Consider the following 143,535-nt stretch of genomic DNA (forward strand, 5'->3'; position numbering starts at 1 on the left):
ATCTAGAGTTCCAAGTAGAGATGGATGTTGGAAATTTTCTGTAAGAACAAGAGGGTCATGAAAAACTCAGGGAGGTTGAGAAATTCTCACTACGTTTGAGGAACGGCATCATCTGAAGGTTCTTGCTATCAGGACACCTCTACTATCACTACTTCCTGAGAAACCCAAAATCAGACAGTTAATGATGGCTGTAAGGACTGAGCAGTTTTCCACTCTTCTCTATTAACTGCCTGTGCTCCCATCTTGGGCACAGACGGGCAGAAGAGCCAAGTGGTATGGTTCAGAGATTGTTCTCTAGGCTGGAAGCAACCTTCTCCCTGCCCTGTCTTTCCCTTCAGCCTGCACTCGTATTGACTTCTATGCTATTTCCTAGACTGGAAGCATTTTAGAACTAGGAGGCCCTTAGAGAACTTCGATGTTCTCAGTCTCATTTCGTGAGTAAGGAAACTGAGGCTCAGAGAGGTCAGGTTGACTTGTTCAAGTTCTCTCATTATGTTAGTATCATTACCAGGTTTCAGAACCTAAGTATCCTGACTTCCTTGCCAGGACTCCACTCTGAGCATGATACTGCCAGAAAGCAGGAGAAATAGAACTTATAATATAGGCATTTTTTTTGTCCATTAGAAAACAGTACGGCTATTACCATGGTCGTCTTCAGTGTCTCCCTTTGCTTGTGCAGTTCCCACGCTATTACCTAGAGGTGACGTACAGCTCAGTCCAACTGGTGAATTGAAAGAGTCATTTTTGCCCTCTTCAAGCCCGGTTTCTCATCCTACCTCAAAATGATTACCCGAAAGTGGATTTCTTAAGTGCTTTTGGAAAGGGAAAAGTTATCTGATTACTTCAGATTCCTCACCTGTAAAGTGGTTATAACACCACCACCAATAATAATAGCAGTAATAATTAATAGATGAATAAGCTGATCTGTTGCGTATGATTTATATGGAGGAAGATACAATAAGTTCTAGAAAGACAAAGAAAAATCATGACAAGCATATTACGTTAACGAAAAAGAAATCCATAGATATTAATGAAAACTGGGGTATGTGGCAAGTATCGAAGCCTAATGAATTTACTAACAAATGGCATTCTGTACCATCCATGCAATATTATGAAAGTGAATTTTGCCCACTCTAGTTTAGTGAATACTATTAACCAGAAGACACGATGGAGGTGATAGAGGTGAATGAATTCCTAGCCAATGCATACAGACAGAGAAGGTATGTCAGTAAAAAATGCATAACAAGCAACAGAATGCAATAAATGTGCATGTATAGGTAGCCACAACACATATAGACAAGTATTTCAATGAAAACCGGTACGAAGCAGACAGCAAAATAATAAGTGTAAAAGAGTTTCATTATTGTGCTCCTTCATATTTTTACCCAGCAAGTAAGAGGTATTAAGCCTAGGAGAAATATATATTTCAATGAATATAGCTTATATAATAAGCAGAAAGGAAGCTTAAAATGTATCAGGAAGGTTTTTGGATTTATCCTAGAACTTAGATTAGAATCATCTTCAGCATCCAAGAAGATGGCATCCCAAAACCTCAAAAAACCATCATGCCTAGAATCCAATTAAAAAAGATTTTCAAATGTAAGAAAATCCACAGGACTCCACAATATGGTTTTCGATAAACGTGGATGTTTGTTTGTTTTGTTTCTTTGGCCGCGCCGCGTGGCCCTGGCCGTGAAAGCACCGAGTCCTAAGCACTGGACCGCCAGGGAATTCCCTAAGTGGGGGGAATTAGAGATGTGGGGCTTGACTTTTTCTTCTTCTTCTTCTTCTTCGGTAGCTAAGCTCTACAAGCGAACGATGGCTGTTGATCAATGTGCTCTCTGTGTTAGGAAGGAAATAACTGTAAAAATGAAAAGCAGCCTTGCCTTAGAACCTACATATCACACCAAGGAAAATAGTCCTTCTGATTCAATTTAGAAGATATCACTTAAAATGTTGAATTGGTGAAATGTCTACCTAGTTTAAAAATTAGAAAGAATAAAACACTGAAAAGCAGCCCCCTAGATAACCACTGTGGTTGCTTGTTTATAGGAGGCATCATTTCTAAAACGTATTTCTAAAATGTTTATATTCAAAACTGTCAAGTGGCCAACTGTATTCAGAGAGGCAATAAAAGAAAGAAAACGGAGTATGACTTTTCTGATAAGCTGCCTTTCCTGGTGATCCCCTGTTCTGGCCTTACTTTCCTTCTTAGTCTATTAATGTAAGGGTTTGCTACCATCAACTTGGTTTTGCCCTGCTCTGAGCAGGTTTCCCTCTGTGCTGTTTCTGCTTTAATTGAAAATCTTTGGTTCCCATCAGCATTCCATTGCAAACTCCGTTTTTCTTGAGAGCTCCTCTATGCTTTCCCTCTTCATTCTTACATTTTCTCCCATCTCTTGGTGCCTGTTGGCCTGTGCTAATGAAAACCATCCTAAACTTCCTTACGCTCGACTCTGTGCCTCCCTGTAGAGCCCAGTACTCTCCATCCTCTCTCCCTATTCTCTCTTTTCAACTAGTCGAAATCCTAGTGGAGGGAGACCATTAGAGATGAAACATCTTGGTATATATTGCTAGTTTTCTATGTCCCCTGGCTTTTCTGTGTTTCTGTTGAAACACTCTTGAGAAGTGTCTGATTTCGTTTTCTACATGGGTACCCTTTAAGGCTCAATACTGGAAAAGAAGGGGATCAGAGTGATCAACCCAACGTGGTATCCTAACGTAACAGTTAAGGAAAGCAACAGGCTTTGTGAGACAGCCAGTGATTTGTCCAAAGTCACACAGATAGTAAACGTCAAAGTCAAAAGTGAAATTAGGTCTCCAGACTTGTAGTTCAATACTTTCCCTCATTATTCCATGCTATTTTGAATCTCCTACTCAATTTAGGGGCAAAAGAAATCGAACGCAAAACTTTCCAACGTTTCTTTTCTTACCTGACATGGTCAGAGAAGAGGAAGCATCCACTGCAGGTACAAGGGATGAGGAGACAACACTAGAGGATGTCTGAGTGGCTGCAGCTGAACGGCGCACGTGTCCAGTACAGAGGTCACTGGTTACTGGTCCAAACAGCTCCACGGAAACCCCAAGGCTCTACCAAGTGGTAGTAGGTTTGGTAGGAGAGTGATGTCACAAAGCAGGCAGTTGAAAGGTATGAGAGAGCCAATAGGGAGGTCCGATCCCCAACAGGAAGGCGGGCTTGGGTGAAGAGAGTGTAGGAGAGCTAAAACAACACCTGAGTTTCTGAGCTCTGGGGAGGAAATCCTAGAAGACAGATTTACCTCCCCCAGGCTCTTCCATTAGGGAAATCATTGCCACATTTCTTACAGACGTTCATTAATACACTGAACTAAGAGTTACTTATATTCTACAGAGTATTCTATTTTATGTATCATATACTTAGAGCTATATAGATCTTCTTTAATTAATAATCCTTAGGAAGGAAAGAGCCATCTAGTTTGAACTATTACAGTTGTTCTGAAATCATATGTGTCTAATGAGTGAACTGATAGCAGCTTTTAAGGAGCCAAAGTAGGGATTAAGAAGCTCTCTTTGTAACTTGGTTCAAGAGTAGGGTGAAGTTTGTTGAGTGTACCTTGTGGAGAATGTTGTGGTCCAAGGCTCTTCTCTTTTAGTTTCTTCTCCTTGACTCCTACCTTCCTTGGGCTGGGCTAGGCTGGGGGCCAGGTTGGACTTGCGACTTAACATTTCTCTTCCGCTTTCTCTTTTTTTTTTTTCTTCCATTATGGGCATTGCTTCGAGGACAAGCCTTGATCTTGCATTGGACGTTACTTCCTGTCAACTTCCAGCAGCAGGAGTCTTCTTTTCAGTGCTTGATGCTTCACGAAATAGACTCTGCCCGTTGGCAGCAAATACCAGAGAGCTAGGAGACAGAGCTGGTTGCAGACCTTTCCTCTTCCAGCCTTTGGTTGCAATTGTTTGGCCCATAATTTGCTAGCTCTAGTTCCTTGGGCCACACAGGTATCCTGCCATCTCCAGCTCTTGTTATATGTGAGAGACATTCTGAACACTGTCCCTTTTTCTTTGCACAGAAGTATATACAGTGTGGCAGTTACTGTAATCTCCTCCGCCTTGCAAACAGCCACTCTAGAATCTTGGACCTCTAGGACTCTCTGTCTTGCATGCTTGGGGGCAAGGCCAAGCAAAATGAAGAGGAGAATAATTAGAGAAAGAGGAGGACGTTGGTGGAGAATTGGGAGCAGGTAAGGTGAAAGGGCACAGGAGAAAAGAGATGCATGTAGACTTTTTGGTTTCTGTGGGAAACAGGTTGACACACTTGGGCCTCATTTGGTATTAACAGAACAGAGAGTTAAAGATCTAAGTAGCTAGATAGTGTGCAGCAACTGCCATGAAGTCTGTACACTGAAGAGAACAGTCTCACATCTAGTTTTCATTTTGTTTTATGTCATAGTACCTTATTTATAGCATTCACTGGTGTGTTTGTAGAATACAGATGTTTTCAAATGCTCTGGTTTTGTCTACATGGTTATCTCCTTGTCCTGTTTGTAAGGAATCCAACATTGTAAGACATATTGCATGTTTTTCTCTTGACGATTGTTGACCTTGAAGCGTCATGAACTAACTTGAGCTGTTGGATTCTGTGGAGAAACGTTCAAAAGGGTCTGTGAAAAAGGCACTGTGGTGAGTCGCATTATGCACCCGAGCATAAGGAGCAGATATCTGCCACCAGCCCAGCTTGGCCTGGATTGCCTCTGTTTTAGTTCCCCTGGTTAGTGCTTTTCTCCCTAACCACTCTTGTGACTGTGATAATGTGAGTAAGGGCGGAGTTGCTAATGATCTATGTGTGAGGTAAGCTGGTTTGAGGGAGGAAATCTATGGACCTAGTCATTTTCCTTGGTGGTAAGCTTTCAGGGGTGCAGAGATGGATCTTCCTGGGGCCTTTTCTGGTCCCAGGAAGATATCGCATAGATGGGACCTCCCAAGACACACATTGAATCTTTAGGCCTGTTTTTCCTATTATGAGGTACGAACGAGTTTCTTCACTGATGGGGATGATGCTTATCTGAGAAGAAATTGTGAAAGGTGGTGTAGTGTAGAGGTGTGGCTTAAGCTTTTAAGTTTTCCTCCAGGTTTTTCCCCTAAGCTTCCTACTTCGGACGGCCTACTTACATGATACTAGTAGGTGATGTCCGGCTAACAACTTCCTAAATATACCTGCAAGCCAGATCAGTGTCTCTTTTCTCTGTATTCCCATGGAAATCAAGAGTCCCGCCGAATTTTCCATCGAAACAGTTGATTTGTGTTGTCTCTAGGAATTCTAAAGGGCGTACCGTTGCTTCCTAACCGGTGTCATTTGGGAGATCCGCCTCTGTACGTTCAAATGATTAATTTTGAGACTTTGCTCATGTGTGCAGTAAACCCTTGAATTCCCTAAGACCTTCCTTTCCTCCATCTCCTACCCCATTAAGCCCGCTTCAGTTCATCTCCTGAATTTCTTTGGAATCTGTCAGCCAGCTCTTCCTCAACTTCCTAATACTGAACTTGCCTGTCTGTTGCGATTAGGTCCTAACTGGTGTCCATATATCTTGTTTCCTTCCAATCCACTCTTCACACAAGAAACCTTCAAAGCAAGTTGGAACGTTGCTCATAAACATCGCTCACAAGCATTGTTTTGAGAATAGAAAACACACTGTTGGCCTTTAAGACTCTGCGTGGTCTAGAATCCTCTCTGCTTCTCTAGCCCCATCTTGTGCCACTTTTGCCCTCACTTTCTATGCTTCAGATACACTGAATTAACCTTAGTTCTCACTCATCTGACAGAAGTCAGTTCAGATACTATTTTTCACTGTGATTCCTAGCATTAAGGAATTTGATTATCAGGTTTTGTATGAGGACTATTTCATCAGGGGTACAGAAGTTCTGGCCATCTCTGGTTTTGGATATCCCTTATTTGTTGAGACCTTTGCGTTGTTTGGTTGCCTTTTGTCTGTTTTCCAGATGGGAAAACAGGAACAAGGGAAGTATAGGTTATTACTAGGTGGGGTTGAACAAGTGGAGCAGCAAACTGCAAAGCAGAAAGAAGAGGGACGTACTATAGAGGGATATGACTTCCATTCTCAAGGCGCCTGCATCCTGTGCAGGGAGACAGCCTAACATAAAATGTGCCTAACAACAAATATATTGACTTCTTACTAAAAATCTCCAGTTCATAGAACCGAGGGGTTTGTACCTTCTCCTTTAAAAGTGATAGTCCTGGGACTTCCCCGGTGGTCCCGTGGTGAAGACTCTGCGCTTCCAATGCAGCAGGCGTGGGTTCAATCCCTGGTTGGGGAGCTAAGATCCCACATGCTGCGCAGCCAAAGAAATTTTTTTCGAACGTTATACTCCTGTATTGTTGGCTTTAGTGGTTTAGATTTTGTTGTACTGTTAAGAAGATTTCAGTTTATTTACCGGGAACAAACAACACATAATGTAAAAATAGTTTCCCAGAAACGATTTCCATCATTCTCTTCCTCCCTTTCTCCCGCAGACTGGTGTTTCACCTTGACAAGTTCTCTGTCATTCCATAGGAAAGCTGTCTGGCTTGGAGGTTGCAATCCCAGGGAATTTTTCATCAGCGGGGAAGTCTCCATCACTACAGAGGAATCAAGGGAGAAGTCAGTCCCTGGTAAGTGAGATGCTCCCCCTAAACACCAACACAGCAGTCGTGTACCTTTCAAGGGGTTCAGGGGCAAGATGGGCAAGGCATTTCTACTAACTCTTCTTAAGGATCACGGACAGTGCCCTATGCTACGAGGTAAGCGGTGACTGCTGTAGTTCTTACTGGTGATCCTTTCCTGTCACTGATTCTCGGCTTTCTTTGTATTTCATAGGACTGTTGTCAGTCCAATACAAAATGAGTCTTATTTTTAAAAACCTGAAATGTTTTACAGAGCCTAGCATTCTCATATAGGGTCCTTTCCATTCTCCCCACTTTCCCGAGAGGCCAAGAACACTTCACACCATGAACTAGGAGAGGGGGTAGAGCCCTTTCTGATGAAATACATCAACAAAGACAGAGCCTTAGCCTGCTTGCTCTCTGGACAGGATCTCGGACCACAAGGTCTTCAATCCTGGTATAAATGAAGGAAGTGAGGACAGTTCAACTGGCACTCTGATAACAAGAGTTCTGAAACACCTTCCAAAGAGACTATAGCAGTAGATGAGGGAAGGGAGTGCTACAGTGTGGCAGTACAGGGGGAATGATCGGCTACAGCAGTGAAAAGTGTGGTACCGATTGGTGTGCTCTCGGGGTTCTTGTACATGTAGCATAGATGACCTCTGCAGTGGCCCTCCCACCTTCCCACCTGCATTAGGTGTTCTTTTTTTTTGTAATTTATGTTTATGTATTTATTTACTGTTTGAACTTATTTATTCTACGTATTTATTTTTTTGGCTGCACTGGGTCTCTCATTGCTGTGCACGGGCTTTCTCTAGTTGGCGGCTAGCGGGGGCTACTCTCGGTTGCGGTGTGCGGGCATCTCATCGCGGTGGCTTCTCTTGTTGCGGAGCATGGGCTGTAGGCACGTGGGCTTCGGTAGTTGAGGCTCACGGGCTCTAGAATGCAGGCTCCGTCGTTGTGGCACATGCGCTTAGTTGCTGCACGGCATGTGGGATCTTCGCAGACCAGGGCTCGAACCCGTGTCCCCTGCATTGGCAGGCGCCACCAGGGAAGCCCTAGGTGTTCTCATATAGAGTCTAAAAACAGAGAGCACTGAGAGAAGGTAGTGGTTATTAAAGGCTCAGGATCTAAATTCTACCGGCCTCTACACCCCTTCCCAGCTGTCGATTTGACCCCATTTTTGAATGCCGACCTCATTCTTCAACTTTCTCTGGCGTTTGTTATACTCACCTTGAAAACTTGTTTCTGTGATGCGTTGAGCAGACACAGGGTGGCAGACTGCAGAGGTGGAAGCTGGTGGTCGGATATTTGTGGGCTGAATCTCCTTCAGTCCCATTCCCATTTCTGGTTGCCCAGAGGCCCGACTTCCTGTGTATGACGCCGAGCCGTAGGATTGCGGGCAGGAGCCAAGTTCTCCATACAGTAAAGACCCCAGTGTGCCTTGGTTATAGTAATATACCTGGCTCCCTTCCTGGCAGGGAAGTGGCAGGCGGCTCTGCCCCTGATTTGGAATCTGAGATGGTGTTCCCTGAGCAAGGCTGGCAGAAAGCGATGGATGTAGAGGGACCATGTTCTTGGCGTCTGAAGTTTTATCATACTGGGCTGCCAGAGACATGGAGGAGGCAGCTGTGTGGCGGTCAGTGAGTGCCAGAGTAAAGTCTCCGAGTGAAGAAGAATTCTTTTCAGTGCTTGCTGTGATGTCCCACTCAAGAACACCTGGATAGGAAGCAGCTGAAGTGGAGATCTGGCTGTGGTCAGTAACTCCAGATAACATAGTCGTGCTAGAATGTTGGTAAAGGTAGGCACTACCCATGAGTGTCTGGAAAGGGGTACCAGTAGCCGATGCCGAACTGACGGCAGGGGCAGAGACTCTGGAGAAGTTGCAGACACTTCGTGTTAGGGAAGTTGCATTGCTCACCACAGGAGGAGAATGCTGCAGAGAATCTAGAGTTCCAAGTAGAGATGGATGTTGGAAATTTTCTGTAAGAACAAGAGGGTCATGAAAAACTCAGGGAGGTTGAGAAATTCTCACTACGTTTGAGGAACGGCATCATCTGAAGGTTCTTGCTATCAGGACACCTCTACTATCACTACTTCCTGAGAAACCCAAAATCAGACAGTTAATGATGGCTGTAAGGACTGAGCAGTTTTCCACTCTTCTCTATTAACTGCCTGTGCTCCCATCTTGGGCACAGACGGGCAGAAGAGCCAAGTGGTATGGTTCAGAGATTGTTCTCTAGGCTGGAAGCAACCTTCTCCCTGCCCTGTCTTTCCCTTCAGCCTGCACTCGTATTGACTTCTATGCTATTTCCTAGACTGGAAGCATTTTAGAACTAGGAGGCCCTTAGAGAACTTCGATGTTCTCAGTCTCATTTCGTGAGTAAGGAAACTGAGGCTCAGAGAGGTCAGGTTGACTTGTTCAAGTTCTCTCATTATGTTAGTATCATTACCAGGTTTCAGAACCTAAGTATCCTGACTTCCTTGCCAGGACTCCACTCTGAGCATGATACTGCCAGAAAGCAGGAGAAATAGAACTTATAATATAGGCATTTTTTTTGTCCATTAGAAAACAGTACGGCTATTACCATGGTCGTCTTCAGTGTCTCCCTTTGCTTGTGCAGTTCCCACGCTATTACCTAGAGGTGACGTACAGCTCAGTCCAACTGGTGAATTGAAAGAGTCATTTTTGCCCTCTTCAAGCCCGGTTTCTCATCCTACCTCAAAATGATTACCCGAAAGTGGATTTCTTAAGTGCTTTTGGAAAGGGAAAAGTTATCTGATTACTTCAGATTCCTCACCTGTAAAGTGGTTATAACACCACCACCAATAATAATAGCAGTAATAATTAATAGATGAATAAGCTGATCTGTTGCGTATGATTTATATGGAGGAAGATACAATAAGTTCTAGAAAGACAAAGAAAAATCATGACAAGCATATTACGTTAACGAAAAAGAAATCCATAGATATTAATGAAAACTGGGGTATGTGGCAAGTATCGAAGCCTAATGAATTTACTAACAAATGGCATTCTGTACCATCCATGCAATATTATGAAAGTGAATTTTGCCCACTCTAGTTTAGTGAATACTATTAACCAGAAGACACGATGGAGGTGATAGAGGTGAATGAATTCCTAGCCAATGCATACAGACAGAGAAGGTATGTCAGTAAAAAATGCATAACAAGCAACAGAATGCAATAAATGTGCATGTATAGGTAGCCACAACACATATAGACAAGTATTTCAATGAAAACCGGTACGAAGCAGACAGCAAAATAATAAGTGTAAAAGAGTTTCATTATTGTGCTCCTTCATATTTTTACCCAGCAAGTAAGAGGTATTAAGCCTAGGAGAAATATATATTTCAATGAATATAGCTTATATAATAAGCAGAAAGGAAGCTTAAAATGTATCAGGAAGGTTTTTGGATTTATCCTAGAACTTAGATTAGAATCATCTTCAGCATCCAAGAAGATGGCATCCCAAAACCTCAAAAAACCATCATGCCTAGAATCCAATTAAAAAAGATTTTCAAATGTAAGAAAATCCACAGGACTCCACAATATGGTTTTCGATAAACGTGGATGTTTGTTTGTTTTGTTTCTTTGGCCGCGCCGCGTGGCCCTGGCCGTGAAAGCACCGAGTCCTAAGCACTGGACCGCCAGGGAATTCCCTAAGTGGGGGGAATTAGAGATGTGGGGCTTGACTTTTTCTTCTTCTTCTTCTTCTTCTTCGGTAGCTAAGATCTACAAGCGAACGATGGCTGTTGATCAATGTGCTCTCTGTGTTAGGAAGGAAATAACTGTAAAAATGAAAAGCAGCCTTGCCTTAGAACCTACATATCACACCAAGGAAAATAGTCCTTCTGATTCAATTTAGAAGATATCACTTAAAATGTTGAATTGGTGAAATGTCTACCTAGTTTAAAAATTAGAAAGAATAAAACACTGAAAAGCAGCCCCCTAGATAACCACTGTGGTTGCTTGTTTATAGGAGGCATCATTTCTAAAACGTATTTCTAAAATGTTTATATTCAAAACTGTCAAGTGGCCAACTGTATTCAGAGAGGCAATAAAAGAAAGAAAACGGAGTATGACTTTTCTGATAAGCTGCCTTTCCTGGTGATCCCCTGTTCTGGCCTTACTTTCCTTCTTAGTCTATTAATGTAAGGGTTTGCTACCATCAACTTGGTTTTGCCCTGCTCTGAGCAGGTTTCCCTCTGTGCTGTTTCTGCTTTAATTGAAAATCTTTGGTTCCCATCAGCATTCCATTGCAAACTCCGTTTTTCTTGAGAGCTCCTCTATGCTTTCCCTCTTCATTCTTACATTTTCTCCCATCTCTTGGTGCCTGTTGGCCTGTGCTAATGAAAACCATCCTAAACTTCCTTACGCTCGACTCTGTGCCTCCCTGTAGAGCCCAGTACTCTCCATCCTCTCTCCCTATTCTCTCTTTTCAACTAGTCGAAATCCTAGTGGAGGGAGACCATTAGAGATGAAACATCTTGGTATATATTGCTAGTTTTCTATGTCCCCTGGCTTTTCTGTGTTTCTGTTGAAACACTCTTGAGAAGTGTCTGATTTCGTTTTCTACATGGGTACCCTTTAAGGCTCAATACTGGAAAAGAAGGGGATCAGAGTGATCAACCCAACGTGGTATCCTAACGTAACAGTTAAGGAAAGCAACAGGCTTTGTGAGACAGCCAGTGATTTGTCCAAAGTCACACAGATAGTAAACGTCAAAGTCAAAAGTGAAATTAGGTCTCCAGACTTGTAGTTCAATACTTTCCCTCATTATTCCATGCTATTTTGAATCTCCTACTCAATTTAGGGGCAAAAGAAATCGAACGCAAAACTTTCCAACGTTTCTTTTCTTACCTGACATGGTCAGAGAAGAGGAAGCATCCACTGCAGGTACAAGGGATGAGGAGACAACACTAGAGGATGTCTGAGTGGCTGCAGCTGAACGGCGCACGTGTCCAGTACAGAGGTCACTGGTTACTGGTCCAAACAGCTCCACGGAAACCCCAAGGCTCTACCAAGTGGTAGTAGGTTTGGTAGGAGAGTGATGTCACAAAGCAGGCAGTTGAAAGGTATGAGAGAGCCAATAGGGAGGTCCGATCCCCAACAGGAAGGCGGGCTTGGGTGAAGAGAGTGTAGGAGAGCTAAAACAACACCTGAGTTTCTGAGCTCTGGGGAGGAAATCCTAGAAGACAGATTTACCTCCCCCAGGCTCTTCCATTAGGGAAATCATTGCCACATTTCTTACAGACGTTCATTAATACACTGAACTAAGAGTTACTTATATTCTACAGAGTATTCTATTTTATGTATCATATACTTAGAGCTATATAGATCTTCTTTAATTAATAATCCTTAGGAAGGAAAGAGCCATCTAGTTTGAACTATTACAGTTGTTCTGAAATCATATGTGTCTAATGAGTGAACTGATAGCAGCTTTTAAGGAGCCAAAGTAGGGATTAAGAAGCTCTCTTTGTAACTTGGTTCAAGAGTAGGGTGAAGTTTGTTGAGTGTACCTTGTGGAGAATGTTGTGGTCCAAGGCTCTTCTCTTTTAGTTTCTTCTCCTTGACTCCTACCTTCCTTGGGCTGGGCTAGGCTGGGGGCCAGGTTGGACTTGCGACTTAACATTTCTCTTCCGCTTTCTCTTTTTTTTTTTTCTTCCATTATGGGCATTGCTTCGAGGACAAGCCTTGATCTTGCATTGGACGTTACTTCCTGTCAACTTCCAGCAGCAGGAGTCTTCTTTTCAGTGCTTGATGCTTCACGAAATAGACTCTGCCCGTTGGCAGCAAATACCAGAGAGCTAGGAGACAGAGCTGGTTGCAGACCTTTCCTCTTCCAGCCTTTGGTTGCAATTGTTTGGCCCATAATTTGCTAGCTCTAGTTCCTTGGGCCACACAGGTATCCTGCCATCTCCAGCTCTTGTTATATGTGAGAGACATTCTGAACACTGTCCCTTTTTCTTTGCACAGAAGTATATACAGTGTGGCAGTTACTGTAATCTCCTCCGCCTTGCAAACAGCCACTCTAGAATCTTGGACCTCTAGGACTCTCTGTCTTGCATGCTTGGGGGCAAGGCCAAGCAAAATGAAGAGGAGAATAATTAGAGAAAGAGGAGGACGTTGGTGGAGAATTGGGAGCAGGTAAGGTGAAAGGGCACAGGAGAAAAGAGATGCATGTAGACTTTTTGGTTTCTGTGGGAAACAGGTTGACACACTTGGGCCTCATTTGGTATTAACAGAACAGAGAGTTAAAGATCTAAGTAGCTAGATAGTGTGCAGCAACTGCCATGAAGTCTGTACACTGAAGAGAACAGTCTCACATCTAGTTTTCATTTTGTTTTATGTCATAGTACCTTATTTATAGCATTCACTGGTGTGTTTGTAGAATACAGATGTTTTCAAATGCTCTGGTTTTGTCTACATGGTTATCTCCTTGTCCTGTTTGTAAGGAATCCAACATTGTAAGACATATTGCATGTTTTTCTCTTGACGATTGTTGACCTTGAAGCGTCATGAACTAACTTGAGCTGTTGGATTCTGTGGAGAAACGTTCAAAAGGGTCTGTGAAAAAGGCACTGTGGTGAGTCGCATTATGCACCCGAGCATAAGGAGCAGATATCTGCCACCAGCCCAGCTTGGCCTGGATTGCCTCTGTTTTAGTTCCCCTGGTTAGTGCTTTTCTCCCTAACCACTCTTGTGACTGTGATAATGTGAGTAAGGGCGGAGTTGCTAATGATCTATGTGTGAGGTAAGCTGGTTTGAGGGAGGAAATCTATGGACCTAGTCATTTTCCTTGGTGGTAAGCTTTCAGGGGTGCAGAGATGGATCTTCCTGGGGCCTTTTCTGGTCCCAGGAAGATATCGCATAGATGGGACCTCCCAAGACACACATTGAATCTTTAGGCCTGTTTTTCCTATTATGAGGTACGAACGAGTTTCTTCACTGATGGGGATGATGCTTATCTGAGAAGAAATTGTGAAAGGTGGTGTAGTGTAGAGGTGTGGCTTAAGCTTTTAAGTTTTCCTCCAGGTTTTTCCCCTAAGCTTCCTACTTCGGACGGCCTACTTACATGATACTAGTAGGTGATGTCCGGCTAACAACTTCCTAAATATACCTGCAAGCCAGATCAGTGTCTCTTTTCTCTGTATTCCCATGGAAATCAAGAGTCCCGCCGAATTTTCCATCGAAACAGTTGATTTGTGTTGTCTCTAGGAATTCTAAAGGGCGTACCGTTGCTTCCTAACCGGTGTCATTTGGGAGATCCGCCTCTGTACGTTCAAATGATTAATTTTGAGACTTTGCTCATGTGTGCAGTAAACCCTTGAATTCCCTAAGACCTTCCTTTCCTCCATCTCCTACCCCATTAAGCCCGCTTCAGTTCATCTCCTGAATTTCTTTGGAATCTGTCAGCCAGCTCTTCCTCAACTTCCTAATACTGAACTTGCCTGTCTGTTGCGATTAGGTCCTAACTGGTGTCCATATATCTTGTTTCCTTCCAATCCACTCTTCACACAAGAAACCTTCAAAGCAAGTTGGAACGTTGCTCATAAACATCGCTCACAAGCATTGTTTTGAGAATAGAAAACACACTGTTGGCCTTTAAGACTCTGCGTGGTCTAGAATCCTCTCTGCTTCTCTAGCCCCATCTTGTGCCACTTTTGCCCTCACTTTCTATGCTTCAGATACACTGAATTAACCTTAGTTCTCACTCATCTGACAGAAGTCAGTTCAGATACTATTTTTCACTGTGATTCCTAGCATTAAGGAATTTGATTATCAGGTTTTGTATGAGGACTATTTCATCAGGGGTACAGAAGTTCTGGCCATCTCTGGTTTTGGATATCCCTTATTTGTTGAGACCTTTGCGTTGTTTGGTTGCCTTTTGTCTGTTTTCCAGATGGGAAAACAGGAACAAGGGAAGTATAGGTTATTACTAGGTGGGGTTGAACAAGTGGAGCAGCAAACTGCAAAGCAGAAAGAAGAGGGACGTACTATAGAGGGATATGACTTCCATTCTCAAGGCGCCTGCATCCTGTGCAGGGAGACAGCCTAACATAAAATGTGCCTAACAACAAATATATTGACTTCTTACTAAAAATCTCCAGTTCATAGAACCGAGGGGTTTGTACCTTCTCCTTTAAAAGTGATAGTCCTGGGACTTCCCCGGTGGTCCCGTGGTGAAGACTCTGCGCTTCCAATGCAGCAGGCGTGGGTTCAATCCCTGGTTGGGGAGCTAAGATCCCACATGCTGCGCAGCCAAAGAAATTTTTTTCGAACGTTATACTCCTGTATTGTTGGCTTTAGTGGTTTAGATTTTGTTGTACTGTTAAGAAGATTTCAGTTTATTTACCGGGAACAAACAACACATAATGTAAAAATAGTTTCCCAGAAACGATTTCCATCATTCTCTTCCTCCCTTTCTCCCGCAGACTGGTGTTTCACCTTGACAAGTTCTCTGTCATTCCATAGGAAAGCTGTCTGGCTTGGAGGTTGCAATCCCAGGGAATTTTTCATCAGCGGGGAAGTCTCCATCACTACAGAGGAATCAAGGGAGAAGTCAGTCCCTGGTAAGTGAGATGCTCCCCCTAAACACCAACACAGCAGTCGTGTACCTTTCAAGGGGTTCAGGGGCAAGATGGGCAAGGCATTTCTACTAACTCTTCTTAAGGATCACGGACAGTGCCCTATGCTACGAGGTAAGCGGTGACTGCTGTAGTTCTTACTGGTGATCCTTTCCTGTCACTGATTCTCGGCTTTCTTTGTATTTCATAGGACTGTTGTCAGTCCAATACAAAATGAGTCTTATTTTTAAAAACCTGAAATGTTTTACAGAGCCTAGCATTCTCATATAGGGTCCTTTCCATTCTCCCCACTTTCCCGAGAGGCCAAGAACACTTCACACCATGAACTAGGAGAGGGGGTAGAGCCCTTTCTGATGAAATACATCAACAAAGACAGAGCCTTAGCCTGCTTGCTCTCTGGACAGGATCTCGGACCACAAGGTCTTCAATCCTGGTATAAATGAAGGAAGTGAGGACAGTTCAACTGGCACTCTGATAACAAGAGTTCTGAAACACCTTCCAAAGAGACTATAGCAGTAGATGAGGGAAGGGAGTGCTACAGTGTGGCAGTACAGGGGGAATGATCGGCTACAGCAGTGAAAAGTGTGGTACCGATTGGTGTGCTCTCGGGGTTCTTGTACATGTAGCATAGATGACCTCTGCAGTGGCCCTCCCACCTTCCCACCTGCATTAGGTGTTCTTTTTTTTTGTAATTTATGTTTATGTATTTATTTACTGTTTGAACTTATTTATTCTACGTATTTATTTTTTTGGCTGCACTGGGTCTCTCATTGCTGTGCACGGGCTTTCTCTAGTTGGCGGCTAGCGGGGGCTACTCTCGGTTGCGGTGTGCGGGCATCTCATCGCGGTGGCTTCTCTTGTTGCGGAGCATGGGCTGTAGGCACGTGGGCTTCGGTAGTTGAGGCTCACGGGCTCTAGAATGCAGGCTCCGTCGTTGTGGCACATGCGCTTAGTTGCTGCACGGCATGTGGGATCTTCGCAGACCAGGGCTCGAACCCGTGTCCCCTGCATTGGCAGGCGCCACCAGGGAAGCCCTAGGTGTTCTCATATAGAGTCTAAAAACAGAGAGCACTGAGAGAAGGTAGTGGTTATTAAAGGCTCAGGATCTAAATTCTACCGGCCTCTACACCCCTTCCCAGCTGTCGATTTGACCCCATTTTTGAATGCCGACCTCATTCTTCAACTTTCTCTGGCGTTTGTTATACTCACCTTGAAAACTTGTTTCTGTGATGCGTTGAGCAGACACAGGGTGGCAGACTGCAGAGGTGGAAGCTGGTGGTCGGATATTTGTGGGCTGAATCTCCTTCAGTCCCATTCCCATTTCTGGTTGCCCAGAGGCCCGACTTCCTGTGTATGACGCCGAGCCGTAGGATTGCGGGCAGGAGCCAAGTTCTCCATACAGTAAAGACCCCAGTGTGCCTTGGTTATAGTAATATACCTGGCTCCCTTCCTGGCAGGGAAGTGGCAGGCGGCTCTGCCCCTGATTTGGAATCTGAGATGGTGTTCCCTGAGCAAGGCTGGCAGAAAGCGATGGATGTAGAGGGACCATGTTCTTGGCGTCTGAAGTTTTATCATACTGGGCTGCCAGAGACATGGAGGAGGCAGCTGTGTGGCGGTCAGTGAGTGCCAGAGTAAAGTCTCCGAGTGAAGAAGAATTCTTTTCAGTGCTTGCTGTGATGTCCCACTCAAGAACACCTGGATAGGAAGCAGCTGAAGTGGAGATCTGGCTGTGGTCAGTAACTCCAGATAACATAGTCGTGCTAGAATGTTGGTAAAGGTAGGCACTACCCATGAGTGTCTGGAAAGGGGTACCAGTAGCCGATGCCGAACTGACGGCAGGGGCAGAGACTCTGGAGAAGTTGCAGACACTTCGTGTTAGGGAAGTTGCATTGCTCACCACAGGAGGAGAATGCTGCAGAGAATCTAGAGTTCCAAGTAGAGATGGATGTTGGAAATTTTCTGTAAGAACAAGAGGGTCATGAAAAACTCAGGGAGGTTGAGAAATTCTCACTACGTTTGAGGAACGGCATCATCTGAAGGTTCTTGCTATCAGGACACCTCTACTATCACTACTTCCTGAGAAACCCAAAATCAGACAGTTAATGATGGCTGTAAGGACTGAGCAGTTTTCCACTCTTCTCTATTAACTGCCTGTGCTCCCATCTTGGGCACAGACGGGCAGAAGAGCCAAGTGGTATGGTTCAGAGATTGTTCTCTAGGCTGGAAGCAACCTTCTCCCTGCCCTGTCTTTCCCTTCAGCCTGCACTCGTATTGACTTCTATGCTATTTCCTAGACTGGAAGCATTTTAGAACTAGGAGGCCCTTAGAGAACTTCGATGTTCTCAGTCTCATTTCGTGAGTAAGGAAACTGAGGCTCAGAGAGGTCAGGTTGACTTGTTCAAGTTCTCTCATTATGTTAGTATCATTACCAGGTTTCAGAACCTAAGTATCCTGACTTCCTTGCCAGGACTCCACTCTGAGCATGATACTGCCAGAAAGCAGGAGAAATAGAACTTATAATATAGGCATTTTTTTTGTCCATTAGAAAACAGTACGGCTATTACCATGGTCGTCTTCAGTGTCTCCCTTTGCTTGTGCAGTTCCCACGCTATTACCTAGAGGTGACGTACAGCTCAGTCCAACTGGTGAATTGAAAGAGTCATTTTTGCCCTCTTCAAGCCCGGTTTCTCATCCTACCTCAAAATGATTACCCGAAAGTGGATTTCTTAAGTGCTTTTGGAAAGGGAAAAGTTATCTGATTACTTCAGATTCCTCACCTGTAAAGTGGTTATAACACCACCACCAATAATAATAGCAGTAATAATTAATAGATGAATAAGCTGATCTGTTGCGTATGATTTATATGGAGGAAGATACAATAAGTTCTAGAAAGACAAAGAAAAATCATGACAAGCATATTACGTTAACGAAAAAGAAATCCATAGATATTAATGAAAACTGGGGTATGTGGCAAGTATCGAAGCCTAATGAATTTACTAACAAATGGCATTCTGTACCATCCATGCAATATTATGAAAGTGAATTTTGCCCACTCTAGTTTAGTGAATACTATTAACCAGAAGACACGATGGAGGTGATAGAGGTGAATGAATTCCTAGCCAATGCATACAGACAGAGAAGGTATGTCAGTAAAAAATGCATAACAAGCAACAGAATGCAATAAATGTGCATGTATAGGTAGCCACAACACATATAGACAAGTATTTCAATGAAAACCGGTACGAAGCAGACAGCAAAATAATAAGTGTAAAAGAGTTTCATTATTGTGCTCCTTCATATTTTTACCCAGCAAGTAAGAGGTATTAAGCCTAGGAGAAATATATATTTCAATGAATATAGCTTATATAATAAGCAGAAAGGAAGCTTAAAATGTATCAGGAAGGTTTTTGGATTTATCCTAGAACTTAGATTAGAATCATCTTCAGCATCCAAGAAGATGGCATCCCAAAACCTCAAAAAACCATCATGCCTAGAATCCAATTAAAAAAGATTTTCAAATGTAAGAAAATCCACAGGACTCCACAATATGGTTTTCGATAAACGTGGATGTTTGTTTGTTTTGTTTCTTTGGCCGCGCCGCGTGGCCCTGGCCGTGAAAGCACCGAGTCCTAAGCACTGGACCGCCAGGGAATTCCCTAAGTGGGGGGAATTAGAGATGTGGGGCTTGACTTTTTCTTCTTCTTCTTCTTCTTCTTCGGTAGCTAAGATCTACAAGCGAACGATGGCTGTTGATCAATGTGCTCTCTGTGTTAGGAAGGAAATAACTGTAAAAATGAAAAGCAGCCTTGCCTTAGAACCTACATATCACACCAAGGAAAATAGTCCTTCTGATTCAATTTAGAAGATATCACTTAAAATGTTGAATTGGTGAAATGTCTACCTAGTTTAAAAATTAGAAAGAATAAAACACTGAAAAGCAGCCCCCTAGATAACCACTGTGGTTGCTTGTTTATAGGAGGCATCATTTCTAAAACGTATTTCTAAAATGTTTATATTCAAAACTGTCAAGTGGCCAACTGTATTCAGAGAGGCAATAAAAGAAAGAAAACGGAGTATGACTTTTCTGATAAGCTGCCTTTCCTGGTGATCCCCTGTTCTGGCCTTACTTTCCTTCTTAGTCTATTAATGTAAGGGTTTGCTACCATCAACTTGGTTTTGCCCTGCTCTGAGCAGGTTTCCCTCTGTGCTGTTTCTGCTTTAATTGAAAATCTTTGGTTCCCATCAGCATTCCATTGCAAACTCCGTTTTTCTTGAGAGCTCCTCTATGCTTTCCCTCTTCATTCTTACATTTTCTCCCATCTCTTGGTGCCTGTTGGCCTGTGCTAATGAAAACCATCCTAAACTTCCTTACGCTCGACTCTGTGCCTCCCTGTAGAGCCCAGTACTCTCCATCCTCTCTCCCTATTCTCTCTTTTCAACTAGTCGAAATCCTAGTGGAGGGAGACCATTAGAGATGAAACATCTTGGTATATATTGCTAGTTTTCTATGTCCCCTGGCTTTTCTGTGTTTCTGTTGAAACACTCTTGAGAAGTGTCTGATTTCGTTTTCTACATGGGTACCCTTTAAGGCTCAATACTGGAAAAGAAGGGGATCAGAGTGATCAACCCAACGTGGTATCCTAACGTAACAGTTAAGGAAAGCAACAGGCTTTGTGAGACAGCCAGTGATTTGTCCAAAGTCACACAGATAGTAAACGTCAAAGTCAAAAGTGAAATTAGGTCTCCAGACTTGTAGTTCAATACTTTCCCTCATTATTCCATGCTATTTTGAATCTCCTACTCAATTTAGGGGCAAAAGAAATCGAACGCAAAACTTTCCAACGTTTCTTTTCTTACCTGACATGGTCAGAGAAGAGGAAGCATCCACTGCAGGTACAAGGGATGAGGAGACAACACTAGAGGATGTCTGAGTGGCTGCAGCTGAACGGCGCACGTGTCCAGTACAGAGGTCACTGGTTACTGGTCCAAACAGCTCCACGGAAACCCCAAGGCTCTACCAAGTGGTAGTAGGTTTGGTAGGAGAGTGATGTCACAAAGCAGGCAGTTGAAAGGTATGAGAGAGCCAATAGGGAGGTCCGATCCCCAACAGGAAGGCGGGCTTGGGTGAAGAGAGTGTAGGAGAGCTAAAACAACACCTGAGTTTCTGAGCTCTGGGGAGGAAATCCTAGAAGACAGATTTACCTCCCCCAGGCTCTTCCATTAGGGAAATCATTGCCACATTTCTTACAGACGTTCATTAATACACTGAACTAAGAGTTACTTATATTCTACAGAGTATTCTATTTTATGTATCATATACTTAGAGCTATATAGATCTTCTTTAATTAATAATCCTTAGGAAGGAAAGAGCCATCTAGTTTGAACTATTACAGTTGTTCTGAAATCATATGTGTCTAATGAGTGAACTGATAGCAGCTTTTAAGGAGCCAAAGTAGGGATTAAGAAGCTCTCTTTGTAACTTGGTTCAAGAGTAGGGTGAAGTTTGTTGAGTGTACCTTGTGGAGAATGTTGTGGTCCAAGGCTCTTCTCTTTTAGTTTCTTCTCCTTGACTCCTACCTTCCTTGGGCTGGGCTAGGCTGGGGGCCAGGTTGGACTTGCGACTTAACGTTTCTCTTCCGCTTTCTCTTTTTTTTTTTTCTTCCATTATGGGCATTGCTTCGAGGACAAGCCTTGATCTTGCATTGGACGTTACTTCCTGTCACCTTCCAGCAGCAGGAGTCTTCTTTTCAGTGCTTGATGCTTCACGAAATAGACTCTGCCCGTTGGCAGCAAATACCAGAGAGCTAGGAGACAGAGCTGGTTGCAGACCTTTCCTCTTCCAGCCTTTGGTTGCAATTGTTTGGCCCATAATTTGCTAGCTCTAGTTCCTTGGGCCACACAGGTATCCTGCCATCTCCAGCTCTTGTTATATGTGAGAGACATTCTGAACACTGTCCCTTTTTCTTTGCACAGAAGTATATACAGTGTGGCAGTTACTGTAATCTCCTCCGCCTTGCAAACAGCCACTCTAGAATCTTGGACCTCTAGGACTCTCTGTCTTGCATGCTTGGGGGCAAGGCCAAGCAAAATGAAGAGGAGAATAATTAGAGAAAGAGGAGGACGTTGGTGGAGAATTGGGAGCAGGTAAGGTGAAAGGGCACAGGAGAAAAGAGATGCATGTAGACTTTTTGGTTTCTGTGGGAAACAGGTTGACACACTTGGGCCTCATTTGGTATTAACAGAACAGAGAGTTAAAGATCTAAGTAGCTAGATAGTGTGCAGCAACTGCCATGAAGTCTGTACACTGAAGAGAACAGTCTCACATCTAGTTTTCATTTTGTTTTATGTCATAGTACCTTATTTATAGCATTCACTGGTGTGTTTGTAGAATACAGATGTTTTCAAATGCTCTGGTTTTGTCTACATGGTTATCTCCTTGTCCTGTTTGTAAGGAATCCAACATTGTAAGACATATTGCATGTTTTTCTCTTGACGATTGTTGACCTTGAAGCGTCATGAACTAACTTGAGCTGTTGGATTCTGTGGAGAAACGTTCAAAAGGGTCTGTGAAAAAGGCACTGTGGTGAGTCGCATTATGCACCCGAGCGTAAGGAGCAAGATATCTGCCACCAGCCCAGCTTGGCCTGGATTGCCTCTGTTTTAGTTCCCCTGGTTAGTGCTTTTCTCCCTAACCACTCTTGTGACTGTGATAATGTGAGTAAGGGCGGAGTTGCTAATGATCTATGTGTGAGGTAAGCTGGTTTGAGGGAGGAAATCTATGGACCTAGTCATTTTCCTTGGTGGTAAGCTTTCAGGGGTGCAGAGATGGATCTTCCTGGGGCCTTTTCTGGTCCCAGGAAGATATCGCATAGATGGGACCTCCCAAGACACACATTGAATCTTTAGGCCTGTTTTTCCTATTATGAGGTACGAACGAGTTTCTTCACTGATGGGGATGATGCTTATCTGAGAAGAAATTGTGAAAGGTGGTGTAGTGTAGAGGTGTGGCTTAAGCTTTTAAGTTTTCCTCCAGGTTTTTCCCCTAAGCTTCCTACTTCGGACGGCCTACTTACATGATACTAGTAGGTGATGTCCGGCTAACAACTTCCTAAATATACCTGCAAGCCAGATCAGTGTCTCTTTTCTCTGTATTCCCATGGAAATCAAGAGTCCCGCCGAATTTTCCATCGAAACAGTTGATTTGTGTTGTCTCTAGGAATTCTAAAGGGCGTACCGTTGCTTCCTAACCGGTGTCATTTGGGAGATCCGCCTCTGTACGTTCAAATGATTAATTTTGAGACTTTGCTCATGTGTGCAGTAAACCCTTGAATTCCCTAAGACCTTCCTTTCCTCCATCTCCTACCCCATTAAGCCCGCTTCAGTTCATCTCCTGAATTTCTTTGGAATCTGTCAGCCAGCTCTTCCTCAACTTCCTAATACTGAACTTGCCTGTCTGTTGCGATTAGGTCCTAACTGGTGTCCATATATCTTGTTTCCTTCCAATCCACTCTTCACACAAGAAACCTTCAAAGCAAGTTGGAACGTTGCTCATAAACATCGCTCACAAGCATTGTTTTGAGAATAGAAAACACACTGTTGGCCTTTAAGACTCTGCGTGGTCTAGAATCCTCTCTGCTTCTCTAGCCCCATCTTGTGCCACTTTTGCCCTCACTTTCTATGCTTCAGATACACTGAATTAACCTTAGTTCTCACTCATCTGACAGAAGTCAGTTCAGATACTATTTTTCACTGTGATTCCTAGCATTAAGGAATTTGATTATCAGGTTTTGTATGAGGACTATTTCATCAGGGGTACAGAAGTTCTGGCCATCTCTGGTTTTGGATATCCCTTATTTGTTGAGACCTTTGCGTTGTTTGGTTGCCTTTTGTCTGTTTTCCAGATGGGAAAACAGGAACAAGGGAAGTATAGGTTATTACTAGGTGGGGTTGAACAAGTGGAGCAGCAAACTGCAAAGCAGAAAGAAGAGGGACGTACTATAGAGGGATATGACTTCCATTCTCAAGGCGCCTGCATCCTGTGCAGGGAGACAGCCTAACATAAAATGTGCCTAACAACAAATATATTGACTTCTTACTAAAAATCTCCAGTTCATAGAACCGAGGGGTTTGTACCTTCTCCTTTAAAAGTGATAGTCCTGGGACTTCCCCGGTGGTCCCGTGGTGAAGACTCTGCGCTTCCAACGCAGCAGGCGTGGGTTCAATCCCTGGTTGGGGAGCTAAGATCCCACATGCTGCGCAGCCAAAGAAATTTTTGTCGAACGTTATACTCCTGTATTGTTGGCTTTAGTGGTTTAGATTTTGTTGTACTGTTAAGAAGATTTCAGTTTATTTACCGGGAACAAACAACACATAATGTAAAAATAGTTTCCCAGAAACGATTTCCATCATTCTCTTCCTCCCTTTCTCCCGCAGACTGGTGTTTCACCTTGACAAGTTCTCTGTCATTCCATAGGAAAGCTGTCTGGCTTGGAGGTTGCAATCCCAGGGAATTTTTCATCAGCGGGGAAGTCTCCATCACTACAGAGGAATCAAGGGAGAAGTCAGTCCCTGGTAAGTGAGATGCTCCCCCTAAACACCAACACAGCAGTCGTGTACCTTTCAAGGGGTTCAGGGGCAAGATGGGCAAGGCATTTCTACTAACTCTTCTTAAGGATCACGGACAGTGCCCTATGCTACGAGGTAAGCGGTGACTGCTGTAGTTCTTACTGGTGATCCTTTCCTGTCACTGATTCTCGGCTTTCTTTGTATTTCATAGGACTGTTGTCAGTCCAATACAAAATGAGTCTTATTTTTAAAAACCTGAAATGTTTTACAGAGCCTAGCATTCTCATATAGGGTCCTTTCCATTCTCCCCACTTTCCCGAGAGGCCAAGAACACGTCACACCATGAACTAGGAGAGGGGGTAGAGCCCTTTGTGATGAAATACATCAACAAAGACAGAGCCTTAGCCTGCTTGCTCTCTGGACAGGATCTCGGACCACAAGGTCTTCAATCCTGGTATAAATGAAGGAAGTGAGGACAGTTCAACTGGCACTCTCATAACAAGAGTTCGGAAACACCTTCCGAAGAGACTATAGCAGTAGATGAGGGAAGGGAGTGCTACAGTGTGGCAGTACAGGGGGAACGATCGGCTACAGCAGTGAAAAGTGTGGTACCGATTGGTGTGCTCTCGGGGTTCTTGTACATGTAGCATAGATGACCTCTACGGTGGCCCTCCCACCTTCCCACCTGCATTAGGTGTTCTTTTTTTTTGTAATTTATGTTTATGTATTTATTTACTGTTTGAACTTATTTATTCTACGTATTTATGTTTTTGGCTGCACTGGGTCTCTCATTGCTGTGCACGGGCTTTCTCTAGTTGGCGGCTAGCGGGGGCTACTCTCGGTTGCGGTGTGCGGGCATCTCATCGCGGTGGCTTCTCTTGTTGCGGAGCATGGGCTGTAGGCACGTGGGCTTCGGTAGTTGAGGCTCACGGGCTCTAGAATGCAGGCTCCGTCGTCGTGGCACATGCGCTTAGTTGCTGCACGGCATGTGGGATCTTCGCAGACCAGGGCTCGAACCCGTGTCCCCTGCATTGGCAGGCGCCACCAGGGAAGCCCTAGGTGTTCTCATATAGAGTCTAAAAACAGAGAGCACTGAGAGAAGGTAGTGGTTATTAAAGGCTCAGGATCTAAATTCTACCTGTCTCTACACCCCTTCCCAGCTGTCGATTTGACCCCATTTTTGAATGCTGACCTCATTGTTCAACTTTTCTCTGCCGTCTGTATACTCACCTTGAAAACTTGTTTCTGTGATGCGTTGAGCAGACACAGGGTGGCAGACTGCAGAGGTGGAAGCTGGTGGTCGGATATTTGTGGGCTGAATCTCCTTCAGTCCCATTCCCATTTCTGGTTGCCCAGAGGCCCGACTTCCTGTGTATGACGCCGAGCCGTAGGATTGCGGGCAGGAGCCAAGTTCTCCATACAGTAAAGACCCCAGTGTGCCTTGGTTACAGTAATATACCTGGCTTCCTTCCTGGCAGGGAAGTGACAGGCGGCTCTGCCCCTGATTTGGAATCTGAGATGGTGTTCCCTGAGCAAGGCTGGCAGAAAGCGATGGATGTAGAGGGACCATGTTCTTGGCGTCTGAAGTTTTATCATCCTGGGCTGCCAGAAACATGGAGGAGGCAGCTGTGTGGCGGTCAGTGAGTGCCAGAGTAAAGTCTCCGAGTGAAGAAGAATTCTTTTCAGTGCTTGCTGTGATGTCCCACTCAAGAACACCTGGATAGGAAGCAGCTGAAGTGGAGATCTGGCTGTGGTCAGTAACTCCAGATAACATAGTCGTGCTAGAATGTTGGTAAAGGTAGGCACTACCCATGAGTGTCTGGAAAGGGGTACCAGTAGCCGATGCCGAACTGACGGCAGGGGCAGAGACTCTGGAGAAGTTGCAGACACTTCGTGTTAGGGAAGTTGCATTGCTCACCACAGGAGGAGAATGCTGCAGAGAATTTAGAGTTCCAAGTAGAGATGGATGTTGGAAATTTTCTGTAAGAACAAGAGGGTCATGAAAAACTCAGGGAGGTTGAGAAATTCTCACTACGTTTGAGGAACGGCATCATCTGAAGGTTCTTGCTATCAGGACACCTCTACTATCACTACTTCCTGAGAAACCCAAAATCAGACAGTTAATGATGGCTGTAAGGACTGAGCAGTTTTCCACTCTTCTCTATTAACTGCCTGTGCTCCCATCTTGGGCACAGACGGGCAGAAGAGCCAAGTGGTGTGGTTCAGAGATTGTTCTCTAGGCTGGAAGCAACCTTCTCCCTGCCCTGTCTTTCCCTTCAGCCTGCACTCGTATTGACTTCTATGCTATTTCCTAGACTGGAAGCATTTTAGAACTAGGAGGCCCTTAGAGAACTTCGATGTTCTCAGTCTCATTTCGTGAGTAAGGAAACTGAGGCTCAGAGAGGTCGGGTTGACTTGTTCAAGTTCTCTCATTATGTTAGTATCATTACCAGGTTTCAGAACCTAAGTATCCTGACTTCCTTGCCAGGACTCCACTCTGAGCATGATACTGCCAGAAAGCAGGAGAAATAGAACTTATAATATAGGCATTTTTTTTGTCCATTAGAAAACAGTACGGCTGTTACCATTGTCGTCTTCAGTGTCTCCCTTTGCTTGTGCAGTTCCCACGCTATTACCTAGAGGTGACGTACAGCTCAGTCCAACTGGTGAATTGAAAGAGTCATTTTTGCCCTCTTCAAGCCTGGTTTCTCATCCTACCTCAAAATGATTACCCGAAAGTGGATTTCTTAAGTGCTTTTGGAAAGGGAAGAGTTATCTGATTACTTCAGATTCCTCACCTGTAAAGTGGTTATAACACCACCACCAATAATAATAGCAGTAATAATTAATAGATGAATAAGCTGATCTATTGCGTATGATTTATATGGAGGAAGATACAATAAGTTCTAGAAAGACAAAGAAAAATCATGACAAGCATATTACGTTAACGAAAAAGAAATCCATAGATATTAATGAAAACTGGGGTATGTGGCAAGTATCGAAGCCTAATGAATTTACTAACAAATGGCATTCTGTACTATCCATGCAATATTATGAAAGTGAATTTTGCCCACTCTATTTTAGTGAATACTATTAACCAGAAGACACGATGGAGGTGATAGAGGTGAATGAATTCCTAGCCAATGCATACAGACAGAGAAGGTATGTCAGTAAAAAATGCATAACAAGCAACAGAATGCAATAAATGTGCATGTATAGGTAGCCACAACACATATAGACAAGTATTTCAATGAAAACCGGTACGAAGCAGACAGCAAAATAATAAGTGTAAAAGAGTTTCATTATTGTGCTCCTTCATATTTTTACCCAGCAAGTAAGAGGTATTAAGCCTAGGAGAAATATATATTTCAATGAATATAGCTTATATAATAAGCAGAAAGGAAGCTTAAAATGTATCAGGAAGGTTTTTGGATTTATCCTAGAACTTAGATTAGAATCATCTTCAGCATCCAAGAAGATGGCATCCCAAAACCTCAAAAAACCATCATGCCTAGAATCCAATTAAAAAAGATTTTCAAATGTAAGAAAATCCACAGGACTCCACAATATGGTTTTCGATAAACGTGGATGTTTGTTTGTTTTGTTTCTTTGGCCGCGCCGCGTGGCCCTGGCCGTGAAAGCACCGAGTCCTAAGCACTGGACCGCCAGGGAATTCCCTAAGTGGGGGGGGGAATTAGAGATGTGGGGCTTGACTTTTTCTTCTTCTTCTTCGGTAGCTAAGCTCTACAAGCGAACGATGGCTGTTGATCAATGTGCTCTCTGTGTTAGGAAGGAAATAACTGTAAAAATGAAAAGCAGCCTTGCCTTAGAACCTACATATCACACCAAGGAAAATAGTCCTTCTGATTCAATTTAGAAGATATCACTTAAAATGTTGAATTGGTGAAATGTCTACCTAGTTTAAAAATTAGAAAGAATAAAACACTGAAAAGCAGCCCCCTAGATAACCACTGTGGTTGCTTGTTTATAGGAGGCATCATTTCTAAAACGTATTTCTAAAATGTTTATATTCAAAACTGTCAAGTGGCCAACTGTATTCAGAGAGGCAATAAAAGAAAGAAAACGGAGTATGACTTTTCTGATAAGCTGCCTTTCCTGGTGATCCCCTGTTCTGGCCTTACTTTCCTTCTTAGTCTGTTAATGTAAGGGTTTGCTACCATCAACTTGGTTTTGCCCTGCTCTGAGCAGGTTTCCCTCTGTGCTGTTTCTGCTTTAATTGAAAATCTTTGGTTCCCATCAGCATTCCATTGCAAACTCCGTTTTTCTTGAGAGCTCCTCTATGCTTTCCCTCTTCATTCTTACATTTTCTCCCATCTCTTGGTGCCTGTTGGCCTGTGCTAATGAAAACCATCCTAAACTTCCTTACGCTCGACTCTGTGCCTCCCTGTAGAGCCCAGTACTCTCCATCCTCTCTCCCTATTCTCTCTTTTCAACTAGTCGAAATCCTAGTGGAGGGAGACCATTAGAGATGAAACATCTTGGTATATATTGCTAGTTTTCTATGTCCCCTGGCTTTTCTATGTTTCTGTTGAAACACTCTTGAGAAGTGTCTGATTTCGTTTTCTACATGGGTACCCTTTAAGGCTCAATACTGGAAAAGAAGGGGATCAGAGTGATCAACCCAACGTGGTATCCTAACGTAACAGTTAAGGAAAGCAACAGGCTTTGTGAGACAGCCAGTGATTTGTCCAAAGTCACACAGATAGTAAACGTCAAAGTCAAAACTGAAATTAGGTCTCCAGACGTGTAGTTCAATACTTTCCCTCATTATTCCATGCTATTTTGAATCTCCTACTTACTCAATTTAGGGGCAAAAGAAATCGAACGCAAAACTTTCCAAAGTTTCTTTTCTTACCTGACATGGTCAGAGAAGAGGAAGCATCCACTGCAGGTACAAGGGATGAGGAGACAACACTAGAGGATGTCCGAGTGGCTGCAGCTGAACGGCGCACGTGTCCAGTACAGAGGTCACTGGTTACTGGTCCAAACAGCTCCACGGAAACCCCAAGGCTCTACCAAGTGGTAGTAGGTTTGGTAGGAGAGTGATGTCACAAAGCAGGCAGTTGAAAGGTATGAGAGAGCCAATAGGGAGGTCCGATCCCCAACAGGAAGGCGGGCTTGGGTGAAGAGAGTGTAGGAGAGCTAAAACAACACCTGAGTTTCTGAGCTCTGGGGAGGAAATCCTAGAAGACAGATTTACCTCCCCCAGGCTCTTCCATTAGGGAAATCATTGCCACATTTCTTACAGACGTTCATTAATACACTGAACTAAGAGTTACTTATATTCTACAGAGTATTCTATTTTATGTATCATATACTTAGAGCTATATAGATCTTCTTTAATTAATAATCCTTAGGAAGGAAAGAGCCATCTAGTTTGAACTATTACAGTTGTTCTGAAATCATATGTGTCTAATGAGTGAACTGATAGCAGCTTTTAAGGAGCCAAAGTAGGGATTAAGAAGCTCTCTTTGTAACTTGGTTCAAGAGTAGGGTGAAGTTTGTTGAGTGTACCTTGTGGAGAATGTTGTGGTCCAAGGCTCTTCTCTTTTAGTTTCTTCTCCTTGACTCCTACCTTCCTTGGGCTGGGCTAGGCTGGGGGCCAGGTTGGACTTGCGACTTAACGTTTCTCTTCCGCTTTCTCTTTTTTTTTTTTCTTCCATTATGGGCATTGCTTCGAGGACAAGCCTTGATCTTGCATTGGACGTTACTTCCTGTCACCTTCCAGCAGCAGGAGTCTTCTTTTCAGTGCTTGATGCTTCACGAAATAGACTCTGCCCGTTGGCAGCAAATACCAGAGAGCTAGGAGACAGAGCTGGTTGCAGACCTTTCCTCTTCCAGCCTTTGGTTGCAATTGTTTGGCCCATAATTTGCTAGCTCTAGTTCCTTGGGCCACACAGGTATCCTGCCATCTCCAGCTCTTGTTATATGTGAGAGACATTCTGAACACTGTCCCTTTTTCTTTGCACAGAAGTATATACAGTGTGGCAGTTACTGTAATCTCCTCCGCCTTGCAAACAGCCACTCTAGAATCTTGGACCTCTAGGACTCTCTGTCTTGCATGCTTGGGGGCAAGGCCAAGCAAAATGAAGAGGAGAATAATTAGAGAAAGAGGAGGACGTTGGTGGAGAATTGGGAGCAGGTAAGGTGAAAGGGCACAGGAGAAAAGAGATGCATGTAGACTTTTTGGTTTCTGTGGGAAACAGGTTGACACACTTGGGCCTCATTTGGTATTAACAGAACAGAGAGTTAAAGATCTAAGTAGCTAGATAGTGTGCAGCAACTGCCATGAAGTCTGTACACTGAAGAGAACAGTCTCACATCTAGTTTTCATTTTGTTTTATGTCATAGTACCTTATTTATAGCATTCACTGGTGTGTTTGTAGAATACAGATGTTTTCAAATGCTCTGGTTTTGTCTACATGGTTATCTCCTTGTCCTGTTTGTAAGGAATCCAACATTGTAAGACATATTGCATGTTTTTCTCTTGACGATTGTTGACCTTGAAGCGTCATGAACTAACTTGAGCTGTTGGATTCTGTGGAGAAACGTTCAAAAGGGTCTGTGAAAAAGGCACTGTGGTGAGTCGCATTATGCACCCGAGCGTAAGGAGCAAGATATCTGCCACCAGCCCAGCTTGGCCTGGATTGCCTCTGTTTTAGTTCCCCTGGTTAGTGCTTTTCTCCCTAACCACTCTTGTGACTGTGATAATGTGAGTAAGGGCGGAGTTGCTAATGATCTATGTGTGAGGTAAGCTGGTTTGAGGGAGGAAATCTATGGACCTAGTCATTTTCCTTGGTGGTAAGCTTTCAGGGGTGCAGAGATGGATCTTCCTGGGGCCTTTTCTGGTCCCAGGAAGATATCGCATAGATGGGACCTCCCAAGACACACATTGAATCTTTAGGCCTGTTTTTCCTATTATGAGGTACGAACGAGTTTCTTCACTGATGGGGATGATGCTTATCTGAGAAGAAATTGTGAAAGGTGGTGTAGTGTAGAGGTGTGGCTTAAGCTTTTAAGTTTTCCTCCAGGTTTTTCCCCTAAGCTTCCTACTTCGGACGGCCTACTTACATGATACTAGTAGGTGATGTCCGGCTAACAACTTCCTAAATATACCTGCAAGCCAGATCAGTGTCTCTTTTCTCTGTATTCCCATGGAAATCAAGAGTCCCGCCGAATTTTCCATCGAAACAGTTGATTTGTGTTGTCTCTAGGAATTCTAAAGGGCGTACCGTTGCTTCCTAACCGGTGTCATTTGGGAGATCCGCCTCTGTACGTTCAAATGATTAATTTTGAGACTTTGCTCATGTGTGCAGTAAACCCTTGAATTCCCTAAGACCTTCCTTTCCTCCATCTCCTACCCCATTAAGCCCGCTTCAGTTCATCTCCTGAATTTCTTTGGAATCTGTCAGCCAGCTCTTCCTCAACTTCCTAATACTGAACTTGCCTGTCTGTTGCGATTAGGTCCTAACTGGTGTCCATATATCTTGTTTCCTTCCAATCCACTCTTCACACAAGAAACCTTCAAAGCAAGTTGGAACGTTGCTCATAAACATCGCTCACAAGCATTGTTTTGAGAATAGAAAACACACTGTTGGCCTTTAAGACTCTGCGTGGTCTAGAATCCTCTCTGCTTCTCTAGCCCCATCTTGTGCCACTTTTGCCCTCACTTTCTATGCTTCAGATACACTGAATTAACCTTAGTTCTCACTCATCTGACAGAAGTCAGTTCAGATACTATTTTTCACTGTGATTCCTAGCATTAAGGAATTTGATTATCAGGTTTTGTATGAGGACTATTTCATCAGGGGTACAGAAGTTCTGGCCATCTCTGGTTTTGGATATCCCTTATTTGTTGAGACCTTTGCGTTGTTTGGTTGCCTTTTGTCTGTTTTCCAGATGGGAAAACAGGAACAAGGGAAGTATAGGTTATTACTAGGTGGGGTTGAACAAGTGGAGCAGCAAACTGCAAAGCAGAAAGAAGAGGGACGTACTATAGAGGGATATGACTTCCATTCTCAAGGCGCCTGCATCCTGTGCAGGGAGACAGCCTAACATAAAATGTGCCTAACAACAAATATATTGACTTCTTACTAAAAATCTCCAGTTCATAGAACCGAGGGGTTTGTACCTTCTCCTTTAAAAGTGATAGTCCTGGGACTTCCCCGGTGGTCCCGTGGTGAAGACTCTGCGCTTCCAACGCAGCAGGCGTGGGTTCAATCCCTGGTTGGGGAGCTAAGATCCCACATGCTGCGCAGCCAAAGAAATTTTTGTCGAACGTTATACTCCTGTATTGTTGGCTTTAGTGGTTTAGATTTTGTTGTACTGTTAAGAAGATTTCAGTTTATTTACCGGGAACAAACAACACATAATGTAAAAATAGTTTCCCAGAAACGATTTCCATCATTCTCTTCCTCCCTTTCTCCCGCAGACTGGTGTTTCACCTTGACAAGTTCTCTGTCATTCCATAGGAAAGCTGTCTGGCTTGGAGGTTGCAATCCCAGGGAATTTTTCATCAGCGGGGAAGTCTCCATCACTACAGAGGAATCAAGGGAGAAGTCAGTCCCTGGTAAGTGAGATGCTCCCCCTAAACACCAACACAGCAGTCGTGTACCTTTCAAGGGGTTCAGGGGCAAGATGGGCAAGGCATTTCTACTAACTCTTCTTAAGGATCACGGACAGTGCCCTATGCTACGAGGTAAGCGGTGACTGCTGTAGTTCTTACTGGTGATCCTTTCCTGTCACTGATTCTCGGCTTTCTTTGTATTTCATAGGACTGTTGTCAGTCCAATACAAAATGAGTCTTATTTTTAAAAACCTGAAATGTTTTACAGAGCCTAGCATTCTCATATAGGGTCCTTTCCATTCTCCCCACTTTCCCGAGAGGCCAAGAACACTTCACACCATGAACTAGGAGAGGGGGTAGAGCCCTTTCTGATGAAATACATCAACAAAGACAGAGCCTTAGCCTGCTTGCTCTCTGGACAGGATCTCGGACCACAAGGTCTTCAATCCTGGTATAAATGAAGGAAGTGAGGACAGTTCAACTGGCACTCTGATAACAAGAGTTCTGAAACACCTTCCAAAGAGACTATAGCAGTAGATGAGGGAAGGGAGTGCTACAGTGTGGCAGTACAGGGGGAATGATCGGCTACAGCAGTGAAAAGTGTGGTACCGATTGGTGTGCTCTCGGGGTTCTTGTACATGTAGCATAGATGACCTCTGCAGTGGCCCTCCCACCTTCCCACCTGCATTAGGTGTTCTTTTTTTTTGTAATTTATGTTTATGTATTTATTTACTGTTTGAACTTATTTATTCTACGTATTTATTTTTTTGGCTGCACTGGGTCTCTCATTGCTGTGCACGGGCTTTCTCTAGTTGGCGGCTAGCGGGGGCTACTCTCGGTTGCGGTGTGCGGGCATCTCATCGCGGTGGCTTCTCTTGTTGCGGAGCATGGGCTGTAGGCACGTGGGCTTCGGTAGTTGAGGCTCACGGGCTCTAGAATGCAGGCTCCGTCGTTGTGGCACATGCGCTTAGTTGCTGCACGGCATGTGGGATCTTCGCAGACCAGGGCTCGAACCCGTGTCCCCTGCATTGGCAGGCGCCACCAGGGAAGCCCTAGGTGTTCTCATATAGAGTCTAAAAACAGAGAGCACTGAGAGAAGGTAGTGGTTATTAAAGGCTCAGGATCTAAATTCTACCGGCCTCTACACCCCTTCCCAGCTGTCGATTTGACCCCATTTTTGAATGCCGACCTCATTCTTCAACTTTCTCTGGCGTTTGTTATACTCACCTTGAAAACTTGTTTCTGTGATGCGTTGAGCAGACACAGGGTGGCAGACTGCAGAGGTGGAAGCTGGTGGTCGGATATTTGTGGGCTGAATCTCCTTCAGTCCCATTCCCATTTCTGGTTGCCCAGAGGCCCGACTTCCTGTGTATGACGCCGAGCCGTAGGATTGCGGGCAGGAGCCAAGTTCTCCATACAGTAAAGACCCCAGTGTGCCTTGGTTATAGTAATATACCTGGCTCCCTTCCTGGCAGGGAAGTGGCAGGCGGCTCTGCCCCTGATTTGGAATCTGAGATGGTGTTCCCTGAGCAAGGCTGGCAGAAAGCGATGGATGTAGAGGGACCATGTTCTTGGCGTCTGAAGTTTTATCATACTGGGCTGCCAGAGACATGGAGGAGGCAGCTGTGTGGCGGTCAGTGAGTGCCAGAGTAAAGTCTCCGAGTGAAGAAGAATTCTTTTCAGTGCTTGCTGTGATGTCCCACTCAAGAACACCTGGATAGGAAGCAGCTGAAGTGGAGATCTGGCTGTGGTCAGTAACTCCAGATAACATAGTCGTGCTAGAATGTTGGTAAAGGTAGGCACTACCCATGAGTGTCTGGAAAGGGGTACCAGTAGCCGATGCCGAACTGACGGCAGGGGCAGAGACTCTGGAGAAGTTGCAGACACTTCGTGTTAGGGAAGTTGCATTGCTCACCACAGGAGGAGAATGCTGCAGAGAATCTAGAGTTCCAAGTAGAGATGGATGTTGGAAATTTTCTGTAAGAACAAGAGGGTCATGAAAAACTCAGGGAGGTTGAGAAATTCTCACTACGTTTGAGGAACGGCATCATCTGAAGGTTCTTGCTATCAGGACACCTCTACTATCACTACTTCCTGAGAAACCCAAAATCAGACAGTTAATGATGGCTGTAAGGACTGAGCAGTTTTCCACTCTTCTCTATTAACTGCCTGTGCTCCCATCTTGGGCACAGACGGGCAGAAGAGCCAAGTGGTATGGTTCAGAGATTGTTCTCTAGGCTGGAAGCAACCTTCTCCCTGCCCTGTCTTTCCCTTCAGCCTGCACTCGTATTGACTTCTATGCTATTTCCTAGACTGGAAGCATTTTAGAACTAGGAGGCCCTTAGAGAACTTCGATGTTCTCAGTCTCATTTCGTGAGTAAGGAAACTGAGGCTCAGAGAGGTCAGGTTGACTTGTTCAAGTTCTCTCATTATGTTAGTATCATTACCAGGTTTCAGAACCTAAGTATCCTGACTTCCTTGCCAGGACTCCACTCTGAGCATGATACTGCCAGAAAGCAGGAGAAATAGAACTTATAATATAGGCATTTTTTTTGTCCATTAGAAAACAGTACGGCTATTACCATGGTCGTCTTCAGTGTCTCCCTTTGCTTGTGCAGTTCCCACGCTATTACCTAGAGGTGACGTACAGCTCAGTCCAACTGGTGAATTGAAAGAGTCATTTTTGCCCTCTTCAAGCCCGGTTTCTCATCCTACCTCAAAATGATTACCCGAAAGTGGATTTCTTAAGTGCTTTTGGAAAGGGAAAAGTTATCTGATTACTTCAGATTCCTCACCTGTAAAGTGGTTATAACACCACCACCAATAATAATAGCAGTAATAATTAATAGATGAATAAGCTGATCTGTTGCGTATGATTTATATGGAGGAAGATACAATAAGTTCTAGAAAGACAAAGAAAAATCATGACAAGCATATTACGTTAACGAAAAAGAAATCCATAGATATTAATGAAAACTGGGGTATGTGGCAAGTATCGAAGCCTAATGAATTTACTAACAAATGGCATTCTGTACCATCCATGCAATATTATGAAAGTGAATTTTGCCCACTCTAGTTTAGTGAATACTATTAACCAGAAGACACGATGGAGGTGATAGAGGTGAATGAATTCCTAGCCAATGCATACAGACAGAGAAGGTATGTCAGTAAAAAATGCATAACAAGCAACAGAATGCAATAAATGTGCATGTATAGGTAGCCACAACACATATAGACAAGTATTTCAATGAAAACCGGTACGAAGCAGACAGCAAAATAATAAGTGTAAAAGAGTTTCATTATTGTGCTCCTTCATATTTTTACCCAGCAAGTAAGAGGTATTAAGCCTAGGAGAAATATATATTTCAATGAATATAGCTTATATAATAAGCAGAAAGGAAGCTTAAAATGTATCAGGAAGGTTTTTGGATTTATCCTAGAACTTAGATTAGAATCATCTTCAGCATCCAAGAAGATGGCATCCCAAAACCTCAAAAAACCATCATGCCTAGAATCCAATTAAAAAAGATTTTCAAATGTAAGAAAATCCACAGGACTCCACAATATGGTTTTCGATAAACGTGGATGTTTGTTTGTTTTGTTTCTTTGGCCGCGCCGCGTGGCCCTGGCCGTGAAAGCACCGAGTCCTAAGCACTGGACCGCCAGGGAATTCCCTAAGTGGGGGGAATTAGAGATGTGGGGCTTGACTTTTTCTTCTTCTTCTTCTTCTTCTTCGGTAGCTAAGATCTACAAGCGAACGATGGCTGTTGATCAATGTGCTCTCTGTGTTAGGAAGGAAATAACTGTAAAAATGAAAAGCAGCCTTGCCTTAGAACCTACATATCACACCAAGGAAAATAGTCCTTCTGATTCAATTTAGAAGATATCACTTAAAATGTTGAATTGGTGAAATGTCTACCTAGTTTAAAAATTAGAAAGAATAAAACACTGAAAAGCAGCCCCCTAGATAACCACTGTGGTTGCTTGTTTATAGGAGGCATCATTTCTAAAACGTATTTCTAAAATGTTTATATTCAAAACTGTCAAGTGGCCAACTGTATTCAGAGAGGCAATAAAAGAAAGAAAACGGAGTATGACTTTTCTGATAAGCTGCCTTTCCTGGTGATCCCCTGTTCTGGCCTTACTTTCCTTCTTAGTCTATTAATGTAAGGGTTTGCTACCATCAACTTGGTTTTGCCCTGCTCTGAGCAGGTTTCCCTCTGTGCTGTTTCTGCTTTAATTGAAAATCTTTGGTTCCCATCAGCATTCCATTGCAAACTCCGTTTTTCTTGAGAGCTCCTCTATGCTTTCCCTCTTCATTCTTACATTTTCTCCCATCTCTTGGTGCCTGTTGGCCTGTGCTAATGAAAACCATCCTAAACTTCCTTACGCTCGACTCTGTGCCTCCCTGTAGAGCCCAGTACTCTCCATCCTCTCTCCCTATTCTCTCTTTTCAACTAGTCGAAATCCTAGTGGAGGGAGACCATTAGAGATGAAACATCTTGGTATATATTGCTAGTTTTCTATGTCCCCTGGCTTTTCTGTGTTTCTGTTGAAACACTCTTGAGAAGTGTCTGATTTCGTTTTCTACATGGGTACCCTTTAAGGCTCAATACTGGAAAAGAAGGGGATCAGAGTGATCAACCCAACGTGGTATCCTAACGTAACAGTTAAGGAAAGCAACAGGCTTTGTGAGACAGCCAGTGATTTGTCCAAAGTCACACAGATAGTAAACGTCAAAGTCAAAAGTGAAATTAGGTCTCCAGACTTGTAGTTCAATACTTTCCCTCATTATTCCATGCTATTTTGAATCTCCTACTCAATTTAGGGGCAAAAGAAATCGAACGCAAAACTTTCCAACGTTTCTTTTCTTACCTGACATGGTCAGAGAAGAGGAAGCATCCACTGCAGGTACAAGGGATGAGGAGACAACACTAGAGGATGTCTGAGTGGCTGCAGCTGAACGGCGCACGTGTCCAGTACAGAGGTCACTGGTTACTGGTCCAAACAGCTCCACGGAAACCCCAAGGCTCTACCAAGTGGTAGTAGGTTTGGTAGGAGAGTGATGTCACAAAGCAGGCAGTTGAAAGGTATGAGAGAGCCAATAGGGAGGTCCGATCCCCAACAGGAAGGCGGGCTTGGGTGAAGAGAGTGTAGGAGAGCTAAAACAACACCTGAGTTTCTGAGCTCTGGGGAGGAAATCCTAGAAGACAGATTTACCTCCCCCAGGCTCTTCCATTAGGGAAATCATTGCCACATTTCTTACAGACGTTCATTAATACACTGAACTAAGAGTTACTTATATTCTACAGAGTATTCTATTTTATGTATCATATACTTAGAGCTATATAGATCTTCTTTAATTAATAATCCTTAGGAAGGAAAGAGCCATCTAGTTTGAACTATTACAGTTGTTCTGAAATCATATGTGTCTAATGAGTGAACTGATAGCAGCTTTTAAGGAGCCAAAGTAGGGATTAAGAAGCTCTCTTTGTAACTTGGTTCAAGAGTAGGGTGAAGTTTGTTGAGTGTACCTTGTGGAGAATGTTGTGGTCCAAGGCTCTTCTCTTTTAGTTTCTTCTCCTTGACTCCTACCTTCCTTGGGCTGGGCTAGGCTGGGGGCCAGGTTGGACTTGCGACTTAACGTTTCTCTTCCGCTTTCTCTTTTTTTTTTTTCTTCCATTATGGGCATTGCTTCGAGGACAAGCCTTGATCTTGCATTGGACGTTACTTCCTGTCACCTTCCAGCAGCAGGAGTCTTCTTTTCAGTGCTTGATGCTTCACGAAATAGACTCTGCCCGTTGGCAGCAAATACCAGAGAGCTAGGAGACAGAGCTGGTTGCAGACCTTTCCTCTTCCAGCCTTTGGTTGCAATTGTTTGGCCCATAATTTGCTAGCTCTAGTTCCTTGGGCCACACAGGTATCCTGCCATCTCCAGCTCTTGTTATATGTGAGAGACATTCTGAACACTGTCCCTTTTTCTTTGCACAGAAGTATATACAGTGTGGCAGTTACTGTAATCTCCTCCGCCTTGCAAACAGCCACTCTAGAATCTTGGACCTCTAGGACTCTCTGTCTTGCATGCTTGGGGGCAAGGCCAAGCAAAATGAAGAGGAGAATAATTAGAGAAAGAGGAGGACGTTGGTGGAGAATTGGGAGCAGGTAAGGTGAAAGGGCACAGGAGAAAAGAGATGCATGTAGACTTTTTGGTTTCTGTGGGAAACAGGTTGACACACTTGGGCCTCATTTGGTATTAACAGAACAGAGAGTTAAAGATCTAAGTAGCTAGATAGTGTGCAGCAACTGCCATGAAGTCTGTACACTGAAGAGAAGAGTCTCACATCTAGTTTTCATTTTGTTTTATGTCATAGTACCTTATTTATAGCATTCACTGGTGTGTTTGTAGAATACAGATGTTTTCAAATGCTCTGGTTTTGTCTACATGGTTATCTCCTTGTCCTGTTTGTAAGGAATCCAACATTGTAAGACATATTGCATGTTTTTCTCTTGACGATTGTTGACCTTGAAGCGTCATGAACTAACTTGAGCTGTTGGATTCTGTGGAGAAACGTTCAAAAGGGTCTGTGAAAAAGGCACTGTGGTGAGTCGCATTATGCACCCGAGCGTAAGGAGCAAGATATCTGCCACCAGCCCAGCTTGGCCTGGATTGCCTCTGTTTTAGTTCCCCTGGTTAGTGCTTTTCTCCCTAACCACTCTTGTGACTGTGATAATGTGAGTAAGGGCGGAGTTGCTAATGATCTATGTGTGAGGTAAGCTGGTTTGAGGGAGGAAATCTATGGACCTAGTCATTTTCCTTGGTGGTAAGCTTTCAGGGGTGCAGAGATGGATCTTCCTGGGGCCTTTTCTGGTCCCAGGAAGATATCGCATAGATGGGACCTCCCAAGACACACATTGAATCTTTAGGCCTGTTTTTCCTATTATGAGGTACGAGTTTCTTCACTGATGGGGATGATGCTTATCTGAGAAGAAATTGTGAAAGGTGGTGTAGTGTAGAGGTGTGGCTTAAGCTTTTAAGTTTTCCTCCAGGTTTTTCCCCTAAGCTTCCTACTTCGGACGGCCTACTTACATGATACTAGTAGGTGATGTCCGGCTAACAGCTTCCTAAATATACCTGCAAGCCAGATCAGTGTCTCTTTTCTCTGTATTCCCATGGAAATCAAGAGTCCCGCCGAATTTTCCATCGAAACAGTTGATTTGTGTTGTCTCTAGGAATTCTAAAGGGCGTACCGTTGCTTCCTAACCGGTGTCATTTGGGAGATCCGCCTCTGTACGTTCAAATGATTAATTTTGAGACTTTGCTCATGTGTGCAGTAAACCCTTGAATTCCCTAAGACCTTCCTTTCCTCCATCTCCTACCCCATTAAGCCCGCTTCAGTTCATCTCCTGAATTTCTTTGGAATCTGTCAGCCAGCTCTTCCTCAACTTCCTAATACTGAACTTGCCTGTCTGTTGCGATTAGGTCCTAACTGGTGTCCATATATCTTGTTTCCTTCCAATCCACTCTTCACACAAGAAACCTTCAAAGCAAGTTGGAACGTTGCTCATAAACATCGCTCACAAGCATTGTTTTGAGAATAGAAAACACACTGTTGGCCTTTAAGACTCTGCGTGGTCTAGAATCCTCTCTGCTTCTCTAGCCCCATCTTGTGCCACTTTTGCCCTCACTTTCTATGCTTCAGATACACTGAATTAACCTTAGTTCTCACTCATCTGACAGAAGTCAGTTCAGATACTATTTTTCACTGTGATTCCTAGCATTAAGGAATTTGATTATCAGGTTTTGTATGAGGACTATTTCATCAGGGGTACAGAAGTTCTGGCCATCTCTGGTTTTGGATATCCCTTATTTGTTGAGACCTTTGCGTTGTTTGGTTGCCTTTTGTCTGTTTTCCAGATGGGAAAACAGGAACAAGGGAAGTATAGGTTATTACTAGGTGGGGTTGAACAAGTGGAGCAGCAAACTGCAAAGCAGAAAGAAGAGGGACGTACTATAGAGGGATATGACTTCCATTCTCAAGGCGCCTGCATCCTGTGCAGGGAGACAGCCTAACATAAAATGTGCCTAACAACAAATATATTGACTTCTTACTAAAAATCTCCAGTTCATAGAACCGAGGGGTTTGTACCTTCTCCTTTAAAAGTGATAGTCCTGGGACTTCCCCGGTGGTCCCGTGGTGAAGACTCTGCGCTTCCAACGCAGCAGGCGTGGGTTCAATCCCTGGTTGGGGAGCTAAGATCCCACATGCTGCGCAGCCAAAGAAATTTTTGTCGAACGTTATACTCCTGTATTGTTGGCTTTAGTGGTTTAGATTTTGTTGTACTGTTAAGAAGATTTCAGTTTATTTACCGGGAACAAACAACACATAATGTAAAAATAGTTTCCCAGAAACGATTTCCATCATTCTCTTCCTCCCTTTCTCCCGCAGACTGGTGTTTCACCTTGACAAGTTCTCTGTCATTCCATAGGAAAGCTGTCTGGCTTGGAGGTTGCAATCCCAGGGAATTTTTCATCAGCGGGGAAGTCTCCATCACTACAGAGGAATCAAGGGAGAAGTCAGTCCCTGGTAAGTGAGATGCTCCCCCTAAACACCAACACAGCAGTCGTGTACCTTTCAAGGGGTTCAGGGGCAAGATGGGCAAGGCATTTCTACTAACTCTTCTTAAGGATCACGGACAGTGCCCTATGCTACGAGGTAAGCGGTGACTGCTGTAGTTCTTACTGGTGATCCTTTCCTGTCACTGATTCTCGGCCTTCTTTGTATTTCATAGGACTGTTGTCAGTCCAATACAAAATGAGTCTTATTTTTAAAAACCTGAAATGTTTTACAGAGCCTAGCATTCTCATATAGGGTCCTTTCCATTCTCCCCACTTTCCCGAGAGGCCAAGAACACTTCACACCATGAACTAGGAGAGGGGGTAGAGCCCTTTCTGATGAAATACATCAACAAAGACAGAGCCTTAGCCTGCTTGCTCTCTGGACAGGATCTCGGACCACAAGGTCTTCAATCCTGGTATAAATGAAGGAAGTGAGGACAGTTCAACTGGCACTCTGATAACAAGAGTTCTGAAACACCTTCCGAAGAGACTATAGCAGTAGATGAGGGAAGGGAGTGCTACAGTGTGGCAGTACAGGGGGAACGATCGGCTACAGCAGTGAAAAGTGTGGTACCGATTGGTGTGCTCTCGGGATTCTTGTACATGTAGCATAGATGACCTCTACGGTGGCCCTCCCACCTTCCCACCTGCATTAGGTGTTCTTTTTTTTTGTAATTTATGTTTATGTATTTATTTACTGTTTGAACTTATTTATTCTACGTATTTATGTTTTTGGCCGCACTGGGTCTCTCATTGCTGTGCACGGGCTTTCTCTAGTTGGCGGCTAGCGGGGGCTACTCTCGGTTGCGGTGTGCGGGCATCTCATCGCGGTGGCTTCTCTTGTTGCGGAGCATGGGCTGTAGGCACGTGGGCTTCGGTAGTTGAGGCTCACGGGCTCTAGAATGCAGGCTCCGTCGTCGTGGCACATGCGCTTAGTTGCTGCACGGCATGTGGGATCTTCGCAGACCAGGGCTCGAACCCGTGTCCCCTGCATTGGCAGGCGCCACCAGGGAAGCCCTAGGTGTTCTCATATAGAGTCTAAAAACAGAGAGCACTGAGAGAAGGTAGTGGTTATTAAAGGCTCAGGATCTAAATTCTACCTGTCTCTACACCCCTTCCCAGCTGTCGATTTGACCCCATTTTTGAATGCTGACCTCATTGTTCAACTTTTCTCTGCCGTCTGTATACTCACCTTGAAAACTTGTTTCTGTGATGCGTTGAGCAGACACAGGGTGGCAGACTGCAGAGGTGGAAGCTGGTGGTCGGATATTTGTGGGCTGAATCTCCTTCAGTCCCATTCCCATTTCTGGTTGCCCAGAGGCCCTACTTCCTGTGTGTGACGCCGAGCCGTAGGATTGCGGGCAGGAGCCAAGTTCTCCATACAGTAAAGACCCCAGTGTGCCTTGGTTACAGTAATATACCTGGCTTCCTTCCTGGCAGGGAAGTGACAGGCGGCTATGCCCCTGCTTTGTTCGTGGGCCTCCTGATCCAGCAGTTCCCTTGGCTCTGCCCCTGTCGTCAGCTGCCCCTAGGATAACTCTGAGCCCTAGCCACTTCTCTGGTAGATTTCCCTATTCCCCCACTACAGTCACACCTGAATAAGGCAACTCAGACCTTTCAGAGATGTGTCCTGAACCTCTTGTTTTCTGAAATACCTATCTGGTGGTTGTGAGACTTAAGGCCAGCGTCCCCGAGAGACTTTTTCTATTTCTCCTAGTAAACCTAGACTCATCTTCTGTCACCTTCAACTCTACTCCAATTGTGTTCTTTCAACCCAGACCTCTGACCCTGCTTTTTACTTCTGCCATTTCATCCTCGCTCCTGCTTCCTTTCCTAAATCCATACGTCTCTTTTGGCCTTCCTAGCCCTGGGCCAAGTTCCTTCCTCTTTGCTCAGTTTTTACCCCTTTCCTTCATTCTCCCATCCAACTTTCAGTCCTTCCTTTCTCACGCCCCAGTTAGCAGCATCTGAAAATTCGAAAGGTTTGTTACTCGTCTATTAATTGTATTCCATTTACTTATTCAGTTCTATACCTGTCTTACCTGTGTATGGAAGAACAGCTGGTAGCCAAGGTGGCACCAAGAATCCTAGCAGCTCTCACTTGACGTATCCGTAGTAGTCGGCAATTTCCATTTCGTTTTCCCTCTCGGTGAAAAATTGCAGCTTGCCCGAAGAGGTGTATCTGGCAGCATTCTCCCGTTGTTGTTGAGCCCGCCTCTTCATGGCCTCTCGCTCTGGCCTCTGCTCTTGTTCGATGGGCTTTGACATGACTGGCTCAGGCACGTTGGGTTCCCTCCATGGAACTCGTTGCTTGCTGAAGTCTTGGAGTAGAAAGTGGGTTTGGAGCTTGGGTGGGGACTGGCGCTTATTCACAGCAGGGGGAACAGGCTCCCGCTGGAGAGGAGCGCCAGATGAAGTTTTGGAGGGTGCAGGCCTAGGAGCAGCAGACTGAGGGACACGAGGCTGGGTATGGTTGGGCCAAGCCGGTTGGGTTGGGTTGGTCACAGTTGGCTGAGCTGGTTTGGCGGGGCCTGGCAAAGAGGCAGGAGCTGGCTGGGATGAATTGGCTGCAGCAGGTTGAGCTGAGTCAGTAGAACCAGGCTGGGCACGGTAAGCCCCAGCAGGCCGATGTGAGGCCAGAGACTGTGGCCTCCGAGGAGCGGGTCGAGCTTGAGGCTTGTCCCAGGCAGAAAAAGGCAGAGGTATCAACTTGACCTTCCCAGGAGGAGGCCGCTCATACTGGGCTGGAGACGGACACTCTGTTTCAGCACTGCTGTCTGGTTTCTGGGCTTGGACTTGCGTTTTCTCAGGACCCTTCCCCTCACGTGGGGTATGCCGCCATGGCTGGATAGCTGGGGGTGGCTGGGGGTCTTTGGGGTTGCTTGACTTTCCCAAGAGCCGACAGGAAGAGCGCCCAGTTTTCGTCTCATTCTTCTTCCCCAGCGCATGAAGAACCTTCACAGACTCCAGCATGCGCACGCCAAGGGAGGTTCGAGGCTTTTGAAAGCTCTGTTGGAGAAGCTCAGTTTGGTGTTCCTTTCGCTTCGTGTGGGGGATTGCTGGCTTCTCTTCTGCCTTGACTTTGTTCCCTGACTGCTTGTTCTCCTCAGCCTTGTTTCTCCCTCTGGTCCTTTTGGTCTTTTCCTGCCCGTGGCTCTTAGTTTTGCTGATCTTTCTGGATGCAGCTTTCTGAGGTTTGCCTTGAGAGTGCTTGGCCGTGTTCACAGGAGCCCTGTCACTGACTGCAGCGTGGCATGTAACCACTTCTCCCCCTAACAGGCACTCTGGATTCTTTGGCTGGATTTTGGCCTTGGGAGCGCCACTGATAGGCTCAGAGGCTTTCTGTTTGTTCTTCCTGGGTTGATCAGAGGGAACCTTTATGACACTTGGCTTTTCCTGCACCTGATTCACCTTAATGGCTCTGGTGTCTTTAGCTTTGATCACGTTGGGACCTTGGGATTGATCAAGATCTTTCAAAGGATTAAAGAGCTGGGGAAGGTGAATATCCTCCGCCAGTGTAGTAATGTCTGCAAGACCACTGCTAGGTTCAATCCCATTTTCAAGTGTCCCTAGGTCCTGACGACTCCGGCTGTTCTCTCCCAGATCAGCATTTTCAGAACCAGGCTGCTCCTCTTGGCTGAGGGGATCGGTGCAGGCCAGCGGCTGGTGAATATCAGGGATTCCTAAAGGGAGTAGTGGAGGATCTTGGTTCTCTGTTGGGATCTGGTAGGCATCCAGAGGCTTTGAAAGCTTGGTTTTGATATCATCCACGTGCTTACTCTCTATTTGTCCCTGGCTTGGAGCTGGAGGCAGGGCCAGGAGACGCCTGGCACTCTGGACTGGAGCTGTCACTGAAATGTCCCCAAGTTCAGATGGTGGGTTACTCTCAAGTATGTGGCTGTTTCTGCTACTGCAGGACTTGGGGAGTTCTTGACTTTGTGTCACACAAAACGTCTGGCTTGGAGGTTGCAATCCCAGGGAATTTTTCATCACCAGGGGGGAGGTCTCCATCCCTACAAAGGGATCAAGGGAGAAGTCAGTCCCTGGTAAGTGAGATGCTCCCCCTAAACACCAACACAGCAGTCGTGTACCTTTCAAGGGGTTCAGGGGCAAGATGGGCAAGGCATTTCTACTAACTCTTCTTAAGGATCACGGACAGTGCCCTATGCTACGAGGTAAGCGGTGACTGTTGTAATTCTTACTGGTGAGCCTTTCCTGTCGCTGATTCTCGGCTCGCTTTGTATTTCATAGGACTGTTTATAAGTCCAATACAAAATGAGTCTTATTTTTAAAAACCTGAAATGTTTTACAAAGCCTAGCATTCTCATATAGGGTCCTTTCCATTCTCCCCACTTTCCCGAGAGGCCAAGAACACGTCACACCATGAACTAGGAGAGGGGGTAGAGCCCTTGCTGATGAAATACATCAACAAAGACAGAGTCTTAGCCTGCTTGCTCTCTGGACAGGATCTCGGACCACAAGGTCTTCAATCCTGGTATAAATGAAGGAAGTGAGGACAGTTCAACTGGCACTCTCATAACAAGAGTTCTGAAACACCTTCCGAAGAGACTATAGCAGTAGATGAGGGAAGGGAGTGCTACAGTGTGGCAGTACAGGGGGAACGATCGGCTACAGCAGTGAAAAGTGTGGTACCGATTGGTGTGCTCTCGGGGTTCTTGTACATGTAGCATAGATGACCTCTACAGTGGCCCTCCCACCGTCCCACCTGCATTAGGTGTTCTTTTTTTTTTTGTAATTTATGTTTATGTATTTATTTACTGTTTGAACTTATTTATTCTACGTATTTATGTTTTTGGCTGCACTGGGTCTCTCATTGCTGTGCACGGGCTTTCTCTAGTTGGCGGCTAGCGGGGGCTACTCTTGGTTGCGGTGTGCGGGCTTCTCATCGCGGTGGCTTCTCTTGTTGCGGAGCATGGGCTGTAGGCACGTGGGCTTCGGTAGTTGAGGCTCACGGGCTCTAGAATGCAGGCTCCGTCGTTGTGGCACATGCGCTTAGTTGCTGCACGGCATGTGGGATCTTCGCAGACCAGGGCTCGAACCCGTGTCCCCCGCATTGCATTGGCAGGCGGATTCTTAACCACGGCGCCACCAGGGAAGCCCTAGGTGTTCTCATAGAGAGTCTAAAAACAGAGGGCACTGAGCGAAGGTAGTGGTTATTAAAGGCTCAGGATCTGAATTCTACCTGCCTCTACACCCCTTCCCAGCTGTCGATTTGACCCCATTTTTGAATGCCGACCTCATTCTTCAACTTTCTCTGGCGTTTGTTATACTCACCTTGAAAACTTGTTTCTGTGATGCGTTGAGCAGACACAGGGTGGCAGACTGCAGAGGTGGAAGCTGGTGGTCGGATATTTGTGGGCTGAATCTCCTTCGGTCCCATTCCCATTTCTGGTTGCCCAGAGGCCCGACTTCCTGTGTATGACGCCGAGCCGTAGGATTGCGGGCAGGAGCCAAGTTCTCCATACAGTAAAGACCCCAGTGTGCCTTGGTTATAGTAATATACCTGGCTCCCTTCCTGGCAGGGAAGTGGCAGGCGGCTCTGCCCCTGATTTGGAATCTGAGATGGTGTTCCCTGAGCAAGGCTGGCAGAAAGCGATGGATGTAGAGGGACCATGTTCTTGGCGTCTGAAGTTTTATCATACTGGGCTGCCAGAAACATGGAGGAGGCAGCTGTGTGGCGGTCAGTGAGTGCCAGAGTAAAGTCTCCGAGTGAAGAAGAATTCTTTTCAGTGCTTGCTGTGATGTCCCACTCAAGAACACCTGGATAGGAAGCAGCTGAAGTGGAGATCTGGCTGTGGTCAGTAACTCCAGATAACATAGTCGTGCTAGAATGTTGGTAAAGGTAGGCACTACCCATGAGTGTCTGGAAAGGGGTACCAGTAGCCGATGCCGAACTGACGGCAGGGGCAGAGACTCTGGAGAAGTTGCAGACACTTCGTGTTAGGGAAGTTGCATTGCTCACCACAGGAGGAGAATGCTGCAGAGAATTTAGAGTTCCAAGTAGAGATGGATGTTGGAAATTTTCTGTAAGAACAAGAGGGTCATGAAAAACTCAGGGAGGTTGAGAAATTCTCACTACGTTTGAGGAACGGCATCATCTGAAGGTTCTTGCTATCAGGACACCTCTACTATCACTACTTCCTGAGAAACCCAAAATCAGACAGTTAATGATGGCTGTAAGGACTGAGCAGTTTTCCACTCTTCTCTATTAACTGCCTGTGCTCCCATCTTGGGCACAGACGGGCAGAAGAGCCAAGTGGTGTGGTTCAGAGATTGTTCTCTAGGCTGGAAGCAACCTTCTCCCTGCCCTGTCTTTCCCTTCAGCCTGCACTCGTATTGACTTCTATGCTATTTCCTAGACTGGAAGCATTTTAGAACTAGGAGGCCCTTAGAGAACTTCGATGTTCTCAGTCTCATTTCGTAAGGAAACTGAGGCTCAGAGAGGTCGGGTTGACTTGTTCAAGTTCTCTCATTATGTTAGTATCATTACCAGGTTTCAGAACCTAAGTATCCTGACTTCCTTGCCAGGACTCCACTCTGAGCATGATACTGCCAGAAAGCAGGAGAAATAGAACTTATAATATAGGCATTTTTTTTGTCCATTAGAAAACAGTACGGCTGTTACCATTGTCGTCTTCAGTGTCTCCCTTTGCTTGTGCAGTTCCCACGCTATTACCTAGAGGTGACGTACAGCTCAGTCCAACTGGTGAATTGAAAGAGTCATTTTTGCCCTCTTCAAGCCTGGTTTCTCATCCTACCTCAAAATGATTACCCGAAAGTGGATTTCTTAAGTGCTTTTGGAAAGGGAAGAGTTATCTGATTACTTCAGATTCCTCACCTGTAAAGTGGTTATAACACCACCACCAATAATAATAGCAGTAATAATTAATAGATGAATAAGCTGATCTATTGCGTATGATTTATATGGAGGAAGATACAATAAGTTCTAGAAAGACAAAGAAAAATCATGACAAGCATATTACGTTAACGAAAAAGAAATCCATAGATATTAATGAAAACTGGGGTATGTGGCAAGTATCGAAGCCTAATGAATTTACTAACAAATGGCATTCTGTACTATCCATGCAATATTATGAAAGTGAATTTTGCCCACTCTATTTTAGTGAATACTATTAACCAGAAGACACGATGGAGGTGATAGAGGTGAATGAATTCCTAGCCAATGCATACAGACAGAGAAGGTATGTCAGTAAAAAATGCATAACAAGCAACAGAATGCAATAAATGTGCATGTATAGGTAGCCACAACACATATAGACAAGTATTTCAATGAAAACCGGTACGAAGCAGACAGCAAAATAATAAGTGTAAAAGAGTTTCATTATTGTGCTCCTTCATATTTTTACCCAGCAAGTAAGAGGTATTAAGCCTAGGAGAAATATATATTTCAATGAATATAGCTTATATAATAAGCAGAAAGGAAGCTTAAAATGTATCAGGAAGGTTTTTGGATTTATCCTAGAACTTAGATTAGAATCATCTTCAGCATCCAAGAAGATGGCATCCCAAAACCTCAAAAAACCATCATGCCTAGAATCCAATTAAAAAAGATTTTCAAATGTAAGAAAATCCACAGGACTCCACAATATGGTTTTCGATAAACGTGGATGTTTGTTTGTTTTGTTTCTTTGGCCGCGCCGCGTGGCCCTGGCCGTGAAAGCACCGAGTCCTAAGCACTGGACCGCCAGGGAATTCCCTAAGTGGGGGGGGGAATTAGAGATGTGGGGCTTGACTTTTTCTTCTTCTTCTTCTTCTTCTTCGGTAGCTAAGCTCTACAAGCGAACGATGGCTGTTGATCAATGTGCTCTCTGTGTTAGGAAGGAAATAACTGTAAAAATGAAAAGCAGCCTTGCCTTAGAACCTACATATCACACAAAGGAAAATAGTCCTTCTGATTCAATTTAGAAGATATCACTTAAAATGTTGAATTGGTGAAATGTCTACCTAGTTTAAAAATTAGAAAGAATAAAACACTGAAAAGCAGCCCCCTAGATAACCACTGTGGTTGCTTGTTTATAGGAGGCATCATTTCTAAAACGTATTTCTAAAATGTTTATATTCAAAACTGTCAAGTGGCCAACTGTATTCAGAGAGGCAATAAAAGAAAGAAAACGGAGTATGACTTTTCTGATAAGCTGCCTTTCCTGGTGATCCCCTGTTCTGGCCTTACTTTCCTTCTTAGTCTGTTAATGTAAGGGTTTGCTACCATCAACTTGGTTTTGCCCTGCTCTGAGCAGGTTTCCCTCTGTGCTGTTTCTGCTTTAATTGAAAATCTTTGGTTCCCATCAGCATTCCATTGCAAACTCCGTTTTTCTTGAGAGCTCCTCTATGCTTTCCCTCTTCATTCTTACATTTTCTCCCATCTCTTGGTGCCTGTTGGCCTGTGCTAATGAAAACCATCCTAAACTTCCTTACGCTCGACTCTGTGCCTCCCTGTAGAGCCCAGTACTCTCCATCCTCTCTCCCTATTCTCTCTTTTCAACTAGTCGAAATCCTAGTGGAGGGAGACCATTAGAGATGAAACATCTTGGTATATATTGCTAGTTTTCTATGTCCCCTGGCTTTTCTATGTTTCTGTTGAAACACTCTTGAGAAGTGTCTGATTTCGTTTTCTACATGGGTACCCTTTAAGGCTCAATACTGGAAAAGAAGGGGATCAGAGTGATCAACCCAACGTGGTATCCTAACGTAACAGTTAAGGAAAGCAACAGGCTTTGTGAGACAGCCAGTGATTTGTCCAAAGTCACACAGATAGTAAACGTCAAAGTCAAAACTGAAATTAGGTCTCCAGACGTGTAGTTCAATACTTTCCCTCATTATTCCATGCTATTTTGAATCTCCTACTTACTCAATTTAGGGGCAAAAGAAATCGAACGCAAAACTTTCCAAAGTTTCTTTTCTTACCTGACATGGTCAGAGAAGAGGAAGCATCCACTGCAGGTACAAGGGATGAGGAGACAACACTAGAGGATGTCCGAGTGGCTGCAGCTGAACGGCGCACGTGTCCAGTACAGAGGTCACTGGTTACTGGTCCAAACAGCTCCACGGAAACCCCAAGACTCTACCAAGTGGTAGTAGGTTTGGTAGGAGAGTGATGTCACAAAGCAGGCAGTTGAAAGGTATGAGAGAGCCAATAGGGAGGTCCGATCCCCAACAGGAAGGCGGGCTTGGGTGAAGAGAGTGTAGGAGAGCTAAAACAACACCTGAGTTTCTGAGCTCTGGGGAGGAAATCCTAGAAGACAGATTTACCTCCCCCAGGCTCTTCCATTAGGGAAATCATTGCCACATTTCTTACAGACGTTCATTAATACACTGAACTAAGAGTTACTTATATTCTACAGAGTATTCTATTTTATGTATCATATACTTAGAGCTATATAGATCTTCTTTAATTAATAATCCTTAGGAAGGAAAGAGCCATCTAGTTTGAACTATTACAGTTGTTCTGAAATCATATGTGTCTAATGAGTGAACTGATAGCAGCTTTTAAGGAGCCAAAGTAGGGATTAAGAAGCTCTCTTTGTAACTTGGTTCAAGAGTAGGGTGAAGTTTGTTGAGTGTACCTTGTGGAGAATGTTGTGGTCCAAGGCTCTTCTCTTTTAGTTTCTTCTCCTTGACTCCTACCTTCCTTGGGCTGGGCTAGGCTGGGGGCCAGGTTGGACTTGCGACTTAACGTTTCTCTTCCGCTTTCTCTTTTTTTTTTTCTTCCATTATGGGCATTGCTTCGAGGACAAGCCTTGATCTTGCATTGGACGTTACTTCCTGTCACCTTCCAGCAGCAGGAGTCTTCTTTTCAGTGCTTGATGCTTCACGAAATAGACTCTGCCCGTTGGCAGCAAATACCAGAGAGCTAGGAGACAGAGCTGGTTGCAGACCTTTCCTCTTCCAGCCTTTGGTTGCAATTGTTTGGCCCATAATTTGCTAGCTCTAGTTCCTTGGGCCACACAGGTATCCTGCCATCTCCAGCTCTTGTTATATGTGAGAGACATTCTGAACACTGTCCCTTTTTCTTTGCACAGAAGTATATACAGTGTGGCAGTTACTGTAATCTCCTCCGCCTTGCAAACAGCCACTCTAGAATCTTGGACCTCTAGGACTCTCTGTCTTGCATGCTTGGGGGCAAGGCCAAGCAAAATGAAGAGGAGAATAATTAGAGAAAGAGGAGGACGTTGGTGGAGAATTGGGAGCAGGTAAGGTGAAAGGGCACAGGAGAAAAGAGATGCATGTAGACTTTTTGGTTTCTGTGGGAAACAGGTTGACACACTTGGGCCTCATTTGGTATTAACAGAACAGAGAGTTAAAGATCTAAGTAGCTAGATAGTGTGCAGCAACTGCCATGAAGTCTGTACACTGAAGAGAAGAGTCTCACATCTAGTTTTCATTTTGTTTTATGTCATAGTACCTTATTTATAGCATTCACTGGTGTGTTTGTAGAATACAGATGTTTTCAAATGCTCTGGTTTTGTCTACATGGTTATCTCCTTGTCCTGTTTGTAAGGAATCCAACATTGTAAGACATATTGCATGTTTTTCTCTTGACGATTGTTGACCTTGAAGCGTCATGAACTAACTTGAGCTGTTGGATTCTGTGGAGAAACGTTCAAAAGGGTCTGTGAAAAAGGCACTGTGGTGAGTCGCATTATGCACCCGAGCGTAAGGAGCAAGATATCTGCCACCAGCCCAGCTTGGCCTGGATTGCCTCTGTTTTAGTTCCCCTGGTTAGTGCTTTTCTCCCTAACCACTCTTGTGACTGTGATAATGTGAGTAAGGGCGGAGTTGCTAATGATCTATGTGTGAGGTAAGCTGGTTTGAGGGAGGAAATCTATGGACCTAGTCATTTTCCTTGGTGGTAAGCTTTCAGGGGTGCAGAGATGGATCTTCCTGGGGCCTTTTCTGGTCCCAGGAAGATATCGCATAGATGGGACCTCCCAAGACACACATTGAATCTTTAGGCCTGTTTTTCCTATTATGAGGTACGAACGAGTTTCTTCACTGATGGGGATGATGCTTATCTGAGAAGAAATTGTGAAAGGTGGTGTAGTGTAGAGGTGTGGCTTAAGCTTTTAAGTTTTCCTCCAGGTTTTTCCCCTAAGCTTCCTACTTCGGACGGCCTACTTACATGATACTAGTAGGTGATGTCCGGCTAACAACTTCCTAAATATACCTGCAAGCCAGATCAGTGTCTCTTTTCTCTGTATTCCCATGGAAATCAAGAGTCCCGCCGAATTTTCCATCGAAACAGTTGATTTGTGTTGTCTCTAGGAATTCTAAAGGGCGTACCGTTGCTTCCTAACCGGTGTCATTTGGGAGATCCGCCTCTGTACGTTCAAATGATTAATTTTGAGACTTTGCTCATGTGTGCAGTAAACCCTTGAATTCCCTAAGACCTTCCTTTCCTCCATCTCCTACCCCATTAAGCCCGCTTCAGTTCATCTCCTGAATTTCTTTGGAATCTGTCAGCCAGCTCTTCCTCAACTTCCTAATACTGAACTTGCCTGTCTGTTGCGATTAGGTCCTAACTGGTGTCCATATATCTTGTTTCCTTCCAATCCACTCTTCACACAAGAAACCTTCAAAGCAAGTTGGAACGTTGCTCATAAACATCGCTCACAAGCATTGTTTTGAGAATAGAAAACACACTGTTGGCCTTTAAGACTCTGCGTGGTCTAGAATCCTCTCTGCTTCTCTAGCCCCATCTTGTGCCACTTTTGCCCTCACTTTCTATGCTTCAGATACACTGAATTAACCTTAGTTCTCACTCATCTGACAGAAGTCAGTTCAGATACTATTTTTCACTGTGATTCCTAGCATTAAGGAATTTGATTATCAGGTTTTGTATGAGGACTATTTCATCAGGGGTACAGAAGTTCTGGCCATCTCTGGTTTTGGATATCCCTTATTTGTTGAGACCTTTGCGTTGTTTGGTTGCCTTTTGTCTGTTTTCCAGATGGGAAAACAGGAACAAGGGAAGTATAGGTTATTACTAGGTGGGGTTGAACAAGTGGAGCAGCAAACTGCAAAGCAGAAAGAAGAGGGACGTACTATAGAGGGATATGACTTCCATTCTCAAGGCGCCTGCATCCTGTGCAGGGAGACAGCCTAACATAAAATGTGCCTAACAACAAATATATTGACTTCTTACTAAAAATCTCCAGTTCATAGAACCGAGGGGTTTGTACCTTCTCCTTTAAAAGTGATAGTCCTGGGACTTCCCCGGTGGTCCCGTGGTGAAGACTCTGCGCTTCCAACGCAGCAGGCGTGGGTTCAATCCCTGGTTGGGGAGCTAAGATCCCACATGCTGCACAGCCAAAGAAATTTTTGTCGAACGTTATACTCCTGTATTGTTGGCTTTAGTGGTTTAGATTTTGTTGTACTGTTAAGAAGATTTCAGTTTATTTACCGGGAACAAACAACACATAATGTAAAAATAGTTTCCCAGAAACGATTTCCATCATTCTCTTCCTCCCTTTCTCCCGCAGACTGGTGTTTCACCTTGACAAGTTCTCTGTCATTCCATAGGAAAGCTGTCTGGCTTGGAGGTTGCAATCCCAGGGAATTTTTCATCAGCGGGGAAGTCTCCATCACTACAGAGGAATCAAGGGAGAAGTCAGTCCCTGGTAAGTGAGATGCTCCCCCTAAACACCAACACAGCAGTCGTGTACCTTTCAAGGGGTTCAGGGGCAAGATGGGCAAGGCATTTCTACTAACTCTTCTTAAGGATCACGGACAGTGCCCTATGCTACGAGGTAAGCGGTGACTGCTGTAGTTCTTACTGGTGATCCTTTCCTGTCACTGATTCTCGGCCTTCTTTGTATTTCATAGGACTGTTGTCAGTCCAATACAAAATGAGTCTTATTTTTAAAAACCTGAAATGTTTTACAGAGCCTAGCATTCTCATATAGGGTCCTTTCCATTCTCCCCACTTTCCCGAGAGGCCAAGAACACTTCACACCATGAACTAGGAGAGGGGGTAGAGCCCTTTCTGATGAAATACATCAACAAAGACAGAGCCTTAGCCTGCTTGCTCTCTGGACAGGATCTCGGACCACAAGGTCTTCAATCCTGGTATAAATGAAGGAAGTGAGGACAGTTCAACTGGCACTCTGATAACAAGAGTTCGGAAACACCTTCCAAAGAGACTATAGCAGTAGATGAGGGAAGGGAGTGCTACAGTGTGGCAGTACAGGGGGAACGATCGGCTACAGCAGTGAAAAGTGTGGTACCGATTGGTGTGCTCTCGGGGTTCTTGTACATGTAGCATAGATGACCTCTACAGTGGCCCTCCCACCTTCCCACCTGCATTAGGTGTTCTTTTTTTTTGTAATTTATGTTTATGTATTTATTTACTGTTTGAACTTATTTATTCTACGTATTTATTTTTTTGGCTGCACTGGGTCTCTCATTGCTGTGCACGGGCTTTCTCTAGTTGGCGGCTAGCGGGGGCTACTCTCGGTTGCGGTGTGCGGGCATCTCATCGCGGTGGCTTCTCTTGTTGCGGAGCATGGGCTGTAGGCACGTGGGCTTCGGTAGTTGAGGCTCACGGGCTCTAGAATGCAGGCTCCGTCGTTGTGGCACATGCGCTTAGTTGCTGCACGGCATGTGGGATCTTCGCAGACCAGGGCTCGAACCCGTGTCCCCTGCATTGGCAGGCGCCACCAGGGAAGCCCTAGGTGTTCTCATATAGAGTCTAAAAACAGAGAGCACTGAGAGAAGGTAGTGGTTATTAAAGGCTCAGGATCTAAATTCTACCTGTCTCTACACCCCTTCCCAGCTGTCGATTTGACCCCATTTTTGAATGCCGACCTCATTCTTCAACTTTCTCTGGCGTTTGTTATACTCACCTTGAAAACTTGTTTCTGTGATGCGTTGAGCAGACACAGGGTGGCAGACTGCAGAGGTGGAAGCTGGTGGTCGGATATTTGTGGGCTGAATCTCCTTCAGTCCCATTCCCATTTCTGGTTGCCCAGAGGCCCGACTTCCTGTGTATGACGCCGAGCCGTAGGATTGCGGGCAGGAGCCAAGTTCTCCATACAGTAAAGACCCCAGTGTGCCTTGGTTACAGTAATATACCTGGCTTCCTTCCTGGCAGGGAAGTGACAGGCGGCTCTGCCCCTGATTTGGAATCTGAGATGGTGTTCCCTGAGCAAGGCTGGCAGAAAGCGATGGATGTAGAGGGACCATGTTCTTGGCGTCTGAAGTTTTATCATCCTGGGCTGCCAGAAACATGGAGGAGGCAGCTGTGTGGCGGTCAGTGAGTGCCAGAGTAAAGTCTCCGAGTGAAGAAGAATTCTTTTCAGTGCTTGCTGTGATGTCCCACTCAAGAACACCTGGATAGGAAGCAGCTGAAGTGGAGATCTGGCTGTGGTCAGTAACTCCAGATAACATAGTCGTGCTAGAATGTTGGTAAAGGTAGGCACTACCCATGAGTGTCTGGAAAGGGGTACCAGTAGCCGATGCCGAACTGACGGCAGGGGCAGAGACTCTGGAGAAGTTGCAGACACTTCGTGTTAGGGAAGTTGCATTGCTCACCACAGGAGGAGAATGCTGCAGAGAATTTAGAGTTCCAAGTAGAGATGGATGTTGGAAATTTTCTGTAAGAACAAGAGGGTCATGAAAAACTCAGGGAGGTTGAGAAATTCTCACTACGTTTGAGGAACGGCATCATCTGAAGGTTCTTGCTATCAGGACACCTCTACTATCACTACTTCCTGAGAAACCCAAAATCAGACAGTTAATGATGGCTGTAAGGACTGAGCAGTTTTCCACTCTTCTCTATTAACTGCCTGTGCTCCCATCTTGGGCACAGACGGGCAGAAGAGCCAAGTGGTGTGGTTCAGAGATTGTTCTCTAGGCTGGAAGCAACCTTCTCCCTGCCCTGTCTTTCCCTTCAGCCTGCACTCGTATTGACTTCTATGCTATTTCCTAGACTGGAAGCATTTTAGAACTAGGAGGCCCTTAGAGAACTTCGATGTTCTCAGTCTCATTTCGTGAGTAAGGAAACTGAGGCTCAGAGAGGTCGGGTTGACTTGTTCAAGTTCTCTCATTATGTTAGTATCATTACCAGGTTTCAGAACCTAAGTATCCTGACTTCCTTGCCAGGACTCCACTCTGAGCATGATACTGCCAGAAAGCAGGAGAAATAGAACTTATAATATAGGCATTTTTTTTGTCCATTAGAAAACAGTACGGCTGTTACCATTGTCGTCTTCAGTGTCTCCCTTTGCTTGTGCAGTTCCCACGCTATTACCTAGAGGTGACGTACAGCTCAGTCCAACTGGTGAATTGAAAGAGTCATTTTTGCCCTCTTCAAGCCTGGTTTCTCATCCTACCTCAAAATGATTACCCGAAAGTGGATTTCTTAAGTGCTTTTGGAAAGGGAAGAGTTATCTGATTACTTCAGATTCCTCACCTGTAAAGTGGTTATAACACCACCACCAATAATAATAGCAGTAATAATTAATAGATGAATAAGCTGATCTATTGCGTATGATTTATATGGAGGAAGATACAATAAGTTCTAGAAAGACAAAGAAAAATCATGACAAGCATATTACGTTAACGAAAAAGAAATCCATAGATATTAATGAAAACTGGGGTATGTGGCAAGTATCGAAGCCTAATGAATTTACTAACAAATGGCATTCTGTACTATCCATGCAATATTATGAAAGTGAATTTTGCCCACTCTATTTTAGTGAATACTATTAACCAGAAGACACGATGGAGGTGATAGAGGTGAATGAATTCCTAGCCAATGCATACAGACAGAGAAGGTATGTCAGTAAAAAATGCATAACAAGCAACAGAATGCAATAAATGTGCATGTATAGGTAGCCACAACACATATAGACAAGTATTTCAATGAAAACCGGTACGAAGCAGACAGCAAAATAATAAGTGTAAAAGAGTTTCATTATTGTGCTCCTTCATATTTTTACCCAGCAAGTAAGAGGTATTAAGCCTAGGAGAAATATATATTTCAATGAATATAGCTTATATAATAAGCAGAAAGGAAGCTTAAAATGTATCAGGAAGGTTTTTGGATTTATCCTAGAACTTAGATTAGAATCATCTTCAGCATCCAAGAAGATGGCATCCCAAAACCTCAAAAAACCATCATGCCTAGAATCCAATTAAAAAAGATTTTCAAATGTAAGAAAATCCACAGGACTCCACAATATGGTTTTCGATAAACGTGGATGTTTGTTTGTTTTGTTTCTTTGGCCGCGCCGCGTGGCCCTGGCCGTGAAAGCACCGAGTCCTAAGCACTGGACCGCCAGGGAATTCCCTAAGTGGGGGGGGGAATTAGAGATGTGGGGCTTGACTTTTTCTTCTTCTTCTTCTTCTTCTTCGGTAGCTAAGCTCTACAAGCGAACGATGGCTGTTGATCAATGTGCTCTCTGTGTTAGGAAGGAAATAACTGTAAAAATGAAAAGCAGCCTTGCCTTAGAACCTACATATCACACCAAGGAAAATAGTCCTTCTGATTCAATTTAGAAGATATCACTTAAAATGTTGAATTGGTGAAATGTCTACCTAGTTTAAAAATTAGAAAGAATAAAACACTGAAAAGCAGCCCCCTAGATAACCACTGTGGTTGCTTGTTTATAGGAGGCATCATTTCTAAAACGTATTTCTAAAATGTTTATATTCAAAACTGTCAAGTGGCCAACTGTATTCAGAGAGGCAATAAAAGAAAGAAAACGGAGTATGACTTTTCTGATAAGCTGCCTTTCCTGGTGATCCCCTGTTCTGGCCTTACTTTCCTTCTTAGTCTGTTAATGTAAGGGTTTGCTACCATCAACTTGGTTTTGCCCTGCTCTGAGCAGGTTTCCCTCTGTGCTGTTTCTGCTTTAATTGAAAATCTTTGGTTCCCATCAGCATTCCATTGCAAACTCCGTTTTTCTTGAGAGCTCCTCTATGCTTTCCCTCTTCATTCTTACATTTTCTCCCATCTCTTGGTGCCTGTTGGCCTGTGCTAATGAAAACCATCCTAAACTTCCTTACGCTCGACTCTGTGCCTCCCTGTAGAGCCCAGTACTCTCCATCCTCTCTCCCTATTCTCTCTTTTCAACTAGTCGAAATCCTAGTGGAGGGAGACCATTAGAGATGAAACATCTTGGTATATATTGCTAGTTTTCTATGTCCCCTGGCTTTTCTATGTTTCTGTTGAAACACTCTTGAGAAGTGTCTGATTTCGTTTTCTACATGGGTACCCTTTAAGGCTCAATACTGGAAAAGAAGGGGATCAGAGTGATCAACCCAACGTGGTATCCTAACGTAACAGTTAAGGAAAGCAACAGGCTTTGTGAGACAGCCAGTGATTTGTCCAAAGTCACACAGATAGTAAACGTCAAAGTCAAAACTGAAATTAGGTCTCCAGACGTGTAGTTCAATACTTTCCCTCATTATTCCATGCTATTTTGAATCTCCTACTTACTCAATTTAGGGGCAAAAGAAATCGAACGCAAAACTTTCCAAAGTTTCTTTTCTTACCTGACATGGTCAGAGAAGAGGAAGCATCCACTGCAGGTACAAGGGATGAGGAGACAACACTAGAGGATGTCCGAGTGGCTGCAGCTGAACGGCGCACGTGTCCAGTACAGAGGTCACTGGTTACTGGTCCAAACAGCTCCACGGAAACCCCAAGACTCTACCAAGTGGTAGTAGGTTTGGTAGGAGAGTGATGTCACAAAGCAGGCAGTTGAAAGGTATGAGAGAGCCAATAGGGAGGTCCGATCCCCAACAGGAAGGCGGGCTTGGGTGAAGAGAGTGTAGGAGAGCTAAAACAACACCTGAGTTTCTGAGCTCTGGGGAGGAAATCCTAGAAGACAGATTTACCTCCCCCAGGCTCTTCCATTAGGGAAATCATTGCCACATTTCTTACAGACGTTCATTAATACACTGAACTAAGAGTTACTTATATTCTACAGAGTATTCTATTTTATGTATCATATACTTAGAGCTATATAGATCTTCTTTAATTAATAATCCTTAGGAAGGAAAGAGCCATCTAGTTTGAACTATTACAGTTGTTCTGAAATCATATGTGTCTAATGAGTGAACTGATAGCAGCTTTTAAGGAGCCAAAGTAGGGATTAAGAAGCTCTCTTTGTAACTTGGTTCAAGAGTAGGGTGAAGTTTGTTGAGTGTACCTTGTGGAGAATGTTGTGGTCCAAGGCTCTTCTCTTTTAGTTTCTTCTCCTTGACTCCTACCTTCCTTGGGCTGGGCTAGGCTGGGGGCCAGGTTGGACTTGCGACTTAACGTTTCTCTTCCGCTTTCTCTTTTTTTTTTTTCTTCCATTATGGGCATTGCTTCGAGGACAAGCCTTGATCTTGCATTGGACGTTACTTCCTGTCACCTTCCAGCAGCAGGAGTCTTCTTTTCAGTGCTTGATGCTTCACGAAATAGACTCTGCCCGTTGGCAGCAAATACCAGAGAGCTAGGAGACAGAGCTGGTTGCAGACCTTTCCTCTTCCAGCCTTTGGTTGCAATTGTTTGGCCCATAATTTGCTAGCTCTAGTTCCTTGGGCCACACAGGTATCCTGCCATCTCCAGCTCTTGTTATATGTGAGAGACATTCTGAACACTGTCCCTTTTTCTTTGCACAGAAGTATATACAGTGTGGCAGTTACTGTAATCTCCTCCGCCTTGCAAACAGCCACTCTAGAATCTTGGACCTCTAGGACTCTCTGTCTTGCATGCTTGGGGGCAAGGCCAAGCAAAATGAAGAGGAGAATAATTAGAGAAAGAGGAGGACGTTGGTGGAGAATTGGGAGCAGGTAAGGTGAAAGGGCACAGGAGAAAAGAGATGCATGTAGACTTTTTGGTTTCTGTGGGAAACAGGTTGACACACTTGGGCCTCATTTGGTATTAACAGAACAGAGAGTTAAAGATCTAAGTAGCTAGATAGTGTGCAGCAACTGCCATGAAGTCTGTACACTGAAGAGAAGAGTCTCACATCTAGTTTTCATTTTGTTTTATGTCATAGTACCTTATTTATAGCATTCACTGGTGTGTTTGTAGAATACAGATGTTTTCAAATGCTCTGGTTTTGTCTACATGGTTATCTCCTTGTCCTGTTTGTAAGGAATCCAACATTGTAAGACATATTGCATGTTTTTCTCTTGACGATTGTTGACCTTGAAGCGTCATGAACTAACTTGAGCTGTTGGATTCTGTGGAGAAACGTTCAAAAGGGTCTGTGAAAAAGGCACTGTGGTGAGTCGCATTATGCACCCGAGCGTAAGGAGCAAGATATCTGCCACCAGCCCAGCTTGGCCTGGATTGCCTCTGTTTTAGTTCCCCTGGTTAGTGCTTTTCTCCCTAACCACTCTTGTGACTGTGATAATGTGAGTAAGGGCGGAGTTGCTAATGATCTATGTGTGAGGTAAGCTGGTTTGAGGGAGGAAATCTATGGACCTAGTCATTTTCCTTGGTGGTAAGCTTTCAGGGGTGCAGAGATGGATCTTCCTGGGGCCTTTTCTGGTCCCAGGAAGATATCGCATAGATGGGACCTCCCAAGACACACATTGAATCTTTAGGCCTGTTTTTCCTATTATGAGGTACGAACGAGTTTCTTCACTGATGGGGATGATGCTTATCTGAGAAGAAATTGTGAAAGGTGGTGTAGTGTAGAGGTGTGGCTTAAGCTTTTAAGTTTTCCTCCAGGTTTTTCCCCTAAGCTTCCTACTTCGGACGGCCTACTTACATGATACTAGTAGGTGATGTCCGGCTAACAGCTTCCTAAATATACCTGCAAGCCAGATCAGTGTCTCTTTTCTCTGTATTCCCATGGAAATCAAGAGTCCCGCCGAATTTTCCATCGAAACAGTTGATTTGTGTTGTCTCTAGGAATTCTAAAGGGCGTACCGTTGCTTCCTAACCGGTGTCATTTGGGAGATCCGCCTCTGTACGTTCAAATGATTAATTTTGAGACTTTGCTCATGTGTGCAGTAAACCCTTGAATTCCCTAAGACCTTCCTTTCCTCCATCTCCTACCCCATTAAGCCCGCTTCAGTTCATCTCCTGAATTTCTTTGGAATCTGTCAGCCAGCTCTTCCTCAACTTCCTAATACTGAACTTGCCTGTCTGTTGCGATTAGGTCCTAACTGGTGTCCATATATCTTGTTTCCTTCCAATCCACTCTTCACACAAGAAACCTTCAAAGCAAGTTGGAACGTTGCTCATAAACATCGCTCACAAGCATTGTTTTGAGAATAGAAAACACACTGTTGGCCTTTAAGACTCTGCGTGGTCTAGAATCCTCTCTGCTTCTCTAGCCCCATCTTGTGCCACTTTTGCCCTCACTTTCTATGCTTCAGATACACTGAATTAACCTTAGTTCTCACTCATCTGACAGAAGTCAGTTCAGATACTATTTTTCACTGTGATTCCTAGCATTAAGGAATTTGATTATCAGGTTTTGTATGAGGACTATTTCATCAGGGGTACAGAAGTTCTGGCCATCTCTGGTTTTGGATATCCCTTATTTGTTGAGACCTTTGCGTTGTTTGGTTGCCTTTTGTCTGTTTTCCAGATGGGAAAACAGGAACAAGGGAAGTATAGGTTATTACTAGGTGGGGTTGAACAAGTGGAGCAGCAAACTGCAAAGCAGAAAGAAGAGGGACGTACTATAGAGGGATATGACTTCCATTCTCAAGGCGCCTGCATCCTGTGCAGGGAGACAGCCTAACATAAAATGTGCCTAACAACAAATATATTGACTTCTTACTAAAAATCTCCAGTTCATAGAACCGAGGGGTTTGTACCTTCTCCTTTAAAAGTGATAGTCCTGGGACTTCCCCGGTGGTCCCGTGGTGAAGACTCTGCGCTTCCAACGCAGCAGGCGTGGGTTCAATCCCTGGTTGGGGAGCTAAGATCCCACATGCTGCGCAGCCAAAGAAATTTTTGTCGAACGTTATACTCCTGTATTGTTGGCTTTAGTGGTTTAGATTTTGTTGTACTGTTAAGAAGATTTCAGTTTATTTACCGGGAACAAACAACACATAATGTAAAAATAGTTTCCCAGAAACGATTTCCATCATTCTCTTCCTCCCTTTCTCCCGCAGACTGGTGTTTCACCTTGACAAGTTCTCTGTCATTCCATAGGAAAGCTGTCTGGCTTGGAGGTTGCAATCCCAGGGAATTTTTCATCAGCGGGGAAGTCTCCATCACTACAGAGGAATCAAGGGAGAAGTCAGTCCCTGGTAAGTGAGATGCTCCCCCTAAACACCAACACAGCAGTCGTGTACCTTTCAAGGGGTTCAGGGGCAAGATGGGCAAGGCATTTCTACTAACTCTTCTTAAGGATCACGGACAGTGCCCTATGCTACGAGGTAAGCGGTGACTGCTGTAGTTCTTACTGGTGATCCTTTCCTGTCACTGATTCTCGGCCTTCTTTGTATTTCATAGGACTGTTGTCAGTCCAATACAAAATGAGTCTTATTTTTAAAAACCTGAAATGTTTTACAGAGCCTAGCATTCTCATATAGGGTCCTTTCCATTCTCCCCACTTTCCCGAGAGGCCAAGAACACGTCACACCATGAACTAGGAGAGGGGGTAGAGCCCTTTCTGATGAAATACATCAACAAAGACAGAGCCTTAGCCTGCTTGCTCTCTGGACAGGATCTCGGACCACAAGGTCTTCAATCCTGGTATAAATGAAGGAAGTGAGGACAGTTCAACTGGCACTCTGATAACAAGAGTTCTGAAACACCTTCCGAAGAGACTATAGCAGTAGATGAGGGAAGGGAGTGCTACAGTGTGGCAGTACAGGGGGAACGATCGGCTACAGCAGTGAAAAGTGTGGTACCGATTGGTGTGCTCTCGGGATTCTTGTACATGTAGCATAGATGACCTCTACGGTGGCCCTCCCACCTTCCCACCTGCATTAGGTGTTCTTTTTTTTTGTAATTTATGTTTATGTATTTATTTACTGTTTGAACTTATTTATTCTACGTATTTATGTTTTTGGCCGCACTGGGTCTCTCATTGCTGTGCACGGGCTTTCTCTAGTTGGCGGCTAGCGGGGGCTACTCTCGGTTGCGGTGTGCGGGCATCTCATCGCGGTGGCTTCTCTTGTTGCGGAGCATGGGCTGTAGGCACGTGGGCTTCGGTAGTTGAGGCTCACGGGCTCTAGAATGCAGGCTCCGTCGTCGTGGCACATGCGCTTAGTTGCTGCACGGCATGTGGGATCTTCGCAGACCAGGGCTCGAACCCGTGTCCCCTGCATTGGCAGGCGCCACCAGGGAAGCCCTAGGTGTTCTCATATAGAGTCTAAAAACAGAGAGCACTGAGAGAAGGTAGTGGTTATTAAAGGCTCAGGATCTAAATTCTACCTGTCTCTACACCCCTTCCCAGCTGTCGATTTGACCCCATTTTTGAATGCTGACCTCATTGTTCAACTTTTCTCTGCCGTCTGTATACTCACCTTGAAAACTTGTTTCTGTGATGCGTTGAGCAGACACAGGGTGGCAGACTGCAGAGGTGGAAGCTGGTGGTCGGATATTTGTGGGCTGAATCTCCTTCAGTCCCATTCCCATTTCTGGTTGCCCAGAGGCCCTACTTCCTGTGTGTGACGCCGAGCCGTAGGATTGCGGGCAGGAGCCAAGTTCTCCATACAGTAAAGACCCCAGTGTGCCTTGGTTACAGTAATATACCTGGCTTCCTTCCTGGCAGGGAAGTGACAGGCGGCTATGCCCCTGCTTTGTTCGTGGGCCTCCTGATCCAGCAGTTCCCTTGGCTCTGCCCCTGTCGTCAGCTGCCCCTAGGATAACTCTGAGCCCTAGCCACTTCTCTGGTAGATTTCCCTATTCCCCCACTACAGTCACACCTGAATAAGGCAACTCAGACCTTTCAGAGATGTGTCCTGAACCTCTTGTTTTCTGAAATACCTATCTGGTGGTTGTGAGACTTAAGGCCAGCGTCCCCGAGAGACTTTTTCTATTTCTCCTAGTAAACCTAGACTCATCTTCTGTCACCTTCAACTCTACTCCAATTGTGTTCTTTCAACCCAGACCTCTGACCCTGCTTTTTACTTCTGCCATTTCATCCTCGCTCCTGCTTCCTTTCCTAAATCCATACGTCTCTTTTGGCCTTCCTAGCCCTGGGCCAAGTTCCTTCCTCTTTGCTCAGTTTTTACCCCTTTCCTTCATTCTCCCATCCAACTTTCAGTCCTTCCTTTCTCACGCCCCAGTTAGCAGCATCTGAAAATTCGAAAGGTTTGTTACTCGTCTATTAATTGTATTCCATTTACTTATTCAGTTCTATACCTGTCTTACCTGTGTATGGAAGAACAGCTGGTAGCCAAGGTGGCACCAAGAATCCTAGCAGCTCTCACTTGACGTATCCGTAGTAGTCGGCAATTTCCATTTCGTTTTCCCTCTCGGTGAAAAATTGCAGCTTGCCCGAAGAGGTGTATCCGGCAGCATTCTCCCGTTGTTGTTGAGCCCGCCTCTTCATGGCCTCTCGCTCTGGCCTCTGCTCTTGTTCGATGGGCTTTGACATGACTGGCTCAGGCACGTTGGGTTCCCTCCATGGAACTCGTTGCTTGCTGAAGTCTTGGAGTAGAAAGTGGGTTTGGAGCTTGGGTGGGGACTGGCGCTTATTCACAGCAGGGGGAACAGGCTCCCGCTGGAGAGGAGCGCCAGATGAAGTTTTGGAGGGTGCAGGCCTAGGAGCAGCAGACTGAGGGACACGAGGCTGGGTATGGTTGGGCCAAGCCGGTTGGGTTGGGTTGGTCACAGTTGGCTGAGCTGGTTTGGCGGGGCCTGGCAAAGAGGCAGGAGCTGGCTGGGATGAATTGGCTGCAGCAGGTTGAGCTGAGTCAGTAGAACCAGGCTGGGCACGGTAAGCCCCAGCAGGCCGATGTGAGGCCAGAGACTGTGGCCTCCGAGGAGCGGGTCGAGCTTGAGGCTTGTCCCAGGCAGAAAAAGGCAGAGGTATCAACTTGACCTTCCCAGGAGGAGGCCGCTCATACTGGGCTGGAGACGGACACTCTGTTTCAGCACTGCTGTCTGGTTTCTGGGCTTGGACTTGCGTTTTCTCAGGACCCTTCCCCTCACGTGGGGTATGCCGCCATGGCTGGATAGCTGGGGGTGGCTGGGGGTCTTTGGGGTTGCTTGACTTTCCCAAGAGCCGACAGGAAGAGCGCCCAGTTTTCGTCTCATTCTTCTTCCCCAGCGCATGAAGAACCTTCACAGACTCCAGCATGCGCACGCCAAGGGAGGTTCGAGGCTTTTGAAAGCTCTGTTGGAGAAGCTCAGTTTGGTGTTCCTTTCGCTTCGTGTGGGGGATTGCTGGCTTCTCTTCTGCCTTGACTTTGTTCCCTGACTGCTTGTTCTCCTCAGCCTTGTTTCTCCCTCTGGTCCTTTTGGTCTTTTCCTGCCCGTGGCTCTTAGTTTTGCTGATCTTTCTGGATGCAGCTTTCTGAGGTTTGCCTTGAGAGTGCTTGGCCGTGTTCACAGGAGCCCTGTCACTGACTGCAGCGTGGCATATAACCACTTCTCCCCCTAACAGGCACTCTGGATTCTTTGGCTGGATTTTGGCCTTGGGAGCGCCACTGATAGGCTCAGAGGCTTTCTGTTTGTTCTTCCTGGGTTGATCAGAGGGAACCTTTATGACACTTGGCTTTTCCTGCACCTGATTCACCTTAATGGCTCTGGTGTCTTTAGCTTTGATCACGTTGGGACCTTGGGATTGATCAAGATCTTTCAAAGGATTAAAGAGCTGGGGAAGGTGAATATCCTCCGCCAGTGTAGTAATGTCTGCAAGACCACTGCTAGGTTCAATCCCATTTTCAAGTGTCCCTAGGTCCTGACGACTCCGGCTGTTCTCTCCCAGATCAGCATTTTCAGAACCAGGCTGCTCCTCTTGGCTGAGGGGATCGGTGCAGGCCAGCGGCTGGTGAATATCAGGGATTCCTAAAGGGAGTAGTGGAGGATCTTGGTTCTCTGTTGGGATCTGGTAGGCATCCAGAGGCTTTGAAAGCTTGGTTTTGATATCATCCACGTGCTTACTCTCTATTTGTCCCTGGCTTGGAGCTGGAGGCAGGGCCAGGAGACGCCTGGCACTCTGGACTGGAGCTGTCACTGAAATGTCCCCAAGTTCAGATGGTGGGTTACTCTCAAGTATGTGGCTGTTTCTGCTACTGCAGGACTTGGGGAGTTCTTGACTTTGTGTCACACAAAACGTCTGGCTTGGAGGTTGCAATCCCAGGGAATTTTTCATCACCAGGGGGGAGGTCTCCATCCCTACAAAGGGATCAAGGGAGAAGTCAGTCCCTGGTAAGTGAGATGCTCCCCCTAAACACCAACACAGCAGTCGTGTACCTTTCAAGGGGTTCAGGGGCAAGATGGGCAAGGCATTTCTACTAACTCTTCTTAAGGATCACGGACAGTGCCCTATGCTACGAGGTAAGCGGTGACTGTTGTAATTCTTACTGGTGAGCCTTTCCTGTCGCTGATTCTCGGCTCGCTTTGTATTTCATAGGACTGTTTATAAGTCCAATACAAAATGAGTCTTATTTTTAAAAACCTGAAATGTTTTACAAAGCCTAGCATTCTCATATAGGGTCCTTTCCATTCTCCCCACTTTCCCGAGAGGCCAAGAACACGTCACACCATGAACTAGGAGAGGGGGTAGAGCCCTTGCTGATGAAATACATCAACAAAGACAGAGTCTTAGCCTGCTTGCTCTCTGGACAGGATCTCGGACCACAAGGTCTTCAATCCTGGTATAAATGAAGGAAGTGAGGACAGTTCAACTGGCACTCTGATAACAAGAGTTCTGAAACACCTTCCGAAGAGACTATAGCAGTAGATGAGGGAAGGGAGTGCTACAGTGTGGCAGTACAGGGGGAACGATCGGCTACAGCAGTGAAAAGTGTGGTACCGATTGGTGTGCTCTCGGGGTTCTTGTACATGTAGCATAGATGACCTCTACAGTGGCCCTCCCACCGTCCCACCTGCATTAGGTGTTCTTTTTTTTTTTGTAATTTATGTTTATGTATTTATTTACTGTTTGAACTTATTTATTCTACGTATTTATGTTTTTGGCTGCACTGGGTCTCTCATTGCTGTGCACGGGCTTTCTCTAGTTGGCGGCTAGCGGGGGCTACTCTTGGTTGCGGTGTGCGGGCTTCTCATCGCGGTGGCTTCTCTTGTTGCGGAGCATGGGCTGTAGGCACGTGGGCTTCGGTAGTTGAGGCTCACGGGCTCTAGAATGCAGGCTCCGTCGTTGTGGCACATGCGCTTAGTTGCTGCACGGCATGTGGGATCTTCGCAGACCAGGGCTCGAACCCGTGTCCCCCGCATTGCATTGGCAGGCGGATTCTTAACCACGGCGCCACCAGGGAAGCCCTAGGTGTTCTCATAGAGAGTCTAAAAACAGAGGGCACTGAGCGAAGGTAGTGGTTATTAAAGGCTCAGGATCTGAATTCTACCTGCCTCTACACCCCTTCCCAGCTGTCGATTTGACCCCATTTTTGAATGCCGACCTCATTCTTCAACTTTCTCTGGCGTTTGTTATACTCACCTTGAAAACTTGTTTCTGTGATGCGTTGAGCAGACACAGGGTGGCAGACTGCAGAGGTGGAAGCTGGTGGTCGGATATTTGTGGGCTGAATCTCCTTCGGTCCCATTCCCATTTCTGGTTGCCCAGAGGCCCGACTTCCTGTGTATGACGCCGAGCCGTAGGATTGCGGGCAGGAGCCAAGTTCTCCATACAGTAAAGACCCCAGTGTGCCTTGGTTATAGTAATATACCTGGCTTCCTTCCTGGCAGGGAAGTGGCAGGCGGCTCTGCCCCTGATTTGGAATCTGAGATGGTGTTCCCTGAGCAAGGCTGGCAGAAAGCGATGGATGTAGAGGGACCATGTTCTTGGCGTCTGAAGTTTTATCATACTGGGCTGCCAGAAACATGGAGGAGGCAGCTGTGTGGCGGTCAGTGAGTGCCAGAGTAAAGTCTCCGAGTGAAGAAGAATTCTTTTCAGTGCTTGCTGTGATGTCCCACTCAAGAACACCTGGATAGGAAGCAGCTGAAGTGGAGATCTGGCTGTGGTCAGTAACTCCAGATAACATAGTCGTGCTAGAATGTTGGTAAAGGTAGGCACTACCCATGAGTGTCTGGAAAGGGGTACCAGTAGCCGATGCCGAACTGACGGCAGGGGCAGAGACTCTGGAGAAGTTGCAGACACTTCGTGTTAGGGAAGTTGCATTGCTCACCACAGGAGGAGAATGCTGCAGAGAATTTAGAGTTCCAAGTAGAGATGGATGTTGGAAATTTTCTGTAAGAACAAGAGGGTCATGAAAAACTCAGGGAGGTTGAGAAATTCTCACTACGTTTGAGGAACGGCATCATCTGAAGGTTCTTGCTATCAGGACACCTCTACTATCACTACTTCCTGAGAAACCCAAAATCAGACAGTTAATGATGGCTGTAAGGACTGAGCAGTTTTCCACTCTTCTCTATTAACTGCCTGTGCTCCCATCTTGGGCACAGACGGGCAGAAGAGCCAAGTGGTGTGGTTCAGAGATTGTTCTCTAGGCTGGAAGCAACCTTCTCCCTGCCCTGTCTTTCCCTTCAGCCTGCACTCGTATTGACTTCTATGCTATTTCCTAGACTGGAAGCATTTTAGAACTAGGAGGCCCTTAGAGAACTTCGATGTTCTCAGTCTCATTTCGTAAGGAAACTGAGGCTCAGAGAGGTCGGGTTGACTTGTTCAAGTTCTCTCATTATGTTAGTATCATTACCAGGTTTCAGAACCTAAGTATCCTGACTTCCTTGCCAGGACTCCACTCTGAGCATGATACTGCCAGAAAGCAGGAGAAATAGAACTTATAATATAGGCATTTTTTTTGTCCATTAGAAAACAGTACGGCTGTTACCATTGTCGTCTTCAGTGTCTCCCTTTGCTTGTGCAGTTCCCACGCTATTACCTAGAGGTGACGTACAGCTCAGTCCAACTGGTGAATTGAAAGAGTCATTTTTGCCCTCTTCAAGCCTGGTTTCTCATCCTACCTCAAAATGATTACCCGAAAGTGGATTTCTTAAGTGCTTTTGGAAAGGGAAGAGTTATCTGATTACTTCAGATTCCTCACCTGTAAAGTGGTTATAACACCACCACCAATAATAATAGCAGTAATAATTAATAGATGAATAAGCTGATCTATTGCGTATGATTTATATGGAGGAAGATACAATAAGTTCTAGAAAGACAAAGAAAAATCATGACAAGCATATTACGTTAACGAAAAAGAAATCCATAGATATTAATGAAAACTGGGGTATGTGGCAAGTATCGAAGCCTAATGAATTTACTAACAAATGGCATTCTGTACTATCCATGCAATATTATGAAAGTGAATTTTGCCCACTCTATTTTAGTGAATACTATTAACCAGAAGACACGATGGAGGTGATAGAGGTGAATGAATTCCTAGCCAATGCATACAGACAGAGAAGGTATGTCAGTAAAAAATGCATAACAAGCAACAGAATGCAATAAATGTGCATGTATAGGTAGCCACAACACATATAGACAAGTATTTCAATGAAAACCGGTACGAAGCAGACAGCAAAATAATAAGTGTAAAAGAGTTTCATTATTGTGCTCCTTCATATTTTTACCCAGCAAGTAAGAGGTATTAAGCCTAGGAGAAATATATATTTCAATGAATATAGCTTATATAATAAGCAGAAAGGAAGCTTAAAATGTATCAGGAAGGTTTTTGGATTTATCCTAGAACTTAGATTAGAATCATCTTCAGCATCCAAGAAGATGGCATCCCAAAACCTCAAAAAACCATCATGCCTAGAATCCAATTAAAAAAGATTTTCAAATGTAAGAAAATCCACAGGACTCCACAATATGGTTTTCGATAAACGTGGATGTTTGTTTGTTTTGTTTCTTTGGCCGCGCCGCGTGGCCCTGGCCGTGAAAGCACCGAGTCCTAAGCACTGGACCGCCAGGGAATTCCCTAAGTGGGGGGGGGAATTAGAGATGTGGGGCTTGACTTTTTCTTCTTCTTCTTCTTCTTCTTCGGTAGCTAAGCTCTACAAGCGAACGATGGCTGTTGATCAATGTGCTCTCTGTGTTAGGAAGGAAATAACTGTAAAAATGAAAAGCAGCCTTGCCTTAGAACCTACATATCACACCAAGGAAAATAGTCCTTCTGATTCAATTTAGAAGATATCACTTAAAATGTTGAATTGGTGAAATGTCTACCTAGTTTAAAAATTAGAAAGAATAAAACACTGAAAAGCAGCCCCCTAGATAACCACTGTGGTTGCTTGTTTATAGGAGGCATCATTTCTAAAACGTATTTCTAAAATGTTTATATTCAAAACTGTCAAGTGGCCAACTGTATTCAGAGAGGCAATAAAAGAAAGAAAACGGAGTATGACTTTTCTGATAAGCTGCCTTTCCTGGTGATCCCCTGTTCTGGCCTTACTTTCCTTCTTAGTCTGTTAATGTAAGGGTTTGCTACCATCAACTTGGTTTTGCCCTGCTCTGAGCAGGTTTCCCTCTGTGCTGTTTCTGCTTTAATTGAAAATCTTTGGTTCCCATCAGCATTCCATTGCAAACTCCGTTTTTCTTGAGAGCTCCTCTATGCTTTCCCTCTTCATTCTTACATTTTCTCCCATCTCTTGGTGCCTGTTGGCCTGTGCTAATGAAAACCATCCTAAACTTCCTTACGCTCGACTCTGTGCCTCCCTGTAGAGCCCAGTACTCTCCATCCTCTCTCCCTATTCTCTCTTTTCAACTAGTCGAAATCCTAGTGGAGGGAGACCATTAGAGATGAAACATCTTGGTATATATTGCTAGTTTTCTATGTCCCCTGGCTTTTCTATGTTTCTGTTGAAACACTCTTGAGAAGTGTCTGATTTCGTTTTCTACATGGGTACCCTTTAAGGCTCAATACTGGAAAAGAAGGGGATCAGAGTGATCAACCCAACGTGGTATCCTAACGTAACAGTTAAGGAAAGCAACAGGCTTTGTGAGACAGCCAGTGATTTGTCCAAAGTCACACAGATAGTAAACGTCAAAGTCAAAAGTGAAATTAGGTCTCCAGACGTGTAGTTCAATACTTTCCCTCATTATTCCATGCTATTTTGAATCTCCTACTTACTCAATTTAGGGGCAAAAGAAATCGAACGCAAAACTTTCCAAAGTTTCTTTTCTTACCTGACATGGTCAGAGAAGAGGAAGCATCCACTGCAGGTACAAGGGATGAGGAGACAACACTAGAGGATGTCCGAGTGGCTGCAGCTGAACGGCGCACGTGTCCAGTACAGAGGTCACTGGTTACTGGTCCAAACAGCTCCACGGAAACCCCAAGGCTCTACCAAGTGGTAGTAGGTTTGGTAGGAGAGTGATGTCACAAAGCAGGCAGTTGAAAGGTATGAGAGAGCCAATAGGGAGGTCCGATCCCCAACAGGAAGGCGGGCTTGGGTGAAGAGAGTGTAGGAGAGCTAAAACAACACCTGAGTTTCTGAGCTCTGGGGAGGAAATCCTAGAAGACAGATTTACCTCCCCCAGGCTCTTCCATTAGGGAAATCATTGCCACATTTCTTACAGACGTTCATTAATACACTGAACTAAGAGTTACTTATATTCTACAGAGTATTCTATTTTATGTATCATATACTTAGAGCTATATAGATCTTCTTTAATTAATAATCCTTAGGAAGGAAAGAGCCATCTAGTTTGAACTATTACAGTTGTTCTGAAATCATATGTGTCTAATGAGTGAACTGATAGCAGCTTTTAAGGAGCCAAAGTAGGGATTAAGAAGCTCTCTTTGTAACTTGGTTCAAGAGTAGGGTGAAGTTTGTTGAGTGTACCTTGTGGAGAATGTTGTGGTCCAAGGCTCTTCTCTTTTAGTTTCTTCTCCTTGACTCCTACCTTCCTTGGGCTGGGCTAGGCTGGGGGCCAGGTTGGACTTGCGACTTAACGTTTCTCTTCCGCTTTCTCTTTTTTTTTTTCTTCCATTATGGGCATTGCTTCGAGGACAAGCCTTGATCTTGCATTGGACGTTACTTCCTGTCACCTTCCAGCAGCAGGAGTCTTCTTTTCAGTGCTTGATGCTTCACGAAATAGACTCTGCCCGTTGGCAGCAAATACCAGAGAGCTAGGAGACAGAGCTGGTTGCAGACCTTTCCTCTTCCAGCCTTTGGTTGCAATTGTTTGGCCCATAATTTGCTAGCTCTAGTTCCTTGGGCCACACAGGTATCCTGCCATCTCCAGCTCTTGTTATATGTGAGAGACATTCTGAACACTGTCCCTTTTTCTTTGCACAGAAGTATATACAGTGTGGCAGTTACTGTAATCTCCTCCGCCTTGCAAACAGCCACTCTAGAATCTTGGACCTCTAGGACTCTCTGTCTTGCATGCTTGGGGGCAAGGCCAAGCAAAATGAAGAGGAGAATAATTAGAGAAAGAGGAGGACGTTGGTGGAGAATTGGGAGCAGGTAAGGTGAAAGGGCACAGGAGAAAAGAGATGCATGTAGACTTTTTGGTTTCTGTGGGAAACAGGTTGACACACTTGGGCCTCATTTGGTATTAACAGAACAGAGAGTTAAAGATCTAAGTAGCTAGATAGTGTGCAGCAACTGCCATGAAGTCTGTACACTGAAGAGAACAGTCTCACATCTAGTTTTCATTTTGTTTTATGTCATAGTACCTTATTTATAGCATTCACTGGTGTGTTTGTAGAATACAGATGTTTTCAAATGCTCTGGTTTTGTCTACATGGTTATCTCCTTGTCCTGTTTGTAAGGAATCCAACATTGTAAGACATATTGCATGTTTTTCTCTTGACGATTGTTGACCTTGAAGCGTCATGAACTAACTTGAGCTGTTGGATTCTGTGGAGAAACGTTCAAAAGGGTCTGTGAAAAAGGCACTGTGGTGAGTCGCATTATGCACCCGAGCGTAAGGAGCAAGATATCTGCCACCAGCCCAGCTTGGCCTGGATTGCCTCTGTTTTAGTTCCCCTGGTTAGTGCTTTTCTCCCTAACCACTCTTGTGACTGTGATAATGTGAGTAAGGGCGGAGTTGCTAATGATCTATGTGTGAGGTAAGCTGGTTTGAGGGAGGAAATCTATGGACCTAGTCATTTTCCTTGGTGGTAAGCTTTCAGGGGTGCAGAGATTGATCTTCCTGGGGCCTTTTCTGGTCCCAGGAAGATATCGCATAGATGGGACCTCCCAAGACACACATTGAATCTTTAGGCCTGTTTTTCCTATTATGAGGTACGAGTTTCTTCACTGATGGGGATGATGCTTATCTGAGAAGAAATTGTGAAAGGTGGTGTAGTGTAGAGGTGTGGCTTAAGCTTTTAAGTTTTCCTCCAGGTTTTTCCCCTAAGCTTCCTACTTCGGACGGCCTACTTACATGATACTAGTAGGTGATGTCCGGCTAACAGCTTCCTAAATATACCTGCAAGCCAGATCAGTGTCTCTTTTCTCTGTATTCCCATGGAAATCAAGAGTCCCGCCGAATTTTCCATCGAAACAGTTGATTTGTGTTGTCTCTAGGAATTCTAAAGGGCGTACCGTTGCTTCCTAACCGGTGTCATTTGGGAGATCCGCCTCTGTACGTTCAAATGATTAATTTTGAGACTTTGCTCATGTGTGCAGTAAACCCTTGAATTCCCTAAGACCTTCCTTTCCTCCATCTCCTACCCCATTAAGCCCGCTTCAGTTCATCTCCTGAATTTCTTTGGAATCTGTCAGCCAGCTCTTCCTCAACTTCCTAATACTGAACTTGCCTGTCTGTTGCGATTAGGTCCTAACTGGTGTCCATATATCTTGTTTCCTTCCAATCCACTCTTCACACAAGAAACCTTCAAAGCAAGTTGGAACGTTGCTCATAAACATCGCTCACAAGCATTGTTTTGAGAATAGAAAACACACTGTTGGCCTTTAAGACTCTGCGTGGTCTAGAATCCTCTCTGCTTCTCTAGCCCCATCTTGTGCCACTTTTGCCCTCACTTTCTATGCTTCAGATACACTGAATTAACCTTAGTTCTCACTCATCTGACAGAAGTCAGTTCAGATACTATTTTTCACTGTGATTCCTAGCATTAAGGAATTTGATTATCAGGTTTTGTATGAGGACTATTTCATCAGGGGTACAGAAGTTCTGGCCATCTCTGGTTTTGGATATCCCTTATTTGTTGAGACCTTTGCGTTGTTTGGTTGCCTTTTGTCTGTTTTCCAGATGGGAAAACAGGAACAAGGGAAGTATAGGTTATTACTAGGTGGGGTTGAACAAGTGGAGCAGCAAACTGCAAAGCAGAAAGAAGAGGGACGTACTATAGAGGGATATGACTTCCATTCTCAAGGCGCCTGCATCCTGTGCAGGGAGACAGCCTAACATAAAATGTGCCTAACAACAAATATATTGACTTCTTACTAAAAATCTCCAGTTCATAGAACCGAGGGGTTTGTACCTTCTCCTTTAAAAGTGATAGTCCTGGGACTTCCCCGGTGGTCCCGTGGTGAAGACTCTGCGCTTCCAACGCAGCAGGCGTGGGTTCAATCCCTGGTTGGGGAGCTAAGATCCCACATGCTGCGCAGCCAAAGAAATTTTTGTCGAACGTTATACTCCTGTATTGTTGGCTTTAGTGGTTTAGATTTTGTTGTACTGTTAAGAAGATTTCAGTTTATTTACCGGGAACAAACAACACATAATGTAAAAATAGTTTCCCAGAAACGATTTCCATCATTCTCTTCCTCCCTTTCTCCCGCAGACTGGTGTTTCACCTTGACAAGTTCTCTGTCATTCCATAGGAAAGCTGTCTGGCTTGGAGGTTGCAATCCCAGGGAATTTTTCATCAGCGGGGAAGTCTCCATCACTACAGAGGAATCAAGGGAGAAGTCAGTCCCTGGTAAGTGAGATGCTCCCCCTAAACACCAACACAGCAGTCGTGTACCTTTCAAGGGGTTCAGGGGCAAGATGGGCAAGGCATTTCTACTAACTCTTCTTAAGGATCACGGACAGTGCCCTATGCTACGAGGTAAGCGGTGACTGCTGTAGTTCTTACTGGTGATCCTTTCCTGTCACTGATTCTCGGCCTTCTTTGTATTTCATAGGACTGTTGTCAGTCCAATACAAAATGAGTCTTATTTTTAAAAACCTGAAATGTTTTACAGAGCCTAGCATTCTCATATAGGGTCCTTTCCATTCTCCCCACTTTCCCGAGAGGCCAAGAACACTTCACACCATGAACTAGGAGAGGGGGTAGAGCCCTTTCTGATGAAATACATCAACAAAGACAGAGCCTTAGCCTGCTTGCTCTCTGGACAGGATCTCGGACCACAAGGTCTTCAATCCTGGTATAAATGAAGGAAGTGAGGACAGTTCAACTGGCACTCTGATAACAAGAGTTCTGAAACACCTTCCGAAGAGACTATAGCAGTAGATGAGGGAAGGGAGTGCTACAGTGTGGCAGTACAGGGGGAACGATCGGCTACAGCAGTGAAAAGTGTGGTACCGATTGGTGTGCTCTCGGGATTCTTGTACATGTAGCATAGATGACCTCTACGGTGGCCCTCCCACCTTCCCACCTGCATTAGGTGTTCTTTTTTTTTGTAATTTATGTTTATGTATTTATTTACTGTTTGAACTTATTTATTCTACGTATTTATGTTTTTGGCCGCACTGGGTCTCTCATTGCTGTGCACGGGCTTTCTCTAGTTGGCGGCTAGCGGGGGCTACTCTCGGTTGCGGTGTGCGGGCATCTCATCGCGGTGGCTTCTCTTGTTGCGGAGCATGGGCTGTAGGCACGTGGGCTTCGGTAGTTGAGGCTCACGGGCTCTAGAATGCAGGCTCCGTCGTCGTGGCACATGCGCTTAGTTGCTGCACGGCATGTGGGATCTTCGCAGACCAGGGCTCGAACCCGTGTCCCCTGCATTGGCAGGCGCCACCAGGGAAGCCCTAGGTGTTCTCATATAGAGTCTAAAAACAGAGAGCACTGAGAGAAGGTAGTGGTTATTAAAGGCTCAGGATCTAAATTCTACCTGTCTCTACACCCCTTCCCAGCTGTCGATTTGACCCCATTTTTGAATGCTGACCTCATTGTTCAACTTTTCTCTGCCGTCTGTATACTCACCTTGAAAACTTGTTTCTGTGATGCGTTGAGCAGACACAGGGTGGCAGACTGCAGAGGTGGAAGCTGGTGGTCGGATATTTGTGGGCTGAATCTCCTTCAGTCCCATTCCCATTTCTGGTTGCCCAGAGGCCCTACTTCCTGTGTGTGACGCCGAGCCGTAGGATTGCGGGCAGGAGCCAAGTTCTCCATACAGTAAAGACCCCAGTGTGCCTTGGTTACAGTAATATACCTGGCTTCCTTCCTGGCAGGGAAGTGACAGGCGGCTATGCCCCTGCTTTGTTCGTGGGCCTCCTGATCCAGCAGTTCCCTTGGCTCTGCCCCTGTCGTCAGCTGCCCCTAGGATAACTCTGAGCCCTAGCCACTTCTCTGGTAGATTTCCCTATTCCCCCACTACAGTCACACCTGAATAAGGCAACTCAGACCTTTCAGAGATGTGTCCTGAACCTCTTGTTTTCTGAAATACCTATCTGGTGGTTGTGAGACTTAAGGCCAGCGTCCCCGAGAGACTTTTTCTATTTCTCCTAGTAAACCTAGACTCATCTTCTGTCACCTTCAACTCTACTCCAATTGTGTTCTTTCAACCCAGACCTCTGACCCTGCTTTTTACTTCTGCCATTTCATCCTCGCTCCTGCTTCCTTTCCTAAATCCATACGTCTCTTTTGGCCTTCCTAGCCCTGGGCCAAGTTCCTTCCTCTTTGCTCAGTTTTTACCCCTTTCCTTCATTCTCCCATCCAACTTTCAGTCCTTCCTTTCTCACGCCCCAGTTAGCAGCATCTGAAAATTCGAAAGGTTTGTTACTCGTCTATTAATTGTATTCCATTTACTTATTCAGTTCTATACCTGTCTTACCTGTGTATGGAAGAACAGCTGGTAGCCAAGGTGGCACCAAGAATCCTAGCAGCTCTCACTTGACGTATCCGTAGTAGTCGGCAATTTCCATTTCGTTTTCCCTCTCGGTGAAAAATTGCAGCTTGCCCGAAGAGGTGTATCTGGCAGCATTCTCCCGTTGTTGTTGAGCCCGCCTCTTCATGGCCTCTCGCTCTGGCCTCTGCTCTTGTTCGATGGGCTTTGACATGACTGGCTCAGGCACGTTGGGTTCCCTCCATGGAACTCGTTGCTTGCTGAAGTCTTGGAGTAGAAAGTGGGTTTGGAGCTTGGGTGGGGACTGGCGCTTATTCACAGCAGGGGGAACAGGCTCCCGCTGGAGAGGAGCGCCAGATGAAGTTTTGGAGGGTGCAGGCCTAGGAGCAGCAGACTGAGGGACACGAGGCTGGGTATGGTTGGGCCAAGCCGGTTGGGTTGGGTTGGTCACAGTTGGCTGAGCTGGTTTGGCGGGGCCTGGCAAAGAGGCAGGAGCTGGCTGGGATGAATTGGCTGCAGCAGGTTGAGCTGAGTCAGTAGAACCAGGCTGGGCACGGTAAGCCCCAGCAGGCCGATGTGAGGCCAGAGACTGTGGCCTCCGAGGAGCGGGTCGAGCTTGAGGCTTGTCCCAGGCAGAAAAAGGCAGAGGTATCAACTTGACCTTCCCAGGAGGAGGCCGCTCATACTGGGCTGGAGACGGACACTCTGTTTCAGCACTGCTGTCTGGTTTCTGGGCTTGGACTTGCGTTTTCTCAGGACCCTTCCCCTCACGTGGGGTATGCCGCCATGGCTGGATAGCTGGGGGTGGCTGGGGGTCTTTGGGGTTGCTTGACTTTCCCAAGAGCCGACAGGAAGAGCGCCCAGTTTTCGTCTCATTCTTCTTCCCCAGCGCATGAAGAACCTTCACAGACTCCAGCATGCGCACGCCAAGGGAGGTTCGAGGCTTTTGAAAGCTCTGTTGGAGAAGCTCAGTTTGGTGTTCCTTTCGCTTCGTGTGGGGGATTGCTGGCTTCTCTTCTGCCTTGACTTTGTTCCCTGACTGCTTGTTCTCCTCAGCCTTGTTTCTCCCTCTGGTCCTTTTGGTCTTTTCCTGCCCGTGGCTCTTAGTTTTGCTGATCTTTCTGGATGCAGCTTTCTGAGGTTTGCCTTGAGAGTGCTTGGCCGTGTTCACAGGAGCCCTGTCACTGACTGCAGCGTGGCATATAACCACTTCTCCCCCTAACAGGCACTCTGGATTCTTTGGCTGGATTTTGGCCTTGGGAGCGCCACTGATAGGCTCAGAGGCTTTCTGTTTGTTCTTCCTGGGTTGATCAGAGGGAACCTTTATGACACTTGGCTTTTCCTGCACCTGATTCACCTTAATGGCTCTGGTGTCTTTAGCTTTGATCACGTTGGGACCTTGGGATTGATCAAGATCTTTCAAAGGATTAAAGAGCTGGGGAAGGTGAATATCCTCCGCCAGTGTAGTAATGTCTGCAAGACCACTGCTAGGTTCAATCCCATTTTCAAGTGTCCCTAGGTCCTGACGACTCCGGCTGTTCTCTCCCAGATCAGCATTTTCAGAACCAGGCTGCTCCTCTTGGCTGAGGGGATCGGTGCAGGCCAGCGGCTGGTGAATATCAGGGATTCCTAAAGGGAGTAGTGGAGGATCTTGGTTCTCTGTTGGGATCTGGTAGGCATCCAGAGGCTTTGAAAGCTTGGTTTTGATATCATCCACGTGCTTACTCTCTATTTGTCCCTGGCTTGGAGCTGGAGGCAGGGCCAGGAGACGCCTGGCACTCTGGACTGGAGCTGTCACTGAAATGTCCCCAAGTTCAGATGGTGGGTTACTCTCAAGTATGTGGCTGTTTCTGCTACTGCAGGACTTGGGGAGTTCTTGACTTTGTGTCACACAAAACGTCTGGCTTGGAGGTTGCAATCCCAGGGAATTTTTCATCACCAGGGGGGAGGTCTCCATCCCTACAAAGGGATCAAGGGAGAAGTCAGTCCCTGGTAAGTGAGATGCTCCCCCTAAACACCAACACAGCAGTCGTGTACCTTTCAAGGGGTTCAGGGGCAAGATGGGCAAGGCATTTCTACTAACTCTTCTTAAGGATCACGGACAGTGCCCTATGCTACGAGGTAAGCGGTGACTGTTGTAATTCTTACTGGTGAGCCTTTCCTGTCGCTGATTCTCGGCTCGCTTTGTATTTCATAGGACTGTTTATAAGTCCAATACAAAATGAGTCTTATTTTTAAAAACCTGAAATGTTTTACAAAGCCTAGCATTCTCATATAGGGTCCTTTCCATTCTCCCCACTTTCCCGAGAGGCCAAGAACACGTCACACCATGAACTAGGAGAGGGGGTAGAGCCCTTGCTGATGAAATACATCAACAAAGACAGAGTCTTAGCCTGCTTGCTCTCTGGACAGGATCTCGGACCACAAGGTCTTCAATCCTGGTATAAATGAAGGAAGTGAGGACAGTTCAACTGGCACTCTCATAACAAGAGTTCTGAAACACCTTCCGAAGAGACTATAGCAGTAGATGAGGGAAGGGAGTGCTACAGTGTGGCAGTACAGGGGGAACGATCGGCTACAGCAGTGAAAAGTGTGGTACCGATTGGTGTGCTCTCGGGGTTCTTGTACATGTAGCATAGATGACCTCTACAGTGGCCCTCCCACCGTCCCACCTGCATTAGGTGTTCTTTTTTTTTTGTAATTTATGTTTATGTATTTATTTACTGTTTGAACTTATTTATTCTACGTATTTATGTTTTTGGCTGCACTGGGTCTCTCATTGCTGTGCACGGGCTTTCTCTAGTTGGCGGCTAGCGGGGGCTACTCTTGGTTGCGGTGTGCGGGCTTCTCATCGCGGTGGCTTCTCTTGTTGCGGAGCATGGGCTGTAGGCACGTGGGCTTCGGTAGTTGAGGCTCACGGGCTCTAGAATGCAGGCTCCGTCGTTGTGGCACATGCGCTTAGTTGCTGCACGGCATGTGGGATCTTCGCAGACCAGGGCTCGAACCCGTGTCCCCCGCATTGCATTGGCAGGCGGATTCTTAACCACGGCGCCACCAGGGAAGCCCTAGGTGTTCTCATAGAGAGTCTAAAAACAGAGGGCACTGAGCGAAGGTAGTGGTTATTAAAGGCTCAGGATCTGAATTCTACCTGCCTCTACACCCCTTCCCAGCTGTCGATTTGACCCCATTTTTGAATGCCGACCTCATTCTTCAACTTTCTCTGGCGTTTGTTATACTCACCTTGAAAACTTGTTTCTGTGATGCGTTGAGCAGACACAGGGTGGCAGACTGCAGAGGTGGAAGCTGGTGGTCGGATATTTGTGGGCTGAATCTCCTTCGGTCCCATTCCCATTTCTGGTTGCCCAGAGGCCCGACTTCCTGTGTATGACGCCGAGCCGTAGGATTGCGGGCAGGAGCCAAGTTCTCCATACAGTAAAGACCCCAGTGTGCCTTGGTTATAGTAATATACCTGGCTCCCTTCCTGGCAGGGAAGTGGCAGGCGGCTCTGCCCCTGATTTGGAATCTGAGATGGTGTTCCCTGAGCAAGGCTGGCAGAAAGCGATGGATGTAGAGGGACCATGTTCTTGGCGTCTGAAGTTTTATCATACTGGGCTGCCAGAAACATGGAGGAGGCAGCTGTGTGGCGGTCAGTGAGTGCCAGAGTAAAGTCTCCGAGTGAAGAAGAATTCTTTTCAGTGCTTGCTGTGATGTCCCACTCAAGAACACCTGGATAGGAAGCAGCTGAAGTGGAGATCTGGCTGTGGTCAGTAACTCCAGATAACATAGTCGTGCTAGAATGTTGGTAAAGGTAGGCACTACCCATGAGTGTCTGGAAAGGGGTACCAGTAGCCGATGCCGAACTGACGGCAGGGGCAGAGACTCTGGAGAAGTTGCAGACACTTCGTGTTAGGGAAGTTGCATTGCTCACCACAGGAGGAGAATGCTGCAGAGAATTTAGAGTTCCAAGTAGAGATGGATGTTGGAAATTTTCTGTAAGAACAAGAGGGTCATGAAAAACTCAGGGAGGTTGAGAAATTCTCACTACGTTTGAGGAACGGCATCATCTGAAGGTTCTTGCTATCAGGACACCTCTACTATCACTACTTCCTGAGAAACCCAAAATCAGACAGTTAATGATGGCTGTAAGGACTGAGCAGTTTTCCACTCTTCTCTATTAACTGCCTGTGCTCCCATCTTGGGCACAGACGGGCAGAAGAGCCAAGTGGTGTGGTTCAGAGATTGTTCTCTAGGCTGGAAGCAACCTTCTCCCTGCCCTGTCTTTCCCTTCAGCCTGCACTCGTATTGACTTCTATGCTATTTCCTAGACTGGAAGCATTTTAGAACTAGGAGGCCCTTAGAGAACTTCGATGTTCTCAGTCTCATTTCGTAAGGAAACTGAGGCTCAGAGAGGTCGGGTTGACTTGTTCAAGTTCTCTCATTATGTTAGTATCATTACCAGGTTTCAGAACCTAAGTATCCTGACTTCCTTGCCAGGACTCCACTCTGAGCATGATACTGCCAGAAAGCAGGAGAAATAGAACTTATAATATAGGCATTTTTTTTGTCCATTAGAAAACAGTACGGCTGTTACCATTGTCGTCTTCAGTGTCTCCCTTTGCTTGTGCAGTTCCCACGCTATTACCTAGAGGTGACGTACAGCTCAGTCCAACTGGTGAATTGAAAGAGTCATTTTTGCCCTCTTCAAGCCTGGTTTCTCATCCTACCTCAAAATGATTACCCGAAAGTGGATTTCTTAAGTGCTTTTGGAAAGGGAAGAGTTATCTGATTACTTCAGATTCCTCACCTGTAAAGTGGTTATAACACCACCACCAATAATAATAGCAGTAATAATTAATAGATGAATAAGCTGATCTATTGCGTATGATTTATATGGAGGAAGATACAATAAGTTCTAGAAAGACAAAGAAAAATCATGACAAGCATATTACGTTAACGAAAAAGAAATCCATAGATATTAATGAAAACTGGGGTATGTGGCAAGTATCGAAGCCTAATGAATTTACTAACAAATGGCATTCTGTACTATCCATGCAATATTATGAAAGTGAATTTTGCCCACTCTATTTTAGTGAATACTATTAACCAGAAGACACGATGGAGGTGATAGAGGTGAATGAATTCCTAGCCAATGCATACAGACAGAGAAGGTATGTCAGTAAAAAATGCATAACAAGCAACAGAATGCAATAAATGTGCATGTATAGGTAGCCACAACACATATAGACAAGTATTTCAATGAAAACCGGTACGAAGCAGACAGCAAAATAATAAGTGTAAAAGAGTTTCATTATTGTGCTCCTTCATATTTTTACCCAGCAAGTAAGAGGTATTAAGCCTAGGAGAAATATATATTTCAATGAATATAGCTTATATAATAAGCAGAAAGGAAGCTTAAAATGTATCAGGAAGGTTTTTGGATTTATCCTAGAACTTAGATTAGAATCATCTTCAGCATCCAAGAAGATGGCATCCCAAAACCTCAAAAAACCATCATGCCTAGAATCCAATTAAAAAAGATTTTCAAATGTAAGAAAATCCACAGGACTCCACAATATGGTTTTCGATAAACGTGGATGTTTGTTTGTTTTGTTTCTTTGGCCGCGCCGCGTGGCCCTGGCCGTGAAAGCACCGAGTCCTAAGCACTGGACCGCCAGGGAATTCCCTAAGTGGGGGGGGGAATTAGAGATGTGGGGCTTGACTTTTTCTTCTTCTTCTTCTTCTTCTTCGGTAGCTAAGCTCTACAAGCGAACGATGGCTGTTGATCAATGTGCTCTCTGTGTTAGGAAGGAAATAACTGTAAAAATGAAAAGCAGCCTTGCCTTAGAACCTACATATCACACAAAGGAAAATAGTCCTTCTGATTCAATTTAGAAGATATCACTTAAAATGTTGAATTGGTGAAATGTCTACCTAGTTTAAAAATTAGAAAGAATAAAACACTGAAAAGCAGCCCCCTAGATAACCACTGTGGTTGCTTGTTTATAGGAGGCATCATTTCTAAAACGTATTTCTAAAATGTTTATATTCAAAACTGTCAAGTGGCCAACTGTATTCAGAGAGGCAATAAAAGAAAGAAAACGGAGTATGACTTTTCTGATAAGCTGCCTTTCCTGGTGATCCCCTGTTCTGGCCTTACTTTCCTTCTTAGTCTGTTAATGTAAGGGTTTGCTACCATCAACTTGGTTTTGCCCTGCTCTGAGCAGGTTTCCCTCTGTGCTGTTTCTGCTTTAATTGAAAATCTTTGGTTCCCATCAGCATTCCATTGCAAACTCCGTTTTTCTTGAGAGCTCCTCTATGCTTTCCCTCTTCATTCTTACATTTTCTCCCATCTCTTGGTGCCTGTTGGCCTGTGCTAATGAAAACCATCCTAAACTTCCTTACGCTCGACTCTGTGCCTCCCTGTAGAGCCCAGTACTCTCCATCCTCTCTCCCTATTCTCTCTTTTCAACTAGTCGAAATCCTAGTGGAGGGAGACCATTAGAGATGAAACATCTTGGTATATATTGCTAGTTTTCTATGTCCCCTGGCTTTTCTATGTTTCTGTTGAAACACTCTTGAGAAGTGTCTGATTTCGTTTTCTACATGGGTACCCTTTAAGGCTCAATACTGGAAAAGAAGGGGATCAGAGTGATCAACCCAACGTGGTATCCTAACGTAACAGTTAAGGAAAGCAACAGGCTTTGTGAGACAGCCAGTGATTTGTCCAAAGTCACACAGATAGTAAACGTCAAAGTCAAAAGTGAAATTAGGTCTCCAGACGTGTAGTTCAATACTTTCCCTCATTATTCCATGCTATTTTGAATCTCCTACTTACTCAATTTAGGGGCAAAAGAAATCGAACGCAAAACTTTCCAAAGTTTCTTTTCTTACCTGACATGGTCAGAGAAGAGGAAGCATCCACTGCAGGTACAAGGGATGAGGAGACAACACTAGAGGATGTCCGAGTGGCTGCAGCTGAACGGCGCACGTGTCCAGTACAGAGGTCACTGGTTACTGGTCCAAACAGCTCCACGGAAACCCCAAGACTCTACCAAGTGGTAGTAGGTTTGGTAGGAGAGTGATGTCACAAAGCAGGCAGTTGAAAGGTATGAGAGAGCCAATAGGGAGGTCCGATCCCCAACAGGAAGGCGGGCTTGGGTGAAGAGAGTGTAGGAGAGCTAAAACAACACCTGAGTTTCTGAGCTCTGGGGAGGAAATCCTAGAAGACAGATTTACCTCCCCCAGGCTCTTCCATTAGGGAAATCATTGCCACATTTCTTACAGACGTTCATTAATACACTGAACTAAGAGTTACTTATATTCTACAGAGTATTCTATTTTATGTATCATATACTTAGAGCTATATAGATCTTCTTTAATTAATAATCCTTAGGAAGGAAAGAGCCATCTAGTTTGAACTATTACAGTTGTTCTGAAATCATATGTGTCTAATGAGTGAACTGATAGCAGCTTTTAAGGAGCCAAAGTAGGGATTAAGAAGCTCTCTTTGTAACTTGGTTCAAGAGTAGGGTGAAGTTTGTTGAGTGTACCTTGTGGAGAATGTTGTGGTCCAAGGCTCTTCTCTTTTAGTTTCTTCTCCTTGACTCCTACCTTCCTTGGGCTGGGCTAGGCTGGGGGCCAGGTTGGACTTGCGACTTAACGTTTCTCTTCCGCTTTCTCTTTTTTTTTTTCTTCCATTATGGGCATTGCTTCGAGGACAAGCCTTGATCTTGCATTGGACGTTACTTCCTGTCACCTTCCAGCAGCAGGAGTCTTCTTTTCAGTGCTTGATGCTTCACGAAATAGACTCTGCCCGTTGGCAGCAAATACCAGAGAGCTAGGAGACAGAGCTGGTTGCAGACCTTTCCTCTTCCAGCCTTTGGTTGCAATTGTTTGGCCCATAATTTGCTAGCTCTAGTTCCTTGGGCCACACAGGTATCCTGCCATCTCCAGCTCTTGTTATATGTGAGAGACATTCTGAACACTGTCCCTTTTTCTTTGCACAGAAGTATATACAGTGTGGCAGTTACTGTAATCTCCTCCGCCTTGCAAACAGCCACTCTAGAATCTTGGACCTCTAGGACTCTCTGTCTTGCATGCTTGGGGGCAAGGCCAAGCAAAATGAAGAGGAGAATAATTAGAGAAAGAGGAGGACGTTGGTGGAGAATTGGGAGCAGGTAAGGTGAAAGGGCACAGGAGAAAAGAGATGCATGTAGACTTTTTGGTTTCTGTGGGAAACAGGTTGACACACTTGGGCCTCATTTGGTATTAACAGAACAGAGAGTTAAAGATCTAAGTAGCTAGATAGTGTGCAGCAACTGCCATGAAGTCTGTACACTGAAGAGAAGAGTCTCACATCTAGTTTTCATTTTGTTTTATGTCATAGTACCTTATTTATAGCATTCACTGGTGTGTTTGTAGAATACAGATGTTTTCAAATGCTCTGGTTTTGTCTACATGGTTATCTCCTTGTCCTGTTTGTAAGGAATCCAACATTGTAAGACATATTGCATGTTTTTCTCTTGACGATTGTTGACCTTGAAGCGTCATGAACTAACTTGAGCTGTTGGATTCTGTGGAGAAACGTTCAAAAGGGTCTGTGAAAAAGGCACTGTGGTGAGTCGCATTATGCACCCGAGCGTAAGGAGCAAGATATCTGCCACCAGCCCAGCTTGGCCTGGATTGCCTCTGTTTTAGTTCCCCTGGTTAGTGCTTTTCTCCCTAACCACTCTTGTGACTGTGATAATGTGAGTAAGGGCGGAGTTGCTAATGATCTATGTGTGAGGTAAGCTGGTTTGAGGGAGGAAATCTATGGACCTAGTCATTTTCCTTGGTGGTAAGCTTTCAGGGGTGCAGAGATGGATCTTCCTGGGGCCTTTTCTGGTCCCAGGAAGATATCGCATAGATGGGACCTCCCAAGACACACATTGAATCTTTAGGCCTGTTTTTCCTATTATGAGGTACGAACGAGTTTCTTCACTGATGGGGATGATGCTTATCTGAGAAGAAATTGTGAAAGGTGGTGTAGTGTAGAGGTGTGGCTTAAGCTTTTAAGTTTTCCTCCAGGTTTTTCCCCTAAGCTTCCTACTTCGGACGGCCTACTTACATGATACTAGTAGGTGATGTCCGGCTAACAACTTCCTAAATATACCTGCAAGCCAGATCAGTGTCTCTTTTCTCTGTATTCCCATGGAAATCAAGAGTCCCGCCGAATTTTCCATCGAAACAGTTGATTTGTGTTGTCTCTAGGAATTCTAAAGGGCGTACCGTTGCTTCCTAACCGGTGTCATTTGGGAGATCCGCCTCTGTACGTTCAAATGATTAATTTTGAGACTTTGCTCATGTGTGCAGTAAACCCTTGAATTCCCTAAGACCTTCCTTTCCTCCATCTCCTACCCCATTAAGCCCGCTTCAGTTCATCTCCTGAATTTCTTTGGAATCTGTCAGCCAGCTCTTCCTCAACTTCCTAATACTGAACTTGCCTGTCTGTTGCGATTAGGTCCTAACTGGTGTCCATATATCTTGTTTCCTTCCAATCCACTCTTCACACAAGAAACCTTCAAAGCAAGTTGGAACGTTGCTCATAAACATCGCTCACAAGCATTGTTTTGAGAATAGAAAACACACTGTTGGCCTTTAAGACTCTGCGTGGTCTAGAATCCTCTCTGCTTCTCTAGCCCCATCTTGTGCCACTTTTGCCCTCACTTTCTATGCTTCAGATACACTGAATTAACCTTAGTTCTCACTCATCTGACAGAAGTCAGTTCAGATACTATTTTTCACTGTGATTCCTAGCATTAAGGAATTTGATTATCAGGTTTTGTATGAGGACTATTTCATCAGGGGTACAGAAGTTCTGGCCATCTCTGGTTTTGGATATCCCTTATTTGTTGAGACCTTTGCGTTGTTTGGTTGCCTTTTGTCTGTTTTCCAGATGGGAAAACAGGAACAAGGGAAGTATAGGTTATTACTAGGTGGGGTTGAACAAGTGGAGCAGCAAACTGCAAAGCAGAAAGAAGAGGGACGTACTATAGAGGGATATGACTTCCATTCTCAAGGCGCCTGCATCCTGTGCAGGGAGACAGCCTAACATAAAATGTGCCTAACAACAAATATATTGACTTCTTACTAAAAATCTCCAGTTCATAGAACCGAGGGGTTTGTACCTTCTCCTTTAAAAGTGATAGTCCTGGGACTTCCCCGGTGGTCCCGTGGTGAAGACTCTGCGCTTCCAACGCAGCAGGCGTGGGTTCAATCCCTGGTTGGGGAGCTAAGATCCCACATGCTGCACAGCCAAAGAAATTTTTGTCGAACGTTATACTCCTGTATTGTTGGCTTTAGTGGTTTAGATTTTGTTGTACTGTTAAGAAGATTTCAGTTTATTTACCGGGAACAAACAACACATAATGTAAAAATAGTTTCCCAGAAACGATTTCCATCATTCTCTTCCTCCCTTTCTCCCGCAGACTGGTGTTTCACCTTGACAAGTTCTCTGTCATTCCATAGGAAAGCTGTCTGGCTTGGAGGTTGCAATCCCAGGGAATTTTTCATCAGCGGGGAAGTCTCCATCACTACAGAGGAATCAAGGGAGAAGTCAGTCCCTGGTAAGTGAGATGCTCCCCCTAAACACCAACACAGCAGTCGTGTACCTTTCAAGGGGTTCAGGGGCAAGATGGGCAAGGCATTTCTACTAACTCTTCTTAAGGATCACGGACAGTGCCCTATGCTACGAGGTAAGCGGTGACTGCTGTAGTTCTTACTGGTGATCCTTTCCTGTCACTGATTCTCGGCCTTCTTTGTATTTCATAGGACTGTTGTCAGTCCAATACAAAATGAGTCTTATTTTTAAAAACCTGAAATGTTTTACAGAGCCTAGCATTCTCATATAGGGTCCTTTCCATTCTCCCCACTTTCCCGAGAGGCCAAGAACACTTCACACCATGAACTAGGAGAGGGGGTAGAGCCCTTTCTGATGAAATACATCAACAAAGACAGAGCCTTAGCCTGCTTGCTCTCTGGACAGGATCTCGGACCACAAGGTCTTCAATCCTGGTATAAATGAAGGAAGTGAGGACAGTTCAACTGGCACTCTGATAACAAGAGTTCGGAAACACCTTCCAAAGAGACTATAGCAGTAGATGAGGGAAGGGAGTGCTACAGTGTGGCAGTACAGGGGGAACGATCGGCTACAGCAGTGAAAAGTGTGGTACCGATTGGTGTGCTCTCGGGGTTCTTGTACATGTAGCATAGATGACCTCTACAGTGGCCCTCCCACCTTCCCACCTGCATTAGGTGTTCTTTTTTTTTGTAATTTATGTTTATGTATTTATTTACTGTTTGAACTTATTTATTCTACGTATTTATTTTTTTGGCTGCACTGGGTCTCTCATTGCTGTGCACGGGCTTTCTCTAGTTGGCGGCTAGCGGGGGCTACTCTCGGTTGCGGTGTGCGGGCATCTCATCGCGGTGGCTTCTCTTGTTGCGGAGCATGGGCTGTAGGCACGTGGGCTTCGGTAGTTGAGGCTCACGGGCTCTAGAATGCAGGCTCCGTCGTTGTGGCACATGCGCTTAGTTGCTGCACGGCATGTGGGATCTTCGCAGACCAGGGCTCGAACCCGTGTCCCCTGCATTGGCAGGCGCCACCAGGGAAGCCCTAGGTGTTCTCATATAGAGTCTAAAAACAGAGAGCACTGAGAGAAGGTAGTGGTTATTAAAGGCTCAGGATCTAAATTCTACCTGTCTCTACACCCCTTCCCAGCTGTCGATTTGACCCCATTTTTGAATGCCGACCTCATTCTTCAACTTTCTCTGGCGTTTGTTATACTCACCTTGAAAACTTGTTTCTGTGATGCGTTGAGCAGACACAGGGTGGCAGACTGCAGAGGTGGAAGCTGGTGGTCGGATATTTGTGGGCTGAATCTCCTTCAGTCCCATTCCCATTTCTGGTTGCCCAGAGGCCCGACTTCCTGTGTATGACGCCGAGCCGTAGGATTGCGGGCAGGAGCCAAGTTCTCCATACAGTAAAGACCCCAGTGTGCCTTGGTTACAGTAATATACCTGGCTTCCTTCCTGGCAGGGAAGTGACAGGCGGCTCTGCCCCTGATTTGGAATCTGAGATGGTGTTCCCTGAGCAAGGCTGGCAGAAAGCGATGGATGTAGAGGGACCATGTTCTTGGCGTCTGAAGTTTTATCATCCTGGGCTGCCAGAAACATGGAGGAGGCAGCTGTGTGGCGGTCAGTGAGTGCCAGAGTAAAGTCTCCGAGTGAAGAAGAATTCTTTTCAGTGCTTGCTGTGATGTCCCACTCAAGAACACCTGGATAGGAAGCAGCTGAAGTGGAGATCTGGCTGTGGTCAGTAACTCCAGATAACATAGTCGTGCTAGAATGTTGGTAAAGGTAGGCACTACCCATGAGTGTCTGGAAAGGGGTACCAGTAGCCGATGCCGAACTGACGGCAGGGGCAGAGACTCTGGAGAAGTTGCAGACACTTCGTGTTAGGGAAGTTGCATTGCTCACCACAGGAGGAGAATGCTGCAGAGAATTTAGAGTTCCAAGTAGAGATGGATGTTGGAAATTTTCTGTAAGAACAAGAGGGTCATGAAAAACTCAGGGAGGTTGAGAAATTCTCACTACGTTTGAGGAACGGCATCATCTGAAGGTTCTTGCTATCAGGACACCTCTACTATCACTACTTCCTGAGAAACCCAAAATCAGACAGTTAATGATGGCTGTAAGGACTGAGCAGTTTTCCACTCTTCTCTATTAACTGCCTGTGCTCCCATCTTGGGCACAGACGGGCAGAAGAGCCAAGTGGTGTGGTTCAGAGATTGTTCTCTAGGCTGGAAGCAACCTTCTCCCTGCCCTGTCTTTCCCTTCAGCCTGCACTCGTATTGACTTCTATGCTATTTCCTAGACTGGAAGCATTTTAGAACTAGGAGGCCCTTAGAGAACTTCGATGTTCTCAGTCTCATTTCGTGAGTAAGGAAACTGAGGCTCAGAGAGGTCGGGTTGACTTGTTCAAGTTCTCTCATTATGTTAGTATCATTACCAGGTTTCAGAACCTAAGTATCCTGACTTCCTTGCCAGGACTCCACTCTGAGCATGATACTGCCAGAAAGCAGGAGAAATAGAACTTATAATATAGGCATTTTTTTTGTCCATTAGAAAACAGTACGGCTGTTACCATTGTCGTCTTCAGTGTCTCCCTTTGCTTGTGCAGTTCCCACGCTATTACCTAGAGGTGACGTACAGCTCAGTCCAACTGGTGAATTGAAAGAGTCATTTTTGCCCTCTTCAAGCCTGGTTTCTCATCCTACCTCAAAATGATTACCCGAAAGTGGATTTCTTAAGTGCTTTTGGAAAGGGAAGAGTTATCTGATTACTTCAGATTCCTCACCTGTAAAGTGGTTATAACACCACCACCAATAATAATAGCAGTAATAATTAATAGATGAATAAGCTGATCTATTGCGTATGATTTATATGGAGGAAGATACAATAAGTTCTAGAAAGACAAAGAAAAATCATGACAAGCATATTACGTTAACGAAAAAGAAATCCATAGATATTAATGAAAACTGGGGTATGTGGCAAGTATCGAAGCCTAATGAATTTACTAACAAATGGCATTCTGTACTATCCATGCAATATTATGAAAGTGAATTTTGCCCACTCTATTTTAGTGAATACTATTAACCAGAAGACACGATGGAGGTGATAGAGGTGAATGAATTCCTAGCCAATGCATACAGACAGAGAAGGTATGTCAGTAAAAAATGCATAACAAGCAACAGAATGCAATAAATGTGCATGTATAGGTAGCCACAACACATATAGACAAGTATTTCAATGAAAACCGGTACGAAGCAGACAGCAAAATAATAAGTGTAAAAGAGTTTCATTATTGTGCTCCTTCATATTTTTACCCAGCAAGTAAGAGGTATTAAGCCTAGGAGAAATATATATTTCAATGAATATAGCTTATATAATAAGCAGAAAGGAAGCTTAAAATGTATCAGGAAGGTTTTTGGATTTATCCTAGAACTTAGATTAGAATCATCTTCAGCATCCAAGAAGATGGCATCCCAAAACCTCAAAAAACCATCATGCCTAGAATCCAATTAAAAAAGATTTTCAAATGTAAGAAAATCCACAGGACTCCACAATATGGTTTTCGATAAACGTGGATGTTTGTTTGTTTTGTTTCTTTGGCCGCGCCGCGTGGCCCTGGCCGTGAAAGCACCGAGTCCTAAGCACTGGACCGCCAGGGAATTCCCTAAGTGGGGGGGGGAATTAGAGATGTGGGGCTTGACTTTTTCTTCTTCTTCTTCTTCTTCTTCGGTAGCTAAGCTCTACAAGCGAACGATGGCTGTTGATCAATGTGCTCTCTGTGTTAGGAAGGAAATAACTGTAAAAATGAAAAGCAGCCTTGCCTTAGAACCTACATATCACACCAAGGAAAATAGTCCTTCTGATTCAATTTAGAAGATATCACTTAAAATGTTGAATTGGTGAAATGTCTACCTAGTTTAAAAATTAGAAAGAATAAAACACTGAAAAGCAGCCCCCTAGATAACCACTGTGGTTGCTTGTTTATAGGAGGCATCATTTCTAAAACGTATTTCTAAAATGTTTATATTCAAAACTGTCAAGTGGCCAACTGTATTCAGAGAGGCAATAAAAGAAAGAAAACGGAGTATGACTTTTCTGATAAGCTGCCTTTCCTGGTGATCCCCTGTTCTGGCCTTACTTTCCTTCTTAGTCTGTTAATGTAAGGGTTTGCTACCATCAACTTGGTTTTGCCCTGCTCTGAGCAGGTTTCCCTCTGTGCTGTTTCTGCTTTAATTGAAAATCTTTGGTTCCCATCAGCATTCCATTGCAAACTCCGTTTTTCTTGAGAGCTCCTCTATGCTTTCCCTCTTCATTCTTACATTTTCTCCCATCTCTTGGTGCCTGTTGGCCTGTGCTAATGAAAACCATCCTAAACTTCCTTACGCTCGACTCTGTGCCTCCCTGTAGAGCCCAGTACTCTCCATCCTCTCTCCCTATTCTCTCTTTTCAACTAGTCGAAATCCTAGTGGAGGGAGACCATTAGAGATGAAACATCTTGGTATATATTGCTAGTTTTCTATGTCCCCTGGCTTTTCTATGTTTCTGTTGAAACACTCTTGAGAAGTGTCTGATTTCGTTTTCTACATGGGTACCCTTTAAGGCTCAATACTGGAAAAGAAGGGGATCAGAGTGATCAACCCAACGTGGTATCCTAACGTAACAGTTAAGGAAAGCAACAGGCTTTGTGAGACAGCCAGTGATTTGTCCAAAGTCACACAGATAGTAAACGTCAAAGTCAAAACTGAAATTAGGTCTCCAGACGTGTAGTTCAATACTTTCCCTCATTATTCCATGCTATTTTGAATCTCCTACTTACTCAATTTAGGGGCAAAAGAAATCGAACGCAAAACTTTCCAAAGTTTCTTTTCTTACCTGACATGGTCAGAGAAGAGGAAGCATCCACTGCAGGTACAAGGGATGAGGAGACAACACTAGAGGATGTCCGAGTGGCTGCAGCTGAACGGCGCACGTGTCCAGTACAGAGGTCACTGGTTACTGGTCCAAACAGCTCCACGGAAACCCCAAGACTCTACCAAGTGGTAGTAGGTTTGGTAGGAGAGTGATGTCACAAAGCAGGCAGTTGAAAGGTATGAGAGAGCCAATAGGGAGGTCCGATCCCCAACAGGAAGGCGGGCTTGGGTGAAGAGAGTGTAGGAGAGCTAAAACAACACCTGAGTTTCTGAGCTCTGGGGAGGAAATCCTAGAAGACAGATTTACCTCCCCCAGGCTCTTCCATTAGGGAAATCATTGCCACATTTCTTACAGACGTTCATTAATACACTGAACTAAGAGTTACTTATATTCTACAGAGTATTCTATTTTATGTATCATATACTTAGAGCTATATAGATCTTCTTTAATTAATAATCCTTAGGAAGGAAAGAGCCATCTAGTTTGAACTATTACAGTTGTTCTGAAATCATATGTGTCTAATGAGTGAACTGATAGCAGCTTTTAAGGAGCCAAAGTAGGGATTAAGAAGCTCTCTTTGTAACTTGGTTCAAGAGTAGGGTGAAGTTTGTTGAGTGTACCTTGTGGAGAATGTTGTGGTCCAAGGCTCTTCTCTTTTAGTTTCTTCTCCTTGACTCCTACCTTCCTTGGGCTGGGCTAGGCTGGGGGCCAGGTTGGACTTGCGACTTAACGTTTCTCTTCCGCTTTCTCTTTTTTTTTTTTCTTCCATTATGGGCATTGCTTCGAGGACAAGCCTTGATCTTGCATTGGACGTTACTTCCTGTCACCTTCCAGCAGCAGGAGTCTTCTTTTCAGTGCTTGATGCTTCACGAAATAGACTCTGCCCGTTGGCAGCAAATACCAGAGAGCTAGGAGACAGAGCTGGTTGCAGACCTTTCCTCTTCCAGCCTTTGGTTGCAATTGTTTGGCCCATAATTTGCTAGCTCTAGTTCCTTGGGCCACACAGGTATCCTGCCATCTCCAGCTCTTGTTATATGTGAGAGACATTCTGAACACTGTCCCTTTTTCTTTGCACAGAAGTATATACAGTGTGGCAGTTACTGTAATCTCCTCCGCCTTGCAAACAGCCACTCTAGAATCTTGGACCTCTAGGACTCTCTGTCTTGCATGCTTGGGGGCAAGGCCAAGCAAAATGAAGAGGAGAATAATTAGAGAAAGAGGAGGACGTTGGTGGAGAATTGGGAGCAGGTAAGGTGAAAGGGCACAGGAGAAAAGAGATGCATGTAGACTTTTTGGTTTCTGTGGGAAACAGGTTGACACACTTGGGCCTCATTTGGTATTAACAGAACAGAGAGTTAAAGATCTAAGTAGCTAGATAGTGTGCAGCAACTGCCATGAAGTCTGTACACTGAAGAGAAGAGTCTCACATCTAGTTTTCATTTTGTTTTATGTCATAGTACCTTATTTATAGCATTCACTGGTGTGTTTGTAGAATACAGATGTTTTCAAATGCTCTGGTTTTGTCTACATGGTTATCTCCTTGTCCTGTTTGTAAGGAATCCAACATTGTAAGACATATTGCATGTTTTTCTCTTGACGATTGTTGACCTTGAAGCGTCATGAACTAACTTGAGCTGTTGGATTCTGTGGAGAAACGTTCAAAAGGGTCTGTGAAAAAGGCACTGTGGTGAGTCGCATTATGCACCCGAGCGTAAGGAGCAAGATATCTGCCACCAGCCCAGCTTGGCCTGGATTGCCTCTGTTTTAGTTCCCCTGGTTAGTGCTTTTCTCCCTAACCACTCTTGTGACTGTGATAATGTGAGTAAGGGCGGAGTTGCTAATGATCTATGTGTGAGGTAAGCTGGTTTGAGGGAGGAAATCTATGGACCTAGTCATTTTCCTTGGTGGTAAGCTTTCAGGGGTGCAGAGATGGATCTTCCTGGGGCCTTTTCTGGTCCCAGGAAGATATCGCATAGATGGGACCTCCCAAGACACACATTGAATCTTTAGGCCTGTTTTTCCTATTATGAGGTACGAACGAGTTTCTTCACTGATGGGGATGATGCTTATCTGAGAAGAAATTGTGAAAGGTGGTGTAGTGTAGAGGTGTGGCTTAAGCTTTTAAGTTTTCCTCCAGGTTTTTCCCCTAAGCTTCCTACTTCGGACGGCCTACTTACATGATACTAGTAGGTGATGTCCGGCTAACAGCTTCCTAAATATACCTGCAAGCCAGATCAGTGTCTCTTTTCTCTGTATTCCCATGGAAATCAAGAGTCCCGCCGAATTTTCCATCGAAACAGTTGATTTGTGTTGTCTCTAGGAATTCTAAAGGGCGTACCGTTGCTTCCTAACCGGTGTCATTTGGGAGATCCGCCTCTGTACGTTCAAATGATTAATTTTGAGACTTTGCTCATGTGTGCAGTAAACCCTTGAATTCCCTAAGACCTTCCTTTCCTCCATCTCCTACCCCATTAAGCCCGCTTCAGTTCATCTCCTGAATTTCTTTGGAATCTGTCAGCCAGCTCTTCCTCAACTTCCTAATACTGAACTTGCCTGTCTGTTGCGATTAGGTCCTAACTGGTGTCCATATATCTTGTTTCCTTCCAATCCACTCTTCACACAAGAAACCTTCAAAGCAAGTTGGAACGTTGCTCATAAACATCGCTCACAAGCATTGTTTTGAGAATAGAAAACACACTGTTGGCCTTTAAGACTCTGCGTGGTCTAGAATCCTCTCTGCTTCTCTAGCCCCATCTTGTGCCACTTTTGCCCTCACTTTCTATGCTTCAGATACACTGAATTAACCTTAGTTCTCACTCATCTGACAGAAGTCAGTTCAGATACTATTTTTCACTGTGATTCCTAGCATTAAGGAATTTGATTATCAGGTTTTGTATGAGGACTATTTCATCAGGGGTACAGAAGTTCTGGCCATCTCTGGTTTTGGATATCCCTTATTTGTTGAGACCTTTGCGTTGTTTGGTTGCCTTTTGTCTGTTTTCCAGATGGGAAAACAGGAACAAGGGAAGTATAGGTTATTACTAGGTGGGGTTGAACAAGTGGAGCAGCAAACTGCAAAGCAGAAAGAAGAGGGACGTACTATAGAGGGATATGACTTCCATTCTCAAGGCGCCTGCATCCTGTGCAGGGAGACAGCCTAACATAAAATGTGCCTAACAACAAATATATTGACTTCTTACTAAAAATCTCCAGTTCATAGAACCGAGGGGTTTGTACCTTCTCCTTTAAAAGTGATAGTCCTGGGACTTCCCCGGTGGTCCCGTGGTGAAGACTCTGCGCTTCCAACGCAGCAGGCGTGGGTTCAATCCCTGGTTGGGGAGCTAAGATCCCACATGCTGCGCAGCCAAAGAAATTTTTGTCGAACGTTATACTCCTGTATTGTTGGCTTTAGTGGTTTAGATTTTGTTGTACTGTTAAGAAGATTTCAGTTTATTTACCGGGAACAAACAACACATAATGTAAAAATAGTTTCCCAGAAACGATTTCCATCATTCTCTTCCTCCCTTTCTCCCGCAGACTGGTGTTTCACCTTGACAAGTTCTCTGTCATTCCATAGGAAAGCTGTCTGGCTTGGAGGTTGCAATCCCAGGGAATTTTTCATCAGCGGGGAAGTCTCCATCACTACAGAGGAATCAAGGGAGAAGTCAGTCCCTGGTAAGTGAGATGCTCCCCCTAAACACCAACACAGCAGTCGTGTACCTTTCAAGGGGTTCAGGGGCAAGATGGGCAAGGCATTTCTACTAACTCTTCTTAAGGATCACGGACAGTGCCCTATGCTACGAGGTAAGCGGTGACTGCTGTAGTTCTTACTGGTGATCCTTTCCTGTCACTGATTCTCGGCCTTCTTTGTATTTCATAGGACTGTTGTCAGTCCAATACAAAATGAGTCTTATTTTTAAAAACCTGAAATGTTTTACAGAGCCTAGCATTCTCATATAGGGTCCTTTCCATTCTCCCCACTTTCCCGAGAGGCCAAGAACACTTCACACCATGAACTAGGAGAGGGGGTAGAGCCCTTTCTGATGAAATACATCAACAAAGACAGAGCCTTAGCCTGCTTGCTCTCTGGACAGGATCTCGGACCACAAGGTCTTCAATCCTGGTATAAATGAAGGAAGTGAGGACAGTTCAACTGGCACTCTGATAACAAGAGTTCTGAAACACCTTCCGAAGAGACTATAGCAGTAGATGAGGGAAGGGAGTGCTACAGTGTGGCAGTACAGGGGGAACGATCGGCTACAGCAGTGAAAAGTGTGGTACCGATTGGTGTGCTCTCGGGATTCTTGTACATGTAGCATAGATGACCTCTACGGTGGCCCTCCCACCTTCCCACCTGCATTAGGTGTTCTTTTTTTTTGTAATTTATGTTTATGTATTTATTTACTGTTTGAACTTATTTATTCTACGTATTTATGTTTTTGGCCGCACTGGGTCTCTCATTGCTGTGCACGGGCTTTCTCTAGTTGGCGGCTAGCGGGGGCTACTCTCGGTTGCGGTGTGCGGGCATCTCATCGCGGTGGCTTCTCTTGTTGCGGAGCATGGGCTGTAGGCACGTGGGCTTCGGTAGTTGAGGCTCACGGGCTCTAGAATGCAGGCTCCGTCGTCGTGGCACATGCGCTTAGTTGCTGCACGGCATGTGGGATCTTCGCAGACCAGGGCTCGAACCCGTGTCCCCTGCATTGGCAGGCGCCACCAGGGAAGCCCTAGGTGTTCTCATATAGAGTCTAAAAACAGAGAGCACTGAGAGAAGGTAGTGGTTATTAAAGGCTCAGGATCTAAATTCTACCTGTCTCTACACCCCTTCCCAGCTGTCGATTTGACCCCATTTTTGAATGCTGACCTCATTGTTCAACTTTTCTCTGCCGTCTGTATACTCACCTTGAAAACTTGTTTCTGTGATGCGTTGAGCAGACACAGGGTGGCAGACTGCAGAGGTGGAAGCTGGTGGTCGGATATTTGTGGGCTGAATCTCCTTCAGTCCCATTCCCATTTCTGGTTGCCCAGAGGCCCTACTTCCTGTGTGTGACGCCGAGCCGTAGGATTGCGGGCAGGAGCCAAGTTCTCCATACAGTAAAGACCCCAGTGTGCCTTGGTTACAGTAATATACCTGGCTTCCTTCCTGGCAGGGAAGTGACAGGCGGCTATGCCCCTGCTTTGTTCGTGGGCCTCCTGATCCAGCAGTTCCCTTGGCTCTGCCCCTGTCGTCAGCTGCCCCTAGGATAACTCTGAGCCCTAGCCACTTCTCTGGTAGATTTCCCTATTCCCCCACTACAGTCACACCTGAATAAGGCAACTCAGACCTTTCAGAGATGTGTCCTGAACCTCTTGTTTTCTGAAATACCTATCTGGTGGTTGTGAGACTTAAGGCCAGCGTCCCCGAGAGACTTTTTCTATTTCTCCTAGTAAACCTAGACTCATCTTCTGTCACCTTCAACTCTACTCCAATTGTGTTCTTTCAACCCAGACCTCTGACCCTGCTTTTTACTTCTGCCATTTCATCCTCGCTCCTGCTTCCTTTCCTAAATCCATACGTCTCTTTTGGCCTTCCTAGCCCTGGGCCAAGTTCCTTCCTCTTTGCTCAGTTTTTACCCCTTTCCTTCATTCTCCCATCCAACTTTCAGTCCTTCCTTTCTCACGCCCCAGTTAGCAGCATCTGAAAATTCGAAAGGTTTGTTACTCGTCTATTAATTGTATTCCATTTACTTATTCAGTTCTATACCTGTCTTACCTGTGTATGGAAGAACAGCTGGTAGCCAAGGTGGCACCAAGAATCCTAGCAGCTCTCACTTGACGTATCCGTAGTAGTCGGCAATTTCCATTTCGTTTTCCCTCTCGGTGAAAAATTGCAGCTTGCCCGAAGAGGTGTATCCGGCAGCATTCTCCCGTTGTTGTTGAGCCCGCCTCTTCATGGCCTCTCGCTCTGGCCTCTGCTCTTGTTCGATGGGCTTTGACATGACTGGCTCAGGCACGTTGGGTTCCCTCCATGGAACTCGTTGCTTGCTGAAGTCTTGGAGTAGAAAGTGGGTTTGGAGCTTGGGTGGGGACTGGCGCTTATTCACAGCAGGGGGAACAGGCTCCCGCTGGAGAGGAGCGCCAGATGAAGTTTTGGAGGGTGCAGGCCTAGGAGCAGCAGACTGAGGGACACGAGGCTGGGTATGGTTGGGCCAAGCCGGTTGGGTTGGGTTGGTCACAGTTGGCTGAGCTGGTTTGGCGGGGCCTGGCAAAGAGGCAGGAGCTGGCTGGGATGAATTGGCTGCAGCAGGTTGAGCTGAGTCAGTAGAACCAGGCTGGGCACGGTAAGCCCCAGCAGGCCGATGTGAGGCCAGAGACTGTGGCCTCCGAGGAGCGGGTCGAGCTTGAGGCTTGTCCCAGGCAGAAAAAGGCAGAGGTATCAACTTGACCTTCCCAGGAGGAGGCCGCTCATACTGGGCTGGAGACGGACACTCTGTTTCAGCACTGCTGTCTGGTTTCTGGGCTTGGACTTGCGTTTTCTCAGGACCCTTCCCCTCACGTGGGGTATGCCGCCATGGCTGGATAGCTGGGGGTGGCTGGGGGTCTTTGGGGTTGCTTGACTTTCCCAAGAGCCGACAGGAAGAGCGCCCAGTTTTCGTCTCATTCTTCTTCCCCAGCGCATGAAGAACCTTCACAGACTCCAGCATGCGCACGCCAAGGGAGGTTCGAGGCTTTTGAAAGCTCTGTTGGAGAAGCTCAGTTTGGTGTTCCTTTCGCTTCGTGTGGGGGATTGCTGGCTTCTCTTCTGCCTTGACTTTGTTCCCTGACTGCTTGTTCTCCTCAGCCTTGTTTCTCCCTCTGGTCCTTTTGGTCTTTTCCTGCCCGTGGCTCTTAGTTTTGCTGATCTTTCTGGATGCAGCTTTCTGAGGTTTGCCTTGAGAGTGCTTGGCCGTGTTCACAGGAGCCCTGTCACTGACTGCAGCGTGGCATATAACCACTTCTCCCCCTAACAGGCACTCTGGATTCTTTGGCTGGATTTTGGCCTTGGGAGCGCCACTGATAGGCTCAGAGGCTTTCTGTTTGTTCTTCCTGGGTTGATCAGAGGGAACCTTTATGACACTTGGCTTTTCCTGCACCTGATTCACCTTAATGGCTCTGGTGTCTTTAGCTTTGATCACGTTGGGACCTTGGGATTGATCAAGATCTTTCAAAGGATTAAAGAGCTGGGGAAGGTGAATATCCTCCGCCAGTGTAGTAATGTCTGCAAGACCACTGCTAGGTTCAATCCCATTTTCAAGTGTCCCTAGGTCCTGACGACTCCGGCTGTTCTCTCCCAGATCAGCATTTTCAGAACCAGGCTGCTCCTCTTGGCTGAGGGGATCGGTGCAGGCCAGCGGCTGGTGAATATCAGGGATTCCTAAAGGGAGTAGTGGAGGATCTTGGTTCTCTGTTGGGATCTGGTAGGCATCCAGAGGCTTTGAAAGCTTGGTTTTGATATCATCCACGTGCTTACTCTCTATTTGTCCCTGGCTTGGAGCTGGAGGCAGGGCCAGGAGACGCCTGGCACTCTGGACTGGAGCTGTCACTGAAATGTCCCCAAGTTCAGATGGTGGGTTACTCTCAAGTATGTGGCTGTTTCTGCTACTGCAGGACTTGGGGAGTTCTTGACTTTGTGTCACACAAAACGTCTGGCTTGGAGGTTGCAATCCCAGGGAATTTTTCATCACCAGGGGGGAGGTCTCCATCCCTACAAAGGGATCAAGGGAGAAGTCAGTCCCTGGTAAGTGAGATGCTCCCCCTAAACACCAACACAGCAGTCGTGTACCTTTCAAGGGGTTCAGGGGCAAGATGGGCAAGGCATTTCTACTAACTCTTCTTAAGGATCACGGACAGTGCCCTATGCTACGAGGTAAGCGGTGACTGTTGTAATTCTTACTGGTGAGCCTTTCCTGTCGCTGATTCTCGGCTCGCTTTGTATTTCATAGGACTGTTTATAAGTCCAATACAAAATGAGTCTTATTTTTAAAAACCTGAAATGTTTTACAAAGCCTAGCATTCTCATATAGGGTCCTTTCCATTCTCCCCACTTTCCCGAGAGGCCAAGAACACGTCACACCATGAACTAGGAGAGGGGGTAGAGCCCTTGCTGATGAAATACATCAACAAAGACAGAGTCTTAGCCTGCTTGCTCTCTGGACAGGATCTCGGACCACAAGGTCTTCAATCCTGGTATAAATGAAGGAAGTGAGGACAGTTCAACTGGCACTCTGATAACAAGAGTTCTGAAACACCTTCCGAAGAGACTATAGCAGTAGATGAGGGAAGGGAGTGCTACAGTGTGGCAGTACAGGGGGAACGATCGGCTACAGCAGTGAAAAGTGTGGTACCGATTGGTGTGCTCTCGGGGTTCTTGTACATGTAGCATAGATGACCTCTACAGTGGCCCTCCCACCGTCCCACCTGCATTAGGTGTTCTTTTTTTTTTTGTAATTTATGTTTATGTATTTATTTACTGTTTGAACTTATTTATTCTACGTATTTATGTTTTTGGCTGCACTGGGTCTCTCATTGCTGTGCACGGGCTTTCTCTAGTTGGCGGCTAGCGGGGGCTACTCTTGGTTGCGGTGTGCGGGCTTCTCATCGCGGTGGCTTCTCTTGTTGCGGAGCATGGGCTGTAGGCACGTGGGCTTCGGTAGTTGAGGCTCACGGGCTCTAGAATGCAGGCTCCGTCGTTGTGGCACATGCGCTTAGTTGCTGCACGGCATGTGGGATCTTCGCAGACCAGGGCTCGAACCCGTGTCCCCCGCATTGCATTGGCAGGCGGATTCTTAACCACGGCGCCACCAGGGAAGCCCTAGGTGTTCTCATAGAGAGTCTAAAAACAGAGGGCACTGAGCGAAGGTAGTGGTTATTAAAGGCTCAGGATCTGAATTCTACCTGCCTCTACACCCCTTCCCAGCTGTCGATTTGACCCCATTTTTGAATGCCGACCTCATTCTTCAACTTTCTCTGGCGTTTGTTATACTCACCTTGAAAACTTGTTTCTGTGATGCGTTGAGCAGACACAGGGTGGCAGACTGCAGAGGTGGAAGCTGGTGGTCGGATATTTGTGGGCTGAATCTCCTTCGGTCCCATTCCCATTTCTGGTTGCCCAGAGGCCCGACTTCCTGTGTATGACGCCGAGCCGTAGGATTGCGGGCAGGAGCCAAGTTCTCCATACAGTAAAGACCCCAGTGTGCCTTGGTTATAGTAATATACCTGGCTTCCTTCCTGGCAGGGAAGTGGCAGGCGGCTCTGCCCCTGATTTGGAATCTGAGATGGTGTTCCCTGAGCAAGGCTGGCAGAAAGCGATGGATGTAGAGGGACCATGTTCTTGGCGTCTGAAGTTTTATCATACTGGGCTGCCAGAAACATGGAGGAGGCAGCTGTGTGGCGGTCAGTGAGTGCCAGAGTAAAGTCTCCGAGTGAAGAAGAATTCTTTTCAGTGCTTGCTGTGATGTCCCACTCAAGAACACCTGGATAGGAAGCAGCTGAAGTGGAGATCTGGCTGTGGTCAGTAACTCCAGATAACATAGTCGTGCTAGAATGTTGGTAAAGGTAGGCACTACCCATGAGTGTCTGGAAAGGGGTACCAGTAGCCGATGCCGAACTGACGGCAGGGGCAGAGACTCTGGAGAAGTTGCAGACACTTCGTGTTAGGGAAGTTGCATTGCTCACCACAGGAGGAGAATGCTGCAGAGAATTTAGAGTTCCAAGTAGAGATGGATGTTGGAAATTTTCTGTAAGAACAAGAGGGTCATGAAAAACTCAGGGAGGTTGAGAAATTCTCACTACGTTTGAGGAACGGCATCATCTGAAGGTTCTTGCTATCAGGACACCTCTACTATCACTACTTCCTGAGAAACCCAAAATCAGACAGTTAATGATGGCTGTAAGGACTGAGCAGTTTTCCACTCTTCTCTATTAACTGCCTGTGCTCCCATCTTGGGCACAGACGGGCAGAAGAGCCAAGTGGTGTGGTTCAGAGATTGTTCTCTAGGCTGGAAGCAACCTTCTCCCTGCCCTGTCTTTCCCTTCAGCCTGCACTCGTATTGACTTCTATGCTATTTCCTAGACTGGAAGCATTTTAGAACTAGGAGGCCCTTAGAGAACTTCGATGTTCTCAGTCTCATTTCGTGAGTAAGGAAACTGAGGCTCAGAGAGGTCGGGTTGACTTGTTCAAGTTCTCTCATTATGTTAGTATCATTACCAGGTTTCAGAACCTAAGTATCCTGACTTCCTTGCCAGGACTCCACTCTGAGCATGATACTGCCAGAAAGCAGGAGAAATAGAACTTATAATATAGGCATTTTTTTTGTCCATTAGAAAACAGTACGGCTATTACCATTGTCGTCTTCAGTGTCTCCCTTTGCTTGTGCAGTTCCCACGCTATTACCTAGAGGTGACGTACAGCTCAGTCCAACTGGTGAATTGAAAGAGTCATTTTTGCCCTCTTCAAGCCCGGTTTCTCATCCTACCTCAAAATGATTACCCGAAAGTGGATTTCTTAAGTGCTTTTGGAAAGGGAAAAGTTATCTGATTACTTCAGATTCCTCACCTATAAAGTGGTTATAACACCACCACCAATAATAATAGCAGTAATAATTAATAGATGAATAAGCTGATCTATTGCGTATGATTTATATGGAGGAAGATACAATAAGTTCTAGAAAGACAAAGAAAAATCATGACAAGCATATTACGTTAACGAAAAAGAAATCCATAGATATTAATGAAAACTGGGGTATGTGGCAAGTATCGAAGCCTAATGAATTTACTAACAAATGGCATTCTGTACCATCCATGCAATATTATGAAAGTGAATTTTGCCCACTCTATTTTAGTGAATACTATTAACCAGAAGACACGATGGAGGTGATAGAGGTGAATGAATTCCTAGCCAATGCATACAGACAGAGAAGGTATGTCAGTAAAAAATGCATAACAAGCAACAGAATGCAATAAATGTGCATGTATAGGTAGCCACAACACATATAGACAAGTATTTCAATGAAAACCGGTACGAAGCAGACAGCAAAATAATAAGTGTAAAAGAGTTTCATTATTGTGCTCCTTCATATTTTTACCCAGCAAGTAAGAGGTATTAAGCCTAGGAGAAATATATATTTCAATGAATATAGCTTATATAATAAGCAGAAAGGAAGCTTAAAATGTATCAGGAAGGTTTTTGGATTTATCCTAGAACTTAGATTAGAATCATCTTCAGCATCCAAGAAGATGGCATCCCAAAACCTCAAAAAACCATCATGCCTAGAATCCAATTAAAAAAGATTTTCAAATGTAAGAAAATCCACAGGACTCCACAATATGGTTTTCGATAAACGTGGATGTTTGTTTGTTTTGTTTCTTTGGCCGCGCCGCGTGGCCCTGGCCGTGAAAGCACCGAGTCCTAAGCACTGGACCGCCAGGGAATTCCCTAAGTGGGGGGGGGAATTAGAGATGTGGGGCTTGACTTTTTCTTCTTCTTCTTCGGTAGCTAAGCTCTACAAGCGAACGATGGCTGTTGATCAATGTGCTCTCTGTGTTAGGAAGGAAATAACTGTAAAAATGAAAAGCAGCCTTGCCTTAGAACCTACATATCACACCAAGGAAAATAGTCCTTCTGATTCAATTTAGAAGATATCACTTAAAATGTTGAATTGGTGAAATGTCTACCTAGTTTAAAAATTAGAAAGAATAAAACACTGAAAAGCAGCCCCCTAGATAACCACTGTGGTTGCTTGTTTATAGGAGGCATCATTTCTAAAACGTATTTCTAAAATGTTTATATTCAAAACTGTCAAGTGGCCAACTGTATTCAGAGAGGCAATAAAAGAAAGAAAACGGAGTATGACTTTTCTGATAAGCTGCCTTTCCCGGTGATCCCCTGTTCTGGCCTTACTTTCCTTCTTAGTCTGTTAATGTAAGGGTTTGCTACCATCAACTTGGTTTTGCCCTGCTCTGAGCAGGTTTCCCTCTGTGCTGTTTCTGCTTTAATTGAAAATCTTTGGTTCCCATCAGCATTCCATTGCAAACTCCGTTTTTCTTGAGAGCTCCTCTATGCTTTCCCTCTTCATTCTTACATTTTCTCCCATCTCTTGGTGCCTGTTGGCCTGTGCTAATGAAAACCGTCCTAAACTTCCTTACGCTCGACTCTGTGCCTCCCTGTAGAGCCCAGTACTCTCCATCCTCTCTCCCTATTCTCTCTTTTCAACTAGTCGAAATCCTAGTGGAGGGAGACCATTAGAGATGAAACATCTTGGTATATATTGCTAGTTTTCTATGTCCCCTGGCTTTTCTGTGTTTCTGTTGAAACACTCTTGAGAAGTGTCTGATTTCGTTTTCTACATGGGTACCCTTTAAGGCTCAATACTGGAAAAGAAGGGGATCAGAGTGATCAACCCAATGTGGTATCCTAACGTAACAGTTAAGGAAAGCAACAGGCTTTGTGAGACAGCCAGTGATTTGTCCAAAGTCACACAGATAGTAAACGTCAAAGTCAAAAGTGAAATTAGGTCTCCAGACTTGTAGTTCAATACTTTCCCTCATTATTCCATGCTATTTTGAATCTCCTACTCAATTTAGGGGCAAAAGAAATCGAACGCAAAACTTTCCAAAGTTTCTTTTCTTACCTGACATGGTCAGAGAAGAGGAAGCATCCACTGCAGGTACAAGGGATGAGGAGACAACACTAGAGGATGTCTGAGTGGCTGCAGCTGAACGGCGCACGTGTCCAGTACAGAGGTCACTGGTTACTGGTCCAAACAGCTCCACGGAAACCCCAAGGCTCTACCAAGTGGTAGTAGGTTTGGGAGGAGAGTGATGTCACAAAGCAGGCAGTTGAAAGGTATGAGAGAGCCAATAGGGAGGTCCGATCCCCAACAGGAAGGCGGGCTTGGGTGAAGAGAGTGTAGGAGAGCTAAAACAACACCTGAGTTTCTGAGCTTTGGGGAGGAGGAAATCCTAGAAGACAGATTTACCTCCCCCAGGCTCTTCCATTAGGGAAATCATTGCCACATTTCTTACAGACGTTCATTAATACACTGAACTAAGAGTTACTTATATTCTACAGAGTATTCTATTTTATGTATCATATACTTAGAGCTATATAGATCTTCTTTAATTAATAATCCTTAGGAAGGAAAGAGCCATCTAGTTTGAACTATTACAGTTGTTCTGAAATCAGATGTGTCTAATGAGTGAACTGATAGCAGCTTTTAAGGAGCCAAAGTAGGGATTAAGAAGCTCTCTTTGTAACTTGGTTCAAGAGTAGGGTGAAGTTTCTTGAGTGTACCTTGTGGAGAATGTTGTGGTCCAAGGCTCTTCTCTTTTAGTTTCTTCTCCTTGACTCCTACCTTCCTTGGGCTGGGCTAGGCTGGGGGCCAGGTTGGACTTGCGACTTAACGTTTCTCTTCCGCTTTCTCTTTTTTTTTTTTCTTCCATTATGGGCATTGCTTCGAGGACAAGCCTTGATCTTGCATTGGACGTTACTTCCTGTCAACTTCCAGCAGCAGGAGTCTTCTTTTCAGTGCTTGATGCTTCACGAAATAGACTCTGCCCGTTGGCAGCAAATACCAGAGAGCTAGGAGACAGAGCTGGTTGCAGACCTTTCCTCTTCCAGCCTTTGGTTGCAATTGTTTGGCCCATAATTTGCTAGCTCTAGTTCCTTGGGCCACACAGGTATCCTGCCATCTCCAGCTCTTGTTATATGTGAGAGACATTCTGAACACTGTCCCTTTTTCTTTGCACAGAAGTATATACAGTGTGGCAGTTACTGTAATCTCCTCCGCCTTGCAAACAGCCACTCTAGAATCTTGGACCTCTAGGACTCTCTGTCTTGCATGCTTGGGGGCAAGGCCAAGCAAAATGAAGAGGAGAATAATTAGAGAAAGAGGAGGACGTTGGTGGAGAATTGGGAGCAGGTAAGGTGAAAGGGCACAGGAGAAAAGAGATGCATGTAGACTTTTTGGTTTCTGTGGGAAACAGGTTGACACACTTGGGCCTCATTTGGTATTAACAGAACAGAGAGTTAAAGATCTAAGTAGCTAGATAGTGTGCAGCAACTGCCATGAAGTCTGTACACTGAAGAGAACAGTCTCACATCTAGTTTTCATTTTGTTTTATGTCATAGTACCTTATTTATAGCATTCACTGGTGTGTTTGTAGAATACAGATGTTTTCAAATGCTCTGGTTTTGTCTACATGGTTATCTCCTTGTCCTGTTTGTAAGGAATCCAACATTGTAAGACATATTGCATGTTTTTCTCTTGACGATTGTTGACCTTGAAGCGTCATGAACTAACTTGAGCTGTTGGATTCTGTGGAGAAACGTTCAAAAGGGTCTGTGACAAAGGCACTGTGGTGAGTCGCATTATGCACCCGAGCGTAAGGAGCAAGATATCTGCCACCAGCCCAGCTTGGCCTGGATTGCCTCTGTTTTAGTTCCCCTGGTTAGTGCTTTTCTCCCTAACCACTCTTGTGACTGTGATAATGTGAGTAAGGGCGGAGTTGCTAATGATCTATGTGTGAGGTAAGCTGGTTTGAGGGAGGAAATCTATGGACCTAGTCATTTTCCTTGGTGGTAAGCTTTCAGGGGTGCAGAGATGGATCTTCCTGGGGCCTTTTCTGGTCCCAGGAAGATATCGCATAGATGGGACCTCCCAAGACACACATTGAATCTTTAGGCCTGTTTTTCCTATTATGAGGTACGAACGAGTTTCTTCACTGATGGGGATGATGCTTATCTGAGAAGAAATTGTGAAAGGTGGTGTAGTGTAGAGGTGTGGCTTAAGCTTTTAAGTTTTCCTCCAGGTTTTTCCCCTAAGCTTCCTACTTCGGACGGCCTACTTACATGATACTAGTAGGTGATGTCCGGCTAACAACTTCCTAAATATACCTGCAAGCCAGATCAGTGTCTCTTTTCTCTGTATTCCCATGGAAATCAAGAGTCCCGCCGAATTTTCCATCGAAACAGTTGATTTGTGTTGTCTCTAGGAATTCTAAAGGGCGTACCGTTGCTTCCTAACCGGTGTCATTTGGGAGATCCGCCTCTGTACGTTCAAATGATTAATTTTGAGACTTTGCTCATGTGTGCAGTAAACCCTTGAATTCCCTAAGACCTTCCTTTCCTCCATCTCCTACCCCATTAAGCCCGCTTCAGTTCATCTCCTGAATTTCTTTGGAATCTGTCAGCCAGCTCTTCCTCAACTTCCTAATACTGAACTTGCCTGTCTGTTGCGATTAGGTCCTAACTGGTGTCCATATATCTTGTTTCCTTCCAATCCACTCTTCACACAAGAAACCTTCAAAGCAAGTTGGAACGTTGCTCATAAACATCGCTCACAAGCATTGTTTTGAGAATAGAAAACACACTGTTGGCCTTTAAGACTCTGCGTGGTCTAGAATCCTCTCTGCTTCTCTAGCCCCATCTTGTGCCACTTTTGCCCTCACTTTCTATGCTTCAGATACACTGAATTAACCTTAGTTCTCACTCATCTGACAGAAGTCAGTTCAGATACTATTTTTCACTGTGATTCCTAGCATTAAGGAATTTGATTATCAGGTTTTGTATGAGGACTATTTCATCAGGGGTACAGAAGTTCTGGCCATCTCTGGTTTTGGATATCCCTTATTTGTTGAGACCTTTGCGTTGTTTGGTTGCCTTTTGTCTGTTTTCCAGATGGGAAAACAGGAACAAGGGAAGTATAGGTTATTACTAGGTGGGGTTGAACAAGTGGAGCAGCAAACTGCAAAGCAGAAAGAAGAGGGACGTACTATAGAGGGATATGACTTCCATTCTCAAGGCGCCTGCATCCTGTGCAGGGAGACAGCCTAACATAAAATGTGCCTAACAACAAATATATTGACTTCTTACTAAAAATCTCCAGTTCATAGAACCGAGGGGTTTGTACCTTCTCCTTTAAAAGTGATAGTCCTGGGACTTCCCCGGTGGTCCCGTGGTGAAGACTCTGCGCTTCCAACGCAGCAGGCGTGGGTTCAATCCCTGGTTGGGGAGCTAAGATCCCACATGCTGCGCAGCCAAAGAAATTTTTTTCGAACGTTATACTCCTGTATTGTTGGCTTTAGTGGTTTAGATTTTGTTGTACTGTTAAGAAGATTTCAGTTTATTTACCGGGAACAAACAACACATAATGTAAAAATAGTTTCCCAGAAACGATTTCCATCATTCTCTTCCTCCCTTTCTCCCGCAGACTGGTGTTTCACCTTGACAAGTTCTCTGTCATTCCATAGGAAAGCTGTCTGGCTTGGAGGTTGCAATCCCAGGGAATTTTTCATCAGCGGGGAAGTCTCCATCACTACAGAGGAATCAAGGGAGAAGTCAGTCCCTGGTAAGTGAGATGCTCCCCCTAAACACCAACACAGCAGTCGTGTACCTTTCAAGGGTTCAGGGGCAAGATGGGCAAGGCATTTCTACTAACTCTTCTTAAGGATCACGGACAGTGCCCTATGCTACGAGGTAAGCGGTGACTGCTGTAGTTCTTACTGGTGATCCTTTCCTGTCACTGATTCTCGGCTTTCTTTGTATTTCATAGGACTGTTGTCAGTCCAATACAAAATGAGTCTTATTTTTAAAAACCTGAAATGTTTTACAGAGCCTAGCATTCTCATATAGGGTCCTTTCCATTCTCCCCACTTTCCCGAGAGGCCAAAGAACACGTCACACCATGAACTAGGAGAGGGGGTAGAGCCCTTTGTGATGAAATACATCAACAAAGACAGAGCCTTAGCCTGCTTGCTCTCTGGACAGGATCTCGGACCACAAGGTCTTCAATCCTGGTATAAATGAAGGAAGTGAGGACAGTTCAACTGGCACTCTCATAACAAGAGTTCGGAAACACCTTCCGAAGAGACTATAGCAGTAGATGAGGGAAGGGAGTGCTACAGTGTGGCAGTACAGGGGGAACGATCGGCTACAGCAGTGAAAAGTGTGGTACCGATTGGTGTGCTCTCGGGGTTCTTGTACATGTAGCATAGATGACCTCTACGGTGGCCCTCCCACCTTCCCACCTGCATTAGGTGTTCTTTTTTTTTGTAATTTATGTTTATGTATTTATTTACTGTTTGAACTTATTTATTCTACGTATTTATGTTTTTGGCTGCACTGGGTCTCTCATTGCTGTGCACGGGCTTTCTCTAGTTGGCGGCTAGCGGGGGCTACTCTCGGTTGCGGTGTGCGGGCATCTCATCGCGGTGGCTTCTCTTGTTGCGGAGCATGGGCTGTAGGCACGTGGGCTTCGGTAGTTGAGGCTCACGGGCTCTAGAATGCAGGCTCCGTCGTCGTGGCACATGCGCTTAGTTGCTGCACGGCATGTGGGATCTTCGCAGACCAGGGCTCGAACCCGTGTCCCCTGCATTGGCAGGCGCCACCAGGGAAGCCCTAGGTGTTCTCATATAGAGTCTAAAAACAGAGAGCACTGAGAGAAGGTAGTGGTTATTAAAGGCTCAGGATCTAAATTCTACCTGTCTCTACACCCCTTCCCAGCTGTCGATTTGACCCCATTTTTGAATGCTGACCTCATTGTTCAACTTTTCTCTGCCGTCTGTATACTCACCTTGAAAACTTGTTTCTGTGATGCGTTGAGCAGACACAGGGTGGCAGACTGCAGAGGTGGAAGCTGGTGGTCGGATATTTGTGGGCTGAATCTCCTTCAGTCCCATTCCCATTTCTGGTTGCCCAGAGGCCCTACTTCCTGTGTGTGACGCCGAGCCGTAGGATTGCGGGCAGGAGCCAAGTTCTCCATACAGTAAAGACCCCAGTGTGCCTTGGTTACAGTAATATACCTGGCTTCCTTCCTGGCAGGGAAGTGACAGGCGGCTATGCCCCTGCTTTGTTCGTGGGCCTCCTGATCCAGCAGTTCCCTTGGCTCTGCCCCTGTCGTCAGCTGCCCCTAGGATAACTCTGAGCCCTAGCCACTTCTCTGGTAGATTTCCCTATTCCCCCACTACAGTCACACCTGAATAAGGCAACTCAGACCTTTCAGAGATGTGTCCTGAACCTCTTGTTTTCTGAAATACCTATCTGGTGGTTGTGAGACTTAAGGCCAGCGTCCCCGAGAGACTTTTTCTATTTCTCCTAGTAAACCTAGACTCATCTTCTGTCACCTTCAACTCTACTCCAATTGTGTTCTTTCAACCCAGACCTCTGACCCTGCTTTTTACTTCTGCCATTTCATCCTCGCTCCTGCTTCCTTTCCTAAATCCATACGTCTCTTTTGGCCTTCCTAGCCCTGGGCCAAGTTCCTTCCTCTTTGCTCAGTTTTTACCCCTTTCCTTCATTCTCCCATCCAACTTTCAGTCCTTCCTTTCTCACGCCCCAGTTAGCAGCATCTGAAAATTCGAAAGGTTTGTTACTCGTCTATTAATTGTATTCCATTTACTTATTCAGTTCTATACCTGTCTTACCTGTGTATGGAAGAACAGCTGGTAGCCAAGGTGGCACCAAGAATCCTAGCAGCTCTCACTTGACGTATCCGTAGTAGTCGGCAATTTCCATTTCGTTTTCCCTCTCGGTGAAAAATTGCAGCTTGCCCGAAGAGGTGTATCTGGCAGCATTCTCCCGTTGTTGTTGAGCCCGCCTCTTCATGGCCTCTCGCTCTGGCCTCTGCTCTTGTTCGATGGGCTTTGACATGACTGGCTCAGGCACGTTGGGTTCCCTCCATGGAACTCGTTGCTTGCTGAAGTCTTGGAGTAGAAAGTGGGTTTGGAGCTTGGGTGGGGACTGGCGCTTATTCACAGCAGGGGGAACAGGCTCCCGCTGGAGAGGAGCGCCAGATGAAGTTTTGGAGGGTGCAGGCCTAGGAGCAGCAGACTGAGGGACACGAGGCTGGGTATGGTTGGGCCAAGCCGGTTGGGTTGGGTTGGTCACAGTTGGCTGAGCTGGTTTGGCGGGGCCTGGCAAAGAGGCAGGAGCTGGCTGGGATGAATTGGCTGCAGCAGGTTGAGCTGAGTCAGTAGAACCAGGCTGGGCACGGTAAGCCCCAGCAGGCCGATGTGAGGCCAGAGACTGTGGCCTCCGAGGAGCGGGTCGAGCTTGAGGCTTGTCCCAGGCAGAAAAAGGCAGAGGTATCAACTTGACCTTCCCAGGAGGAGGCCGCTCATACTGGGCTGGAGACGGACACTCTGTTTCAGCACTGCTGTCTGGTTTCTGGGCTTGGACTTGCGTTTTCTCAGGACCCTTCCCCTCACGTGGGGTATGCCGCCATGGCTGGATAGCTGGGGGTGGCTGGGGGTCTTTGGGGTTGCTTGACTTTCCCAAGAGCCGACAGGAAGAGCGCCCAGTTTTCGTCTCATTCTTCTTCCCCAGCGCATGAAGAACCTTCACAGACTCCAGCATGCGCACGCCAAGGGAGGTTCGAGGCTTTTGAAAGCTCTGTTGGAGAAGCTCAGTTTGGTGTTCCTTTCGCTTCGTGTGGGGGATTGCTGGCTTCTCTTCTGCCTTGACTTTGTTCCCTGACTGCTTGTTCTCCTCAGCCTTGTTTCTCCCTCTGGTCCTTTTGGTCTTTTCCTGCCCGTGGCTCTTAGTTTTGCTGATCTTTCTGGATGCAGCTTTCTGAGGTTTGCCTTGAGAGTGCTTGGCCGTGTTCACAGGAGCCCTGTCACTGACTGCAGCGTGGCATATAACCACTTCTCCCCCTAACAGGCACTCTGGATTCTTTGGCTGGATTTTGGCCTTGGGAGCGCCACTGATAGGCTCAGAGGCTTTCTGTTTGTTCTTCCTGGGTTGATCAGAGGGAACCTTTATGACACTTGGCTTTTCCTGCACCTGATTCACCTTAATGGCTCTGGTGTCTTTAGCTTTGATCACGTTGGGACCTTGGGATTGATCAAGATCTTTCAAAGGATTAAAGAGCTGGGGAAGGTGAATATCCTCCGCCAGTGTAGTAATGTCTGCAAGACCACTGCTAGGTTCAATCCCATTTTCAAGTGTCCCTAGGTCCTGACGACTCCGGCTGTTCTCTCCCAGATCAGCATTTTCAGAACCAGGCTGCTCCTCTTGGCTGAGGGGATCGGTGCAGGCCAGCGGCTGGTGAATATCAGGGATTCCTAAAGGGAGTAGTGGAGGATCTTGGTTCTCTGTTGGGATCTGGTAGGCATCCAGAGGCTTTGAAAGCTTGGTTTTGATATCATCCACGTGCTTACTCTCTATTTGTCCCTGGCTTGGAGCTGGAGGCAGGGCCAGGAGACGCCTGGCACTCTGGACTGGAGCTGTCACTGAAATGTCCCCAAGTTCAGATGGTGGGTTACTCTCAAGTATGTGGCTGTTTCTGCTACTGCAGGACTTGGGGAGTTCTTGACTTTGTGTCACACAAAACGTCTGGCTTGGAGGTTGCAATCCCAGGGAATTTTTCATCACCAGGGGGGAGGTCTCCATCCCTACAAAGGGATCAAGGGAGAAGTCAGTCCCTGGTAAGTGAGATGCTCCCCCTAAACACCAACACAGCAGTCGTGTACCTTTCAAGGGGTTCAGGGGCAAGATGGGCAAGGCATTTCTACTAACTCTTCTTAAGGATCATGGACAGTGCCCTATGCTACGAGGTAAGCGGTGACTGTTGTAATTCTTACTGGTGAGCCTTTCCTGTCGCTGATTCTCGGCTCGCTTTGTATTTCATAGGACTGTTATAAGTCCAATACAAAATGAGTCTTATTTTTAAAAACCTGAAATGTTTTACAAAGCCTAGCATTCTCATATAGGGTCCTTTCCATTCTCCCCACTTTCCCGAGAGGCCAAGAACACGTCACACCATGAACTAGGAGAGGGGGTAGAGCCCTTGCTGATGAAATACATCAACAAAGACAGAGTCTTAGCCTGCTTGCTCTCTGGACAGGATCTCGGACCACAAGGTCTTCAATCCTGGTATAAATGAAGGAAGTGAGGACAGTTCAACTGGCACTCTCATAACAAGAGTTCTGAAACACCTTCCGAAGAGACTATAGCAGTAGATGAGGGAAGGGAGTGCTACAGTGTGGCAGTACAGGGGGAACGATCGGCTACAGCAGTGAAAAGTGTGGTACCGATTGGTGTGCTCTCGGGGTTCTTGTACATGTAGCATAGATGACCTCTACAGTGGCCCTCCCACCTTCCCACCTGCATTAGGTGTTCTTTTTTTTGTAATTTATGTTTATGTATTTATTTACTGTTTGAACTTATTTATTCTACGTATTTATTTTTTTGGCTGCACTGGGTCTCTCATTGCTGTGCACGGGCTTTCTCTAGTTGGCGGCTAGCGGGGGCTACTCTTGGTTGCGGTGTGCGGGCTTCTCATCGCGGTGGCTTCTCTTTGTTGCGGAGCATGGGCTGTAGGCACGTGGGCTTCGGTAGTTGAGGCTCACGGGCTCTAGAATGCAGGCTCCGTCGTTGTGGCACATGCGCTTAGTTGCTGCACGGCATGTGGGATCTTCGCAGACCAGGGCTCGAACCCGTGTCCCCCGCATTGCATTGGCAGGCGGATTCTTAACCACGGCGCCACCAGGGAAGCCCTAGGTGTTCTCATAGAGAGTCTAAAAACAGAGGGCACTGAGCGAAGGTAGTGGTTATTAAAGGCTCAGGATCTAAATTCTACCTGCCTCTACACCCCTTCCCAGCTGTCGATTTGACCCCATTTTTGAGTGCCGACCTCATTCTTCAACTTTCTCTGGCGTTTGTTATACTCACCTTGAAAACTTGTTTCTGTGATGCGTTGAGCAGACACAGGGTGGCAGACTGCAGAGGTGGAAGCTGGTGGTCGGATATTTGTGGGCTGAATCTCCTTCAGTCCCATTCCCATTTCTGGTTGCCCAGAGGCCCGACTTCCTGTGTATGACGCCGAGCCGTAGGATTGCAGGCAGGAGCCAAGTTCTCCATACAGTAAAGACCCCAGTGTGCCTTGGTGATAGTAATATACCTGGCTTCCTTCCTGGCAGGGAAGTGGCAGGCGGCTCTGCCCCTGATTTGGAATCTGAGATGGTGTTCCCTGAGCAAGGCTGGCAGAAAGCGATGGATGTAGAGGGACCATGTTCTTGGCGTCTGAAGTTTTATCATACTGGGCTGCCAGAAACATGGAGGAGGCAGCTGTGTGGCGGTCAGTGAGTGCCAGAGTAAAGTCTCCGAGTGAAGAAGAATTCTTTTCAGTGCTTGCTGTGATGTCCCACTCAAGAACACCTGGATAGGAAGCAGCTGAAGTGGAGATCTGGCTGTGGTCAGTAACTCCAGATAACATAGTCGTGCTAGAATGTTGGTAAAGGTAGGCACTACCCATGAGTGTCTGGAAAGGGGTACCGGTAGCCGATGCCGAACTGACGGCAGGGGCAGAGACTCTGGAGAAGTTGCAGACACTTCGTGTTAGGGAAGTTGCATTGCTCACCACAGGAGGAGAATGCTGCAGAGAATTTAGAGTTCCAAGTAGAGATGGATGTTGGAAATTTTCTGTAAGAACAAGAGGGTCATGAAAAACTCAGGGAGGTTGAGAAATTCTCACTACGTTTGAGGAACGGCATCATCTGAAGGTTCTTGCTATCAGGACACCTCTACTATCACTACTTCCTGAGAAACCCAAAATCAGACAGTTAATGATGGCTGTAAGGACTGAGCAGTTTTCCACTCTTCTCTATTAACTGCCTGTGCTCCCATCTTGGGCACAGACGGGCAGAAGAGCCAAGTGGTGTGGTTCAGAGATTGTTCTCTAGGCTGGAAGCAACCTTCTCCCTGCCCTGTCTTTCCCTTCAGCCTGCACTCGTATTGACTTCTATGCTATTTCCTAGACTGGAAGCATTTTAGAACTAGGAGGCCCTTAGAGAACTTCGATGTTCTCAGTCTCATTTCGTGAGTAAGGAAACTGAGGCTCAGAGAGGTCGGGTTGACTTGTTCAAGTTCTCTCATTATGTTAGTATCATTACCAGGTTTCAGAACCTAAGTATCCTGACTTCCTTGCCAGGACTCCACTCTGAGCATGATACTGCCAGAAAGCAGGAGAAATAGAACTTATAATATAGGCATTTTTTTTGTCCATTAGAAAACAGTACGGCTATTACCATGGTCGTCTTCAGTGTCTCCCTTTGCTTGTGCAGTTCCCACGCTATTACCTAGAGGTGACGTACAGCTCAGTCCAACTGGTGAATTGAAAGAGTCATTTTTGCCCTCTTCAAGCCTGGTTTCTCATCCTACCTCAAAATGATTACCCGAAAGTGGATTTCTTAAGTGCTTTTGGAAAGGGAAAAGTTATCTGATTACTTCAGATTCCTCACCTATAAAGTGGTTATAACACCACCACCAATAATAATAGCAGTAATAATTAATAGATGAATAAGCTGATCTATTGCGTATGATTTATATGGAGGAAGATACAATAAGTTCTAGAAAGACAAAGAAAAATCATGACAAGCATATTACGTTAACGAAAAAGAAATCCATAGATATTAATGAAAACTGAGGTATGTGGCAAGTATCGAAGCCTAATGAATTTACTAACAAATGGCATTCTGTACTATCCATGCAATATTATGAAAGTGAATTTTGCCCACTCTATTTTAGTGAATACTATTAACCAGAAGACACGATGGAGGTGATAGAGGTGAATGAATTCCTAGCCAATGCATACAGACAGAGAAGGTATGTCAGTAAAAAATGCATAACAAGCAACAGAATGCAATAAATGTGCATGTATAGGTAGCCACAACACATATAGACAAGTATTTCAATGAAAACCGGTACGAAGCAGACAGCAAAATAATAAGTGTAAAAGAGTTTCATTATTGTGCTCCTTCATATTTTTACCCAGCAAGTAAGAGGTATTAAGCCTAGGAGAAATATATATTTCAATGAATATAGCTTATATAATAAGCAGAAAGGAAGCTTAAAATGTATCAGGAAGGTTTTTGGATTTATCCTAGAACTTAGATTAGAATCATCTTCAGCATCCAAGAAGATGGCATCCCAAAACCTCAAAAAACCATCATGCCTAGAATCCAATTAAAAAAGATTTTCAAATGTAAGAAAATCCACAGGACTCCACAATATGGTTTTCGATAAACGTGGATGTTTGTTTGTTTTGTTTCTTTGGCCGCGCCGCGTGGCCCTGGCCGTGAAAGCACCGAGTCCTAAGCACTGGACCGCCAGGGAATTCCCTAAGTGGGGGGGGGAATTAGAGATGTGGGGCTTGACTTTTTCTTCTTCTTCTTCGGTAGCTAAGCTCTACAAGCGAACGATGGCTGTTGATCAATGTGCTCTCTGTGTTAGGAAGGAAATAACTGTAAAAATGAAAAGCAGCCTTGCCTTAGAACCTACATATCACACCAAGGAAAATAGTCCTTCTGATTCAATTTAGAAGATATCACTTAAAATGTTGAATTGGTGAAATGTCTACCTAGTTTAAAAATTAGAAAGAATAAAACACTGAAAAGCAGCCCCCTAGATAACCACTGTGGTTGCTTGTTTATAGGAGGCATCATTTCTAAAACGTATTTCTAAAATGTTTATATTCAAAACTGTCAAGTGGCCAACTGTATTCAGAGAGGCAATAAAAGAAAGAAAACGGAGTATGACTTTTCTGATAAGCTGCCTTTCCCGGTGATCCCCTGTTCTGGCCTTACTTTCCTTCTTAGTCTGTTAATGTAAGGGTTTGCTACCATCAACTTGGTTTTGCCCTGCTCTGAGCAGGTTTCCCTCTGTGCTGTTTCTGCTTTAATTGAAAATCTTTGGTTCCCATCAGCATTCCATTGCAAACTCCGTTTTTCTTGAGAGCTCCTCTATGCTTTCCCTCTTCATTCTTACATTTTCTCCCATCTCTTGGTGCCTGTTGGCCTGTGCTAATGAAAACCGTCCTAAACTTCCTTACGCTCGACTCTGTGCCTCCCTGTAGAGCCCAGTACTCTCCATCCTCTCTCCCTATTCTCTCTTTTCAACTAGTCGAAATCCTAGTGGAGGGAGACCATTAGAGATGAAACATCTTGGTATATATTGCTAGTTTTCTATGTCCCCTGGCTTTTCTGTGTTTCTGTTGAAACACTCTTGAGAAGTGTCTGATTTCGTTTTCTACATGGGTACCCTTTAAGGCTCAATACTGGAAAAGAAGGGGATCAGAGTGATCAACCCAATGTGGTATCCTAACGTAACAGTTAAGGAAAGCAACAGGCTTTGTGAGACAGCCAGTGATTTGTCCAAAGTCACACAGATAGTAAACGTCAAAGTCAAAAGTGAAATTAGGTCTCCAGACTTGTAGTTCAATACTTTCCCTCATTATTCCATGCTATTTTGAATCTCCTACTCAATTTAGGGGCAAAAGAAATCGAACGCAAAACTTTCCAAAGTTTCTTTTCTTACCTGACATGGTCAGAGAAGAGGAAGCATCCACTGCAGGTACAAGGGATGAGGAGACAACACTAGAGGATGTCTGAGTGGCTGCAGCTGAACGGCGCACGTGTCCAGTACAGAGGTCACTGGTTACTGGTCCAAACAGCTCCACGGAAACCCCAAGGCTCTACCAAGTGGTAGTAGGTTTGGGAGGAGAGTGATGTCACAAAGCAGGCAGTTGAAAGGTATGAGAGAGCCAATAGGGAGGTCCGATCCCCAACAGGAAGGCGGGCTTGGGTGAAGAGAGTGTAGGAGAGCTAAAACAACACCTGAGTTTCTGAGCTTTGGGGAGGAGGAAATCCTAGAAGACAGATTTACCTCCCCCAGGCTCTTCCATTAGGGAAATCATTGCCACATTTCTTACAGACGTTCATTAATACACTGAACTAAGAGTTACTTATATTCTACAGAGTATTCTATTTTATGTATCATATACTTAGAGCTATATAGATCTTCTTTAATTAATAATCCTTAGGAAGGAAAGAGCCATCTAGTTTGAACTATTACAGTTGTTCTGAAATCAGATGTGTCTAATGAGTGAACTGATAGCAGCTTTTAAGGAGCCAAAGTAGGGATTAAGAAGCTCTCTTTGTAACTTGGTTCAAGAGTAGGGTGAAGTTTCTTGAGTGTACCTTGTGGAGAATGTTGTGGTCCAAGGCTCTTCTCTTTTAGTTTCTTCTCCTTGACTCCTACCTTCCTTGGGCTGGGCTAGGCTGGGGGCCAGGTTGGACTTGCGACTTAACATTTCTCTTCCGCTTTCTCTTTTTTTTTTTTCTTCCATTATGGGCATTGCTTCGAGGACAAGCCTTGATCTTGCATTGGACGTTACTTCCTGTCACCTTCCAGCAGCAGGAGTCTTCTTTTCAGTGCTTGATGCTTCACGAAATAGACTCTGCCCGTTGGCAGCAAATACCAGAGAGCTAGGAGACAGAGCTGGTTGCAGACCTTTCCTCTTCCAGCCTTTGGTTGCAATTGTTTGGCCCATAATTTGCTAGCTCTAGTTCCTTGGGCCACACAGGTATCCTGCCATCTCCAGCTCTTGTTATATGTGAGAGACATTCTGAACACTGTCCCTTTTTCTTTGCACAGAAGTATATACAGTGTGGCAGTTACTGTAATCTCCTCCGCCTTGCAAACAGCCACTCTAGAATCTTGGACCTCTAGGACTCTCTGTCTTGCATGCTTGGGGGCAAGGCCAAGCAAAATGAAGAGGAGAATAATTAGAGAAAGAGGAGGACGTTGGTGGAGAATTGGGAGCAGGTAAGGTGAAAGGGCACAGGAGAAAAGAGATGCATGTAGACTTTTTGGTTTCTGTGGGAAACAGGTTGACACACTTGGGCCTCATTTGGTATTAACAGAACAGAGAGTTAAAGATCTAAGTAGCTAGATAGTGTGCAGCAACTGCCATGAAGTCTGTACACTGAAGAGAAGAGTCTCACATCTAGTTTTCATTTTGTTTTATGTCATAGTACCTTATTTATAGCATTCACTGGTGTGTTTGTAGAATACAGATGTTTTCAAATGCTCTGGTTTTGTCTACATGGTTATCTCCTTGTCCTGTTTGTAAGGAATCCAACATTGTAAGACATATTGCATGTTTTTCTCTTGACGATTGTTGACCTTGAAGCGTCATGAACTAACTTGAGCTGTTGGATTCTGTGGAGAAACGTTCAAAAGGGTCTGTGAAAAAGGCACTGTGGTGAGTCGCATTATGCACCCGAGCGTAAGGAGCAAGATATCTGCCACCAGCCCAGCTTGGCCTGGATTGCCTCTGTTTTAGTTCCCCTGGTTAGTGCTTTTCTCCCTAACCACTCTTGTGACTGTGATAATGTGAGTAAGGGCGGAGTTGCTAATGATCTATGTGTGAGGTAAGCTGGTTTGAGGGAGGAAATCTATGGACCTAGTCATTTTCCTTGGTGGTAAGCTTTCAGGGGTGCAGAGATGGATCTTCCTGGGGCCTTTTCTGGTCCCAGGAAGATATCGCATAGATGGGACCTCCCAAGACACACATTGAATCTTTAGGCCTGTTTTTCCTATTATGAGGTACGAGTTTCTTCACTGATGGGGATGATGCTTATCTGAGAAGAAATTGTGAAAGGTGGTGTAGTGTAGAGGTGTGGCTTAAGCTTTTAAGTTTTCCTCCAGGTTTTTCCCCTAAGCTTCCTACTTCGGACGGCCTACTTACATGATACTAGTAGGTGATGTCCGGCTAACAGCTTCCTAAATATACCTGCAAGCCAGATCAGTGTCTCTTTTCTCTGTATTCCCATGGAAATCAAGAGTCCCGCCGAATTTTCCATCGAAACAGTTGATTTGTGTTGTCTCTAGGAATTCTAAAGGGCGTACCGTTGCTTCCTAACCGGTGTCATTTGGGAGATCCGCCTCTGTACGTTCAAATGATTAATTTTGAGACTTTGCTCATGTGTGCAGTAAACCCTTGAATTCCCTAAGACCTTCCTTTCCTCCATCTCCTACCCCATTAAGCCCGCTTCAGTTCATCTCCTGAATTTCTTTGGAATCTGTCAGCCAGCTCTTCCTCAACTTCCTAATACTGAACTTGCCTGTCTGTTGCGATTAGGTCCTAACTAGTGTCCATATATCTTGTTTCCTTCCAATCCACTCTTCACACAAGAAACCTTCAAAGCAAGTTGGAACGTTGCTCATAAACATCGCTCACAAACATTGTTTTGAGAATAGAAAACACACTGTTGGCCTTTAAGACTCTGCGTGGTCTAGAATCCTCTCTGCTTCTCTAGCCCCATCTTGTGCCACTTTTGCCCTCACTTTCTATGCTTCAGATACACTGAATTAACCTTAGTTCTCACTCATCTGACAGAAGTCAGTTCAGATACTATTTTTCACTGTGATTCCTAGCATTAAGGAATTTGATTATCAGGTTTTGTATGAGGACTATTTCATCAGGGGTACAGAAGTTCTGGCCATCTCTGGTTTTGGATATCCCTTATTTGTTGAGACCTTTGCGTTGTTTGGTTGCCTTTTGTCTGTTTTCCAGATGGGAAAACAGGAACAAGGGAAGTATAGGTTATTACTAGGTGGGGTTGAACAAGTGGAGCAGCAAACTGCAAAGCAGAAAGAAGAGGGACGTACTATAGAGGGATATGACTTCCATTCTCAAGGCGCCTGCATCCTGTGCAGGGAGACAGCCTAACATAAAATGTGCCTAACAACAAATATATTGACTTCTTACTAAAAATCTCCAGTTCATAGAACCGAGGGGTTTGTACCTTCTCCTTTAAAAGTGATAGTCCTGGGACTTCCCCGGTGGTCCCGTGGTGAAGACTCTGCGCTTCCAACGCAGCAGGCGTGGGTTCAATCCCTGGTTGGGGAGCTAAGATCCCACATGCTGCGCAGCCAAAGAAATTTTTTTCGAACGTTATACTCCTGTATTGTTGGCTTTAGTGGTTTAGATTTTGTTGTACTGTTAAGAAGATTTCAGTTTATTTACCGGGAACAAACAACACATAATGTAAAAATAGTTTCCCAGAAACGATTTCCATCATTCTCTTCCTCCCTTTCTCCCGCAGACTGGTGTTTCACCTTGACAAGTTCTCTGTCATTCCATAGGAAAGCTGTCTGGCTTGGAGGTTGCAATCCCAGGGAATTTTTCATCAGCGGGGAAGTCTCCATCACTACAGAGGAATCAAGGGAGAAGTCAGTCCCTGGTAAGTGAGATGCTCCCCCTAAACACCAACACAGCAGTCGTGTACCTTTCAAGGGGTTCAGGGGCAAGATGGGCAAGGCATTTCTACTAACTCTTCTTAAGGATCACGGACAGTGCCCTATGCTACGAGGTAAGCGGTGACTGCTGTAGTTCTTACTGGTGATCCTTTCCTGTCACTGATTCTCGGCTTTCTTTGTATTTCATAGGACTGTTGTCAGTCCAATACAAAATGAGTCTTATTTTTAAAAACCTGAAATGTTTTACAGAGCCTAGCATTCTCATATAGGGTCCTTTCCATTCTCCCCACTTTCCCGAGAGGCCAAGAACACTTCACACCATGAACTAGGAGAGGGGGTAGAGCCCTTTCTGATGAAATACATCAACAAAGACAGAGCCTTAGCCTGCTTGCTCTCTGGACAGCATCTCGGACCACAAGGTCTTCAATCCTGGTATAAATGAAGGAAGTGAGGACAGTTCAACTGGCACTCTCATAACAAGAGTTCGGAAACACCTTCCAAAGAGACTATAGCAGTAGATGAGGGAAGGGAGTGCTACAGTGTGGCAGTACAGGGGGAATGATCGGCTACAGCAGTGAAAAGTGTGGTACCGATTGGTGTGCTCTCGGGGTTCTTGTACATGTAGCATAGATGACCTCTACGGTGGCCCTCCCACCTTCCCACCTGCATTAGGTGTTCTTTTTTTTTGTAATTTATGTTTATGTATTTATTTACTGTTTGAACTTATTTATTCTACGTATTTATGTTTTTGGCTGCACTGGGTCTCTCATTGCTGTGCACGGGCTTTCTCTAGTTGGCGGCTAGCGGGGGCTACTCTCGGTTGCGGTGTGCGGGCATCTCATCGCGGTGGCTTCTCTTGTTGCGGAGCATGGGCTGTAGGCACGTGGGCTTCGGTAGTTGAGGCTCACGGGCTCTAGAATGCAGGCTCCGTCGTCGTGGCACATGCGCTTAGTTGCTGCACGGCATGTGGGATCTTCGCAGACCAGGGCTCGAACCCGTGTCCCCTGCATTGGCAGGCGCCACCAGGGAAGCCCTAGGTGTTCTCATATAGAGTCTAAAAACAGAGAGCACTGAGAGAAGGTAGTGGTTATTAAAGGCTCAGGATCTAAATTCTACCTGTCTCTACACCCCTTCCCAGCTGTCGATTTGACCCCATTTTTGAATGCTGACCTCATTGTTCAACTTTTCTCTGCCGTCTGTATACTCACCTTGAAAACTTGTTTCTGTGATGCGTTGAGCAGACACAGGGTGGCAGACTGCAGAGGTGGAAGCTGGTGGTCGGATATTTGTGGGCTGAATCTCCTTCAGTCCCATTCCCATTTCTGGTTGCCCAGAGGCCCTACTTCCTGTGTGTGACGCCGAGCCGTAGGATTGCGGGCAGGAGCCAAGTTCTCCATACAGTAAAGACCCCAGTGTGCCTTGGTTACAGTAATATACCTGGCTTCCTTCCTGGCAGGGAAGTGACAGGCGGCTATGCCCCTGCTTTGTTCGTGGGCCTCCTGATCCAGCAGTTCCCTTGGCTCTGCCCCTGTCGTCAGCTGCCCCTAGGATAACTCTGAGCCCTAGCCACTTCTCTGGTAGATTTCCCTATTCCCCCACTACAGTCACACCTGAATAAGGCAACTCAGACCTTTCAGAGATGTGTCCTGAACCTCTTGTTTTCTGAAATACCTATCTGGTGGTTGTGAGACTTAAGGCCAGCGTCCCCGAGAGACTTTTTCTATTTCTCCTAGTAAACCTAGACTCATCTTCTGTCACCTTCAACTCTACTCCAATTGTGTTCTTTCAACCCAGACCTCTGACCCTGCTTTTTACTTCTGCCATTTCATCCTCGCTCCTGCTTCCTTTCCTAAATCCATACGTCTCTTTTGGCCTTCCTAGCCCTGGGCCAAGTTCCTTCCTCTTTGCTCAGTTTTTACCCCTTTCCTTCATTCTCCCATCCAACTTTCAGTCCTTCCTTTCTCACGCCCCAGTTAGCAGCATCTGAAAATTCGAAAGGTTTGTTACTCGTCTATTAATTGTATTCCATTTACTTATTCAGTTCTATACCTGTCTTACCTGTGTATGGAAGAACAGCTGGTAGCCAAGGTGGCACCAAGAATCCTAGCAGCTCTCACTTGACGTATCCGTAGTAGTCGGCAATTTCCATTTCGTTTTCCCTCTCGGTGAAAAATTGCAGCTTGCCCGAAGAGGTGTATCTGGCAGCATTCTCCCGTTGTTGTTGAGCCCGCCTCTTCATGGCCTCTCGCTCTGGCCTCTGCTCTTGTTCGATGGGCTTTGACATGACTGGCTCAGGCACGTTGGGTTCCCTCCATGGAACTCGTTGCTTGCTGAAGTCTTGGAGTAGAAAGTGGGTTTGGAGCTTGGGTGGGGACTGGCGCTTATTCACAGCAGGGGGAACAGGCTCCCGCTGGAGAGGAGCGCCAGATGAAGTTTTGGAGGGTGCAGGCCTAGGAGCAGCAGACTGAGGGACACGAGGCTGGGTATGGTTGGGCCAAGCCGGTTGGGTTGGGTTGGTCACAGTTGGCTGAGCTGGTTTGGCGGGGCCTGGCAAAGAGGCAGGAGCTGGCTGGGATGAATTGGCTGCAGCAGGTTGAGCTGAGTCAGTAGAACCAGGCTGGGCACGGTAAGCCCCAGCAGGCCGATGTGAGGCCAGAGACTGTGGCCTCCGAGGAGCGGGTCGAGCTTGAGGCTTGTCCCAGGCAGAAAAAGGCAGAGGTATCAACTTGACCTTCCCAGGAGGAGGCCGCTCATACTGGGCTGGAGACGGACACTCTGTTTCAGCACTGCTGTCTGGTTTCTGGGCTTGGACTTGCGTTTTCTCAGGACCCTTCCCCTCACGTGGGGTATGCCGCCATGGCTGGATAGCTGGGGGTGGCTGGGGGTCTTTGGGGTTGCTTGACTTTCCCAAGAGCCGACAGGAAGAGCGCCCAGTTTTCGTCTCATTCTTCTTCCCCAGCGCATGAAGAACCTTCACAGACTCCAGCATGCGCACGCCAAGGGAGGTTCGAGGCTTTTGAAAGCTCTGTTGGAGAAGCTCAGTTTGGTGTTCCTTTCGCTTCGTGTGGGGGATTGCTGGCTTCTCTTCTGCCTTGACTTTGTTCCCTGACTGCTTGTTCTCCTCAGCCTTGTTTCTCCCTCTGGTCCTTTTGGTCTTTTCCTGCCCGTGGCTCTTAGTTTTGCTGATCTTTCTGGATGCAGCTTTCTGAGGTTTGCCTTGAGAGTGCTTGGCCGTGTTCACAGGAGCCCTGTCACTGACTGCAGCGTGGCATATAACCACTTCTCCCCCTAACAGGCACTCTGGATTCTTTGGCTGGATTTTGGCCTTGGGAGCGCCACTGATAGGCTCAGAGGCTTTCTGTTTGTTCTTCCTGGGTTGATCAGAGGGAACCTTTATGACACTTGGCTTTTCCTGCACCTGATTCACCTTAATGGCTCTGGTGTCTTTAGCTTTGATCACGTTGGGACCTTGGGATTGATCAAGATCTTTCAAAGGATTAAAGAGCTGGGGAAGGTGAATATCCTCCGCCAGTGTAGTAATGTCTGCAAGACCACTGCTAGGTTCAATCCCATTTTCAAGTGTCCCTAGGTCCTGACGACTCCGGCTGTTCTCTCCCAGATCAGCATTTTCAGAACCAGGCTGCTCCTCTTGGCTGAGGGGATCGGTGCAGGCCAGCGGCTGGTGAATATCAGGGATTCCTAAAGGGAGTAGTGGAGGATCTTGGTTCTCTGTTGGGATCTGGTAGGCATCCAGAGGCTTTGAAAGCTTGGTTTTGATATCATCCACGTGCTTACTCTCTATTTGTCCCTGGCTTGGAGCTGGAGGCAGGGCCAGGAGACGCCTGGCACTCTGGACTGGAGCTGTCACTGAAATGTCCCCAAGTTCAGATGGTGGGTTACTCTCAAGTATGTGGCTGTTTCTGCTACTGCAGGACTTGGGGAGTTCTTGACTTTGTGTCACACAAAACGTCTGGCTTGGAGGTTGCAATCCCAGGGAATTTTTCATCACCAGGGGGGAGGTCTCCATCCCTACAAAGGGATCAAGGGAGAAGTCAGTCCCTGGTAAGTGAGATGCTCCCCCTAAACACCAACACAGCAGTCGTGTACCTTTCAAGGGGTTCAGGGGCAAGATGGGCAAGGCATTTCTACTAACTCTTCTTAAGGATCATGGACAGTGCCCTATGCTACGAGGTAAGCGGTGACTGTTGTAATTCTTACTGGTGAGCCTTTCCTGTCGCTGATTCTCGGCTCGCTTTGTATTTCATAGGACTGTTATAAGTCCAATACAAAATGAGTCTTATTTTTAAAAACCTGAAATGTTTTACAAAGCCTAGCATTCTCATATAGGGTCCTTTCCATTCTCCCCACTTTCCCGAGAGGCCAAGAACACGTCACACCATGAACTAGGAGAGGGGGTAGAGCCCTTGCTGATGAAATACATCAACAAAGACAGAGTCTTAGCCTGCTTGCTCTCTGGACAGGATCTCGGACCACAAGGTCTTCAATCCTGGTATAAATGAAGGAAGTGAGGACAGTTCAACTGGCACTCTCATAACAAGAGTTCTGAAACACCTTCCGAAGAGACTATAGCAGTAGATGAGGGAAGGGAGTGCTACAGTGTGGCAGTACAGGGGGAACGATCGGCTACAGCAGTGAAAAGTGTGGTACCGATTGGTGTGCTCTCGGGGTTCTTGTACATGTAGCATAGATGACCTCTACAGTGGCCCTCCCACCTTCCCACCTGCATTAGGTGTTCTTTTTTTTGTAATTTATGTTTATGTATTTATTTACTGTTTGAACTTATTTATTCTACGTATTTATTTTTTTGGCTGCACTGGGTCTCTCATTGCTGTGCACGGGCTTTCTCTAGTTGGCGGCTAGCGGGGGCTACTCTTGGTTGCGGTGTGCGGGCTTCTCATCGCGGTGGCTTCTCTTTGTTGCGGAGCATGGGCTGTAGGCACGTGGGCTTCGGTAGTTGAGGCTCACGGGCTCTAGAATGCAGGCTCCGTCGTTGTGGCACATGCGCTTAGTTGCTGCACGGCATGTGGGATCTTCGCAGACCAGGGCTCGAACCCGTGTCCCCCGCATTGCATTGGCAGGCGGATTCTTAACCACGGCGCCACCAGGGAAGCCCTAGGTGTTCTCATAGAGAGTCTAAAAACAGAGGGCACTGAGCGAAGGTAGTGGTTATTAAAGGCTCAGGATCTAAATTCTACCTGCCTCTACACCCCTTCCCAGCTGTCGATTTGACCCCATTTTTGAGTGCCGACCTCATTCTTCAACTTTCTCTGGCGTTTGTTATACTCACCTTGAAAACTTGTTTCTGTGATGCGTTGAGCAGACACAGGGTGGCAGACTGCAGAGGTGGAAGCTGGTGGTCGGATATTTGTGGGCTGAATCTCCTTCAGTCCCATTCCCATTTCTGGTTGCCCAGAGGCCCGACTTCCTGTGTATGACGCCGAGCCGTAGGATTGCAGGCAGGAGCCAAGTTCTCCATACAGTAAAGACCCCAGTGTGCCTTGGTGATAGTAATATACCTGGCTTCCTTCCTGGCAGGGAAGTGGCAGGCGGCTCTGCCCCTGATTTGGAATCTGAGATGGTGTTCCCTGAGCAAGGCTGGCAGAAAGCGATGGATGTAGAGGGACCATGTTCTTGGCGTCTGAAGTTTTATCATACTGGGCTGCCAGAAACATGGAGGAGGCAGCTGTGTGGCGGTCAGTGAGTGCCAGAGTAAAGTCTCCGAGTGAAGAAGAATTCTTTTCAGTGCTTGCTGTGATGTCCCACTCAAGAACACCTGGATAGGAAGCAGCTGAAGTGGAGATCTGGCTGTGGTCAGTAACTCCAGATAACATAGTCGTGCTAGAATGTTGGTAAAGGTAGGCACTACCCATGAGTGTCTGGAAAGGGGTACCGGTAGCCGATGCCGAACTGACGGCAGGGGCAGAGACTCTGGAGAAGTTGCAGACACTTCGTGTTAGGGAAGTTGCATTGCTCACCACAGGAGGAGAATGCTGCAGAGAATTTAGAGTTCCAAGTAGAGATGGATGTTGGAAATTTTCTGTAAGAACAAGAGGGTCATGAAAAACTCAGGGAGGTTGAGAAATTCTCACTACGTTTGAGGAACGGCATCATCTGAAGGTTCTTGCTATCAGGACACCTCTACTATCACTACTTCCTGAGAAACCCAAAATCAGACAGTTAATGATGGCTGTAAGGACTGAGCAGTTTTCCACTCTTCTCTATTAACTGCCTGTGCTCCCATCTTGGGCACAGACGGGCAGAAGAGCCAAGTGGTGTGGTTCAGAGATTGTTCTCTAGGCTGGAAGCAACCTTCTCCCTGCCCTGTCTTTCCCTTCAGCCTGCACTCGTATTGACTTCTATGCTATTTCCTAGACTGGAAGCATTTTAGAACTAGGAGGCCCTTAGAGAACTTCGATGTTCTCAGTCTCATTTCGTGAGTAAGGAAACTGAGGCTCAGAGAGGTCGGGTTGACTTGTTCAAGTTCTCTCATTATGTTAGTATCATTACCAGGTTTCAGAACCTAAGTATCCTGACTTCCTTGCCAGGACTCCACTCTGAGCATGATACTGCCAGAAAGCAGGAGAAATAGAACTTATAATATAGGCATTTTTTTTGTCCATTAGAAAACAGTACGGCTATTACCATGGTCGTCTTCAGTGTCTCCCTTTGCTTGTGCAGTTCCCACGCTATTACCTAGAGGTGACGTACAGCTCAGTCCAACTGGTGAATTGAAAGAGTCATTTTTGCCCTCTTCAAGCCTGGTTTCTCATCCTACCTCAAAATGATTACCCGAAAGTGGATTTCTTAAGTGCTTTTGGAAAGGGAAAAGTTATCTGATTACTTCAGATTCCTCACCTATAAAGTGGTTATAACACCACCACCAATAATAATAGCAGTAATAATTAATAGATGAATAAGCTGATCTATTGCGTATGATTTATATGGAGGAAGATACAATAAGTTCTAGAAAGACAAAGAAAAATCATGACAAGCATATTACGTTAACGAAAAAGAAATCCATAGATATTAATGAAAACTGAGGTATGTGGCAAGTATCGAAGCCTAATGAATTTACTAACAAATGGCATTCTGTACTATCCATGCAATATTATGAAAGTGAATTTTGCCCACTCTATTTTAGTGAATACTATTAACCAGAAGACACGATGGAGGTGATAGAGGTGAATGAATTCCTAGCCAATGCATACAGACAGAGAAGGTATGTCAGTAAAAAATGCATAACAAGCAACAGAATGCAATAAATGTGCATGTATAGGTAGCCACAACACATATAGACAAGTATTTCAATGAAAACCGGTACGAAGCAGACAGCAAAATAATAAGTGTAAAAGAGTTTCATTATTGTGCTCCTTCATATTTTTACCCAGCAAGTAAGAGGTATTAAGCCTAGGAGAAATATATATTTCAATGAATATAGCTTATATAATAAGCAGAAAGGAAGCTTAAAATGTATCAGGAAGGTTTTTGGATTTATCCTAGAACTTAGATTAGAATCATCTTCAGCATCCAAGAAGATGGCATCCCAAAACCTCAAAAAACCATCATGCCTAGAATCCAATTAAAAAAGATTTTCAAATGTAAGAAAATCCACAGGACTCCACAATATGGTTTTCGATAAACGTGGATGTTTGTTTGTTTTGTTTCTTTGGCCGCGCCGCGTGGCCCTGGCCGTGAAAGCACCGAGTCCTAAGCACTGGACCGCCAGGGAATTCCCTAAGTGGGGGGGGGAATTAGAGATGTGGGGCTTGACTTTTTCTTCTTCTTCTTCGGTAGCTAAGCTCTACAAGCGAACGATGGCTGTTGATCAATGTGCTCTCTGTGTTAGGAAGGAAATAACTGTAAAAATGAAAAGCAGCCTTGCCTTAGAACCTACATATCACACCAAGGAAAATAGTCCTTCTGATTCAATTTAGAAGATATCACTTAAAATGTTGAATTGGTGAAATGTCTACCTAGTTTAAAAATTAGAAAGAATAAAACACTGAAAAGCAGCCCCCTAGATAACCACTGTGGTTGCTTGTTTATAGGAGGCATCATTTCTAAAACGTATTTCTAAAATGTTTATATTCAAAACTGTCAAGTGGCCAACTGTATTCAGAGAGGCAATAAAAGAAAGAAAACGGAGTATGACTTTTCTGATAAGCTGCCTTTCCCGGTGATCCCCTGTTCTGGCCTTACTTTCCTTCTTAGTCTGTTAATGTAAGGGTTTGCTACCATCAACTTGGTTTTGCCCTGCTCTGAGCAGGTTTCCCTCTGTGCTGTTTCTGCTTTAATTGAAAATCTTTGGTTCCCATCAGCATTCCATTGCAAACTCCGTTTTTCTTGAGAGCTCCTCTATGCTTTCCCTCTTCATTCTTACATTTTCTCCCATCTCTTGGTGCCTGTTGGCCTGTGCTAATGAAAACCGTCCTAAACTTCCTTACGCTCGACTCTGTGCCTCCCTGTAGAGCCCAGTACTCTCCATCCTCTCTCCCTATTCTCTCTTTTCAACTAGTCGAAATCCTAGTGGAGGGAGACCATTAGAGATGAAACATCTTGGTATATATTGCTAGTTTTCTATGTCCCCTGGCTTTTCTGTGTTTCTGTTGAAACACTCTTGAGAAGTGTCTGATTTCGTTTTCTACATGGGTACCCTTTAAGGCTCAATACTGGAAAAGAAGGGGATCAGAGTGATCAACCCAATGTGGTATCCTAACGTAACAGTTAAGGAAAGCAACAGGCTTTGTGAGACAGCCAGTGATTTGTCCAAAGTCACACAGATAGTAAACGTCAAAGTCAAAAGTGAAATTAGGTCTCCAGACTTGTAGTTCAATACTTTCCCTCATTATTCCATGCTATTTTGAATCTCCTACTCAATTTAGGGGCAAAAGAAATCGAACGCAAAACTTTCCAAAGTTTCTTTTCTTACCTGACATGGTCAGAGAAGAGGAAGCATCCACTGCAGGTACAAGGGATGAGGAGACAACACTAGAGGATGTCTGAGTGGCTGCAGCTGAACGGCGCACGTGTCCAGTACAGAGGTCACTGGTTACTGGTCCAAACAGCTCCACGGAAACCCCAAGGCTCTACCAAGTGGTAGTAGGTTTGGGAGGAGAGTGATGTCACAAAGCAGGCAGTTGAAAGGTATGAGAGAGCCAATAGGGAGGTCCGATCCCCAACAGGAAGGCGGGCTTGGGTGAAGAGAGTGTAGGAGAGCTAAAACAACACCTGAGTTTCTGAGCTTTGGGGAGGAGGAAATCCTAGAAGACAGATTTACCTCCCCCAGGCTCTTCCATTAGGGAAATCATTGCCACATTTCTTACAGACGTTCATTAATACACTGAACTAAGAGTTACTTATATTCTACAGAGTATTCTATTTTATGTATCATATACTTAGAGCTATATAGATCTTCTTTAATTAATAATCCTTAGGAAGGAAAGAGCCATCTAGTTTGAACTATTACAGTTGTTCTGAAATCAGATGTGTCTAATGAGTGAACTGATAGCAGCTTTTAAGGAGCCAAAGTAGGGATTAAGAAGCTCTCTTTGTAACTTGGTTCAAGAGTAGGGTGAAGTTTCTTGAGTGTACCTTGTGGAGAATGTTGTGGTCCAAGGCTCTTCTCTTTTAGTTTCTTCTCCTTGACTCCTACCTTCCTTGGGCTGGGCTAGGCTGGGGGCCAGGTTGGACTTGCGACTTAACATTTCTCTTCCGCTTTCTCTTTTTTTTTTTTCTTCCATTATGGGCATTGCTTCGAGGACAAGCCTTGATCTTGCATTGGACGTTACTTCCTGTCACCTTCCAGCAGCAGGAGTCTTCTTTTCAGTGCTTGATGCTTCACGAAATAGACTCTGCCCGTTGGCAGCAAATACCAGAGAGCTAGGAGACAGAGCTGGTTGCAGACCTTTCCTCTTCCAGCCTTTGGTTGCAATTGTTTGGCCCATAATTTGCTAGCTCTAGTTCCTTGGGCCACACAGGTATCCTGCCATCTCCAGCTCTTGTTATATGTGAGAGACATTCTGAACACTGTCCCTTTTTCTTTGCACAGAAGTATATACAGTGTGGCAGTTACTGTAATCTCCTCCGCCTTGCAAACAGCCACTCTAGAATCTTGGACCTCTAGGACTCTCTGTCTTGCATGCTTGGGGGCAAGGCCAAGCAAAATGAAGAGGAGAATAATTAGAGAAAGAGGAGGACGTTGGTGGAGAATTGGGAGCAGGTAAGGTGAAAGGGCACAGGAGAAAAGAGATGCATGTAGACTTTTTGGTTTCTGTGGGAAACAGGTTGACACACTTGGGCCTCATTTGGTATTAACAGAACAGAGAGTTAAAGATCTAAGTAGCTAGATAGTGTGCAGCAACTGCCATGAAGTCTGTACACTGAAGAGAAGAGTCTCACATCTAGTTTTCATTTTGTTTTATGTCATAGTACCTTATTTATAGCATTCACTGGTGTGTTTGTAGAATACAGATGTTTTCAAATGCTCTGGTTTTGTCTACATGGTTATCTCCTTGTCCTGTTTGTAAGGAATCCAACATTGTAAGACATATTGCATGTTTTTCTCTTGACGATTGTTGACCTTGAAGCGTCATGAACTAACTTGAGCTGTTGGATTCTGTGGAGAAACGTTCAAAAGGGTCTGTGAAAAAGGCACTGTGGTGAGTCGCATTATGCACCCGAGCGTAAGGAGCAAGATATCTGCCACCAGCCCAGCTTGGCCTGGATTGCCTCTGTTTTAGTTCCCCTGGTTAGTGCTTTTCTCCCTAACCACTCTTGTGACTGTGATAATGTGAGTAAGGGCGGAGTTGCTAATGATCTATGTGTGAGGTAAGCTGGTTTGAGGGAGGAAATCTATGGACCTAGTCATTTTCCTTGGTGGTAAGCTTTCAGGGGTGCAGAGATGGATCTTCCTGGGGCCTTTTCTGGTCCCAGGAAGATATCGCATAGATGGGACCTCCCAAGACACACATTGAATCTTTAGGCCTGTTTTTCCTATTATGAGGTACGAGTTTCTTCACTGATGGGGATGATGCTTATCTGAGAAGAAATTGTGAAAGGTGGTGTAGTGTAGAGGTGTGGCTTAAGCTTTTAAGTTTTCCTCCAGGTTTTTCCCCTAAGCTTCCTACTTCGGACGGCCTACTTACATGATACTAGTAGGTGATGTCCGGCTAACAGCTTCCTAAATATACCTGCAAGCCAGATCAGTGTCTCTTTTCTCTGTATTCCCATGGAAATCAAGAGTCCCGCCGAATTTTCCATCGAAACAGTTGATTTGTGTTGTCTCTAGGAATTCTAAAGGGCGTACCGTTGCTTCCTAACCGGTGTCATTTGGGAGATCCGCCTCTGTACGTTCAAATGATTAATTTTGAGACTTTGCTCATGTGTGCAGTAAACCCTTGAATTCCCTAAGACCTTCCTTTCCTCCATCTCCTACCCCATTAAGCCCGCTTCAGTTCATCTCCTGAATTTCTTTGGAATCTGTCAGCCAGCTCTTCCTCAACTTCCTAATACTGAACTTGCCTGTCTGTTGCGATTAGGTCCTAACTAGTGTCCATATATCTTGTTTCCTTCCAATCCACTCTTCACACAAGAAACCTTCAAAGCAAGTTGGAACGTTGCTCATAAACATCGCTCACAAACATTGTTTTGAGAATAGAAAACACACTGTTGGCCTTTAAGACTCTGCGTGGTCTAGAATCCTCTCTGCTTCTCTAGCCCCATCTTGTGCCACTTTTGCCCTCACTTTCTATGCTTCAGATACACTGAATTAACCTTAGTTCTCACTCATCTGACAGAAGTCAGTTCAGATACTATTTTTCACTGTGATTCCTAGCATTAAGGAATTTGATTATCAGGTTTTGTATGAGGACTATTTCATCAGGGGTACAGAAGTTCTGGCCATCTCTGGTTTTGGATATCCCTTATTTGTTGAGACCTTTGCGTTGTTTGGTTGCCTTTTGTCTGTTTTCCAGATGGGAAAACAGGAACAAGGGAAGTATAGGTTATTACTAGGTGGGGTTGAACAAGTGGAGCAGCAAACTGCAAAGCAGAAAGAAGAGGGACGTACTATAGAGGGATATGACTTCCATTCTCAAGGCGCCTGCATCCTGTGCAGGGAGACAGCCTAACATAAAATGTGCCTAACAACAAATATATTGACTTCTTACTAAAAATCTCCAGTTCATAGAACCGAGGGGTTTGTACCTTCTCCTTTAAAAGTGATAGTCCTGGGACTTCCCCGGTGGTCCCGTGGTGAAGACTCTGCGCTTCCAACGCAGCAGGCGTGGGTTCAATCCCTGGTTGGGGAGCTAAGATCCCACATGCTGCGCAGCCAAAGAAATTTTTTTCGAACGTTATACTCCTGTATTGTTGGCTTTAGTGGTTTAGATTTTGTTGTACTGTTAAGAAGATTTCAGTTTATTTACCGGGAACAAACAACACATAATGTAAAAATAGTTTCCCAGAAACGATTTCCATCATTCTCTTCCTCCCTTTCTCCCGCAGACTGGTGTTTCACCTTGACAAGTTCTCTGTCATTCCATAGGAAAGCTGTCTGGCTTGGAGGTTGCAATCCCAGGGAATTTTTCATCAGCGGGGAAGTCTCCATCACTACAGAGGAATCAAGGGAGAAGTCAGTCCCTGGTAAGTGAGATGCTCCCCCTAAACACCAACACAGCAGTCGTGTACCTTTCAAGGGGTTCAGGGGCAAGATGGGCAAGGCATTTCTACTAACTCTTCTTAAGGATCACGGACAGTGCCCTATGCTACGAGGTAAGCGGTGACTGCTGTAGTTCTTACTGGTGATCCTTTCCTGTCACTGATTCTCGGCTTTCTTTGTATTTCATAGGACTGTTGTCAGTCCAATACAAAATGAGTCTTATTTTTAAAAACCTGAAATGTTTTACAGAGCCTAGCATTCTCATATAGGGTCCTTTCCATTCTCCCCACTTTCCCGAGAGGCCAAGAACACTTCACACCATGAACTAGGAGAGGGGGTAGAGCCCTTTCTGATGAAATACATCAACAAAGACAGAGCCTTAGCCTGCTTGCTCTCTGGACAGCATCTCGGACCACAAGGTCTTCAATCCTGGTATAAATGAAGGAAGTGAGGACAGTTCAACTGGCACTCTCATAACAAGAGTTCGGAAACACCTTCCAAAGAGACTATAGCAGTAGATGAGGGAAGGGAGTGCTACAGTGTGGCAGTACAGGGGGAATGATCGGCTACAGCAGTGAAAAGTGTGGTACCGATTGGTGTGCTCTCGGGGTTCTTGTACATGTAGCATAGATGACCTCTACGGTGGCCCTCCCACCTTCCCACCTGCATTAGGTGTTCTTTTTTTTTGTAATTTATGTTTATGTATTTATTTACTGTTTGAACTTATTTATTCTACGTATTTATGTTTTTGGCTGCACTGGGTCTCTCATTGCTGTGCACGGGCTTTCTCTAGTTGGCGGCTAGCGGGGGCTACTCTCGGTTGCGGTGTGCGGGCATCTCATCGCGGTGGCTTCTCTTGTTGCGGAGCATGGGCTGTAGGCACGTGGGCTTCGGTAGTTGAGGCTCACGGGCTCTAGAATGCAGGCTCCGTCGTCGTGGCACATGCGCTTAGTTGCTGCACGGCATGTGGGATCTTCGCAGACCAGGGCTCGAACCCGTGTCCCCTGCATTGGCAGGCGCCACCAGGGAAGCCCTAGGTGTTCTCATATAGAGTCTAAAAACAGAGAGCACTGAGAGAAGGTAGTGGTTATTAAAGGCTCAGGATCTAAATTCTACCTGTCTCTACACCCCTTCCCAGCTGTCGATTTGACCCCATTTTTGAATGCTGACCTCATTGTTCAACTTTTCTCTGCCGTCTGTATACTCACCTTGAAAACTTGTTTCTGTGATGCGTTGAGCAGACACAGGGTGGCAGACTGCAGAGGTGGAAGCTGGTGGTCGGATATTTGTGGGCTGAATCTCCTTCAGTCCCATTCCCATTTCTGGTTGCCCAGAGGCCCTACTTCCTGTGTGTGACGCCGAGCCGTAGGATTGCGGGCAGGAGCCAAGTTCTCCATACAGTAAAGACCCCAGTGTGCCTTGGTTACAGTAATATACCTGGCTTCCTTCCTGGCAGGGAAGTGACAGGCGGCTATGCCCCTGCTTTGTTCGTGGGCCTCCTGATCCAGCAGTTCCCTTGGCTCTGCCCCTGTCGTCAGCTGCCCCTAGGATAACTCTGAGCCCTAGCCACTTCTCTGGTAGATTTCCCTATTCCCCCACTACAGTCACACCTGAATAAGGCAACTCAGACCTTTCAGAGATGTGTCCTGAACCTCTTGTTTTCTGAAATACCTATCTGGTGGTTGTGAGACTTAAGGCCAGCGTCCCCGAGAGACTTTTTCTATTTCTCCTAGTAAACCTAGACTCATCTTCTGTCACCTTCAACTCTACTCCAATTGTGTTCTTTCAACCCAGACCTCTGACCCTGCTTTTTACTTCTGCCATTTCATCCTCGCTCCTGCTTCCTTTCCTAAATCCATACGTCTCTTTTGGCCTTCCTAGCCCTGGGCCAAGTTCCTTCCTCTTTGCTCAGTTTTTACCCCTTTCCTTCATTCTCCCATCCAACTTTCAGTCCTTCCTTTCTCACGCCCCAGTTAGCAGCATCTGAAAATTCGAAAGGTTTGTTACTCGTCTATTAATTGTATTCCATTTACTTATTCAGTTCTATACCTGTCTTACCTGTGTATGGAAGAACAGCTGGTAGCCAAGGTGGCACCAAGAATCCTAGCAGCTCTCACTTGACGTATCCGTAGTAGTCGGCAATTTCCATTTCGTTTTCCCTCTCGGTGAAAAATTGCAGCTTGCCCGAAGAGGTGTATCTGGCAGCATTCTCCCGTTGTTGTTGAGCCCGCCTCTTCATGGCCTCTCGCTCTGGCCTCTGCTCTTGTTCGATGGGCTTTGACATGACTGGCTCAGGCACGTTGGGTTCCCTCCATGGAACTCGTTGCTTGCTGAAGTCTTGGAGTAGAAAGTGGGTTTGGAGCTTGGGTGGGGACTGGCGCTTATTCACAGCAGGGGGAACAGGCTCCCGCTGGAGAGGAGCGCCAGATGAAGTTTTGGAGGGTGCAGGCCTAGGAGCAGCAGACTGAGGGACACGAGGCTGGGTATGGTTGGGCCAAGCCGGTTGGGTTGGGTTGGTCACAGTTGGCTGAGCTGGTTTGGCGGGGCCTGGCAAAGAGGCAGGAGCTGGCTGGGATGAATTGGCTGCAGCAGGTTGAGCTGAGTCAGTAGAACCAGGCTGGGCACGGTAAGCCCCAGCAGGCCGATGTGAGGCCAGAGACTGTGGCCTCCGAGGAGCGGGTCGAGCTTGAGGCTTGTCCCAGGCAGAAAAAGGCAGAGGTATCAACTTGACCTTCCCAGGAGGAGGCCGCTCATACTGGGCTGGAGACGGACACTCTGTTTCAGCACTGCTGTCTGGTTTCTGGGCTTGGACTTGCGTTTTCTCAGGACCCTTCCCCTCACGTGGGGTATGCCGCCATGGCTGGATAGCTGGGGGTGGCTGGGGGTCTTTGGGGTTGCTTGACTTTCCCAAGAGCCGACAGGAAGAGAGCCCAGTTTTCGTCTCATTCTTCTTCCCCAGCGCATGAAGAACCTTCACAGACTCCAGCATGCGCACGCCAAGGGAGGTTCGAGGCTTTTGAAAGCTCTGTTGGAGAAGCTCAGTTTGGTGTTCCTTTCGCTTCGTGTGGGGGATTGCTGGCTTCTCTTCTGCCTTGACTTTGTTCCCTGACTGCTTGTTCTCCTCAGCCTTGTTTCTCCCTCTGGTCCTTTTGGTCTTTTCCTGCCCGTGGCTCTTAGTTTTGCTGATCTTTCTGGATGCAGCTTTCTGAGGTTTGCCTTGAGAGTGCTTGGCCGTGTTCACAGGAGCCCTGTCACTGACTGCAGCGTGGCATGTAACCACTTCTCCCCCTAACGGGCACTCTGGATTCTTTGGCTGGATTTTGGCCTTGGGAGCGCCACTGATAGGCTCAGAGGCTTTCTGTTTGTTCTTCCTGGGTTGATCAGAGGGAACCTTTATGACACTTGGCTTTTCCTGCACCTGATTCACCTTAATGGCTCTGGTGTCTTTAGCTTTGATCACGTTGGGACCTTGGGATTGATCAAGATCTTTCAAAGGATTAAAGAGCTGGGGAAGGTGAATATCCTCCGCCAGTGTAGTAATGTCTGCAAGACCACTGCTAGGTTCAATCCCATTTTCAAGTGTCCCTAGGTCCTGACGACTCCGGCTGTTCTCTCCCAGATCAGCATTTTCAGAACCAGGCTGCTCCTCTTGGCTGAGGGGATCGGTGCAGGCCAGCGGCTGGTGAATATCAGGGATTCCTAAAGGGAGTAGTGGAGGATCTTGGTTCTCTGTTGGGATCTGGTAGGCATCCAGAGGCTTTGAAAGCTTGGTTTTGATATCATCCACGTGCTTACTCTCTATTTGTCCCTGGCTTGGAGCTGGAGGCAGGGCCAGGAGACGCCTGGCACTCTGGACTGGAGCTGTCACTGAAATGTCCCCAAGTTCAGATGGTGGGTTACTCTCAAGTATGTGGCTGTTTCTGCTACTGCAGGACTTGGGGAGTTCTTGACTTTGTGTCACACAAAACGTCTGGCTTGGAGGTTGCAATCCCAGGGAATTTTTCATCACCAGGGGGGAGGTCTCCATCCCTACAAAGGGATCAAGGGAGAAGTCAGTCCCTGGTAAGTGAGATGCTCCCCCTAAACACCAACACAGCAGTCGTGTACCTTTCAAGGGGTTCAGGGGCAAGATGGGCAAGGCATTTCTACTAACTCTTCTTAAGGATCATGGACAGTGCCCTATGCTACGAGGTAAGCGGTGACTGTTGTAATTCTTACTGGTGAGCCTTTCCTGTCGCTGATTCTCGGCTCGCTTTGTATTTCATAGGACTGTTATAAGTCCAATACAAAATGAGTCTTATTTTTAAAAACCTGAAATGTTTTACAAAGCCTAGCATTCTCATATAGGGTCCTTTCCATTCTCCCCACTTTCCCGAGAGGCCAAGAACACGTCACACCATGAACTAGGAGAGGGGGTAGAGCCCTTGCTGATGAAATACATCAACAAAGACAGAGTCTTAGCCTGCTTGCTCTCTGGACAGGATCTCGGACCACAAGGTCTTCAATCCTGGTATAAATGAAGGAAGTGAGGACAGTTCAACTGGCACTCACATAACAAGAGTTCTGAAACACCTTCCGAAGAGACTATAGCAGTAGATGAGGGAAGGGAGTGCTACAGTGTGGCAGTACAGGGGGAACGATCGGCTACAGCAGTGAAAAGTGTGGTACCGATTGGTGTGCTCTCGGCGTTCTTGTACATGTAGCATAGATGACCTCTACAGTGGCCCTCCCACCTTCCCACCTGCATTAGGTGTTCTTTTTTTTGTAATTTATGTTTATGTATTTATTTACTGTTTGAACTTATTTATTCTACGTATTTATTTTTTTGGCTGCACTGGGTCTCTCATTGCTGTGCACGGGCTTTCTCTAGTTGGCGGCTAGCGGGGGCTACTCTCGGTTGCGGTGTGCGGGCTTCTCATCGCGGTGGCTTCTCTTGTTGCGGAGCATGGGCTGTAGGCACGTGGGCTTCGGTAGTTGAGGCTCACGGGCTCTAGAATGCAGGCTCCGTCGTTGTGGCACATGCGCTTAGTTGCTGCACGGCATGTGGGATCTTCGCAGACCAGGGCTCGAACCCGTGTCCCCCGCATTGCATTGGCAGGCGGATTCTTAACCACGGCGCCACCAGGGAAGCCCTAGGTGTTCTCATATAGAGTCTAAAAACAGAGGGCACTGAGCGAAGGTAGTGGTTATTAAAGGCTCAGGATCTAAATTCTACCTGCCTCTACACCCCTTCCCAGCTGTCGATTTGACCCCATTTTTGAATGCCGACCTCATTCTTCAACTTTCTCTGGCGTTTGTTATACTCACCTTGAAAACTTGTTTCTGTGATGCGTTGAGCAGACACAGGGTGGCAGACTGCAGAGGTGGAAGCTGGTGGTCGGATATTTGTGGGCTGAATCTCCTTCAGTCCCATTCCCATTTCTGGTTGCCCAGAGGCCCGACTTCCTGTGTATGACGCCGAGCCGTAGGATTGCGGGCAGGAGCCAAGTTCTCCATACAGTAAAGACTCCAGTGTGCCTTGGTTATAGTAATATACCTGGCTTCCTTCCTGGCAGGGAAGTGGCAGGCGGCTCTGCCCCTGATTTGGAATCTGAGATGGTGTTCCCTGAGCAAGGCTGGCAGAAAGCGATGGATGTAGAGGGACCATGTTCTTGGCGTCTGAAGTTTTATCATACTGGGCTGCCAGAAACATGGAGGAGGCAGCTGTGTGGCGGTCAGTGAGTGCCAGAGTAAAGTCTCCGAGTGAAGAAGAATTCTTTTCAGTGCTTGCTGTGATGTCCCACTCAAGAACACCTGGATAGGAAGCAGCTGAAGTGGAGATCTGGCTGTGGTCAGTAACTCCAGATAACATAGTCGTGCTAGAATGTTGGTAAAGGTAGGCACTACCCATGAGTGTCTGGAAAGGGGTACCGGTAGCCGATGCCGAACTGACGGCAGGGGCAGAGACTCTGGAGAAGTTGCAGACACTTCGTGTTAGGGAAGTTGCATTGCTCACCACAGGAGGAGAATGCTGCAGAGAATTTAGAGTTCCAAGTAGAGATGGATGTTGGAAATTTTCTGTAAGAACAAGAGGGTCATGAAAAACTCAGGGAGGTTGAGAAATTCTCACTACGTTTGAGGAACGGCATCATCTGAAGGTTCTTGCTATCAGGACACCTCTACTATCACTACTTCCTGAGAAACCCAAAATCAGACAGTTAATGATGGCTGTAAGGACTGAGCAGTTTTCCACTCTTCTCTATTAACTGCCTGTGCTCCCATCTTGGGCACAGACGGGCAGAAGAGCCAAGTGGTGTGGTTCAGAGATTGTTCTCTAGGCTGGAAGCAACCTTCTCCCTGCCCTGTCTTTCCCTTCAGCCTGCACTCGTATTGACTTCTATGCTATTTCCTAGACTGGAAGCATTTTAGAACTAGGAGGCCCTTAGAGAACTTCGATGTTCTCAGTCTCATTTCGTGAGTAAGGAAACTGAGGCTCAGAGAGGTCGGGTTGACTTGTTCAAGTTCTCTCATTATGTTAGTATCATTACCAGGTTTCAGAACCTAAGTATCCTGACTTCCTTGCCAGGACTCCACTCTGAGCATGATACTGCCAGAAAGCAGGAGAAATAGAACTTATAATATAGGCATTTTTTTTGTCCATTAGAAAACAGTACGGCTATTACCATGGTCGTCTTCAGTGTCTCCCTTTGCTTGTGCAGTTCCCACGCTATTACCTAGAGGTGACGTACAGCTCAGTCCAACTGGTGAATTGAAAGAGTCATTTTTGCCCTCTTCAAGCCTGGTTTCTCATCCTACCTCAAAATGATTACCCGAAAGTGGATTTCTTAAGTGCTTTTGGAAAGGGAAAAGTTATCTGATTACTTCAGATTCCTCACCTATAAAGTGGTTATAACACCACCACCAATAATAATAGCAGTAATAATTAATAGATGAATAAGCTGATCTATTGCGTATGATTTATATGGAGGAAGATACAATAAGTTCTAGAAAGACAAAGAAAAATCATGACAAGCATATTACGTTAACGAAAAAGAAATCCATAGATATTAATGAAAACTGAGGTATGTGGCAAGTATCGAAGCCTAATGAATTTACTAACAAATGGCATTCTGTACTATCCATGCAATATTATGAAAGTGAATTTTGCCCACTCTATTTTAGTGAATACTATTAACCAGAAGACACGATGGAGGTGATAGAGGTGAATGAATTCCTAGCCAATGCATACAGACAGAGAAGGTATGTCAGTAAAAAATGCATAACAAGCAACAGAATGCAATAAATGTGCATGTATAGGTAGCCACAACACATATAGACAAGTATTTCAATGAAAACCGGTACAAAGCAGACAGCAAAATAATAAGTGTAAAAGAGTTTCATTATTGTGCTCCTTCATATTTTTACCCAGCAAGTAAGAGGTATTAAGCCTAGGAGAAATATATATTTCAATGAATATAGCTTATATAATAAGCAGAAAGGAAGCTTAAAATGTATCAGGAAGGTTTTTGGATTTATCCTAGAACTTAGATTAGAATCATCTTCAGCATCCAAGAAGATGGCATCCCAAAACCTCAAAAAACCATCATGCCTAGAATCCAATTAAAAAAGATTTTCAAATGTAAGAAAATCCACAGGACTCCACAATATGGTTTTCGATAAACGTGGATGTTTGTTTGTTTTGTTTCTTTGGCCGCGCCGCGTGGCCCTGGCCGTGAAAGCACCGAGTCCTAAGCACTGGACCGCCAGGGAATTCCCTAAGTGGGGGGGGGAATTAGAGATGTGGGGCTTGACTTTTTCTTCTTCTTCTTCGGTAGCTAAGCTCTACAAGCGAACGATGGCTGTTGATCAATGTGCTCTCTGTGTTAGGAAGGAAATAACTGTAAAAATGAAAAGCAGCCTTGCCTTAGAACCTACATATCACACCAAGGAAAATAGTCCTTCTGATTCAATTTAGAAGATATCACTTAAAATGTTGAATTGGTGAAATGTCTACCTAGTTTAAAAATTAGAAAGAATAAAACACTGAAAAGCAGCCCCCTAGATAACCACTGTGGTTGCTTGTTTATAGGAGGCATCATTTCTAAAACGTATTTCTAAAATGTTTATATTCAAAACTGTCAAGTGGCCAACTGTATTCAGAGAGGCAATAAAAGAAAGAAAACGGAGTATGACTTTTCTGATAAGCTGCCTTTCCTGGTGATCCCCTGTTCTGGCCTTACTTTCCTTCTTAGTCTGTTAATGTAAGGGTTTGCTACCATCAACTTGGTTTTGCCCTGCTCTGAGCAGGTTTCCCTCTGTGCTGTTTCTGCTTTAATTGAAAATCTTTGGTTCCCATCAGCATTCCATTGCAAACTCCGTTTTTCTTGAGAGCTCCTCTATGCTTTCCCTCTTCATTCTTACATTTTCTCCCATCTCTTGGTGCCTGTTGGCCTGTGCTAATGAAAACCATCCTAAACTTCCTTACGCTCGACTCTGTGCCTCCCTGTAGAGCCCAGTACTCTCCATCCTCTCTCCCTATTCTCTCTTTTCAACTAGTCGAAATCCTAGTGGAGGGAGACCATTAGAGATGAAACATCTTGGTATATATTGCTAGTTTTCTATGTCCCCTGGCTTTTCTATGTTTCTGTTGAAACACTCTTGAGAAGTGTCTGATTTCGTTTTCTACATGGGTACCCTTTAAGGCTCAATACTGGAAAAGAAGGGGATCAGAGTGATCAACCCAACGTGGTATCCTAACGTAACAGTTAAGGAAAGCAACAGGCTTTGTGAGACAGCCAGTGATTTGTCCAAAGTCACACAGATAGTAAACGTCAAAGTCAAAAGTGAAATTAGGTCTCCAGACGTGTAGTTCAATACTTTCCCTCATTATTCCATGCTATTTTGAATCTCCTACTCAATTTAGGGGCAAAAGAATCGAACGCAAAACTTTCCAAAGTTTCTTTTCTTACCTGACATGGTCAGAGAAGAGGAAGCATCCACTGCAGGTACCAGGGATGAGGAGACAACACTAGAGGATGTCCGAGTGGCTGCAGCTGAACGGCGCACGTGTCCAGTACAGAGGTCACTGGTTACTGGTCCAAACAGCTCCACGGAAACCCCAAGACTCTACCAAGTGGTAGTAGGTTTGGTAGGAGAGTGATGTCACAAAGCAGGCAGTTGAAAGGTATGAGAGAGCCAATAGGGAGGTCCGATCCCCAACAGGAAGGCGGGCTTGGGTGAAGAGAGTGTAGGAGAGCTA

General features: G+C 45.5%; 1 pseudogene across 1 annotated transcript; it reads right to left on the bottom strand.

Moving 5' to 3' along the window:
• Window positions 1–43,112: 43,112 nt before the first annotated feature.
• LOC309621708 (uncharacterized protein C2orf78 pseudogene) lies at window positions 43,113–105,290 on the bottom strand (annotated as a pseudogene). The gene is made up of 3 exons: window positions 105,207–105,290; window positions 46,369–47,060; window positions 43,113–45,020 (listed from the first exon to the last, which is right to left on the bottom strand). The product of its transcript is annotated as an uncharacterized protein C2orf78 pseudogene (transcript).
• Between the last annotated feature and the right edge of the window lie 38,245 nt (window positions 105,291–143,535).

The sequence above is a fragment of the Balaenoptera borealis genome, assembly GCF_965194805.1.
Source record: "Balaenoptera borealis genome assembly, contig: HAP1_SCAFFOLD_905, whole genome shotgun sequence".
Taxonomy (NCBI): Eukaryota; Metazoa; Chordata; class Mammalia; order Artiodactyla; family Balaenopteridae; genus Balaenoptera; species Balaenoptera borealis.